General features: G+C 41.4%; 3 protein-coding genes across 4 annotated transcripts; 2 read left to right on the top strand and 1 right to left on the bottom strand.

The window, feature by feature from the left end:
- The first annotated feature begins 43892 nt into the window (after positions 1–43892).
- Positions 43893–90731, top strand: FRMPD1 (FERM and PDZ domain containing 1). Its single transcript, XM_063082627.1, has 15 exons — positions 43893–43993; positions 57074–57231; positions 58102–58204; positions 61101–61146; positions 67654–67761; positions 71274–71369; positions 75809–75934; positions 77057–77176; positions 78061–78197; positions 79416–79542; positions 79676–79771; positions 81479–81661; positions 82524–82668; positions 84649–85455; positions 88366–90731. The coding sequence occupies exons 1-15, from the start codon at positions 43893–43895 to the stop codon at positions 90729–90731; spliced, it is 4719 nt and encodes a 1572-aa protein (XP_062938697.1).
- A 4367-nt stretch (positions 90732–95098) lies between these two features.
- Positions 95099–112502, top strand: TRMT10B (tRNA methyltransferase 10B). The gene is made up of 9 exons (XM_063082056.1): positions 95099–95127; positions 100631–100833; positions 101412–101520; positions 102260–102384; positions 104018–104170; positions 105276–105354; positions 106877–106944; positions 111373–111496; positions 112092–112502. Exons 2-9 carry the CDS (start codon positions 100648–100650, stop codon positions 112196–112198), a joined length of 951 nt encoding a protein of 316 aa, XP_062938126.1. The 5' UTR covers positions 95099–95127; positions 100631–100647; the 3' UTR covers positions 112199–112502.
- A 2014-nt stretch (positions 112503–114516) lies between these two features.
- On the bottom strand, positions 114517–119127 carry EXOSC3 (exosome component 3). Of its 2 annotated transcripts, XM_063082057.1 has the most exons (4): positions 118803–119127; positions 117695–117844; positions 115655–115806; positions 114517–114956 (listed from the first exon to the last, which is right to left on the bottom strand). In XM_063082057.1, the coding sequence occupies exons 1-4, from the start codon at positions 119118–119120 to the stop codon at positions 114755–114757; spliced, it is 822 nt and encodes a 273-aa protein (XP_062938127.1). In that variant the 5' UTR covers positions 119121–119127; the 3' UTR covers positions 114517–114754. The 2 variants fall into 2 exon arrangements, with proteins under 2 accessions (XP_062938127.1, XP_062938128.1); XM_063082058.1 differs by lacking the exon at positions 115655–115806 and having other exon boundaries at positions 114842–114956.
- Positions 119128–144179: the final 25052 nt, after the last annotated feature.

Genomic DNA, 144179 nt, shown 5'->3' with positions numbered 1-144179 from the left:
TGAAGTCCAGAGTCCTCAGCCTGGCAGACATGATGGGCTGTCTCTATCCCTTCTCTCAGACCCCTCCTCCCTCACCCTGTCGTCCACTCTTAACCCCCCATCATTCCCCCTCCAAATCTCTAGGCTTTTACTCTTCCATCTGGCCCCTCTGCCTAGCATGTGCCTCAGCCATGGTGGTCTTGCCCATGCCTGAAGGCCAAGCTTAAATCCTCCCTCCCCTAGGAAGCTGTCTTCCTGATCCTCTTGTCCTAGGATTTCATCATCCCCTGATCTTCTACTGTGCTTGGTACCTCTCACGGAGAAGCCATTGCTGTCAGCCTTGAAGGATTTTGCGTGTGGTCACTTGTGCATGTGGCCATGGCCCATGAAAAGCCCCCCACTGGGAGAATAGGCATGATGTGCCTCTTTTCTCCACCCCACAGCCCTTTTCACAGAGCCTGCCCCTAGTGCAAACTTCATAATGTGTTTGCTGTATCAGATTGACAAAAGCCTATGATTTCCCAAAGGTCTGAAATGGTTTGAGTCAAGTTAGAATTAGGATGCTGATGCTTAGGGGCTGCATGTGGTCCTCAGCTGAACCCACTCGCAGTATTCTGATGCCTTGAAATGTAGGTCTTTCATTTGATGTACAGTTGATGCAACCTCAAAGATGAGTCTGAATTTTTGAATTTAGCTTTTCAGTATGGCCTATTTAAAATAAACATGCTATGAAAGATTTGAATCTTCAAGCTTTTGACAATAATTGTTTATATTATAAAAGCATTCTTTACCGTACCATATGATCTGGAATGGAAAGCTTTCAAATCTCCAATGTGCCTATGTACACCATTCAATGTATAAAATTTTGATTTATGTACAGCTGTTGTGGTTACACTTCTCCTCTATTCTAAGATATGCACCAAACTTAATACATGTTCATAACAGCAGCAGTAACACTGGCTTAAATTTGTTTTGGAAACTACACATTACATTATGCAGCTCTGCAAATATGAGGGGTTTTTTGTTCTTGTTTTTAAATTAGCTATCTGTCTGAAGGACAGTGGGAAGCCCGATTTGGTGCTTGGCCTATTGATGCGAGGGCAATAGCCATTATTTTTGCTGAAGTGACACAGTGTTTTCAGGAACCCACCTGATGTTTGGAGACTTTTTTGCCGGCGGTTAGAAATGGATCAGACTTCCAATCATTTCCTAAGCTGGCTGCTAAATGATGTGGGCCCTTAGCTATGGGTCTTTTGGAGAAAAAGGAAAAAACACTAATTATAGGCTAGAAAAGATATGGTGGTAAATCTAAAAGTATGAAAGTCTGTTCTTTTGACCTCTCTTGAGGAATGATCTGAGAACTCAGCTGTTTCAGTAAAAGGGTAACATGGCAAATTTTCAAAATCCTGAACGGAAAGAGCTTCAGAGGAATTCATCTGGATGCAACAGTCCTTCGTTCTCTGAGATTTTGACTTAAGAAAAGACAGATGTGCCAGCAGATGAGAAATGTGTGCTTCCTGTTCTCTGAGTATCCAGAATATAGGTTGTAGACTAGAGCTTGTTAAGACCAGTGGTAACAACGCCCCCTAACCCCACTCCAAGGCTAATTTGTGGTCATTAACATATTAAGCTTCTGAGTTCCTATTTTATTATTTTCATTGTTCCAAATGTAGAATTCAGAAGGATGCAAAAGAAAAAGCAATTATTAAAACAAAGACAAGAGTATTATTTATTTGTTCTTATGAAAATAATTCAGTTGTTAGCTGGATTTCCCTGGAAAAGGACATCAAATTTGGACTGTCCAGGGCTACCCTGTTACCTGTGCATGAGCTGTTGGCTCTTGGACAGTTTAGAAAGTGATGTGTTTATGGAGATGTCTTTATTGATGCTGGAGTATATGCTTTTCCTGTTTCTTCCTCCCTGGGGATGGGAGACATTTTGTATATAGGGACAGGAAGAATCGATTACTTTCCCAAGTTCTTTCCTGGGTAGTTACTTAGTTCTTCACAAAAGCTACATAGATAAGTTTCTTGGTAAGAGTGCACCTTGTCTATATGCTGAAAACCTAGATTCACGCAAATGTTACAGGATATTTTAACCACCAGTCATAGACCCTCAAACATGATTGCCAGTTCCGGATGATCAAGTCCGTCCTTTGTCTGGTGCAGGAATTCCCCTAGCACACCCAGCCTCTCTCTGTTTGGTCCTGCCAATCCCCTCAGTTCTCCTATTCCACTCTCACTGGGCTCTAGTTATTAGAAAGATCCTCATTATGCCGAGCTGAAAATCTTCCTTTGGGCAGTGGCTGGCCCATTGGACTTGATTCTGCCCTTTGAAGTCCCACACAAATATCCATTTCTTCTTCCCTCTGACAGCCATTTAGTCTATTTGAACATTCAAAGACAGAGATCAGGCCCCTGAGTCTTCACTTCGTTAGGCAGAATGCCCCATTTTATCCATTCTCCTGAAAAGGACAGAGCTAAGAATTGGACACAGCTGTGCAGGTGGGGAGTGATCAGCTCTGAGGGGAGCAAGACCACTGCAGTCTCACTTCAGAGTCTACACTTGTACTAGCACAGCCTGAGGCCCAGTTAGGCTCCCTGTGGGTCCACCTTCTGGACTCTGCACTGGGCCACTAGGGAACTGCATGCCCTTTGGTGTCAAAAAGATCTGGTAGGCTGTGGAGGAGAGTGTCCTTGACTAGTGGCTGGGTGAGTCGGCTCCCTGTCTGGGACTCAGGGCCCTCATCTATCTGACTACTTCTAAGGTGCTATATTAGTTTCTTGTGGATGCTGTAACAAATCATCACAGCCTTGGCTTAAAAAAACGGAAATTTATCTTTTCACAATTTTGGAGGCCAGAAGTCCAAAATCAAGATGTAAGCAGTGCTGCCCTCCTGGTGGAGGCTCTAAGCGGGGAATCCTTTCTTTGTCTCTTCCAGCTTTTGGTGACTGCTGGCATTTCTTGATTTGTGGCAGTATCACTCTAATATCTGCGTCCTTGGTCACATTGCCTCCTCTTCTGTCTGTATTAAATCTCTCTCTGCCTCACTCTTATAAGGGCACTTGTCACGGGATTGAATAAATCCAGTATAAATTCCTCGTCTGAAGTTCCTTAGCTTAATTACATGTGCAAAGACCCTTTTTCCTTATAAGATCACATTTACAGGTTTCTGGGATTCCATCTGGCTCCCAGAGCACATGTGAGCCTCTGTGTTTCTTTGTCTTATACCTATGCCTGGAGTTGGTCTGCCCCATCAGCCAAGTGCTAGCAAGGACTCAGAGGGATGGTGCCCATTTGCTGTACTTTCAGAAAATGGGGAGGCCACAGACCTAACGTCTAGTCTCTGGAGCTGCTGCCTGTTGTCCTGGGACATGGCCATGACTTGGACATAATTTTTATGGGGGCCACCATTCTGCCTTTGGCTCTCTACTTTCTGAATTTTTGTCTTTTGTCTGGATTGTATTTGAACCCCGCTTTCCAGGGTCACTGGCTTTACGTCTTCATTTTGTATGTTTCATGTTTTGTCCTTCCTTCAGCATCCTGGCTACTGTTCTGAAGGGTGCCAGGGCTATTCTAATTACCCTGTTGTACAGATGTGGGTGGGACCTTCAGGGGTTAGGCTGCCCAGGAAAGTGCTGGTCTTTCTGGTCCACACCCTCATTTTCACCAGCATGCTCTGGCTAGTTAGTGGAATTTTTATCAATGGGAAGGAGAAGCTGCGGCTATTAAAATATTCATTACCAGTTCTTAGATTTAGGGAAGATCCCACAGTGAGCATGCTCTGGACAGAGAACGGACATATAGAGGAAGACTTATGTCCTCACATTTTCCCCCTAATTTAGTCTGAGAATGCCCAAATATATATCTTGTTCTGTAAATAGTCAGGAACGCTTCCTGGCAGCCCTGAAAGTGTTGTAGTGTGATCTTCTTACCTCCATGGTTCTTTAAGTGTAATCTCCAGTCTGCTGCTGGCTTCTGGGCTCTCCATATTCAACTCACACTAGAATGTGCTTTTCTCCAAAAAGGGTGTGCACCACTTTGTTTGCAGTTGCCATTCCAGAGCACCAGAAAAGCACAGGGGCAGGCAGGAGTGCTGGGGCTGGTGAAGCTGTTAGCAGAATGGAGGGAAAGCAGGGGGAGGACAGTGGCCTGGAAGTGTCTGGATACTGAACAGCTCCAGACTCTCTGCTCATTGCTGTCACTGCTGCTCCCAGGGTTGCCATCTCACATCTGCCTACAGTACCTTCTTGGACTGCTGCTCCACTCAGTTCAATGTGCTTTGCTAATAAAGGCCTGAGTAGGGATAGGGGACAGGGGAGGTGGGGAGGGAGGAAACAGATGAATCAGACAGTCCCTGCCCCACCTGCAGCTGGCAGTAAGTCAGTGCTGGGCAGGGTGCTGCGCCTCACAGAGACCCCATGGGAGAGAGGGCTGGCTGTGCCCTGGAGGAGATCCAGGAAGGCTTCCTAGAGGGACTGTCATATGAACTGAGCCCTAAGGGGTAAGTAAGAGATCAAGAGGAGAAAGGCAGATAGAATGGCCAAAGGTGCCCTCAGCTGTGTCCACATAGAGGCTCCAGATTGCCCCCTTCCTGGTCATTCAACTGGAGCTGTACTGGAAGGAACTCAGGTTTGAAAAGGACCTTAAGAATCATCTAGTAAAGCAGATATTCAGACTGCAGTGCTTGGAGCCCTAAGAGCATGGGAGGGGAGTGGTTCAGAGATCTCTGCTTCTAATTTTGCTTGACGGGTTTAAAGAACAGTGATTTCCCATTTTGACAAGGCTTATTTGGTGTAGCTGCTTTGAAATATCTCCACATTAAAATGTTCTACTTTGGGATGTCTTTTCCAGGCTGAGGGAGCCTTCCCTTCTGCCTCCACATCCCTCCGAGATAACACTCCCCAGATTGTGTGGTCACAGACTGTTTCCATGTAACCTGCCCCACTTAACTGTGAGCTTCTCCCAGCTAGGGACTGAGCCATGCTGCTCACTTAATCCAGAGCCTAGAGGTCGGACTGGTTCTGGACAGAGGCTCAATGTATGGTGTTGACTGATGAAATGAAGGAATGAATGAGTGCAATTATGACCATTGTCTTAGTTGCATCTGGCTCGCAGAGTGCACGTGAGCCTCTGTGTTTCTTTGTCTTATACCTACTCCTAGAGTTGGTCTGCCCCATCACCCAGGTGCTGGCAAGGACTCAGAGGGATGGTGCCAGCTTGCTGTACTTTCAGAAAATGGGGAGGCCACAGACCTAACATCTAGTCTCTGGAGCTGCTGCCTGTTGTCCTGGGACATGACCAAGCTGACCTGTGAACTTGCTCACTTGGCCCATCTGGCTCTTCCTTGGTACCCTGTAGCCTTAGTACTAGGATCAGAGGGGCAGTAGGGTACCAGAGAAAGCGCCCGTGCTTTTGACTCCATCAGACCTGGTCTTATTAGCTGCGTGACCTGAGGCCCATTATTTACTTGCTTATTTAATTGATTATCTGTGCATGATAAACTTACAGAAAGGAAGACACAGGAAGAACATAATCCCTATTTTCCACCTGCACATGGCGAATATTCAATAAACATAAATTTCCTTTTCCTATCAAGTGAAGGGCTATTACGCAGAAGAGAGATAAGACTTGTTCTGTGTGTTGGAGGCTGTCTAGAACCAAACTTAGTTTTTCCCCATGTTGTCATCGTTTCAAAATTCCAACAAGCTCCCCGCTGGCCCCAGTTTCCTAATTCCTCAAGTTTACAGCATTGTCAACATTTTTGTTTCTTTTCTCTCAACTGCTAATTACCACCACCTCTTCATGTAAATTTGGAGGTTGCTTCCCCTGCCTGGGCCTCAGTTTTCTGTCTATGGACTGGTTTATTTCTAAGGTCCTTTACAGCCCTGACTCTACATTTAATTCCACAACATAGATTGAAAATCCACTACATGGAGGGTAATGTTCTAGGCCTCAAGTATGTAGGGATGGAGATACAGTCATTAGCCTTGAAAAGGTCGCAGCCTGGTGTGGGGACAAACAAGCTAATGAGCGTGACGAATGCTATAGTAGGGATGAATCCCTGGCTGAGAGAATCCAAACCAAAACAGGGAGAGACTAGCCACTTGAAGAATGTACAAATGTGGGCTCTTTGCCCTCAGGGAAGAATTATCTAGAAATGTTTGTTGCCTGCGTGAAAACGTTAATGATGGAGACTAGGTCCTCCGGGTGGCATTAGGATTTTTGCTTTGAATTGGTATTGTCAGTGGAAGATCCCAGCAGTGATGACCTGTGTTAGGGGCTTTCTTTCCTCTTCTCCTCCTGCCTTCCCTGCAAACAAACAAAGAAACAAAAACCAAAAAGACCCAACAAATCTCTAGAATAGATTGATATTTATGCACAGAAACTCTTGGGATATGCATCTCAGTTTACAAGTACCATTTGTGTGCCTAACTGACAAATGTCTAGGTAGATGCAGAATTACATGCCTAAAGAGAATTAATCTATCTTTCGCCATGATTATGTTCAGAAGCTAATTTGCAAAGACAGCTTCAATTTTCCCAGTGGTCACAATGACGATTAGATGCATACAACCTGTGCATGCTCATCCCCTCTCTTGTATTTATTCTGCCCAATTTAATTTGGTTAGATTCTGTAAGCTTTTATTTATTTATTTAAAAAATTTTTTTCAGTTATCAATTTTTTATTGAAACATGATTGTACATATCTGTGGCTACTGTTGAAGATTAATATCTGTGTGCAATATGTGATGCTCAAATCAGGATAATTAGTATATATTCAACATTACGCAATGTAGTCATTTTTTGTGGCCCTTTATCAATTTCTGCTAACCATCCCCTTCCCCGCTTTTCCACCTCTGGCAATCTCAGTTCTGTTCTCTCCTTATATGCTTTTATTGATTGCCTACTATAAGTGTAGCCCAGTGTTGACAGCCTAGGGGTACAAGAGAATATGTTATTAGCCAGAAGTTTCTTTTCTAGCTGGACTGATAAGACTTATACTCAAGAGTCAGCAGAGTCGTCTGTTCACTGGGGATTGCTAAGTAGATTGTTTTGAGTGCCAGGATTCCTGCCCCAGGCCCAGAGGTCTGGATAGATGGATGCTGAGGACGGTTCTCAAGGAAGGCCTTCGGAGGAGTCTGCACTGGAGACGGGCCAGGCAGGGATTGTAAACCAGAGCTGAGATGTAGGGGGAAGAGCAGATCAGCAGGTAAATTTGGCATGAGCTAATTCAGTCTTATCCTCAGTCCCTCATTCTCACACCTTAATAATGAAAATATTCCTTCAATGCATGACACTCTAGCAGGCCTCTGCACTTTTGCTCGTTTAATCCCTCTGCTTCGCCTTCCCCCCCATTTACCAGTAAAACTCCCAGTTATTGCTTGACCCAAGTGTACTTCTACTGTTTGGACCTCATTTCTTTCCCTTTCCTGGTGTCTTGTAGAGTTTTGTCTACATGTACTTCTTAGTATGGTGCCTGGAGCATAACAGATCCCTAAGAGATATCAGTTGAATAAATGAATGACTGAATAAATGACTGATTATTGGATTCTGTTTCTGACTCACCTGCTGGAACTGTTTAATGTTTGCTGAGAGAGGAGCAGAGGGCACCAAGGTGCAAATGTGGGTGGCAGAGCAGAGAGAACACTGGGCTGCCCTTGGAGGTGGGGTGGGGTAAATACCCTTTGGAGAGAGAGTAGGTCATTGACTTGATGAATAGCAACACACAGTAAAAAATACCCTGAAAAATGCCATAGACACTAAACGTTTGGGGGGAAAATCTGCCTCCTGAATAACCAAATGACTGCAAATAAAAGCAGCAACACCTCCTTTATAAATGTACAGAATTAGGAGTCAGTGAGAAATTGGGAGAAGTAGCTTTCCCATTGACCGAGGGAGTGAGATTGGTATAACTTTTCTGGAGGGCAATTTGGCTATATCAAGAGCTTTAAAAACTTGTGCATAGTCTTTCACCCAGTAGTGCCATTCCCAGGAATTTATCCTAAGAGAATAAGTAGAGATGTATTATGCAAATATGTTTATGTCAACATTATTCCTAATAAAAATATTGAAAATAAACCAAATGTTTAGCAATAGGGGATTAACTTTAAAAATGGCAATTCTATCTAAAGGACATAAAAAAATAATGTTGCAAAATAACAAAGACACAGGGAATGCTTACAGTGTATTTTTCTAAGAAGAAAATCAAGTTATAAGCCAGTATATACAGGAAGTTCCTAGGTATGTTGAAAATGTGTATTTTCACACAAAAAGGCTAGAAAGGTAATTAGCAACTTGTAGATTTTAGTGGATAATTTTTATTTTCTTCTTTTCAAAAAAGAAAAAATTTCACAATTTTCTACCAGGCACATGTATTACTTTTATAATCAGAGGGTGGGGGAAATGAATGTTATTTAAGAAGAAGAGATAAGCTTTAGGAGTGCGTTGTTTGAGCTTCAGTGGGTAGAAAGCTAGACGGGCACATCATTTATCTTGCAAATTCCAGACAGGTAATGAATGCAGAAGGAAGAGCGGTCTTAGGTCCATTTGTGTGAGTATATTTATAGAAGTGAAAGCTTTGGGGGATGGAAATAGATTGATTTTCTTTCCCCTTGAACTTTTGAAATTATTTTCTCCACGCTATTTGTAATCGAGCCCAGGGAGCTATTCTTATTTCTTCCTTTCTTGGGTACTGTGTTAGACCTAAAAATGTTAACTGGCTTAGGATGTGGGTTTTGCTAAAATGATTCCCCTTGAAATTTTCACTGGACTCTCCCTCTCGTGCTTAAAAATGGGGTCCCAAGGAACACTGCCTTTTCAGATCTGTTTTGCTCCCAAATTCTTTGGCAACCTCGGATTCTTGGGTTGGAAACCACTCCAGCATTGTTGTGGTGGTGGGCCCCATTAACCACATGGAAGAGACTCAGTAGAGTGCACCAGTGTTGGGCACTGTCTGTTGGAAAGGTTTACTTAGGGGCCAGTCTGGCATCACCTTATCCTGTGGAAGTAACATTAGTCTGAAGAAAAAGAGATCAGAGCTGTGTAGAATCTGTTTAAATATTAATTATAGTGATGTCTTTTGCCATACATCTCCAAAGAGCTCTGAGTATTTCACAGACATTACCTCATCATTAATTTTCACAATGTTCTTGGGTGAGAAGCTGATGGCAAGTATTTTGGTCTCCATGTGGGGCAGAATATAGCAAATATTTTGGATAGTTAAAGTAAACTTAGGAGTTGTTCTGACTAGATATCAATTGATAAAACAGAAGCAATTTTTTGATGTCATATTCACGATTGTTCTGCACTACTCATGAATTAACTGCCTTCCTGCATTTTGCCCCCACTAACATTGATTGAGTGCCTACTATGAGCAAGGCACACTACTGAGTACTGTGGCTAAAAGTAAAATTTAACCTCCTTAGCCCCACACTTAAGGCATTTGGTGATCTGGCTTCTACCTGCCATTCCTATCCTGTTATGTCCACCCTACTTCTCCTACCCTTTGTCCCTCAGACCCCTCATCCTGAGCTGAAGTTCAGTGCCATCTCCCTTCTCTGCACTTCCTGTTCTCTTTCCCAGGCACTGCTCCAAAGCCCTTCTCCTCCTGCAGGTCTCACTGTCATATCCTTCATAGTCTGGTCACATCCTGCACGAAGCCTCCCTCATATCTCACTCTGCTGTCTTCACAGCTAGATGTGATCTTCCACCATCAAACTCCCAGGCATTCTCCCAGTCTCTCTGCTCTGGTTCTTACTGTGGCCGGTACAGGGATCGAACCCCGGACCTTAATCCTTACTATTTTTTACTTTGTATTTGTGATTTAGTACACTCCTTGATGATATTTCACACTTCTTGACTGCAGGGATGATTCAGTTTATCTTCTTTTCTCTCTCAGTGCCATGTACACATTAGATGTGCAAGTACTTGCATAAAAGAATGAAATGGACATAATTTCAGGCCCGAGGTCACCAGTTTGTGCAGAGCCCTGTGGGGTGCAGAGGACAGAGATCAATGAGGGAGACCCATTATGCATGACCCCTCCTTTGGTCCTTCTTCACTGAGGCCCCTTGCTGCATACCGGCCTGGCCTCCACTGCATCCATCTTTCATTGAATATTTGTGTAATAAAAATCATTCTTCTCTCATGGTGTTCTGGGGAGAAATAGGAAAAGAGAGACAATTGGAGCAGCTTTAAGAAGGTTACCTCTGTGTTTATTTCGTTTTCAGGCTTTGTTGTACAAACCATCCATACACACTGTGCAGGATCCTAGAATTGCAAGGGCTTTATCCAGAGCATGAGCTGGCATGAGGGCTGATATCGTCTTGTGCTCCACCTGTGGCAGGCTGTGTGAGGCTGGGCAGATTATTTAATCTTCCTGCGGCGTCATTTCCCCATCTGTTAAGGGGGGATAATGTGCTTGTGGATGACCTACCTCCCTGGGATGCTGCAAGGCTTAATGAGCGAGTGCTATTGCTATTAACGACTGGGCGGAACCAGCAGGAGACCACGTATTATCTAGCACAGAATAAACTCTACAGCCATAAAATGGATACATCATAAGACCTTGGCCATCATCTGCCGTGTTGCCCTTGGCTCAGAGGAAGCCAGTTTACCAGTCAAGGTCCTCTAGGGTTTCCTCTCTCGGCTTATTCCAGTGGCTGAGATCTTGAGGATGTGAATGGCATGTGGAGGACTTCTGGGCCTGTCCTGCTGAAAGGAGAGAGGCCAGACTTGTGTTGAGAGGCATAACTGCAGCTGCCCTGTATCAGCAGATTAGGAGGGCCGTGGCCCTGTGGGAGTGGAGCTGTGCCACAGACCACCCGACTTTGCCCACATGGCCCGGCTGACCATTTTACTTGGGCTTATTGGCGAGCTATGGGAAGGTTATTTGATATTCACATTCTGTGGCTGCAATCTTGGGAATGTGGTCTTTTATCTTTAAAAATAGCTTTGTGCTGGGAGGCCCAGGAGCAGTGTCCTGGGATGGAGGGGAGGTGCCAGTGTGCAGAAGAGGCGCGGATTCCTTTCCTTGGAGAAGTGCCCTCAGCTCTGCTCGACTGGTGAGTTGATGTTTTCTCATTCTGTAACATGTCCTGTTTCCTCCAGACTGTTTCCTCTCTCAGAAAGGGAGCTGTTTGTTTTTTTCAATTGTTATATCTTCTCTGAATATTTCTTAGAAATCTGTTTACATGGTATATTTGTTCTTGAGCACTTATTGTTATCATTTATGAAACCTTTTTGGGTAAAGATTCCTTCAGTCTTCATACTTGCAATTTATTTGCCTGGGTTCTTCTCATATTTAACTGGTAATTATTTCTCACATTTGTTTTGTGCTTTCCAATGGCAGTATCTTTAATCATTTTATATGTAGACAGAATAACCATTAAATACTTTTAGAATGAGATTGCCAACACGTTTTTCAAAGTTGTGGGATTTTAGGATAAAAGACCTGAGACTGGAGATTTTCAGGTTGAATATCTCCATGTTTCAAGATAGTGCAATGATGTCCTGAGAAACTAATGAGTGGTCTTTGGATATACAGCTAACTAGTGACAGAATCAGGACCAGAATCCAGGTCCTCTAACTCCCTTGTCCTTACCTCCCAGGTCCACTCTGTAGAATCTAGCCCCTGAATTACAAGTGAGAAGGAACTTTAACTTTTTTGTTGGGTGCCTTAATCTAATTAAAACGAATCTTCTAGCTTTAGAAATGCCTGTGCCATATGCCACAGCTGATCCCTTGACCTTGAATCCCTCAATTCACTTGGTGGTCTATGTCGATGATCCTAAAAGTGTGGTCCCCATCAGTATTACCTAAGAGCTTGTTAGAAATGCAGAATATCAGCCCCGGCCCATACCTACAGAAACTTTGGGGATGGGGTCCAGCAATCTATGTTTTAAAAAGATTCTCAGTAACTTTGGAGAACTAGTTCCTGACATGACTCAAGTACTTCTCTGTGTTTGACAGACCGTATAGTGACTCACCTTGGCTCTTTTGTGGATTTTGAGATTTCTTCACTGAAAAGGGAGTTTCTGTGTTGCTGCTGCCAGCTTTTATTAGTAATCCTACTTCTCCACTCTGTTTCCTATTACTACAAAACACACACACACACACACACACACACACACACACACACACACACACACACACACACACACACACACACACACACACACACACACACACACCCCTAGCAGGAGTGAAATATATGTGGGGGGATTTCAATAGAAACAGGTTTGCAGATAGAAAAAAATGTCTCAACCACTGAAGTATGTTTCCTAAGTTTCAAAGCTTGCTACTTCTGTAAGCACAGTGATAAATTAGACTTCTGACTATATTGTACTATGTTTTCTGTCATTCATTTATTTTATTCATTCACTCAACAAATATTTCAGTACCTTCTATGTACATGGCATATGTTAAGTGTGAGGAGAAAATGTATTTGAGTTTATAGTTTACCAGGTGGTAGAGAACATGTTCAGAAATAACTATAATGCAAGCCAGCCAGTGATAAATACGTGAGAATTATCTATAGTAACAGGGTCGTGGGAGCGTAGAGACAGTAGAAAGCACGTGTTGTGGAGGAAGACATCATGGAAGACTTCAAGAAGATGGTGGCATCTGGTTGAGGCTTAAAAGGGGGTAGGATTTTGACATGGGGTGTTTGGGGGAGGTAAAGAACATTCTAGGCAGAGGTGGAAAGAGATAAAGGCACAGCAGGGGCACCCAGTACAATTTGTTTGGATCAGGGTTATTTGAAGGTGATTGGAAGGAAATGAGGCTGTGTAAGTAGGTCAGTACCAAAAAGAGAAGGATCTTCAAATACCCACTTAGGAGTTTGTTCTTTATCCTGAAGGCAATGGAGAGCCATTGAAGAGTTTTGAATAAGGGTGAGGCATGACCAGAGCTATGCTTTCAGTAAGGTTAATCTGCCATCAGTGTATGAAGTAGATTGGAGTGTGTGAGGGGGACGCTTTTGTTGCTGTCTTTTTTTTTTTTTTTGGAACTATTTTGTAGCAGTTTGTTGATACACTGAAAATTTTTCTTAATGTTTAATTAGGAGGTAATTGCTTTTCTTATGATGGTCATTGGATTTTGCAATAAGCATACAGGGCGTAGATTATTGTCTGGGGGAATGTAGCTCTAATTTTATAACAGGGAATCTGCAGGAAAATAGAAATTGCTTAACAGAATGGCTTTATAGGAAACTTCCAGAACTAACTCCTTCCTTCCTTTCTTCTTTTCTTTTTAACATTTTCTTTTTTAAAAAAATGTATTTATATTCATTTCACTCAGTAATGACCTGGTAATGCCACGTTACATAAAATCTACAAGTATTGAACCCCTAAAATGTGGCTCTTTCTTGCCTTATCCCACTTAACCTCCAAAGCTGTTTTCCCTCTCCCTCAAGGACTTACTTTGTTAAAACACCTGAATCAAACTCATTTTACAAGGATCTGCCTTATTTCAATGGTGGCTGTAATGGAATAATTATAGAAAATTTGAATGTTATGAAGTTTTAAATGTGTTGTTACTCAAGTATTTTTATTATAGAGAAAACCCTGCTGATTTTTTCAGTAGGGCTGTCCTTATAGGGCCTGGGCTTTGGCTAGTTAGCACCATTGGTTTCAGTCATTTAACCAATATCTACTGAACATCTGTTAAGCACTGATGAATCATGGTGAATCAGACAATCATAGTTCTGCTCACGTGGAACTTACATTCTAGCAGGGCATATCTAGAAGTAAATAGTCAAATGTACTTTTAAGAGAGGAAAAGTACTGGGTCCTGTGAAAGCCCCTGACCCAGAGTTGGAGGTCAGAGAAAACAAGGGGAGTATAAACTGAGACCTAAAAACCAACTGTGGGTAGATTAGTGGTTGCCTAGGGTTGGGGGAGGGGGCATTGGGGAGAAATGGGGAGTGATTGCTAATGGATATGGGGTTTCTTTTTAGATTGATTAAAATGCTTCAAAATTGGTTATAGTGATGGCTGCACAACCATGAATACACTAAAAACCATTGTCTTGTACACTTTAAATGGGTGAATTATATGGTATATGAATCAAATCTCAATAAAGCTGTTAAAAAATCATCAATCAGGGAAGTCAGGAGCGGGAAGAGTGTACCTGGCAATGGAACAGCATGTGCAAAGGCTCAGTGGCATGAACAGAAAAGGAAGAGATCCAGCAGGGTTGGAACCCCCAGCGAGGTGGAGAGCAGTGAGATAGAGGACGGCAAAGAGGCTGGAGAGGGGAGTGGGGCCTGAACAGGTAGAGCCTTGAAGGTATTTAAATAATAAAAGCAGCTACCATTTATGGAGTCTTTTTCTTATGCCAGGTGCTATTCTAAGCAGTTTACATGCATTAACTCACTAATTCTCACAACAACCTTGTGAGGCAGGTATTATTGTTACTGACATTTTATCAGTGGGGAAACAAGGCACATGTGGTTAAGTAACCTGCCTGTAGTCACAGATCTACTAAGTAGCAGAGCTGGGATATGAGTCCAGGAGGTCGGGCTCGAGAGTTCACACTATGGACTCGAATACATTATTCTAAAAATTATGGGGTGACTTTTATGCAGGAAAGTGACAAGGTCAGAGTTACATCTTAGAAAAAGATTACTCTGTGGTGTGTGGAATAGGTTGGAAGGGGGTTAAGACTGAAGGCAGGGGACCAAGTGCTGCAATGATCCATGTAAGAGATCATGCCAGCCTGAACATGTGTGATGGCAGTGAGTGTGGGGAGGAGTGGAAACCTGAGATGTTTAGGAGGTCACATAAACGGGAGTTGGAAAGTGGCTGGATTTGTGGGGAGGGTACAGAAACTCTCGGATGGATGCCTGGGTTCTGGCCTTGGAAAGTTTAGTGAGTGAGGTGTTTAGTGGTGCTCATGATGTAGGTGCCACAGGTGTGCTCCAGTGTGGGCTGATTAGTGTGTTCACATGAGAGATTAGATTAGACCTCTGACCTCTCCGCCAGTCAGGATCGTGATATCAGAGGTGGCAGGGGCCTTAGCGTCTCTCTAGATCTAGAGGTGAAAATGGAGGTACTAGAAGAAGAGATTTGCTGAAGGTGTCACAGAGGGCAGTGCTGGGGCAAAATGAGGTGTGCACCTGCTGATGCTTGGGCCTGTGTGCATTCGCGTATCACGTTGCCACTCCCCAGGGAACTTTTGCTCCATCCTTTAAAGCTTTGATTCTCTTCTCTGAGATTGTGTCTCTCATCCTTAATAAGAGGTATCATTGCTGCACAAATAATAATAATAATAATGGGAATTCAAATAAAAAGGAAAATAATTTGCTGCCTAAACCCAGCATTCATCAGGTCAAACTTGTTGTTTTGTGTCCCCCGCCTGTCTGTGCCTAGCATTACTTTTACAGTTGTACCCAGAGCATAGATATGGTTTTGTAGCCTATGGTTTACACCCTACCTTAAGTCAAAGGCTTTTTCTGGAATGGTTTCTGATTATCATTTTTTAAGGATTCAAGAAAGAGGATGTGCTGTAACTTCCCCATTCTCCTGTTGTCAGTTGTTTTGTTTTTCACTGAGACAGTGCCTTGGGGAGCATCTTGTTGCTCAGCCTTTTCCTTCTTTCCTTAGGCAAAACTCCCAGCCATGATAGTGTCTATGTACTTTTAAAGTGGGGTGACCCAAACTGGACACTTTTCTCTACTGAGGTTAGGAACGGGGGGGGGGGGGGGGCAGAATGTTTAATTAGGACTGAATTTCTGGCTTTCAAGGGCCCTGTGGTTTTCAGTGACCTCTGAATCAAGCTGGCATTCATTCACAGCTGTCAGTGCCACTCCTAATGGCTGTCATCCCCTAACAGCTGACACTATTCCCTGAATCGTTTGCTGTTAACTGGGCAGTTCTACAGGGGGAGAAGAGGTTCCCAGGCAGAATGCTTAATTAGGGCTTAATTAAGACAGTCAGAGTAGCCCATTGCCCTGAACCTTGCACAGGGTCCTGATTGGCAGGCGGCACCTGGTGTTCTTGGCTCTCTGACAGCAATCAGCCGTTCCCAAGCCCCATGCAGAGATGAGCAAGGCACACGCTGCCCTGCCATTTGGCAGGAGCTGTTTGCTAGACTCCCTTGAGCACTTTAGACATCCCCTTCTTATGGGTTCCACATTCTGCCTTATTTTGGTTAGGAGTTATTTGCCTGTATGTTTTGTCTTCTCTATAACACAAAGAACTCTCCAAGGTCAGGGGCCATGTCTGGGCAGCCCCGGTCTTCTCTACCACACCCAGCACAGGTCCCAGTGGAAAGAGGTGCTTGATATAAGTGGAACGAATTGCATTGACTTTTGGACCAAATTCCTTGACTTGAGATAGCTGCAGATCCTTCAAACTAGAGTCCCAGGTCCAGGGACTAGACTTGAAAAGTGCAGAGACTGGGGGCCCACAAGCCCATGGCAAGTGCTGTCTAGGGGAAGGCTGAGGACTTTCAGAGAAGGCACTTCAAGGCTAGGACAGAGCCTTGATGTTACAGGTCTTGGGTAAGAGTTCTGTGAAGCATGTTTTGGGCCCAGCTCTGGAAGCCATTCTCAGTTTCTTGTGCTGCGTTTGTGGTTATTATTGGCTTTTAGCATGATAGTTTTGAAATCCTGCCTTCCTTCCCCAGACACAGACACATAAGTCACATCTCAGTCCACCAGGGTGGCAAGCAGCTTCATATGAGCAGCTTGGGGAGTCCTTAATCTGAATTTCCCAAGCACTGTAGTCACTGTGGGCTTTGTTTTTGGTGCTTGTGGTATCAAACATGCCCAGAGGCTTTTGAAAACTAGTTGGTGTATAATGACATTTGATGAATCTCGATAGTAAAAAAGACAAATCTAGACTTTGTGTTCACATTCCACAATTTTGTTGAATTATGCCCAGATGGCTGTCATGAGAATTTTTTTGAAAAAAAGATTTAGGTCCTTTGTAATAACCAACAAGTCCATGGAGAGGAAAAGAATTTCACAGTGAATGGCAAAAGGACACTAAAGACCGCAGTATCTTATAACCTCTGAGCTAGCAAGGCCCTAGCAGGCTTTTAGTCTAGCTCCTGCATAATATGCGGCTCCGCAGTAGCTGGTAGCACTGAGGAGAATGTGTTGTCATGAAGGTCCTAATTGCCAATTCTGTGGGCTCTTTTCAGGATGTATCTTTTGGCTGTCTTGACCATATTAGACATGGTTCATTACATACTTTTTGGGGGGAGAGGGTGGTAAAATACTTATAACGTTTTATTTACCATTTTTTAACCATTTTAAAGCATACAATTCACTGGCATTGAGTACATTCACAATGCTGCACAGCCATTACCTCCATCTAGTTCTGAACTTTTTCATCACCCCCAAAATAAATCCCATGCCCAGTAAGCAGTCACTTTCCATTGCCGTCTCCCCCCAGTCCCTGGCTACCACTAATCTGCTTTCTGTCTCTCTATATACTTACCTATTCTGGATATTTCATATAAATGGAATCATACAACATGTGGCCTTTTCTTTCACTCAGCATAATATTTTCGAGGTTCATCCATGTTGTAGCATATGTCAGTATTTCATTCCATTTTATGGCTGAATAGTGTTCTTTTGTATGTATATACCACAGTTAGTTTATCCATTCATTCATTGATGGACCTTTGGGTTGTTTCTACCTTTTGGCTATTGTGAATAGGGCTGCTATGAACATTACTGTACAAGTTTTTGTTTGAACATCTGTTTTCAATTCTTTTAGGTATTTACTAAGGAGTGGAATTGCTGGGGCAAGGTTTTCCTAAGTTTAACTTATCAAGGAATTGCCAAACTGTCTACCTAGTCTTTTTGATCCTTTCTTTTCTCCAGGCATCTCTGGTTGCTCTCAGGCCTCTCTGGCCATTCCTTCTCCGTTTCCTTCATGGTGTCCTTGGTTCTTCAGCCCCTGAAATGATAGTGTCAGCATCATTCCTTCCTCAGCTCTGCTCATTCTACCCAGTGGTGCTCAACCCTAGCTGCACATTACTATTATCAGGGGCTCCTTTAGCAAACCCTGCCCAGGTCCCAGCCCAGACCAGTTGAATCAGCATCTGGGGGGGAGGAGAAAGGAGGTGGATCTTGAGTGTTGGTCTTATGTAAAGAGCCCCAGTGATTTTGATATGCATCTTCTCTCAGGATAATCATTCATCTTCATGATTTCAACCTGACTGTCTGATTTTTATTTTCAGCTCCAATTATCTACTGGAAATTTCCATGAATATCTCTCGGGTACCTCAGATTCAGCTGTTCCCATCCCCAGCCATCCCAACCAGAAACATGAGAGTTGTCTGTGCTTTTTCTCTCTTCCTAGTTCCAATTTCCAGTTGGTTGATTGATTCATTCAATACTGTATTACCCAGTAGTTAAGACTGAGGACAATTGGAGAGAAATGCAATTTAGGAATTATATTATGAAGATAAAAAACACATAGATGAAATAGTTAAGTAGCAATGTACATAAAAGTATAACCTTCTTAATTAATAACATTAAAATAATTAACATTAAAATTAATAAAATAGCTACCATTATTAATGACTTTCTTTGTGCCACGTATTTTGGTAGTACTTGGTATATATTATCTAATTTACTGTGAGGTGGATGAAGTCAGTCCTGCTTCAAAGATGACAGTACAGGATCAGGGAGGCTAAGGTAACTTGTCCAAGAATGCAGGGTTAGCATCTGGCTAGTGAAAGCTGTTGGAGTTGGAACCAGGACATGTCAAGGCCTGTGTTTTTGACATGAGAGTTCACTGAGGAAGAACCTTGAGCCCAGCAGCACACTGTCGAAGCATGGTAAGAGGAGGATCAGGATGTGATCACTGAATGAGATCATCCATGCCCATGAGAGTGCTTTGAAAACTAAAGAGGATGGTGCAAAAACCTTGCAACCTTTGCTCACGTCTCGAGCATATCACTTATTCTGCCCTGAATTATGATTAGGTGCTTGTATCTCTGACTCCCCTGGTGAGCTGCAGACCCCTTGTGGGTGAGAACTGTGCTTGCTTATCTCGTTGTCCCCCATAGTCCCTGTGCCTGGCACATTGTTGCTGATCAGTAAGTGTTTCTTAAATCAATCTGTGGATATTAGAGTTGGCTCAGAGAGGAAGAAAAGGAAACAGGACCCATGGTGACATTTGTCCAGGCATGTCACAGCTAAACACTTGACTAGAGATTTGGCTCAGAGAATTGGAAAGAAAGGGCAGACTCTGTGGCTCTCTGGAGATGTAGCTGGAGAACTCATACTGGAGAACTCAGAGTGAATGAAATTCAACCTGACCCCAGACTTCCAGCTTTGAGGCATTGATGCTAACTCTGTCTCTCTTTTTTCCCCCTAGCACTTATCACTTTCTAACATTCTTAATTAATTTCCTTTATTCTGTGTATTGTTTCTTGTCTAGTTGGACCCTCCACTAAAATGTAAGCTCCATTAGGACAGTGAGTCTGGTCTGTCTTGTTCTCAATGTATTGCAAGACCTAGAGCAATGCAGATACATAGAAGGTGCTCAAAAAATATCTGCAGAATGAATGAATGAAGTGAAGGTATCCCCAAGAAACGCCTTGGAGTCACTGCAGAGTCAGCTGCCTCTCTGCCCTCAAAGTACTTTCTGGGAACCTAATGTTCTGTGAGAGGCTTGTAAGTCAGGGTAGGGCCCAGATTAGCCCCAAATAGATCATGCTCAGTCCGGACCCTCAGCTTTTCTACGTTGGCTTCTCAGGCCCAGCTGTTGCCATCAGGCCTTCCTTACCCCTATCAGCATAGGTGCCTCCAGCGTGGAAGGGCCTCAGATCCTGTGCTCCTCTGACCTGGAGGTGATCCCCCTTTCTCTGAGCCCCTCCCCTCTGTCCAGCCCTCTCTTGTGACCTCACTGTCACTGTGTGTTGGAGCTCCTCGAGAGCAGAAATAGCAGTGATTCATCCTCCTGCTCCCTGAAGACATTGGCATAGGGCCAACTGTTTGCTGGGTGACAGTTGAGGTAACAGCAGACTGTATAAAACCAATGTGAAGGCTGGTGGCCATAATGCATTTGGAGGACTGAAGTTTGTTTAAAGAGAATCAGAAACTTACAGTTTGAAAGGGTTTTGAGGTCATATGTCTAACTCCTTCTACTTTTCTTTTTCTCCTTTGCTGGCATTTTTTTTTTTTAAAAACAGCTTTTTTGAGATATAATTCACTTACCATACAATTCACTCATTCAAAGTACAATTCAGTGGTTTTTAGTATAGTCACAGATATGTGCAAGCATCACCATAGTCAACTTTAGACCATTTTCAACACCTCAGAAAGAAACCCTTTACCCTTTAGCTATCACTTCTCCATGCCGCATTTCCTCCAGCCTTAAGCAACCACAAATTTTCTTTATGTCTCTACAGATTTCCTTATTTTGGACTTTCATATGAATGAATTATACAATATGTGGTCTTTTGTGACTAATTCCTTTCACTTAGCACAATGTTTTCAAAGTTCATCCATGCTTATCCCCTTAACTTCACAGAGACTCAGGGAACTGAGAGTCAGGAAAGGGATGTGACTTGGGTCACATGTCCAGCTGGTAGCTGAGTGGAAACCTTATTGCAGGCCTTCTGTACGGTGCTCTATCCCTGCATCAGGGTGGAGACAAGGGGCTCAGCAGCCACAGCTGACTTAGCAGTGTCATTTGCCATCCATCTTTGAGGCTGCTTAAGGGGCCCCAGCAAGACAGCCATGGTGAGGTATGGCCTTGCAGGTAGCATCAGTGTTAGTATTAGCCCTTTTCCATGTTCTTTCTATGGCTCATTGTCCATCTGATAAAGTGGATGACTTGTGTGACCAACCTCTAGTCTTCTTCTTGGAGTGGCTTAACTCCTTATGCCCTCAGATCACTTGTAAGAGAAAGGTACAGCCTGGGTCCCCATTAGTGCTGACTGTTCCTGCTGCTGTCCTGTAGCTCCCAGAGGGCCTTGAAGAGGCCATCTGCACTGAGCTAGATGAGAGGCTAAGACCTTCCTAAGAGACTTCTAATCCTGTTAAGCAGACATGAAAATCTTGACGGGCATGACTGCCCTGAACTAGTGTTCCTAAAAGCTTGTCTTTGTACCATGTGACACTCAAGATGATTATAGGTGATATGTGAATGAGTGTTTTTTGTTTAGATTGTATATTTATTTTAAGGTATACCAGCAGAAAAGACATATCCAACATGATCAAACCTGTGGTTTAATGAATATTATTGTCTAGGATGAAGCTAAGGTAGGAGGCACTCTACTGTCAAATCTTTCTTATGCAGACTGTGTATGTCACAGGTGTGGTGGCCTGGCAGTTTGCTGACATGGCAAAAGTCATGAGGACTGTTTAAGTTTAACTGTCATTTGGGGAATGCTACCATGGGTGATGGTGATCCAGGGTGCTTTCCCATGAGCCACCTCCTGCGTCTCCCTTTCACCTGCTATAAAGTAAGATGACAGAGAGTGCTTGGTCATGTCAAGGAGCTTAGAAAACCTAGAGAACCACTTGTGAGCCACTGGTCTTTCTTTGGTTCATGACAAACTTCCTTTCAGGTATTTAAAGCCTTTTTCTATCAAAAAAAAAAAAAAAAAAGAGAGAGAGGGATCCTGTTGGAGAGAGAGGCTAAAAGAGGGGAGGGAAGACGGAGGAGAAATAAGGATGATATGTAGTACTATTCCAACATAAAAAAATGAAAATAAAAAATTTCATTTAGCTTTTCCTTGACTCTTTTTATGACTGTGGGTGAAATCACTTGTGAAGTCAAAATATCAGGATATATGTGACAGTGAAAGACTTGACAGGGAGAGAGTTTGAAACTACTTCATGGGATATCCTGGTAGCAACTGCACTTTGAGGAATAATCACATAGTATAATAGGTAAGTCCCCCTTCATTTCTCAGAACTGTCATTTTTCTGATAAAGCATCATCTTAATTTAAATTATTGTTGGGAAATTTATGCAGATGTGAGACACCAATCTGTTACATCTCACTGAGCTATGATCACTGTTATGAACCAAGGCAATGTCAAATTATTGACATTAGAAATGTAAATATGTATGTCCTAAAATATTTGCCAATAAATTTTTCTTTGGGTGTAGAAGGTTCCAGAATTAAAGCTGCATATTGTTGTGGTGTTCTGATCTTACTGTAACATTCCGAATATCCGTAACGTGCCATTATTAATTCAACAAATGTCAGTGGAGCTCAAGGCATTCTGCTCGGCCCTGCAGGGATCATCAACAGGGTACTTTTCTCCTACCCTCAAGAACTTTACAGTCTAGGGTGCAGAAAGTAAGACCTGAATCATGAAATTAGAAAACACAAGACAAGAACATAGACCAGATGCTCACAGGCTGGAAAGAGGAGTAAGACACTACACAGCAGCACTGTGGTTGGGGAAGCTGCTGGACGTGGTAGAGCAGTGGCCGGGAACCTGTCCTGGATGCAGCTGTGCTCAAGCTGGGGGTTGACAGTTAGATAGGATTTGAATAAGTCCCAGAGAGAGAGGAGATCATGAACAAAGACACTAGGAGGGACTACCTACAGCTTTTTTGAGGGACAAAGAAGTATTGGAACAGAGAGTTACACAGTGAGAAGGATGGGGCCTTGGGGTCCCCTTGGCCCCATTGAGGAAGTTCTTTAACCTCTCCAAGCCTCAGTTTCCTTGTCCTCAAAATGGAGTGATGGATTCCCACCTTGCAGGGTTGTCATGAGGAGTAAGTGAAATGCCACAGGTGAAAATGTTAGTTTCCCTTCTTCCCCAAATTTGTCAGTCAGGAGAGCAGACTTTTGGGGTAGCAATGGGAGGTTGAGTTGGATATCCAGGAAAAGATTGGATTTTAGGGATGGGAGCTCTGGATGACATGAGGAGGGAAGTGACAAGATAATACAATTTTAGAATTGGCAGATATTTAGAGAAATTCAATGTTAAGAGAGATAACCAGAGATTTGGTGACTTGTGCGATGCTAGGCTTAATTTGTGGCAAAGCCAGGGAAGAATCCAGGTCTCCTGATTTCTAGTTCAGCATTCCCTTGGTTTTATCTAGAGGAAGTTAGAAATGCAAATTCTTGGGCCTACCCTAGACCTACTGAATCAGAAACTCTGGGGCCCAGCAATCTGCTACGTGCTCTAATGCTTTTAGGGTTTTACTAAGAAAAATGGGGGAAGACACAAGAAAAATAGACTCTATCTAGGAGGTCGGATATTACTTACTGTCAAGGAAGAGAGGACAGAAGGGTGAAGCTGGGCACCAGAGATAAACTTCTTTTTCTTTTTCTTTTTTTTTTTTTTTGTGACCGGTAAGGGGATCATAACCCCTGGCTTGGTGTCGTCCGCACCGCGCTCAGCCAGTGAGCGCACCGGCCATCCCTATATAGGATCCGAACCCACGGCCTCGGCGCTCCCAGCGCCGCACTCTCCCGAGTGAGCCACAGGTTTGGCCCTAAAGTTCTTTTTCTTACTTAAAGAAAATTAAGATATAATCTACATACCATAAAATCCCTTTAAAAGTATACAGTTAGTGGTTTTTAGTATATTCACAAAGTTGTACAACTAGCATCACTGTCTAATTCCAGGACATTTTCATCACCCCAAAAAGATACCCTTTACCCATGAGCAGTCAATTCCCATTTCTCCTTCCCCATAGCTCTGGCAACCACTAATCAACTTTCTACATCTATGAAATTGACTGTTCTGGGCATTTCTTATAAATGGAATCATGCAGTATGTGGCCTTTTGTGTCTGGCTTCTCTCACTTGGCATAGTGTTTTCAAGGTTCATCCATGTTGTAGCATGTATTAGGACCTCATGTCTTTTAATGGCAAAGGTAAACTTATACTTCATACTTTTGCCTCAGACAAATTTGGTCATACAACTGAGCCTACACTACCTCATAAAAAGACGTTTCTCTTGGGCACATTTGCATAGAACTTTATAGTTTTCAAGGCATTGTAACAACATAATGGAATATAAGCCTTATACCTCCCCTGGCACATAGCTGGGTAGGGTTCATTATAATTGTTTTCACAGATGAGAAAACAAGCCAGAGAAGGGAGTGCTTTCGCTGGTGTGGTGTACTATCGTGCCCATTCACTGAAGTGCGAGTAGGATTCGATGGGTGGGAAGACAGGGGTGTGGACTAGGTAGAGGAAACAGCATCTGCAGAGGCATGAGAGCATGAGAAATTAGGGCCAGTTTGGGGAACAACAGGTAATTCAGTCCTGCTGGGGTGTACAGTGGGAAGGAGATGAGACGGACAGGTAGGCAGGGGCCAGATCACAAAAGGCCACCCCAAGGCCAGGAAGGAAGCTGTGGGATGGAATGGTTGAGTCCAGCTCCAGAAACAAGCGCGCCAATCTGATTTTGAATTCCAGTTCCGCCACTTCCTTGCTGTGTGTTCTTGGCCAAATTACTTAATTTCTTCATGCCTCAGTTTCCTTTTCTGGTAAATAAGGATTGTTATAAGCATTAAATAAGTTAACACATATACCACGTGCTTGGCAATAGTAAATGGTAATATTATTAATGTAGTTGTGTTGTTAATATTACTGTTATTCTTGAGCTTGGACTTTCTCCTAAAGATGAAGGAGAACCACTAGAGGATTTTGAAAATAAGAGGGACATGATTAAAATTACATATTATATCACTTTGGCAGGCGTAAGGAGTATAGATTGGTGGAGGGTGAAGCTAGAAGCAGGAAGACTGGGTAGGAGTTATTACAGTATTTCAGATAGAGTGAAACTTTGAACTATAGCAGTAGCACTGAGGAAGGAGAGGTGAGAGATTAAGATAATTGGAACAAAGTCAACGAGACTTGAAACAGACAGGAGTCAAGGATGATTTCCAAATATTTGACTTAGGCAGTTAGAGACTTAAATAATGGTCTGCTTTAACAAGATGTACCACCTTAGAGGAGGGGATTTGAGGAACGGAGCAGAGAAAGATGCTGAATTCTTTTTTATATGTAATTGGCTTAGGTGCCTGTGGGACATCTGGGGAGAGATACTAAAGAGGCAATTGGTTCTCAAAGTAACTGAAACTGTGGGAGTAAATGAGCTCGCTCATGGAGAGGGTTTAGAGTGGTGAGTCTCAGACTTTGTTGTACATTGGAATCACTGGGGGGTGTCTAGCCCACACCCTTAACAGTTCTGATTTCATTGGTCTAGGATGTGACCTGGGCGTTTAAAAAGCTTCCCAGTGGATCCTACTATGCAGCAAAGTTTAGGAACTGCTGGTTTAGAAACTTAGATGAGCAGGGGAGCTGAGAACCAAAGCCTAGATTAGAGGATGAAGGGAAGAGGAGTTTGTGAAGAAGGCTGGGTAGGGTAAACCCAAGAGGCTGGACAGATGTCACAGGAGCCAAGGAGGAAGGGTGGAAAGTTTTACACTTTTATTTACATTAGTTTGAGAAAATGCTAGTTTGGTAACTTATTTCTCTCATTATTCAAGAAGCTGGATATTTGCCATGCGTTTTGGTTTCTTGTTTGTGTTTTTTTCTTATGTCAAAAGTTGGTTTATATCCTTGGACCTTGTGTGTATTGGAGATGAGGTGTTGGAAGGTTTATATTTTATTATTTTTTTCTGCTTATTACTGTTATGGAGAAGATCCATTTTCTCATTTTGTGTTCCATTCATTCACTTAGCACTTATTCATTTAACAAACATTTACTGGATTTATTGAATGTCTGTTTTGTTAGGAGCTAGAGATACAAACATGACTAAGACAAAATACCCTGCCTTCAAGATGTTTATGATCTAGCCCAGACCAGCTTACAATCTGGATTTATCTCTCCCTCTAGATCATAGAATCTCAGGCATGGGAAGCACATATGGATCTAGTCCCCATCCAATCCTGACTGTCCCCTATAGGATCCCTGACCTGCTGATGTCTTTTGTATTCCTGTACACCTTGGTGTTGAAAGCATTCTATGGCAGGACAGCCCAACGCAGTTTTGACAGCTCTGATTATGAGAAATTCTTTACAAGATGAGCAAAGTGGATAAATGTTAAACCTGAGTAATGAATACATGGAGATTCATAATACTATTTTCTCTACTTTTATGTATGTTTTAAAATTTCCTTAAGAAAAATTAAAAGGGAAATTTCTTTACATTGAATCAATAGTCTTCTTGAGCTCAGATGAATTGTTAGTTTAGGACCACATAGAACAAATCCAGGCTCCTTTTACACATGATGTTCATTCCAGTAGTTGAAATTGTTCCTAAAGTCTCCTAAATCTTCACAACTGAATATCTCGCTCAGGTTATTTATTATCTCTGATATTTTGAAATTGAGTCCCACATGCAATGATGCTACCTGCAGGCACTTGTGGTTTAAGTTCTTCTTTTGCTATATTTCTCTCTCATTTCTCATTCGTGTTGCCTTGTACTGGTCAGCAACTCTAATGAAATGAATACTGTAACTTTGTTTTCTTTCTTTAAGTGGAATGCTTCTATTTTTCTAAAACAATATCGAATTACGTGTTATTTCTATGTTCATTTTTTTAATCAAGCAAGGAGATTAGGTTATGTACAACAAACGATTTCCAGCTTCTTATGATATATGATTATTTACCTTATTATTTTTTACCTATTATTTTTTCTATTTATGGAATAAAATATATTAATAATTTTCCTTACGTGCTTTCTTACTTTTGTAGGATAAATCCAACTTGATTATGGTCTATAATCTTTAAAATGTGTTGCTGCTGGATTTTGCTGGTAGTAATTTTTTAATTAAAAAAAGTTTTTAAGTGTACACAAAAGTAGAGAGAATAGTAAAATGAACTTTACATACCCATTTCCCAGCTTTAAGAATTATTAACATTTTTTGGCTGGGATCTTATTTCAGAATTCTGTGTTTCATGAGTGAGATTGACCTACATGTCCCTTCTTTAGTGTAATCTTTGTCAGATTTTTAAGTTCAAGGTCATCTTTGCATCATTAAGAGAACTTGGTAGCATGCTATCATTTTCTCTGTTGAGGAATATTGCCCATTAATTTTGGGAGAGAGTTTGAAGCAATTCCTTGATAAACACATAACCACATCAAATTCTATGTGGGTTTTTTTCCCCATAGATTTTTTAAAAATGTACTCTCCTATTTCTTCTGCAGATAAAGATTTACTCAGAGTTTTTATACTATTTTTTGTTTGTTTGTTTTAGTTCTGGTTCTTTGCTTTTGGGAATAAAGGCATCGAACTGCCTTAGTTTCAGCTGATTGGGCTGAAGTTGATCAGCCTTCAGGTAGCTGAAGGCAGAAGTAATTGTGGAAACCATAGAATAAATGAGCTGAATACAGTGACTACCCTACCAGGCACCTCTTGTCACTGAGCAGGGAACCACTTGGGGGCTGATCTTTTCCTGAGGTGGGCGCTGTTATCTTACTCATCTCTCATTCTTGGTCACCTGCCCTGAATGTTTTTTCAATGGATGTGTGTTTAGTGAATTGGCTCTTTTATATTACAAGTGGTATCTTCAGCACATCTAAGGAAAGGCCAGCATTAACCCTCGGGTCTCAGAGGCTGTCAGGGTATTTCATTGGTAAGAATCCTATTTTTATCTTTCTAAATGGGTCTTAGATTCTTCTCCTTCAAAACCCCACTTGGAAAGTGTGTCTTCCACTATGTCCACGGAACTGGTCTAGGAAATCTCTTGGTAGGTAAGAATGCACTTACAAAAGGATTGATAGGGAAATCTTGGGAGATACCAAGGTTGACTCTGTTACCCAGGAGTCTGCCCTTCTAGAATTGTAGGACTTAACAGGCAAAGTCTAGAAAGATATATACCTAATATATCCTCCAAAGTCACTCATCTAACTTAGCTTATCTAAATGATTTGTGTTTAACATGTATAGTACTCTCCAATATTTTTTCACTAATGCTTGTCTGTCTTTGCTCATTTAGCATTTTGTTAATAACAACTTGTATCGTTGGTATATTGGTTTTGTCAATCTTTTTAAAAAACACATTAACTTTGTCTTTGTAAGTGAAATTTTATTCTAATTTTTCACTTTATTTCTGCTTTTATCTTAATTTTGTTCATTCATTCACTCATTCAACAAACATTTTTTAGGCCTTATTATGTGACAGGTCCTGAGAGAAAGTAAACAGGAATGAGACATGGTCTTGGTGCTCAAGTTCTCAGTTTAATGAGAAGAGAGAAGAAATGGTGAAAAAAAAGAAAAAAACTAAGCTGACAAAAGGCTTTCACTAATAAGTTGAAAAACCACAGAATGACTCCTAGGGTTGTCTTTCAAGAACAGAATCTCAAATATCACTTGTAAAGCTTTTCCATTCCCTTGAGAGAAAAATAGTGAACTTGGGGGCCAGCCCGTGGCTTACTTGGGAGAGTGTGGTGCTGATAACACCAAGGCCATGGGTTTGGATCCCTATATAGGGATGGCTGGTTAGCTCACTTGGGATAGCGTGGTGCTGACACCAAGTCAAGGGTTAAGATCCCCTTACTGGTCATCTTTAAAAAAAAAAAAAAGAAAAATAGTGAACTTGAATCTATACCTCAATAATATTCTACAAAACATATAAGCCTAATCTTTTCTTTTGCAAATGAGAATTCTCTTTTCCTTTTTTAAAACGGGTTTTAAGATGACTTTTTAATATCTGAAATTTAAGATCTTGAGTTGATGCATTAGGAACCCTCCTTGAGGCATACCTAGAGTTTTTGTTTTTATTTGAAAGAGATATTTTTCAGCTCAAGAAATTTGCCTTTCACTATTTGTTTAATTACAATTTTGTGCATTCCTTTTCCATTTTTTTCTGCTAGCCCGTATTATTTGAAAGTTGAATATCCTCAGTTTGATTGTAGGTCTGACAGTTTCACTTGAATTGCTATCCAGTTTTATTTTAAAATCCCAATTTAGTATCAGTGATTTGGGGCTCTTCAGTTGCTCTTCTGTCCTTTGCTCACTCCATTGATGTTTTTTATTTCTTAATAGCATATATTAATTTCCCAAAGTCTTTGTCTATCACCTTGTGTATTCCTTTTGAAAGGTTTATATCCTTAATTGTCTATTTGCTTTTAAGATAACTGTCATATTTAACTTCTCCATTTTAAGAAGATTTGCCTTTTTATATTCACTTTGTTCCAGACAACCAGAAGCGTGTTCAGTTTGGGGATTTATGCCTTTTAAGAGTTTTACCAAGTAGGTGTGTGTCCAGAGGAGGGTGATCTAAAGAGATCCTGTGTTATGAGGAACTGTTAAGGAGGTGAGGATGTTTAGTCTGAGGCAGAGGAGACTTAAAGACAGCAAGATTTCTTTGTTCAAATCCAGAAAGGCCAATGTATAGAAGAGGGAGCTGATTTATTAAGGGTGATGGTGGTGGAAGTGGTCAGGGCGCAGCATTCCTGCAGAGGACTGATGCTGCAGAGAGGTGGAATTCAGCTTTATGTAAAGAAACTTTCTAACAAGAAAGTGAGTCCAACGAGAATGACAGACCATTAGAAGCCAGATGACTTCTTGGCAGTGGGAATGCAGAGAAGATTCAATTGTTGGAAGAAAATAAGAGCCCAGATAATCTCCCATTAGCCCAGCAATGTAGAGGCTAATATTAAAACCATTTGCACGTCATTCTCTTGGCTTTAAACTCTCCTGTTCAGACCTCGCTGAGTCAGGGAGCACTTTTAATGGCTTGGTTGATGTAGCCATTTGTTTGGTCTTTGGGGATCCCTGGATGAAGGCACGTGCCTACCCACAGTCCAGATATGTAATGCAAATTCATTATTTTAATTAGAGCCATATATGTTTATAGAAATCAATGAGCTAAATTGTATTTGGCAGAAGTTTCTTAACAATTCCCTGTAAATAACCACTGCAGTCTGATGACCTTCAAGAGGAATGGAAAGGCTTGATGGTCTTCATTCCTTATGGATATGTCTGAGATTCGTGAGAACTCTGCAGTCATTCAGAGACTGAAACAACGTGGAGGTCAGAGATTCTGCCTCTTCCAGTGCTGTGGTTACTTCAGGATTCCCAGCTACTCCTGGTGATGTGGGGCTTTGAATGTCAAGACAGGGCACAAGTGTCACCTTGCTTGGCTCCTAGATCTACTGATGACCTCAAACTGCATGAATGGAAGGAATTGCAGAAGTCATCTGGTCCATGTATTCTACGGAAGTGTCCCTTTACTCCATTGTAGTGTCCTTTCTACTACATCTATGCCGAGTTAGTTATTCTGCCTCTGCTTGAATACCAGTGGCCAGGATCTCAATAAGTCTTAAGAAAGCTCATTTCATTATTGGGTCACAAGGAACACAACAGAGGTCTTGCCTTATCCTGACCTAGAGTGTCTCTCTCTGTGGTGTTCCTCCATTAATCCTGGCTCTGCATCCCAGAATCATGAAACACGTGTCTTCCACATTGCGGTCCTTGGGCTGTTTGTGAACCATAATCATATAGGCCACCCCCAAGTTTTTGTCTAACAAACATTCTCTGATTTTTCAGTGAGTCTTTATATGACTTGGTTTTGTCTCCTTACTACCCTAAACCCCTGAAAGTCTGATGTTCAGACATAAGACAGACCAAGTTAATGTCCATATCCTAGAATTTCCAGCTGACTTGGTCCCATAGAGGGCCTGACAGAGGCTATTGATATTTGAAAACAATATTCCACTGGCTTTGCTACATATTTATTCTTCTGTCCTCTGTAATTTGTATCTGTGTTGTCAGAACACTAGAACCCACATTCTTGATCCTCCATAGTAAGTCTCACAGAAATATGATGTAATTTTGTGTCCTTAGCAAAGGAATGTTAAATAACTCTTATTATAAAAGAGCTTTTACAAATTGGTAATAAGAAGACAAACATTCCAGTAGAAAAATAAGGAAAAACCAGAAACAGGAAAGTAACAACAACAACAAAATTGCCAGAGGGGGGAGGGGCATGTGGTATTAAATGGCTGGACTTTTGCAGCCAATTGAAAAAAAAAAATGGCCAGAGCATATGAAAAATGTTGAGATGTACTAATAATCAAATAACTTCAAATCAAAACTATAATGAGCTCTGATCTGGTAAGATGTCCATGATATATTCAGAGGTTAAAAAATGCAAGGTGCAGACCACTGACTATAATATGATTCTATTTTTGTGGGAAAGATATTTTAGTATACATAATATAAGTCTCTGTAAGTTTAGTGTAAAGTTAGTTTGAATACATACCAAATTATTAACTGTGTTAACCTCTGAGGGGATGGATTGGATGCTTGAAGTAGAATGCTTACTTTATATAATTTTTAAGGTTATAGAATCGTGTGATATTTGCTTTTGTTTTCTATATTTTTCAAAATATATGTATTTAACCAATAATTAGATGCTACTTTCTATCCCATTAGCAAATATTTTAAAAATGATAATAACCACTTTTTATGAGAGTATAGATGATACTAACTTTTGTCTTTTGTCTTTTTCAAATATAAACATTAAGTCAATAATTAGGCACTGTTTTTCATCCTTTTGGCAAATATTTTTTTAAATGATAATATCTAGTGTTTACAAAGATCTGTCCTGGCAGGAGTACAAATTGATACTTTCTTGGAAGCAATTTGACAATATACATCCAAGTTCTTAAAAGTGAGCATAGTTTAGATCCAATAACTTCACTTCTAGGAACTTATCCTAAGAAAATTCCTGGTAAGTGGCCATTTGCTGTGAATAAGAATGTTCATTGTAAAGCTTTTATAATAATGAGAAGCTGGAAACAATATAAATATCTAATGATAGATTTATTAAATAAATTATGATCTGATCAGAGAAAATAATGCCATATAGCCATTTAAAATGATGGTGTGAATGCTTAAATATGAATATGGAATGATGTTTATGAAAAAGTATAATATCTCATTTTAATTAAAAAATATATGTATGTATAAGCATAGAAAAAGAATGAAGAATTAATAGTTGATAACTCCGGGAAGTAGAATTATAAGTGATTTTATTTTCTTTATATTTTTCTGTGTGTTTTACTACAAGCATATGTGAGGGTACTTCAAATTTTCCATGGAAATATTTGTATTTCAACTGTTTTTCCACAAACTTTTTGAAGTACTCTCATATTATTTCAGTTTTCAAAATTAAGTTAGAAATAATTTTAAATAGTTTTAAAAATAATATAGTACTAAGTACTTTATAATGGAAATCGAGAGTCCCTGTCACACTTCTCCTCAGTCTCTAATTTCTTTTCTTAGAAGCAACCTCTTTCCACTCTTCTAGCTGTTTCCTCTGGTATTTTCCTCCATATTTCTGAGAAATATGCTTATTACTATTTTCTAATTTATTAACTTTGGAATTGATTATTACGGTAGAGAATGATTTAGCTTTTATACCATTGCACTAGCTTCCCTTTACCATATCCTCCCAATATCATTATGTCACTGTTTTTGAGAAATAATTTTTCAGTGTTTACTGAAACTATAACAATGAAATTATAACAATGTAAATATTGAGCTGAACCAAGTAGTGAACTATAGTTTTATTTATTTTCTGATACAACTTTTTGTTGTTGTTGTTGTTTAATGTTATAATTCCCTGTGTGTTTGATTTGCTTAGTTTTCCATGTACTTACTGCTAATCCTTTCCACACTTTCCAGCAGCCTCTCAGTGACATTTTCTACACAAACAAATAAGATAATCTACCCATTCCTATTTCTTTTTCCTAAGACCTCTGTCTTCATGCACCAGTCTCTGCAGGTTGCTCTCTGGGTCTTTTATATAGGTGTTGCCATGGTGCATCCCTTCACAGTCATCCTGGGTCACCACAGTGCGTCCCTTTGCCTCTTGTCTGTGTTTCAACTCCAGTTTCTTGGATCTGATTTCTTCTTTGTTTATTTACTTTTTGTTTTGCAGGAGGAGCAAATTCTCTAGGAGCATCCTGAGAAAAAAGGTGCATGAGAGGTAAATTTTTAGAGACCTGAACATCTGAAAATGTCTCTATTACTTGATTGGTAGTTAGACTGAACTAAATTGAATTCTAAATTGAAAATAATTTTCCTTCAGAAATTTGAATTCACGGCTTTAATGTCTTCAAGCTTCTATTATGGTTACCAAGAAGTCTAATGCCATTACTAGTCTCAATTGTTTGTGATCTATTTTTTTCTCTGGAAGTTTTGAAGATATTTCCTATTTCTAGTTTCTTAAATTATCCAATAGTGTTCCTTGATGTGGGTCATTTTCCATTCTTTATTCTGGGCAATTAGTAGATATTCTTAATCTGGAAACAAGTTATTCAGGGAAATTATATTGAATTATTTGACAATTTCCTTACCTCTATTTCCTTTATTCTCTACTTCTGGAATTTCTGCTAGATGAGTACTGTACCTCCTGGATTGATACTACACATTTATAGTTTTTTGTTTTCTTTGTCTTTGTCTTTGGTTACTCTTTCTACAATATTTCATTGACTATGTTTTCAAATTTTTAAATTGATTTTTTAAATTCCAGTTATCTTATTTTTAATTTCTAATGTCTATTCCTGTTCTCCGATAGTTCCCTTTTCCAAAACAAACAAACAAAAAACCTCTTCTTGTTTCATAGATGTAATATCTTATCTTCTTGAGGATTTAAATTGTAGATCAAAATTTTTTTTCTTCTGTTTCCTACATTGTCTCTGTTTCTTCTAAATTATTCTATTTGTTTTTATCTGTTTTTCATAATGTAGGCTTTCCTTAAATATCCACTCATAGGTGTATTAGTTTTCTGTTGCTTATAACAGTATACTTGAAACTGGGCAATTTATAGAGAAACAGAAGTTATTTCCTAAGTTTTGGGGGCTGGGAAATCCAAGGTCCAGGGGCACATCTGGTGAGGACCTTCTTCTTGATGGGGACCCTCTAAAGAGTCCCAAGGTAGTGCAGGTATCACATGGTAAGGGCTGAGCAAGAATGCACTAACATGCTTCTTTCCTTAAAAAGCCACGAGTGCCACTCCCGTTATAACCCACTTGTCCATTAACCCATTAATCCATGAATGGGTTAATTCGTTCATGAGGGATAGCCCTCATGATCCATTTACCTCCCAAAAGCCCCACCTTTCAACACTACCACATTGGGGATCAAGCTTCCCCATGAGCTTTCGAGGGGACAGACATTCAGACCATAAACATAGATAAGAGTAAAGCAGTAAACACAAATGATTGGAAGCTTTGTATGATAGATTGGGCTTATTGTCAAATAGATTTTAATACAGGGTGATCTGGCAGCAAGTTGCCTTTTAATTGGGGAATCCTGAGAGTGTCAATATCTGAAGGTCTTTTCTCTGGAGCTATTCAGTTCTCCCGAGAAGGATTTTCTAATCTCTTACATGGTATATGAAGTCCTGGCTGCCAGTATTATGAGATCTAAGCAAAGGAAGAGGCTGGAGGTCTTGTCATTCAGTAAGAATTTTACTTAATCCTATTTTTGTTCCTGTACCCTCTATTGTGCCTGGTTTCCCCAAGCCTCTCTCATTTGACTTTTCCAGCAAGTAAGTCTTTTGTCTCCAGTAGAATGGGAAAGGGATAGTTGTCTAGGCAGGCAAGTGGAGTGGAATGGGGGTTGTGAGTATAATTGCTGCTTGTAGAGACCTGTTTCCATGTTTCAGCACTATGCTCATCCCTGCTTTCTCCTGTACCTACTGCCTCTAATTCCTGAGCCATTGGGAAAATCAGCTCATTTTTCATCAGAATACCCCTCTGAAGGCACATAGGTTTCTGTTTCCTTTGTTACCTCTTATACTTTCTATCTTTGAAACACCCTTGACATTTCTCATCTATTATTGTCTTCTCTCCTATATTTGTTATCGTATGGGTTTATACCTTTTTTTATTCCTTTACTGTGATTTATAGGATTTAGAAAGAGAATAAGACATTGTTTAAATTTAGCATGTTTAACCAGAAATCTTCTCTCTATTATTACATTTATATGTTTTAAAAAGTGAGATGCCTAGAACTGAAGACAGTATTCATGCCTGGTGTCCCCACTGTAGAATAAAGCTAGACTGACACATCTCTTGATCTAAATGGAATGTATTTTTGGTTATAGCCTATGTCTGAGTTAGCCTTTGTCCATTCGTTTGTATTGGCTTCCATTTGACCGAAAAAGTCTAAGTCTCCATATTTTCAGAGTGATCAGTTCGGATGTCCTGTTTTCACTTTTACGTACCCTGCGTAGTCCTCTATCATTGCACCCCTGGAATAGATCCCACTATTGCTCTGTTGATTGCTGCTGAATTCTGCTAATATTTTATTCAGTATATTTACTTTTATATGCATAAGGAAGATTGTGTTTTTACCTTATTGTATTGTTTTTGTTAGAACTGGTATCAATCTTATACTGGCTCCTTAAAAAAGAATTTGGAAACCTTCCTTCTTTATGCTCTAGAACAGTTGAAATAGCATTGGGGGAAAAATTAACTAAGCTGTCTAAATGCAACATGATATCCTGGATTGGAACAGAAAAAGAACATTAGTGGAAAAACTGGTGAAATTTGTGTCTATAATTTAGTTAAAAGTATTGTACCAATGTTAATTTCTTAATTTTGAGAAAGGTACAATGATTATATAAGATGTTAACATAAGGGAAAACTGAATGGAGGGTTTATGGGAGCTCACTGTATTATCTTTGCACTCTTTTTATACATTTAAAATTTTAAAAGTTTGTTTAAAACAAAACGAAAATAAATCATTAGAATAAGCTTCATCTTATGGACTTGTGAGAATTTAACTTTGAGCCTGTCTGTGGCCTGGCTTTTTTGGCAGGGATGTTGGGGGAGGGAGTCTGCTCTTTAACAAATTGCTCTTCTGTGGTAATTATCTTTTTAGATTTTTTTTTTTTTAGGTCTCTTCTAGGGTCATCTTATTTTTTTTTTTTTTTCCCACCTCTTATTTATTTATTTATTTACTTATTTATGCTGATTTTTTTTTGTTTTTTTGTTTTTTGTTTTTTTTTAAAATATTTTCTTTTTTTTTTTTAACTTTATTTTGTCGATATACATTGTAGCTGATTAATGCTCCCCATCACCAAAACCTCCCTCCCTTCTCCCTCCCCCCCTCCCCCCCAACAATGTCCTTTCTGTTTGCTTGTTGTATCAACTTCAAATAATTGTGGTTGTTATATCTTCTTCCCTCCCCCCCCGATTTGTGTGTGTGTGTGTGTATGTGTGTGTGTGAATTTATATATTAATGTTTAGCTCCCTCCAATAAGTGAGAACATGTGGTATTTCTCTTTCTGTGCCTGACTTGTTTCACTTAATATAATTCTCTCAAGGTCCATCCATGTTGTTGCAAATGGCAGTATTTCATTCGTTTTTATAGCTGAGTAGTATTCCATTGTGTAGATGTACCACATTTTCCGTATCCACTCATCTGATGATGGATATTTGGGCTGGTTCCAACTCTTGGCTATTGTAAAGAGTGCTGCGATGAACATTGGGGAACAGGTATACCTTCGACTTGATGATTTCCATTCCTCTGGGTATATTCCCAACAGTGGGATGGCTGGGTCGTATGGTAGATCTATTTGCAATTGTTTAAGGAACCTCCATACCATTTTCCATAGAGGCTGCACCATTTTGCAGTCCCACCAACAATGTATGAGAGTTCCTTTTTCTCCGCAGCCTCGCCAGCATTTATCGTTCATAGTCTTTTGGATTTTAGCCATCCTAACTGGGGTTAGATGGTATCTCAATGTGGTTTTGATTTGCATTTCCCGGATGCTGAGTGATGTTGAGCATTTTTTCATATGTCTGTTGGCCATTTGGATATCTTCCTTAGAGAAATGCCTACTTAGCTCTTTTGCCCATTTTTTAATTGTGTTGCTTGTTTTCTTCTTGTAAAGTTGTTTGAGTTCCTTATATATTCTGGATATTAATCCTTTGTCAGATGTATATTTTGCAAATATTTTCTCCCACTCTGTTGGTTGTCTTTTAACTCTTTTAATTGTTTCTTTTGCTGTGCAGAAGCTTTTTAGTTTGATATAATCCCATTTGTTTATTTTTCCTTTGGTTGCCCGTGCTTTTGGGGTCGTATTCATGAAGTCTGTGCCCAGTCCTATTTCCTGAAGTGTTTCCCCTATGTTTTCTTTAAGAAGTTTTATTGTCTCAGGGTGTATATTTAAATCCTTAATCCATTATGAGTTGATTTTAGTATACGGTGAGAGGTATGGATCTAGTTTCATTCTCCTGCATATCGATATCCAGTTATCCCAACACCACTTGCTGAAGAGGCAGTCCCTTCCCCAGTGAATAGGCTTGGTGCCTTTGTCAAAGATCAGATGGCAGTAAGTGTGTGGGTTGATTTCTGGATTCTCTATTCTATTCCATTGGTCAGTGTGTCTGTTTTTATGCCAGTACCATACTGTTTTGGTTATTATAGCTTTGTAGTATAGCTTAAAGTCAGGTAGTGTTATGCCTCCAGCTTTATTTTTTTTGCTGAGCATTGCTTTGGCTATTCGTGGTCTTTTATTGTTCCATATAAATGTCTGAATAGTTTTTTCCATTTCTGAGAAAAATGTCTTTGGAATTTTGATGGGGATTGCATTGAATTTGTATATCACTTTGGGTAGTATGGACATTTTCACTATGTTGATTCTTCCAATCCAAGAGCATGGAATATCTTTCCATCTTCTTGTATCCTCTCTAATTTCTCTCAGCAGTGGTTTGTAGTTCTCATTATAGAGATTTTTCACCTCCTTGGTTAACTCAATTCCTAAGTATTTTATTTTTTTGGTGGCTATTGTAAATGGGCAGGCTTTCTTGATTTCTCCTTCTGCATGTTCACTATTGGAGAAAAGAAATGCTACTGATTTTTGTGTGTTGATTTTGTATCCTGCTACTGTGCTGAAATCATTTATCAATTCCAACAGTTTTTTTGTAGAGGTTTTAGGCTGTTCGATATATAGGATCATGTCATCTGCAAACAGGGACAGTTTGACTTCATCTTTTCCAATCTGAATGCCCTTTATTTCCTTCTCTTCTCTGATTGCTCTGGCTAGTACTTCCAACACTATGTTGAATAGGAGTGGTGAGAGTGGGCATCCTTGTCTAGTGCCTGTTCTTAAAGGAAAAGCTTTCAGCTTTTCCCCATTCAGGATGATATTGGCAGTGGGTTTGGCATATATGGCTTTAATTATGTTGAGATACTTTCCCTCTATACCTAACTTATAGAGGGTCTTTGTCATGAATGAGTGCTGAACTTTATCAAATGCTTTTTCAGCATCTATAGATATGATCATATGGTCCTTGTGTTTGAGTTTATTAATATGGTGTATCACGTTTATTGATTTGCGTATGTTGAACCAACCTTGCATCCCTGGAATGAATCCCACTTGATCGTGATGAATAATTTTACGTATGTGTTGCTGTATTCTGTTTGCTAGTATTTTAGTGAGGATTTTTGCATCTATATTCATCAAGGATATCGGCCTGTAGTTTTCTTTTTTGGTTATATCTTTACCTGGTTTTGGTATCAGGATGATGTTTGCTTCATAGAATGAGTTTGGGAGATTTGCGTCCGTTTCAATCTTTTGGAATAGTTTGTAAAGAATCGGTGTCAATTCCTCTTTGAATGTTTGGTAAAATTCTGCTGTGAATCCATCTGGTCCTGGGCTTTTCTTTGTTGGGAGCCTTCTGATAACAGCTTCAATCTCCTTTATTGTTATTGGTCGGTTCAAATTTTCTACGTATTCACGGTTCAGTTTTGGGAGCTTGTGTGTGTCCAGAAATTTATCCATTTCCTCCAGATTTTCAAATTTGTTGGCGTATAGTTGTTTATAGTAGTCTCGAATGATTCCTTGTATTTCAGATGAATCAGTTGTAATATCGCCTTTTTCATTTCTAATTTTGGTTATTTGAGTCTTCTCTCTTCTTTTTTTTGTTAGCCATGCTAATGGTTTGTCAATTTTATTTATCTTTTCAAAAAACCAACTTTTTGATTCGTTGATCTTTTGAATTGTTTTTTGGTTTTCAATTTTATTCAGTTCTGCTCTGATCTTAATGATTTCTTTCCGTCTGCTAACTTTAGGATTGGATTGTTCTTGTTTTTCTAGTTCTTTAAGGTGAAGTGTTAGGTTGTTCACTTGCCATCTTTCCATTCTTCTGAAGTGAGCATTTAATGCAATAAATTTTCCCCTCAATACTGCTTTTGCAGTATCCCACAGGTTTTGGTATGATGTATCATTGTTTTCATTAGTTTCAATAAACTTTTTGATTTCCTGCTTGATTTCTTCTTGGACCCATATGTCATTAAGTAGAATGCTGTTTAATTTCCATGTGTTTGTATAGTTTCCAGAGTTTTGTTTGTTATTAATTTCTAGTTTTAATCCATTGTGGTCTGAGAAGATACATGGGATAATTCCAATGTTTTTGAATTTATTGAGACTTGATTTGTGACCTAATATGTGATCTATCCTGGAGAATGATCCATGTGCTGATGAGAAGAATGAATATTCTGAGGTTGTTGGGTGGAATGTTCTGTAGATATCTGCCAATTCCAATTGGTCTAGAGTCTTGTTTAGATCTTGTGTTTCTCTACTGATTCTTTGCCTAGATGATCTGTCTAATATTGACAGTGGAGTGTTCAGGTCCCCTGCTATTATGGTATTAGTGTCTATTTCCTTCTTTAGGTCTAATAGAGTTTGTTTTATAAATCTGGCTGCTGCAACATTGGGTGCGTACATATTTATGATTGTTATGTCTTCTTGATGGATCAGACCTTTTATCATTAAGTAGTGTCCCTCATTGTCTCTTTTTATGGTTTTTAGTTTAAAGTCTATTTTGTCAGATATAAGAATAGCCACTCCAGCTCGTTTTTCTTTTCTGTTTGCATGGTAAATCTTTTTCCATCCTTTCACTCTTAGTCTGTGTGAATCTTTATGGGTGAGGTGGGTCTCTTGTAGGCAGCATATAGTTGGGTCCTGCTTTTTGATCCAGTCAGCCAGTCTGTGTCTTTTAATTGGGGAATTTAAGCCTTTAACATTAAGAGTTGTTATTGAAAGGTGTTGATTTATTCCTAGCATTTTATTGGTTGTTTGGTTGTCTTAGGTGTCTTTTGTTCCTTGCTTTCTGATTTACTGTTTGGTTTCTTTGTTTGTTGGTTCCTTAGGTTGTAGATAGTGTTTTTGTTAGCTTGTTTTCTCTTCATGAATGCCATTTTTATTGTACTAGCGGGTTTAGATTTTTCTTAGGTTTTTATGGCAGTGGTAGTTATTTTTCAGGAACCAAACCCAGTACTCCCTTGAGGATTTCTTGTAAGGGTGGTCTTGTGGTAGTGAACTCCCGCAGTTTTTGTTTGTCTGAGAAATATACTATTTGCCCCTCATTTCGGAAGGATAGCCTTGCAGGGTAGAGTATTCTTGGCTGGCAATCTTTGTCTTTTAGTATTTTGAAAATATCATCCCATTCCTTTCTAGCTTTTAGGGTTTGTGATGAGAAGTCTGATGTTAACCTGATTGGGGCTCCCTTATAGGTGATTTGACGCTTCTCTCTTGCAGCTTTTAAGATTCTCTCTTTGTCTCTGAGTTTTGCCAATTTGACTATGACATGTCTTGGAGAAGGCCTTTTTGGGTTGAATACGTTTGGAGATCGTTGAGCTTCCTGGATCTGAAGATTTGTGATTTTTCCTATACCTGGGAAGTTTTCTGCCACTATTTTGTTGAATATGTTTTCAATGGAATCTCCATTTTCCTCCCCTTCTGGAATACCCATGACTCGTATATTTGAGCGCTTGAGGTTGTCTGATATCTCTCTCAGATTTTCTTCCATGTCCTTGATTCTTTTTTCTTTCTTTTTGTCTGCTTGTGTTATTTCAAACAGCCCATCTTCAAGTTCAGAGGTTCTCTCTTCAACTTCGACAAGCCTGCTGGTTAAACTCTCCGTTGTGTTTTTTATTTCGCTGAATAACTTCTTCAGTTCAGCAAGTTCTGCTACATTTTTTTTCAGGACATTGATTTCCTTGTATATTTCCTCTTTCAGATCCTGTATACTTTTCCTCATTTCATCATGATGTCTAGCTGAGTTTTCTTGTATCTCATTCAGTTTCCTTAGAATTATCACTCGAAATTCCTTGTGAGTTATTTCAAGGGCTTCTTGTTCTATAGGATCTAGAGTATGAGATTTATTAACTTTTGGTGGTGTACTTTCTTGATTTTTTGTATTTCTGGTGTCTTTTTTTTGGTGTTTATTCATTGTGGCAGGGGGTTTCACAGTCCACTGGTTTGAGACTAATGACTAACTAGGATGTTGCTGTGGTTGCCAATTTGGTATGGCTCCCGCCGTGACTGCTCAGTTGGCCTCTAGTGTCTTGTGTGTGTGGTTGCCTCAGGTCTTGGGCTTCTCCGGGGATCCACCTTTCTGGTCAGCTTGTACTCTGCTGGGCTGGTGGATCATGTACCACAGGGTGTGTGATCTCTGTTGAGCTTTCACTTCCTGTACAGGACTTCTCCCCGTTCCGTGTGCTCTGGCCCAGGCTGTTAGATCGTGCAGTGGCGACCCCACCGGGTGTGTGGTTTCTGTCGAGTCTCCGCCTCCCTGGCCGCACGTCTCCCCCCTCTGTGCACACTGTGCTGGGCTGGGGAGTGTCTTCTGCACGCTGGGCCTTCAAGACCCTGCTCAGCACCGCCTCGCCCAGGAAGTCTACCAGGTTTCTGCTAGGCATAGACGACCGGTCTCTCTGGGTGCCTTTGTAGCACTGTGTAGATCTTTCTCGGGTCTTGTTCACCTTTGTATCCCCCCGGTATAAACCGAGTCTAGTGCCCGCCTGCAGCCTGCTCTCCGGCAGGTTCAAGCGGACCTGGGAACTCTCCTACCACACTATTCCCAACCAGAAATTCGTTAGGCTTTTTTCCAAACTGGTGGTCGCAGAGATGTTATCTGCCTCCCAGTAACAGGAAGTTTACCGGGGCGGAGTCCAGGGTGTGGTGGAGTGACAGTCGGCCCGCCCGTACTTCCTAGCCCTCCCAACACTGGTCAGGACGCCCCACACCCCCAGCCCCGCCAGAGAACCGCGGAGGGAGTGGGAGAGGAGGCCGGCCCGCAGGGTCCGGAAAGCCCCGCGCCAGGCCAAGCAAATGGGCTCAGTGATGGCCGAGCAGGGCGGAGCTGCCCGCACCTGGGAAAATGGAGGCAGCACCGGGGCAGTGAGTGGCCTGGTGGTGCAGGCAGGAGCCGCATGGGCATCCACCCCCCGAACAGAGCTGTGCCAGGGATCACTCACAGTGCTGTGCCAGGTCGGGCGCTCGCTCTGTCTCTGGTTTGTTGCCTTCCGTGTTCTCGGCGCTGCCGCCTCGGGCTGTTCAGTCGCGGCGCCGCTCAGGCGCTCCCAGGAATCTTCTTTAATGCCGGCCTGAAACCTCGAATCCTGAGTACGGCAGCTGGCCGCCTTCAGCGCGGCCCCGGCCTCCGGGATCCTGGCTGCATCCACAGCAGCCCTGGCGCCGTGTTCCCTGTTTCAAGACTCGCTTTTGCAGCTAAGAATCAGTTCTTTTCCTGCTCCACACTTCAAAGCTGTTGCCTGTAAATCTTCTAGGGTCATCTTAGATCATTTATATTTTCCTTGAAAACCATTCATGTCATCAAGGTTTTCAAATGTATTTGTGTAGTGTTAAGCAACACCATCTCTAATAATTCTTTTTTATTTGCTCTGTATCTTTTTTTCCAATGTCATATCTTATTTTACGTGGTTATTTATTAGGTTAAGAAATTATTTTGGTGAATTGAGACCAGTGTTTTAAAAAGTGAAATGGACTAGAAAAATATCAACATATATTATTTTATGAAACATTTATCTCAAGCATGTGTGTTTTTTCTCTTGTAACCTGACAATACATATCTATCAAAGCACAGATGCATGTAACTTTCGGCCTAGGAATTTAATGTTTGGGAATTTATCCAGATATATAATTGCATATATGCAGAAATGATATATGTACAACATAACTCATTGCATTGTTTTTTGTACTAGGAAAAGATTGGCAATAACCCAAATATCTATCAACAAAACACTACTTTTTAAATTACAGTACATTTATACAATGTAATATTCAGTTGTCAAAAAGAATGATGGAATTTTCTATGAACTGATACAGAAAGATATCAGGGATATATATTCTAAAGAGAACAAAAGCATGGTGCAGAACAATGTGTATGGTGTACTATCCTTTGTGTTAAGAAGAGGAAATATACAATCTATATTTGTATTTGTTTGTATAATATAAAGAAACTCTGGAAGGACAAATAGAGATCGAGAGCAGTGGTTATGTTTGGTCCTATGAACTGGGATGGGGGCGAGTAAGGATAGAGGAGAGACCTTTCATTGCATACAGTTTTTGTGCTAAGAACAATTAACATGAGACCTACCCTTAGCACATTTTTAAATGCATAATACAAGAACTGTATATTTTTTACAGGCTGGTGTTGAATTATGCAAGTGTTGAATTACTACCTCTTCAAAAATTAAATGTAAAATATTGAGGAAAAGAAGCAACACTCTGAAGAATATGTACCATGTGATTAAGAATGCTTCCATGTGCACGCAGTTCCTGATGCAGGCAAAACTAAACTGCGTTGTCCAGGGAGGCACACATACTTGGGGGAGGGGGACAGTGTCACGCAGTAAGGTGTATTCGTATTTCTTACTATGGATCACAGTCACAAAGTTTCAGAAATCTTACCTATTTTATTCTCTCATCCTTGTGTTTAACTGCTTAAGATACAAAGCCAATCTGTTTACAAGACTGTGGACTCTTTAGGGCAGAGGGTTGCAAAGTTGTTCACTCTGTTTGAGCAACCATTTATGTTGATTTCAGATAAAAGGAAAACACTAGTTATTTGATCAACATGTCTTTAAAATGGGCAAATACAGGAAGCATCATACTGATTTGTCAGAATCCTCTTTACAATATTTTGGTTAGCTTCTTAAGGACACTCTTCTTCCTTTTAGGTAAATGGAAGAGTTGGAGACCAGTTTATTCCATACGCGGAAAGCACACAGAATAGAACAAATGGTGGCAAGATGGCTTCGGCGCTCTCGGGACAGTTCGGCCCGGTAAGCTCCTGGCTAGCAGGGATTTCTATCTGTGAAGGTCTGGTGACCCTGTGGAAACAGGTTTTGCCTGTGCTGGTAGCACCTTGGGATTGCTTTCTCCAGCTTGCTTTGTTCTTATACCATACTTGCATTGTGGGAGAAGTGTACACAGGTCAGCAATTTTGCTGGAATGCCTTTCCCTGTACCCCTACCCCAACATGTACTCACATGCACACAGACACACTCAACCCAAACTCACACACGTTTACAGAGAAAAATACTCACACACAAATAGACACACAAACACACTCATACATACTTGAACGCGTGCATGTACACTCTCTGGAGCACACACTCATACGCACACTCTTTTGATCTCTCTCTCTCACACACTCCCCTCATCTCAGTATTTGATATGAAAGTCAGGCAGTCTGTTGTTTATATTCTTTCCCTGTCTTTGTTTCCCATAGCTGTTCCTTGCAGTCCCTATTTCATTCTAAACAAAATGAAATCAAATACAGATCTGATTTGACTGCTACAAGAGAACTTTAAAATATGTTCTGTTTCGAAGCGTTCATTTTCTGTCTCAGATTTCCCATCTGGCCCTGCCACAGAGATGAAATATTACATGTCAAGTGTTTCTGAGACACATATTCTTCCAAAGGAACTGGAAACAGCAGTTCTGCTGCTGAGTAATAAACTTTGCTCAGCGCTACACTGCCCTATGGCCAAGTTCTCTGATCTTCACACACTGAGGTGAGATAAGACTGGTATAATTAGCCCCATTTTACAGATGAAACACCGAGGCTCAGAGAGTGACTGGTATAGGACCACTTCCATCCCCTGCTCAGAAGCCTTTGATGGGTTTCTGTTTCTCATAAGATGAAGCTTAAACATTTTTTGGTTTGACATTTCAAGGTTCTCCATGATCGACCCACAATCTTGTACAGCTATTTGTCTTACTACTTACTCTGCTTCATTCATATTATGCTCCAGCTAAAATGAACTACTCATTGGTTCCCTATTACAAGCACCTCCACCTTTCCCTTTACTCCTTGGACCTGGCCAGGCTCCTGTGCCTGATCCCTTTCTCCCATCTCCATGTGTCCAGAACCCACCCACAGTTTAAGGCCTGGCTGAAGCACTGAGCTTATGTGAAGTTTCCCAGTCCACAGCCAGAATTAATCTCTCCCATAGTATTCGATTTGTAGCATCGGCATTGTGCTCTTCCTGGTGTTTTCACTTATTTGAACACATTCCTTTTCTTTCTTCTAGACCTGCCTTCTCTTACGTCAGGGAAAGTGTTAGCCTCATCTCGACAGCCCAGAAGTGTTTGAGTTGCAGGAGCATTGCAGGTGGTCAGGTAGTACTTAATAAATGAATGGGAAAATTGCTGAGCACATTGTTTCCCAAAATGGGTTCTGCAAAACCTAGTCCTGTGTGATGCAACTCCACTACGAAACATTCTGTGGCCAGATATACTCTGGAAATGACGCAGCCTTTATCCCACTCCTGCCCCCGCCTTAGTGATTCATTGTGCACATCGTGCCACAATGCACACAATATGAATTAAAGGCTCTGACAAGTCCTGCAGAAAAGAGACCTGTTTAACTTGACGTTACCCATTGCTTCTTGGCCTTTTGGCTAAGATCAAGTGTAACTTCATGTTACCTAAATATTTAACCTTGGAACTCTCTAACATCCCACTTCTCTCACAGAATGCAAACAGAAGATAACATTGACCTCTAGCAAGTTTTTTTCCAACATCTTTTTAGATGTATTTCACATACCATAAAATTCACCCATTTAAAGTATACAATTCAGTGATTTTTTTAGAATATATTTGTATTTATACAGAATTGTGCAACTGTCACCACAATCTAATTTTAGAACATTTCAATACTCCAGAAAGATACCCCATACCCATTAGCAGTCATTTCCCATTCGCCCCTCCTCCAGTCCCACGTAACTATTAACTACTTTCAATTTCTATAGGTTTGCTTATTCTGGATGTTTCACATAAATGAAATCATACAATATGTGTTCTTTTGTGACTGGCATTTTTCACTTAGCATAATGTATTCAAGGTTCATCCATATTCTGGCATGGATCAATATTTCATTACTTCTTATTTCCAAAAGATATTCCACTATGGAATATTTTCTTTGTCCATTCATCAGTTGATATAACATAAACATTTGGGTTGATATATCAACCCAAATAATATAAACATTTGGGTTGTTGCGACTTTTGTACTATTATGAAAAATGTTGCTATGAACATTTGTGTAAACATTTTTGTTTGAACACATGTTTTCAATTCTCTTGGATATACACAAGAGTAGAATAGCTGGATCATATGGTAACTCTGTTTAGTCTTTTGAGAAACTACCAGACTGTTTTCCAAAGCGACTGTACCATTTTACATTTCTACTAGCAGTGTATGAGGGTTCTAGTGTCTCCACGTTTGTCAGCACTTACTATTATCTGTCTTTTCAATTGTAATCATCCTAGTGGGTGTGAAGTGATATCTCATTGTGGTTTTGTGCATTTCCCTGATGGCTAATGATGTTGAGCATGTTTCCGTGTGTCTAGGGAGTTTTGATTTCCAAGTGCTTGAGAAAGAGAAGAAAAAGAGAGAAAGGTTTCTGTCAGCTCCCACAAAAGACATCATTTCTGTATTTGTGTTTCTAGGATAAATCACGTGTAGCCTTGTTTAAATTGCTTCTCACCTCTAATCCAGTAACCTTGATACAGGCTGAGTTTGTGGTGTCTTCAGATTACTCAAAAATGATCAAGAACAGAAAAAGCTAGGTTTGGGGTAAATAATTATATTTCTTAGGAGTAGAGTAAATGGTACCACCTACCACCCAGTTGCTTAATCAAGAAAACTGAGAATCATCCTGAATCCTTGAATGCCCTACATCCACCCCAGCAGCAGCTCCTGTCAGTTTGCCTTTAAACATACCTCAGATCTATCCACCTCTCTGTCCCTGGGGGCACTGCCAAGTTCTCTCATTTACTCTTTCCCTGTTCCAGCTGATTCTCCACCCTGCAGCTACAGTGGACTTTTCAAAATGCAAAATGTTCATATCCCATGTGCTAGCCCCCAGCTCCTCCCTGTCCCACTCCACCCCAAACCATTCCGTGGCTCACCTACCATTGTGCCACAGCCTGCAAGACCCTTCATGATCTGGCCCCAGTCTAACTCTCCAACCTCATCTTTTATCTTGTTCTTTTGATTCTTTGCTCACCATTCTCCATTGTTTTGCTTCCTTTCAATTCCTGGAACTAATCAAGCTCTTTCCTATCTCAAGGACTTTGTACTTGCTCTTCCCTTGGCCTAGAAGGTTCTTTTCCCTCCTTTTTATGGCAGCTCCTTATTCTTCAGGTTAGGTTTCAACATCAGCTTTCCTGCCACCTAACGCACAGTGTGTCCATCCTTGTTCATTCCCTGCGGAATACTTACCCGTCATCACACTTTATAAAAATGTATGTATTTATTCACTTATTCATTGTTACCTTCTGTCTGGCTACGACTAAGCTATGGCAAGGGCTACTGCGAGGCTAAGGCTAAGGCTGATGTCGTGAATCCTATTCACAGTGCCAGTTGTCTAGCTCTTAATCCTTTTTGTGACATCAATTGTAAAGCTAGGTGGCCATGCTAGTTGTTGGGGCTCTTTTACCTGCCGGTAATCCTGCACTGACTGGGCCAATGGTTGAGCTAGGGCTGGGTCTGGAGCTTCCAGACCCCTCAAGCCCATTCACAGACTGGGTCACAAACCCTTCATACGCCAGGCTGGGTCCTCAGACCCCTCACACACCAGGCTGGGTCACTAGACCCTTTCACGCAGGTCTATGAGCTAGGTAACCGGCCACACGGTCCTTGGAAGCTGCAGGTCTGGAAAAAACATGGCCGCACAGGGCAGGTGCCCGAGGCAGTAAAACACCAGCCAAAGTGGCACCGTCTTGTAGGTGCACTTACTCCACCCACACACTCAATGTTACCGAAGACCCTGAACCGGCTCCAAGGCGAGGGGAGCCTGACCAATTATTCCATTTTCCCAACACCTTCCCATCCTGTCATGTAGGCGCCTAGGGACCATGACCATCTTGTTTTACAAAGTATTCTCAGCCCTAGCAGAGTGCATAGTATGTAACAGATGTCCAGTAAATCTTTATTGATTAAGGGCATTCATAGTAAGGGACTGTGTTATTTATGAAAATATATTTAAAATTTCCATCCCTTCTTCTTCCAAAAGGAATTTTTGATGGCTTACCATTTTAAAACATGGAGGAAAATTAAAATAAGGAATAGAAATGTTATAAATAGATTACAAACCAATTAAACTTAGGATTTAGCATTTTAATACTAATATTAGCTCTGAGTTTCTTGGTAGCTGGGAGCAAGAAATGAAGCATGTACTTTGAAATGTTTTCTATAGTCCAGAAAAAAGAAAAATAGAAGTTCTTTGGCAGTCATATAATTTTAAATGCAAAATTAGAAATTCTGGGTTTTTTTTATATTTTAAAAACTTCCAATCATTTCAGCCAGTTGTACTTACTTTACTCATACTTAGCATTTTTTTTTCCCATAGAATTTAAACTTTAAGTGAATTGCATAGGAGTAAGTTATTCAAAAATTACTGTTTCTATTTCCAAACATTACAAAACAAATTGGTAACTTATGTGCCCGGGATAATATTAAAGCTTTAGACTGCATCTTACACAGGTGTTCTACTGGGGAAGAGTGTCAACTTTCAAAGTTGATTTGATTTCTTAAATTTTAAATTCTCATTGGGTAGTTACTGTTACAATGATTAGTCAAATTCAGATGATGGCACTCAGTCTGAATGAGTGTTTGCACTTGGGTAAGGTGTAAGCCTAGTGATACCTATAATTATAGGAAAGGGAAATTATTCAGATATGATGAAGGTGACTCCTCCACTTGATTTCACATTCCAATATGAAAATAACATTTACAGCATCAGTGTTCTTTTAGAAATAGCTAACCCCCCAAATGGTCTCTGACGTGTTTTGAATTTCTGTATAAATAATGCAATACAAACTGCTTAATAAAAGCTACAACATAGTGACATTGCATCATAAACTAATTAATTTTTAACCATTTTGCTTTCAACTAAATTGTCATCTTCTTTACCGCTTTATATGACTATAGAAGTGATAAAATGAGAAAGACTTAGATTATGGTATACTTTTCCACTTAATTATATCATTTTTCCTACAAAAGTTTCCATTTTAACCTATGATGATTTCTTTGATTGTTTCAAAGTTTACAAAAATCTTCATCCAATAAAAGTTTAAGGGCTGGCTGGTTAGCTTACTTCGTTACAGCATGGTGCTGGTAACACCGAGGTCAAGGGTTCAGATCCCCTTACTGGCCAGTTGCCAAAAAATAAAAATTTTTTAAAAAGTTTAATTTTCAATTTGATTTAATAGTTTAAAAATATTGTATATTTAATTCTTTAATTTGGAGTTTATTTTAGTATATGCTAGGAGATGAAGATCTAACTTGATTTTTTCCAAAATAGTAAATAGTTGTTCACATCACCGTTAACTGTGAGTGATCTTTCCCTTCTTGACTGATTTATTCTTCACCGACCCCTCCTTTATAGTCTATAAAGTTCCTGCATCTGTGAGTGGCAGATCAGATCTGTTTCTGGGCTGGCTATTCTATTCCATGGATTAACTTGCTTATTTTTACACAAATATATTAAAATTATTTACATTACTGTAATATTATATATTTTATTATTTATTAAACTAGGCTTTTTCATTTTATGTGTTTTTGCTCTTACCTGCCTGTTCTGCCATAGAATAATTAGGATAATTTTATTGTATTTTTAAAACAATTAAGCATGAGATTTACTGAAATCCTCTGATGCTTAAACTAGAAACGTTAGATTTATAGAGCAAAATCTAAAGAAGCATAAAGAGCTGAATGCAACTTGGTGTCTTCTTCACTCTTGCTTGGTTTTATCCGCAGGGATTGAAAGAAGATTTCTTTCAACTTCAAACTAACAAACACACATGCACATGTCTGCACATGCACTGACATAAGGCATATTCATGCATATGCCTGCGTATACCCACACTTGTTCACACAGGCATACACAAGTGCGTGCACACTCATACACACGCATCGTGGCACCTTAGTGTCAGAAGCCCTTGCTACTGGTTTTACATGCTTTCCAAATTTACTTGTTCAGTACAACTACAAATAGTCTTTATTAGTTGTAGGGATGGGTTTTTTTTGGCCTTTTGTAATTGTGTAGAAAGATCTATTTGGGTACCAGTTTTTTATTGCTTCTTGACCCATAGGCAAAAGTGGAAGGATTCAAGGGAAACAGTCTGGAAGGCTCCTGAGCTGCATCTGTAGAGTTATCATTATTTCCTGAATCCCCTTTTAAAGTAATAATAGGAGAATTTCTCCTTCTCTCAACTGTAGGAGCACTCTACTCACAATATCTGCACTGGATGGCCCCATAGAAATTGTCACAACCACAAGCATTCCTTATGATGGTTACTACATGCTAATTTCTTTTTGGTACAGACTGCTGCCTCTGTTTCTGCTTTCTTTGAATAAACTTTAAATTAGAAAATCCAGTTTATACCAGCTTTAGCTTTTAAAACCACTCAAGTTGAACATAATAAAGTGTTTAAACAGATTCAAAATAATTTCTCCACCTCCTGCTGGAACTTGAAGGTGAATTCTTTGTTGTTACAGGATAGAGGCAAAATATATTTTCCAACATATCAAGAGATCAGATAAAAAGCTGGAGAATGTTTGAAGCATAATCTGTTTCCATCTGGTATTTTTCCTTTTCAGTGTTATTGATCAGTTCAATATGAACTTATGACCCATAACATATAGAATTAGTCTACACTAATGATAAATTTAACATGTTTTTTCTGGTTCTACCTTAGAGTAGATCCAGCTATATGACAGGCATTTCATTAGCGTAACTGAAGGTCACATGCTCTTTCATTGTTAGATCATGGAAACAACCTCAGATTTATGGTTTGAAATGAATGCAACAGACACATGTTTTTGGATCAGGACTTGATTTGATGTTTATCAGATGCTTCAGAGGAGTAGATTTTGTTATAGAGATCATCCCTTCAGTTTACTGCCGAAAGTGAACGTCCTGTATGAGGACAGGCCACAGTTTGGTCACGTACCTAAGTAATCCCTTTCCAAACAAGAGCTAGAATGTGGCCTTTTTGGAAAATGTCAAATCCAGACTTTGGGTCAGAGCCTGACACTGTCTGGGGATTAGTCAACACAGTGAGGCGGCTTTGGCCACCGTGTGATGAATGCACCTTTCCAAACGGAGAGCGTCAGGTAACCGAGTTCTCAGAAAACATGGGAACAGATTCTGCTGAAATGCTGCAGTGACGTTCACTATTTTCATTCTCCAGACAATTCTAAGGCCTCACCTCTGTGGCTGGCACTGCATCCAGCACAGAGGACAAGGAATACACAGTTCTTGCTACTGGAACTACAGTCTAGAGAGGGCAAGAGACCTTGTACTTGTCCTTACAAATGTGATGTATGTTTCAAGAAGGAATGTACAGTCCTCTGAGGCTGTTCAGCAGATGGAGATATTCCCACCCAAACCAGAAGACTGAGTAGGAGTTGGACAGGTAGAGTACATGGTTGGGCGCATGGGGGGGGGGGGAGAGAGAGAGAGAGAGAGAGTGTTGGGGGTGGAGGAGATATTCTAGGCAGAGGGAAGAGCTTGTCCAAAGGCCAATGTGTTTCAGGAACTCACCAGTTTGGCTGGAACAAAAATATCAAGGAGAATGAATGGCTTGGTCTTGGAGGCTGGAGTGATGGGCAGGGGGTGTACTAAGCCTTATGAAGGATTTGGATGAGGTCCTTTAGTCAGGAGAGACATATGAACAGGGTTGCATTTATAAAATCAGTCTGGCTGCTGGATGGAAAATCATTCAGAAGAGACAAGAATGAAAAGCAGGGAGACCAGTTAGGAGCCTATTGCAAAATCTGTCAGCAGAACTGGTGATGTGGGCCTGAAATAGAATGGTGGCTGTGGAGATGGATAGAAATGGACATCTTGAGATCTTTTGGTGTTGTGAGTGATATATTAGGGATCAGAATGGGGGTGGGGAGAGAGGTCAAGGATGACTTCCAGGAGTCTGGCTTGAGCAACTGGCATCATCCTCATAATACCATTTACTGAACTCTGGGATATGGAGAAGATGAGTCCTGAGTCCTGAGAAGGGCTATAGTCATAGGGCTGAACTGTATATCAAGTTAAGTAAAGGTAAAGGAAAATGACAAGCATTGAACTCTGTTACTTATATTCAAACTGCTATTTATTAGTGATTATGTATACATTTTCACTGTTTAATTACATTAGAGGTACAGCTTTACTAGTGGTACCATGCTATGTACGTACAGTATTTTGCTCATTTATTTGCCCAATAAGCACTGATGCTTCCTGTGAGCAAAAATCTTCCCTTGATGCTGTGAGAAATACAAACACATGGTTCCTGCTTCCAGGGAATGCACAGTCTATGAAGGGCAATGACGTGGAATCAGATAGCTTTAAGTAAAGGTTGGGGTGCTCTGGGTCATAAGAGACGGTCTGAGCTCTGAGGTGAGAGAACTTATGTCTAGCTAGGAAATCGGAGAGGAAAGAGGTGGCATGTGAGTTGGACTTTCACTTGGCCCCACTCTTCCCTGCAGGGGCAGCTGTGCGAGCTGAGGCCCAGAGGTAAAGCTGGTGTAGCAGGTAATGTTGGTCTGGAGTGAAGGCCTGAGAAGGGGGTGGGTGGCTGGATGATCACAAGGCCTGAGGACACAGGACCTTGAGGGCAAGGCTGAGGGGTTTGACTTTTGTTCTGTGGGTGGTGGGGAATTGTGGGGGGCAAAATAATCCTAGGTCTCCCTTAGGAAAGGGGTTCCAACCACAGTTTTGAGGATGTTCTAGAAGGGCATTTTCTGAGTTGTGTTTCTTTATATGTTTAAAATGTATAGGCCTGTGATACTTTTTTGATATAAAGTCTGTGGGGTAATTCTTTGCTGTGCTTGGTTTATCTATTCCCCATGGGATTGTTTTGAGTTTTCCCATTTTTCTAAATAAAGCTGTGATGAATATTTTTGAATATTCAAGAGCCAGGGTTTTTTGAACTCATACTCTGTTCTAGGACTTTGTTAGGCACAGGGACACGGAGATGAATAGAAGCTACCTTTGTCTGCTGGGAACTCAGTCTAGTGCAAATATACTTTTTCCTTTGGGGTCATTACTTTTGAGGAATACCAGTCAAAATGGTAATAGAAGGTCTTAGAAAATGATCAGATTTTATGTCCATATTATAATTTCCCCAATTATTTCCTGGAGATTGAATAACCAATTTCTATCGTTAGCCCTAAATCTCAGGCCCAATACATGTTGGGACTTTTATTTATTTATTTATTTATTTTTGTCTTTTTGTGACCGGTAAGGGGATTGCAACCCTTGGCTTGGTGTCGCCCGCACCGCGCTCAGCCAGTGAGCACACCGGCCATTCCAATATAGGATCCGAACCCGCTGTGCTCCCAAGCGCTGCACTCTCCCGAGTACACCATGGGGCCAGCCCAGGACTTCTTATTTTTATTCACATTTGGTACTTTAGTAGACAAGTAATAGTACTCTGCTGCCCTTTTAGTCGTGTTTCTTTAATTAATAAGGTTGTACATTTCCTCTGTTATTTGACATCTTTAATTCGTCATGTGAAAGTTGTCAATTTATGCATTGAGCATGTGAAATTGGGCATTTACTATATGTATTTATGCCCATTATTCATATATTTGTATTGTAAGCGTCCCCTGCCCCAGGGTATTCTTTTTTTATGATTGATTTACTTATTTTCAACTGCTTTATTGAGATATAATTTACATACCCATACAATTCATCCATCTAAAGTGTACAGTTCAGTGGTTTTTAGTGCATTCACAGGTGTGTGTGTGCACACTTGCGTGTGTACTTGCATGTTGTATTTCTTCTTATTCTTGCAGCAGTATTTAGAGTTTAAGAGCTTGAGTTCCCAAGTCAAATCATCTAGGTTCAAACACAGCTCTCTCAAGACTTAACAGGCCTTAAGTATTCTCACATTTTGTAGGTCCACTCTATATTATATCAACCACAATATATGAAATGTACCCACATCTCACAATGAATATTTTATAATACTCTATAAGTTTAACAAATGACATCAAGGTACATTTTTGGGTATTTACTCTAACATCTATTAATTACAATTTTGAAATTAGAAGTTTTCTTCTCATGTAGAGGGTCTCATGCCTTTTTGATACATTTTTATAGGCTCTAGATTTGTGCAGTCCAATATGGTCACCACTATTCACAGATGACTATTAATATTTGAAATGTGGTTAGTGTGACTGAGGGACTAAATATTTAATTAATTCAAAGATTGATACTCAATTCAGTTATGGGAAAAGTTTTAAGTACGTTTGGAACAACTTGGGCATGAAATTTTACTTTTCAACTGTAAATTTTGTGAAATCTAAGTATTTCTGATGAAAACACAGAGTCCAAATTGATTTGCATTGTAAGTATAACATACACATTGGATTCGAAGACTTGATATGAAAAAAAGTGCAAAATATTTCATCAATAATTTTTTATATTATGTGTTGAAGAGATAGTATTTTGGATATATTGGGTTAAATAAAACACATTATTAAAATTAATTTCCCCTTTTCAGGTGGCTATTAGAAAACTTAAATTTACATATATGGCTTGCATTATATTTCATTTGGACAAACTGCACTAGAAATTGTGTACAGTGCCTGTTGAAGAAAGTAGCCGCAGTTTAAAACTTGCTTCCCAACTGTGTGACTTTAAGCAAGTTAAAATCTCTCAAAGCAAGATTCAGTCTCCTTATCTATAAGATAGGGATAATAGTTATACCTATCTCACAAGTTTGTTGTGAGGGTTGAGTGAGATATGTATGAAAATAAGATTACTCTCTGACATATAATTAGTGCTCATAAATGTTATTAACTATTATTATTGTTGTTATTACTGCTAATATTACTGTCAATTTGTCAAGTTATTTTTAATCTGAAAGAATTTTAAATCAATATTACATTAAATCTATATTTTAATTTAGAGCTTACTTTTATTTTTCAATATTTAGTCTTCTCAACCAGGAACTCGGCATAACTTTTTCCCAATTGTGTCTTTCTTTATCTTTACATAAATATCTTATGCTGAATTAAATTAGTACACACCACTAATTTTGTTCCTTGAATCTTTTCATGGCATTTTGTTGATGTTTAGAATTAGCTTATTAAGAATGGCTGGTACTAACGTACATTGAACTAATATGTTTTTAATGAATTGTTGGTTTTGTGTGTGTGTGTGGCTGTTTTTGTTCTGCCTCTCTACTAAACTTATTTTTTAGCTCTAGAAATTCTTTTTTTAAAAAAATTATTTTCTATGTGTATATCATCATCTGCTAAAAAAACCCAAAAAACAAAAAAACAATAAAGTTGGCACTTTCCCACCTTCTGTGATTGTTATTTCTCTTATTTTCCCCTCCCTGATAACTGTTATAAGCGTTTCTCCTGCTGTATTGTGTAGGAGTAAGTAGCTAGGGTATCCTTATCCTGTTGCTTTTTCAAGAGAATGCAGATATTGATTTTTGACTTTTAGTGAAGAGTATATTATTTATTATATTTTAAAAGGTCCTTTTATAGATTTAAATTTTTTTAAAAAGTCTGGAACGGCCATAGTTTTATTCAGTGTAAATTTTCACAGTTTTTTGTTTCTTCCCTCTTGTTGGGTCTTTCTGTTCACCCTTCTCAGTAGTACCCATGTGCTTGTCTGGAAGAAATCCCCTCTCTGCTTCTAAGTTGTGTGAGTCAGGTCATTTATTCAGACAGAACCTAAGTCTGCTCTAAGCCAGGGCCTGGGAGGCTGCTCGATGGATAATGTGCAGGAAGCTTTGTACTTAGACTTGTCACGTGCATTTTGGTTCCATGAGACAGTTTTTCATATTTCCTGACCCTTGTTGAAATTTGAGATTGTTATAAATGACAGAGAGGTGATTTTCAGATAAGTGTGGTCCTATTACATTAGGCAAAGCTCCTGACAGTGTTTGGTAAATGGATGAGAATAAATGATAGACCTTAACTGCAGAGCCCTGAGGGAGCTGTTACTCCTCCACATTTCTGTTGTTTATAATGACAATAAACACCTCATCCTGTCACTATTTGACCTTCCTCAGAAAGAACCACTGACTGTTAGAGGGAAAAAATCATTTGCCACAGACAAGTGAAAAATAGCTTGTGACTCACTTTGTGGCTTTGAGAGAGAGAAAATAATACTTTCAACTTACCTGCTTATAGATATATAGAGAACATATATATTTTTAGAGATTTATAATATAGAGGGAGTCCTTGCTATCGGGGATTTTATACTAGAATCCTCATAGTTTCCAAGTTTAAAGGAAGCAGAATTCATCATAAATCAAAAAAGAAAAAAAAATCACCGACAAAGCAACGCACCTATAAAGTTAGCTATCATCAAACATCCAACCAAACAAATCCTCATTCCTGTTTTACTGTTCATGTTTTTCTTCTCCTGTACCTCTGCTCAAGCAGTGCCTCCTGTCTGGAATGCCTGTCAGTCTGTTTGTCCATCTATTCATTCATTCATTCATTGATTCACTCAGCAACAGTTACTGAGTATCTCCTGTGTTGCAGGATCTGGGCGGTGTAGGCATACCCTAGACCTCTCTCAAGGAGAATCCCAAATGCCACCTCTTCCAGGTAGCACATGCTTCCCTGATCCCCTGTCCCTGCAAAGTTGAAACTGCTCTACCCCTTCTCTGAGTGCCCACAGCACCTCGTACTTCTCTTTTACAGCATGGTGCTAAGTCTTACTTGGTGTTTTACCTGGTGGTGTTTGTGGCTTATCCCTCTCAAGAGGAGAGTAGGTGTCTGCTCAGCTCCTCATCTTTCTCCATGGTGCCTAGGGCTCACCCAGTTTGTGGCCATCAACTGGAACCCTCCCTTTCTCTTTTTCACATACTTCTTCTATTCCAGAGCTAAAGTCGCTGCAGCTGATGGGCCTCCTGGGACCCCAACTCAGACCCTCACCCCTGTGAGGCACACAGTAAAGATAGACAAAGATGCCCTCCTCCACGACTATGGATTTCACATTTCCGAGAGCCTTCCCCTCACAGTGGTGGCCGTCACAGCAGGTAGGAGCTGACTGGGGAATGAGAAAGGAGTTTTGGCTTCGTGAGGGGAAATAGCCCTAGTTCTCCTCCCATCTCTCTGTCCAATAACAAAATGCAGAAAGTGCTACCCCAGGAAGTTAGAAAAGGCACACCTAATTCTGACTTACTTCTGTTTGGGGCTTTGTACTTTCCTTTGGTTCTGGAAGGGAGGGAGAGAGCCCCAAGTGCACTTGCTGTTCTGAACCCCAGACTACCACTGGCCTCAGCCAGGGCTTTGCCCACCCACAGCTCCCTGGCCATTGTCAGGGGCAGGGAAAGTGTTTGGATAAGCTGGCCCTCCTCTTTGAAGCCTGCATGCTCCTAGCTGGGGAGAGTTTCTGGTCAGACAGTAATAGAAACTATTGATTTGTTTTCACTTGAATCTTTGTGAAATATAGGCTGCACCAGGGCAGAGACGAGCAGACTGGGAAAGTCTAGTGTTTGTTTTCATAGTTGAGCTATGTATTGATATTAGATCTGGGACTAGTTAAAATATATTAACTTCAATTTACACACGTGCACGTGCATACACACACACCCCTCCTCCGGAGTTCTTTAGAGAGGAATGTAATAGATTCACCAGCCAGTTCTGTTCATTCAGAAGGTTTCTGCTAGTTTTCCTTTCTCAGGACCATCTCCTAATATCCCTTGAAATTGATGGATGATAGGTACATTGTCCATGCTTTAGAAACAGGAAAAGTAAGGTCCATGTGAGCCCAAGCCTGGCTGAAGTTGGGGGGTGAGCCAGTGCCCTGGGGACTGGATCAGGCTGCTATTTGGCTGTGCTGCTGCGACACATAGGGTCTGGGCCCTCCTGGCACAAGTACCAATTACTTATTTTCTGTCCAACAGGCGGCTCTGCTCACGGCAAGCTTTTCCCTGGCGATCAGATCCTCCAGATGAACAATGAGCCCGCTGACGAACTTTCCTGTGAGCGAGCAGCTGATATTCTGAGGTACTAAACTGTCTTCAATCATCCACAGAGTCACACAGATCATCACAGAACAAAAATGGTCAACAGGAATGGCCTAACTGATCCCATGATTTTAGTAAGGTCCAGTCTCCTTTAAAGCAGCAAGAACAGCCTTGTTCTGGAGTTCCAGCTCTGTTAAGATGGCTTCTCGGTGGTGGCTGTTACTCTCTGCTCTCTTTCTGTCTACAGAAGAGCTTGGGAGTCACAGAGTGCCATATCGATCAAATCCCTGCTATGCCCAAGACATTGTGCTAGGTGCTGTGGGGAATGTAATTATGAACAATGCATAGCCCCTACCCTCTAAGGATTTATAGGCTTGACGAAACATATGTCAAAAATTGAACTAAATTGATACTAAATCTGTTTGTTCTTCTTTAACTCTTTTGGTATCTCTTCTTAAATATTCTTGCAGATACAACCTGGGTGGCATATATGAGGGTACTTCAGAAAGTTCATTGAAAAATAGAATCGAAAGATAATATGAGTCTAACTTTTTGACGTACCCTCATATGTAGTTTCATTGATAAAGCACCCACTACTGTCTACCTGGTGTCATTGGGCTTTGTGTAAATGCCTCACTTTCTGCCTAGACCATGATCCCCTGAGACCAGGGCAGGTGAACAGTGAGTCCTCAGCTGAACAAGGGCATGTGGTTAGCACTTCAAATTGGTGACCCTGGATTAAGATGGAGGAATGTCAGTGATAGGAGTGAAGAGGCCTAGCGGACATTGTATAGGCACATGCAGGCTTTGGCTTTTAAGGTTTTTACTCACAATGTTTAGCTGTAATGTAAGTAAGGAGAGATGAGAAATCAAGTTAGGTGAAAGCTAACTTGAAAATACCTCTGTACTTCAGCGTATGCCTTTTCGTGAGCAGCTTATCCGGTTTCTGAGTGGTGTTCATTTCTGAGCACCAGTCGTGTGCGGCACACACTGAACAAACTGCAAGGTCAGAGAAAATGGAGATGCAGGGTGCAGTCCCCACCCCAGAAAGCATGGTCTCTCTGTGGACACAGCCACATGCACCCACACCCACACAGAGCTGAAGTTAAGACAGAGACTCAACCAAAATGTAGGGGACAGAATCACTTCAACCAAGCCCAGTATTGCTTCAGGAATGCCAGAGAATAAGTTGAGTGGGTGGGGCAAGGATTTGATGATTTCATTTTAAAATAAAGAAGTATGATAAATGAAATCATCAAATTTGTTTTACCAATTATTGGGCTGTTTTCTCAAAGATGATCACTTCCAGCAAGTGAATTTTTGATTTTCAGTGCTACTAATACATCTCTCAGGCTAGGTTAAACTTTGAGTAACAACTGAAAGTATTTATAATTTCAAGAAACGGGCCAGAATTTGGGTGTTTAGGTAACACTTAACCCCTGTTTGTTCACTGAGCACCTATCCTGGCAAGGAACTCTGTGGGGCAGGGACTTTTCTCCCCAAACACAGGCTGGTAGGGCAGACACAACTGGTGCAAAGCCCTCTGAGTTTGAGGGCGGACACTGCATCAAGAGAAGTGGAAGAAATGGGCTGTAAATGTTAGAGATTTCTAGCTTGGGAGGAAGTTGTAATTTGACGAAACAGAGAAGGGTCCAGAAGTATTTCAGCTGTACCTTTAATGCTGGGTAGAATTTGGCAAGGATGGAGGTGAAGAGTGATCCAGGTAAAGTGACAAGCAGGAGCAACAGGATGGGGAGTAAGGGGTGCTGAGCAGTTCAGTTTGCCCAGAGAGAAGTTCTAGTGTTATTCTCCTTCTGGAAGGGCGAGCCACTGAAGGCTTCTGAGCAGGGCACATGACTTGAGGTGTGCTATGCATCTGTGTCCTGTGCCGTATTTTACATACGAGAATTTATTTTTTAGCTTACTTTCCAATATCTTAAAAGCAGCATGTGTTATTCATTGTCACTTATAAAGGAGGGGAAAACCCAAAGCAGAACAAAATGACACAACAATAATACCAACAAAACCTCTCTAATTCCTCCAATTATCTGTGAGGCCAAAATGTCCTTTTGAGAACACTTGGATCTTGGTTTATTGTGGTTTATCTCAGAAAAGGCCTGTTCTCATGTAAAATGAAAAAGAGGCAATCCCCAGACACTTAGAAACCTTGGGTTGAGTTTATCCATTCAAGGAAATAACATGCCAGCAGCAGTTGGCCTAAATGTTCATATTGCAAGAAGTCAAATGAAGTTATTTTGCAAACTGATTCTCTACACAGCAATGGCAAAGAAAGGAAAATGTGAATCAATTTCTTTGTCCTGTCCCCTAATAAAAAGTAGAGGTTTGGCAGTTATCTGGTTGATCTGATCTCTTCTGAAATGGAAGAGATAATACCAAAAAAAAAAAAAAAAATCTAGTATCTTGATGATATTATTGAGCTTGTTACACTGACTTTGTGTACCCAAACACCGTAAACTGGTTGGTTCTTATCTAAGTATTATCTGCAGACATTCATTCTATTCAGTGAAATGTTTGGCCTACATTTTCTGAAATAGCAACCTAAGTTATCTGTGTTATTGCCATGTTTTCTCTTAGAACTTTTTTTGGACATAAACCTAGCTAATATCAACTGGGTGAGTTCTCCATTGTATGAGACTAATTTAGTGGCTTAGGTCTAGGCTAGATGGTAGAGACAGGTATCAGATGATTCCCTCAAGGTAGAATGAGTGCTCTGGGCCAGCTTAAGTTGCTTTGCAGATTGCTGATTTCCCCAATGTCCTTCTCAATTTTGCCGAGCCAAAGAAGCTGAGGCAAAAGAGGCTGCTTTATAATAATTCTGCCAGTCTTTTTGACCCTAACACACACACACATTCACACATATCACACACACACCCCCCACACAGAATGACTAAATGTTTTTGTCTTCTTTTTTTCAGGGGAGCTGAAGATACTCTTTCAATCACAGTTGTGCGCTGTGTGTCGGTAAATCTCTTTCTACGTTCGGTGTGTTAGTTTCACCCCTGTTGGCCCCAAGACTCTGCATCTCCAGAGGATATCCCTCATAAAATAAGCAGGGAAGGCAAAGGGCAGAGGGTGACAGCTGCTGGGCAGTGGGTGACTGGCCAGTCACTCTACATTCCCTGAAGACCTCCTACGCATAGGTGCTGTAGAGGGAACAGATGTGGTTTCAGGCCTCAAGGACTCACGGTCCAACTAAGGGACAGGCCTATGATTATGCAGAGTGGAACTATGAAAAAGGCACCAAACTAGGAGTTTCAAGACAGGTTTGAGTGCTGTGACGTTGGGCAAGGTCATTCAGTTTCAGTTTTCACTTTTGTAAAATAGTGGTGATGACAGTAGCTACCTTGTCTATCTAATGGAATGTTATGAGGCCCAAATGAGGTGTCGGATGTGAAAGTGTTGTATCAGCTCCGAGGCTCACCACAAGGCAGGGTGTGATATAACTGATGCACAGGGAGGCCTGGCAATCCTAAACCCCAGCGGCCACGGGGCCCTTTGTATGTTGTCCAGAGAAAAGTATAGAATCAACTTATAAGAGGAAACACTACCAAGAAGGAAATGTTGACAGGAAAATTCTCATTGTGAGAGACTTTAATATACACCTCTTAGCCTTGGCCACAAATAGACAAAAAAAAAAAAGGGGGGGGGGCATAGAGAATTTTGATAATGCATTTAATAATCTAACCTAATTGACCACATACCAGGCTACCAAGAAAACTCAATAAATACCCCAAATAAAAAACTGTATAAGTCTCTTTTTCAGTTTAGAAACAACTATAAAAATTTTAATTAAAACCATCCAGCCATTTGGAAATAAAAATGTAATTTCCTAAGTAAAGATGGAGTCGAATAGAAAAGCAAAACTACCATTATAGACTGTTTAGAAAATAATTAAAAATTAGAGCTCTACTTTTTGAAACTTTTTATGTACAGTTGAAACTATACTCAGAGTAAAATTCATAGCCTTGTTTTTATTATTTAATAAGGAAATAGATCAATTAAATATCAGTGAAAGAAGGAAGAAAAGATTAATAAAACAAACATAAAACAGATAATATAAAGAAAATAATTAAAATCTAAATGATGCTTTGGAAAATAGATTGTAAAGTTGATAAATCCAAGAGCTAGTACTTTAAGGGAAAAAATGATAAAATAGGAAAACTTTAAGGAAAAGAAACGTGGGCTCTTTGTGAAAGAAACTAAAATATTACTGAAGGATGTAAAAAAAAAATCTCTTGAATATAAAATTAGATACTACAGTGTTTCTTGATGGGAAGACTAAGTTAAGACTATTATTAACCCATCAGTTATTCTCATATTAATGTATATACTTAATGAAAATTGAAACAAACTCTTATGGGACTTTTATTTGGATGTTAGCAAAGTATATCAAAGTGAGACTTATCAAGAAAATCTTTTTTTAAAAGAATAATGAGAATGACCTTGATGTACAGATTTTAAAACTAATAAAGCTACAATAATGAAAAGAGTATGATATTGGTGAAATGTTGAACATAGCAATGTAATCAAATAGAAAGTCCGAGAATTGATACTAGTATAAGAATGTAGTATTGTGATGAACATGGCATTCCAAATCAGTGGGAAAAAAGACGATTATTCAAGAAATAGTACTTGGACATTTCTTAATGGACAGGTTGAGCATCCCTAATCTGCAAATCCCAAATCCTCCAAAGTCCAAAACTTTTTGAGTGCTGACATGGCACTCAAAGGAAATGCCGTTTGGAGCATTTCAGATTTCAGATTTTCAGATTAGGGATGCTCAACCGATGTATGTATTCTGCAGATATTCCAAAATTCCAAAGACATCTGAAATCTAAAACACTTCTGCTCCCAAGCATTTGGGATAAGGGATACTCAACCTGTGTTTGGAAAAAATACAGTCTCATCTCACATCACTTGGTGTTAAAGAACTGAAATATAGAAAACAAACCATAAAAATGTAAACAGTATGAATGGGTATCAATCTGATCATAGGTTGTAGAAAGATTTCCTAAGCATACGGGAGTGCAAAGGAGCACAGTGGGACAAACCGCTATTTAATGGTGTGAAAATAAAAAATTTCCGTGGTCCACATACTTCACAATGCTAAAAAGCAAGGAAATTATTGTTTCCTTATTTGACAAGCGTTATCTTTTGTTTTTATTTCTTGTAGGAAAAAAATCCACCTAATAAGGATTGAGATATTTACTATTATGTTTGCCATAAATATGATAGATCAAGTGTTTTATGCACAATTAAATGGAAGTTTTTCTATTCCAAACAGCATTTTCCTATGAAATAATATGAAACCAAAATAAAAACAGGGAGAGCTAATCAGTATAAATGTTCCTGCAGGTGTTAAGACATTCTTTTTATTTAGCTGATTGTCATCTCGACAGAGAAAATCTTAATCTTAATCAGGTGGTTTTTTCCTACTCTGTTTCCAAGAAATGAGCAAAACAAGATATTTGTTAAGGAGAAAGGGAAACAGCATATAGCTGCATCCTTTAAAAAATGAAAAGTATGGGGAGAGGAAAATTTGTAGTGTCCGGTACCACTCCTGAGATTCCCAGAAGATCACAAGATTTCCAGGAAGAGGGGAATGGGGATACTGTGCTGTGGAGATCCCACAGGGAGAGGTGGTACTAGCCCGATTTAAGACTATCAGTGCCTCTAAGAGATGCCCTGAATATTGGCTAGCCCACTCCCAGGCCTCTCACCAGAGGTGTCCTGAAGCGTTTTACAAACATTACAGAATGATCATATATGTTGCTTCAGCAAGGAGGCTCACTGTTGTTGTACTAGATTCTTGGAGTCCTCAAATGACTTGAAATTGACAGGAATTATAAAAAACAAAGTTGGAATATTAATTACTTCTTCCCTAGGACATAGAATTTTGTGGGGAAAAAAAGGTTTTGGTTTAATTTTGTAGATCTGTATTGTTTATATTAATTATTTATAATATACTAATTATTTGTAATAATACTGATATTTACTGTTTTATTTAATTTTCACCAAAAGGAAATCCTACAACGTAGATACATTCAATATCCCCCTTTTATAGGTGAGGACACTGTGGCCTCACATGCCCACGGTCTCATATGCAGAAACGACTGGAGCTGGGTTGTTTTCCATAGTTAGACTCCACAATTCACACTCATGAGTATTATGCTATTTTACCTCCTTAAACCCGTATATTGAGTCACCCAGGTTGGGGGGTATTGCTAAAAGATATAGAAATGTTTTCCAACTTGTCTCTTTCAATGCCCTTTTAAGCATTAACTCTTAGTTCAGCAAAAACATGCACAAAGAGATTTTATCACCTCAAGGCTGCTGCTCCTTGAATTAATTTAGAACCCAGGGAGAGCTTAGATGTTCTAGAATAATGGGTGGCTCATATCCTTCTGATTGCCTCTTTAAAATATTAGGTACCGGCCAGCCGCCAAAAACACCACCACCACCACCAGCTACAAAAATATTAGGTAGCTCAAGCCGACTTAAGTAGGTAGTTTACAGTATGTTCAGATGCAAAGGCACACAGGTAGCAGAGCTGATGGTCAGGTATAAAAGTGTAGGAGCCACAGCAGGGCCTGTGGGTTGGGCATTTTCATGACCGCACATGCTTTCTCAAAGCAGCCAGTTTCATGGTTGGGTGTTTCCAAATGTAAGAATGGCCCTTTTTCCCTCTGACTCCCACTGACTAGTCCTAGTTCAGAACAAGTCTACCTTGTATGAAATAGCTCCGCAAAGATGTGGGAGTGTGGCCTTCTACAGGCTAAACAACTGTTCTATCAACCATTCCTCAAGATGTGTTTGTCTGAATTCTCACTTTCCTGATAGCTTTCTGGGCAGATTCCAATTTCATGTTAACCCTCCCAAATAGAAGGGTTACACAGAAGGGAACCCAATCACACCAATGGCCAACCAGTGCTGAGTGCCATGGGGAATGAAGGGTGCACTCTGACATGTACCAAGAATGCTAGTGAAGTCCAAGACTGATGCAGGCCCAGTCTTACTGTTGGCTTGGGTGAAAGCTGTGGCTAACTAAATGCTGAGTTGGTTTTCAAATGACTAGCTTTCAAGCCAGGCTCCCCCAGTCTCAGGCTTATGCAATTGATTTTTTGGATCTTCAATGCCACACTTCATATTAATCCCTGTCAAATCATGACGCTTGGCCCAGGTGTTCTGGCATGCTGAGATTCTAGTCAGGGAACTGTGGGGCCGAAAGGCTTATCTATACAGTCATCAGCTGTGGTCATTCTCCCTTCTGGTCACAACCTCCTCTTTCCAAGTCTCTCCCACTTCTTCCAGTTCCCAGCAAGTTTGTTTTCTTTATCATGATCCAGCTCTGGGCCTAATGCTTGCAGGATTGCTCTCTCTAGGATGAGAGACAGCAATAGTTGCCACCTGCAGATTACTTTTCTCTCTTCATCTCTCCTCTGTTCTGCCCCTGATTTCTCATTCCTCTTGAGTCTTTAGGGTGGTGATGGTTGTCCCTGTGGCTTTGACCCTTCACTCTACCCTGTTCCCTTCAGCTCTTGACAACCCTGCCTCCCTGCACTCTCTTATGTGTGTTCTTAGTGATTTCCTAGCCTTTGACCTGTAGCTGTCTCTGCTCCTCAAGTTTCCCATGCACCCCTCTTTTAGATCCCCAGTTCCTTGACCTTTCACCCCTTCTGCTTGATATCTGATGATACCTTGCAGTTCTGAGTCATTCACAGGTTTTGTAAGTTCCCTTTCTCTGACTTTAACCAAGGCTTTGTGAAACATCATTAATGAGGATTGAAACAAAGGTCACTTTAGTTTTTTAGTTAGGAATCAGGACTATTTTGAGTATAGGTCAACGAGTTTTAAGTCCACCTAATGGCTCTGCATCTGGCCTTCTCCACAGGGGGATTATAGGAGACCTTATCAAATGCTTTGCAAGAATGAAGGAATACTGCTCTATCCACAGGACCCTGACCTACCAATCTGGAATCCTATCTTCAAAAGAAAAATGAACTTGGTTGGCTCTGACTTGTTCTTGGTAACTCCATATTGGTTGTTAGTGATCATTGTCTAACAGCTCTCTGACCATCTCTTGTATTGGCTTTTGCCAAGAATTAATGACAAGCTTACCAATATGTGTTTTCCTGAATCTTCCATATTTGTTTTCTGGGAAACTTAATATTTGACCATCTTTAATCTCCTAATATTTCTTCCATTCTCTGTCCTATAGGTGATGCCAACTGTTACATATAATAGGCCCAGAAGCCCCCTAGATTCACCTGGTATAGGAGTCTTGAACTCATTCAAAGCAGTCTGATAGTTTCATTACTAATTTGAGGTTGTAACCTTTTCTTTCCTTTATTCCTTCTTTCCCTTCTAGTTGGAAGACCAGTAATTTCTGCAGGTGTACTTCTCTGGGAACACTGCTATTTCCCCCCCTCCTTATACTAGATTTTTTTTGTTTTCAAACGAACTATATATTTGAGATGCTGAGTCATTGTCATGAGTCCTGTCACACTAAGGTGCTAGTTACCTTTAAGATCACACATCTTCCTTCAGTAAATTTCAGGGTCACTTGTTCCTTTCACATACTCCCTGGTGATATCTGAATCTGTGAGCATTGCTTCCAGCAGTTTCCCTGATCGCTGTTATGTATCTCTTCCCTCAGCTTCCAGCCCAGAGTTCCATCTCAGGACTCTTACACATGTAAACATTCTAGAGGCTGGCCCAAAGGACTATCCAGACCAAGGGAACCTAGGATGCTAGGCTGAGAAATAGTGTATTAGGATTTCATCCAGGAAGATCACATCCTGTTGGTCTAGATCATGTAAGATGCTATTCATTGTGTCACAATTTGACCTCATACATTCTAGTCCCCTTCACCATATACTCATACTAACCTGTGATGGCTCTTTTTACCTCTGAGGAAAGAGCGTTCTACCCAAAAGTTAAGAGCAAAGAGGAGCCAAGGATAAATCATAGGAGTCAGAGCTTCAGGGAGCCCTAACTTCCACATTGTACAGATGGGGAAACTGAAGGCCAGGGAGAGGCAAGGACTTGGCCAAAGTCACACAGAATTTTTGTTTTGTTTTACACACACACGCACATACGTACACCCACCTGGTTTTCTTTCATAAGAATTTGTATTTCAGGTAGTTCTCAAAACTATTGAGTAGGAACTTGGGTTGGAATTCAGGTCTCTTGGTTCACAGGCCAGTTCTCTTTGTCTTCATCATATCACAGCCATTTTGCTACCATATTGAATTTTCAACCATTCTCAGACACATGAGAACATTGTCTGGATTGGAATCCCTAGATTTTATTGAAAGAGATCTTTGATGGGATATCGTCCTTTCTGTGGGTTTTCATTGAATCAATAATGGCTGTCAAAGATTTTGCTTTTGCTTTTAAGAAGTGAGAAGATATACATGGCTTTTATTAAAGTACTCTTCTAAAATATATCATATTAATGTTTTCCAGGGAGTTCCCAAATCATCCTTCCTGACTGAGGAAAAGAGAGCCAGGCTGAAGACCAACCCTGTGAAGGTGCACTTTGCTGAGGAAGTGCTTGTCAGTGGACACAGCCAGGTGCGTCACTGGTCAGGGGATTGAAGTTGCTCTTTATGAAGTGAGCTGCCTTCTGGCAAATAAGTCCCTGAAACTCTGGAATCCTGTAAGCACAGAGAGGACACAGAGGGACTGCAGTGCATTTGCTGGAGGCTTTGTGCACCATCTCGGTGTAATACCTGCAGACTATGGGCAGGGAGAACTGGTGGGGGCTCTGGGCTCTGGGCGGGGACTGGGGAGAGAAGCACTGGGTATGGCTCTCTGTTATTCTGTGACTCCATTTTCCTGTCTGTGCAATTTCAACAGATTCTAATAATTAATTTCTGAACCTTCAAACTTATGATTTCCTCTGAGGGTGATATGTTGATAACAGTTGTAGTGGTGATGGGGATTGCTTTTTTTTAAAAAAAAGAGCTTATCACCCATTGGACCTCTGTTATATGAGCTAAACTTTTTGTGTACATAATCCTTTGTCATCACAATACCCTGCAAGGGGGGGTATTTTAACAAAAGAAGAAACAGAGGCTTAAAGAGATTAAGAGAATTAACCTCTAAGCTCACATATTATGAAAATACAGGAGCCTAGGTCTATGTGACTTCAGTTCTTTTGTTTTCCACTGTGACATGCTGTCTAGTCCTTTTTGATGTGCAGAAACACAGGGATGGGAGTTCAGAAGACAAATTTGTAAAGACAAAGTGTTAGCTTGAGTTTGATGTTTTTAACGTGGATTGTTGGATAAAAGGCTCATTTGTTCATAATTTACACATTTCCCCCCAATTGTCTGTAACTATTGCCATTTGGAATTCAGCAATCAATATTAGATTTTGAAACTTTCAAGTCAAAACTGTTCTTTATCTGGTCTTCTTATCATAGAGACCAGCAAATGGGGGGTCATGGCCATTTTAACAAAGGATCCAGGTGACCTGGTCCACATCTACAGAGCCATTAGTTTCTACCTGTCCTGCTACTTAACAGAGCACACCTTCAGTTAGACCTGAGAGAGAAAGGTGGATTTGTTCAGGAGGGGGCCAGTGGAAGGCCTAAGGCATTACTCAGGAAAGACCTCAGATCCTCTCAGTCAACAATATCTGAATGTCCGTGTGTCTGTGTTTGTGAAAATAGATTGAACCTCTTAAATTTAGATTCAACATGTGTTTTTAAAAGTAGTGCACAGTGATGACAAGTAGGGGTGAGAACCAGCCAGCAGGATTGGTGTGGACCAGGTCACCTGGATGATGACCTGTTAAAATGGGTATGATACCCCATTCACTGATGTCTATGCTGAGGAGATCAGATAAGGACAAGTCCTGATGTGAACCAGCTACAAAATTAGTTCAGAGTTTTGGTGGGGAGGGAGAGTTTAGAGGAACAGGGTTCTAAAATGTGTCTCTGGAAAGACTTACAGGTTTGGGCCTAAGGGGAATTTACAGGGGTCTCTGAATCAGCTGCACAAGGCAGAGACAGCAAAACCAGTGAGGGTTCATCACTGTTGTTTTTTTTTTTTTAAAAGGTGACCAGTAAGGATCTTAACCCTTGACTTGGTGTTGTCAGCACCACGCTCTCCCAAGTGAGCCATGGGCCGTCCCTGAGAGTTCATCGTTGTGACCTGCCTATTCATTCTTTCTAGTGTTTTTGTTTTGTTTTGTTTTGTTTGTGTTTTTTTGGCAGCTGGCCAGTATGGGGATCTGAACCCTTGACCTTGATTTTATCAGCACCTTGCTATACTGAGAGAGCTAAGCCACCAGCCCCACTTCTAGTGTTTAAAAGATGATAAAATTGGTTGTTAAACATGTCCCCTTGAAATTTGATAAGACTCTCCCAAGGATGCATGATCACTCTAGAAAAATCTGAAACAGTGAACCAACATTTGAAATATGTTCAACTTTGCTCAAATTAAAGAAATACAAAGAAAAATGTTAAAAAGTGACAAATTATACTTAGCAAATGAGCACAAATAAAGAAAAAATGTGAGTCCTGGTGCTAAGAAGTAACTACAGTCATACACTAACTGGTGGCTTTATAAATTGTTTTAAACATTTTGGGGTGGAAAAAACAATGTAATGACTTGTAAAAAGTGTCCCAGGGATCTAAAGTCTACAAAATCATTTAAGTACAAAAATCCATATATTTAAATCAACCTACAGTATCAATATTTGAAATAGCCCCCCAAATGGAAAAAATGCTAAATATTTAGGGCAGAGGAATGGTTAAAACAATTCTGATATTTCAGCTAAATAGAATATTATAAAACCATTCAAATTATAAACATTAAGCCTACATAGAAATTGTATATGAAATATATGTTGGGTAAAAAATGAGAATAGATTATGAATATTTTATTATTGCAGCTCTATAAAAACTACAGATGTAGATAAAAATTGGAAGAAGCCTTAGAGAAAAGTAAATGGTGATAGTTACGTGATGCTGTTATGAATGCATTTTTTGTAAACCTATTAAATCACAAATAATAAAGTGCCAAGGAAAAAATTCCCACTTGGGAAATCTAAAAATTAAGATTTCTAAACACCCAAAGCCAGAGAAGTGAGATGACAGCTGAGTGAGTAGTTTGAAATCCCTCATCGTGATTGACTGTGAAATGGTACTGGAATATGAACATATTTCTTTTTCTCCGTAAAAACCCTGTGGTTTAAAAAAAAGTTATAGAGAGTTATTGTTAGTCATGCTTAGAAGATACAAACACCCTCACATTTAGAAGATTCAAGATTCTTATCTGAAAAGGCTGTCGAATCTCTCACTGGTTCTGGAGGACACCAGCCCCAAGGGCCCTTTTTATTTGCAGCTAAACACTCAGAGGTCACTGCTTATGAGGGCTGGCCCTGGGAGCATCCCCCAAAACCTTGCTCTGCTCCACCCCAAGAATTCTGGCTGGCATGGAGTCACCAAACATAGACCAGCCTTCTTCCTAAAAAACACTCCAGGAGTGGCAGAGTCCCATAGGAGATCTGGCAATCTGGGATGATGGCTGGGTAATGGAGATGGAGAGCATCTCTCTGCCCTTTGGTGGTGCTTTACTACAGGGAATGCAGCAATAAAAGAGGGGGCTCTGAGGGAGCATTCCACCCCCACTCCCCCCATCCCACCCCAAATCCCTCTCATTCCACCCCACGTCCACAAGTTCAGGTCCCAGAATCCCAGAAAGGACCATTCTGGACAGCATACTTGCTGGTCATCTAGCTTGCCAAATTGCCTCCCCTAAGGGTGACAACCAGTAGTGAAGTGTCAGCTGATGGTCATGAGACAATGCACAGGCTTGTGCCGTGATATCAGTATGCTCGCGGCAGGGCTCACTCTCCTCCACCATCCACCATACTAACAGTTCTCATGGGTGTTGACGAACTGTGCCTGTTCATTGCAGAAATTCCCCAAGGCCAAGAAGCAACCCCTGACATAGTGAGGAGGTTAGGGAGGATCCTGTTCTCCAAACCAGGCAGGGCTAAGTGGCTGAGGATTTGTCACAGCAAGGTGCAGGAAGGGTGTGACAGGGACACAACACTACTCTTTTGTTTTCCAGGGTAATTCTCTGCTGTGTATGCCCAATGTGCTCAAGCTGTACTTGGAGAATGGACAGACCAAAGCTTTCAAGTTTGAAGCAAACACAACTGTGAAGGTATTAAGACTAAATCTCTTTCTTAGGAGAGTTTGCTATCTCCTAGGACCCCCCAGGCATCTTTCCCTGCATCTGCCCTGGTGGTCTCACAACCACCATGGTCTGAGCACTTTCAACAAGCCAAGCACTGTATTATCTCATTTACTGGCACAACCACCCAGCAAGATAGTATTTTTATCACTGTCTTGTAGGGGAAGAAATTAGGACTGAGAAGGTGAAGTGACTTATCCAAGGTCATACAACTCCTAAGCCTTCCCCCTTAACCGCCAGGAATCCTTGTCTCTTGTCTGTGATTCTACCTGCTACCCCAAAACACTAGAGTACCTAAAAACCCAGGCTAGATGTCAGGACAGGCCCAGGCCCCTGCATATTCTGTTCTGCATTGAAGTCAGTTTAACTCACACTTACCAAGTTCCCTGCATACAGGATGCTCTGGAGGGGTTACTGAGCTTGATAAAGTGGGGTCTCTGTCTTCAGGAGCTTGCAGTCTAGTTGAGGGAGGGTGGACATGCAAGGAGCTCCCAATAGTCCAGGGCAGGATAAGATCAGGGCTGTAAAGGAAGGAATAAGGAAGTGCTGTGTGTGCAAGGGAAAGAGCACCATCTGTTCTGTACTGTCAGAATATCAGATAAGGCTTGGGAAAGAAGCTGGACCTGAGCTGAGCTTTGAAGGGCAATAAGATTTCAACAAGGGCAGCTAAGAACGGGACAGCTAGGGGATGGGACAGACAGCAGTCTGAGGAAGTCACACAAACTAACGCAGAGAGCCAGAAAAATAGGCATTGCCCAGGAAATAGTGAACCATCCAGCAGGACTGGAGCACAGGCCATTTTCTTAAGGCGGAGGGAGTGGCTATGGAGGGTTTCAAATGCCAGGTGACAGAGTTCAGATTTTATCCATAGATGATAAGGAATGGCACTAATAGTCATTGAACAAGAGAGTAAATAGTGTTAGAGTGAGGCTGCAGTGAAGAAGTCAAGTTGTTCAAACATTAAAAACATCAATGGAGCAACACCACCATCTTGGACCTACTGAACAGGCACAGGGACCAAAGCCCCAACTAAGTATGTGTCCATGCTGCAACCAGGAAGAACAGAATAGGCCACCTCCAGAGATGCAGAATGATGACACTAGCCCTTACCGCTTGCCCTGGAAGGGACCCTGGACAGCTCCTCTTAAAGAGCTAGCTTCCCTATAGCTGCCTCCCTTATGCATAAGCTCTCTTCTCTTCAAATAAAGCATTGCTGGGATTAGGAGGGAAAAAAAAATCAAGCCTAGCTTTTCTGGTGCTAGAGGAAGAGCAGGTTCCAGTAGGCCAGTGCAGCTATGTGTAATGGACAGTAGCCAAGACACACATGCACACACACACACACATGAAAGCACACACATACATTTACACATGCATACATGTGCGCACACACATACACACACACACCTGTACCCAGTGTTTCTCTCTGGCATCTTCCTTTAGCAATTCTTAGAGCTGCTCCAAATGCCCTATCCCATTCTTACCTAAGCATGCCTTAGAAGAAGCTGGAGAAAGCCTCTCTGAACCCAGGAAGTTCCAAGCCCAGAGGAGAAAGGGGAGGGAGGAATGGATTTTAAGTGTTTACTACATGTCAGGCACTCTCCTGGGCACTTTCATGTATACTATCTATTTAATTCCCCCAATGACCTTGTGAAGTGACTAGTGTTGTCCCCACTTTGCAGACAAGAAAACAGGACCAAAACATCCAAGACTTGCCAAGGTGACCTAGCTCGTAACTGGCTTCCAACTTAGTCTGTTTTTGAACTCTGTGCTGGAGCTCGCTATGCTGCCATTGGAAGGGTTGAGTTCTTTAAAGTGAGTCACCCTTGGGTGACCAAAATGACTTTGAAGTGATTTACAGTAAGAGCCCACATCAGAGAGGAATTAAACCCAAGATGACAGAGAGTTGGGGAAATGAATGAGGACTTAGCCAGTATAATACTGGTTAATATTACTTACCTGTAGTAGCCAAAATTTTAAAATTAAATATTTTAGCTCTTTATGACAAAGAGAATATAAACAAATTCTAAGGGTGAAAAAAGGAAAAATCATGGTTAGTTCATCAGTTACTTCTGTTACCCTCTCCCTTACCAAAGGAAGAAAAGTTCTTATATCAGAAAACCCTGTTTCTCTAAATCAAGGAAAATACTATGTCATTTGACTCAGCTAATATTTACTCACACTTTTTGTGTGCCAGGGATTTCTGTACCACCAACAGTTTGGCTGTTGGTGATATAAAAGTAAATTACAAGCCTGGAGTCTTGGGTTGGGCTGGGTGAGATGAGACGTGGGGATAACTTACTATAAAATGAGGTACAGTGTGCTTAGGATCATGAAAGCAGCACAGAAACGGTGTGGTATGAGCTCAGGGGAGGGAGAGCTTCCAGCTGGGTGGCAAGGAAAGGCCTCCAGGGAGTGGTGGCCTACCTGGCAGACTTGGAAAGGTAGATTGGCTTTTGACAGGAACAGGCCAGGAGTGGTGTGTGAAGATGGCATCCAGGCATAGGGAACAGCACCAACAAAGACCCAGAGACGTGCAAGTTTGGCAAGCGTATGAGGCTTGTGAGCAGGGTACATTGGGAGAAGCAACAGAAGATAAATTGGGAGAAGTGCTTTGGCACCTGATGCTTGCGAGCCTTGAATATGAAACTGAGGAGTTTGGATTTTGGCCAGTGGGCCATGGGGAGCCACTGAATATTCTTGAGCAAGGGAGAACGTGACAAATACAAGGCTTAGACAAGTTCCTGTAGATCAGGAGTCAGCAAATTTTTTCTCTAAAGAATCAGATAGTAAATATTTTATGTTTTGCAAGTCATCAGGTCTCTGTTATAATTATACAACTCTGCACATTGTAGCTTATGGGCATGGCTTTGTTCTTATAAAATTTTAATTACAAAAACAGCCATGGGCTATGGTTTGCCAACCCCTGCTCTAGAGGCAAGGTGAAGAATAGGTGGGTAGCTGGAGGGTCCTTTGAATACCACTCTGCAAAGCCAGGAGAAATGTGTGAGCTCAAGTCAAGGTAGACGTGGGAGAATGGAGAAGGGACAGAGTCAAGAGACATGTTTTCCATTATGGCTGGCACAATGCCTAGCACACAGTAGGCACTGAATTAAAGTTGTTGAGTTGAAGAAGCAGATAGACTCTTCAGGGCTTAGACACTGGTTAGTTATGGAGGGTGATGGAACAATTAGAGAGAGGATTCAGAATTGGGAGTCACGAGAAGCAGGTAGTACCCAGCGGTCTGGGACTTACTAAATTTCTGGCCAGACATCTATGATGATTATTCATCAAGTGGAAGTTTCCTGAGCATCTACTAAATGCCAAGCATTGGGGATATAATGGAGCACAAGACAGGTAAGGTTTGCATTCTCAGGGAGTTTACCATCTAGCAGGGTAAAAGATAATAAGCAAGAAAACAAATGTTAGCAGTTAGTATGTGGTAAATACTTACCATCTGCTGAGTACTATTCTAAGTGCCTTATATGAGGAAATTAATTTAATGTATATAACAACCCTATGAGATAGGTGTTAATATTATGACCATTTTACAGATGGAAACACTGGGGCATGGAGAGAGAGTAAGCAATTTATCCAGGGACACACGGCTAGTAAGTGGTAATCAAGGTCTAGACCCATTCCCTTTGGTTTACTGTACTGTCTTACTAAAGAACATAGCTGTTGTTGAAGAAATTAATATTTGATAACGATGTGGGTAATAAACACATCACAGGGACAGAGAATAACAGGGACAATCACATTTAGAACAGTGTCCACAGAAGGCCTCTCTGAGGAGGTGGTATTTGACTTAAACTTGAAGAGCAACAGGCTTGTGAAGAGTCATGGGAAGAGTGTGCGAGGCAGAGGAAACAGCATGTGTGAATGCCCCAAGGAAGCCAAGACCTTGTCATGACAGAGGGCCGCTGGAGCGACTGCTTCAGCACAGCATTAGTATCATTTCCTCCTGTCAGCCACTCTGAGAAGTAGGCATCATTACCCCCATTTCAGAGGAAGAAACTGAAGTTAGAAATGTCAGGTCGATTTCCCACAGTTGATAGGGGGTGGGTGGTGGGACTGTCTAGCAGAAGATACAGACTGGGCATGACAGAGAGAGGATGAATCTAGAAGCACTGAAGAGGGAGGAAGGAGCCCCCTTGGATGGCTTCAGCCTTCCAAGTGAAGCAAGAGAGGGTGTCCGTATGGGTGGCCCTGGAGCCAGAGGAATGGGGAGCCGTGGATGTGGGGCTATGAGGGGCCTGATGGGTGGGAGCTGGAGCTGGAGCCTGACTGCGTTGGTAGAGGACCCGTCAGCACAGGCTTTTCTCTTCCCAGCTACACCGAGGAGCAGCGAGAAGGTCAGGGAAATCCTCCCTGCTCCTTGGGTGACCCCTGTGCCTCTCTCTGCCTGCTAGGACATCATCCTCACAGTGAAGGAGAAGCTGTCGATCCGAAGTATTGAGTACTTTGCACTGGTCCTGGAAGAGCAGTACAGTGTCTCCCGGCTGCACCTCCTGCATGAGGAGGAACTCATCCAGCAGGTAGGGAGACCACCCACTGCTCCTGGGAGGCATGGGCTGGGCTGGCTGCACACCTCAGCCCGAACCTTTGGGGTCAGAGCTCAGTACATCTGCCAGTTTGGTGCAGAAGGCACAGAGCTCACTGAGCTTGGACACAGCAGGATGAGAACCGGGCCTGATTTTTATCTGCTCTTATGATGTAGTAAGGGCACAGATTTAAGGTCCCCATTTTTCAGAAACAGACAGAGGCTTAGAGAGGTGATTTTCTCGAGGTAATACAGCTGATAGAGCCCTGATCTTTTGCTTCTAGATGATCTTGCACCTGCTGCCTTTGAGATGTTAGGGAAGAATTTTGCTGTGTCTAAGCCCTTTTTGTGGGACTTACCCCCTGAGATGGTCCCTGATGGCAGGGCAGAGCAAACATAGCTGGTCTGTCTGTGCCACAATCTTTCAGCCATTCAGTGATTTGTTGTATCAACTTTTTAAAGCCAAACACAGGTCAGTTCAACAAACCCTTGTTGAGTGTGTGTACTCTTACAAAGATGAGTAGGATTTCAGCTATTGGAAAAGGGGAAGGAGCTTTTTAAGCAGAGCAACGGCATGAGTAGGGTTTGACCACATGGAAGCCACTCAGCGTTCCTCATTGCAGATAAATCTCTCCCTGTCTCTAACCTTCTTATACTGCTGCTTGCAATTTTTAAAAAAATTACTTCTATTCCGTTTGCATGGGAAAAGAAAATCAAATTAAATCCCTAAGATAGGTTAAGTGAAAAAAAGTAAGGTGCAGAATGGTATGTACACTACATTATTATTTGTGGAAAAGAACATACATATATGGAGGTGTGTATATACATAGCCTGTCTCTGGAAGGGAATGTAAGAAACTGGAAACAGGGTTTTCCTCTGGAAAGGAGAACTGGGGCATGAGTCAGTGGGAAAATATACCCTTTTAAACCTTTTACACTTTATATCCATGAGAAAGAAAATCAAAGCAGGGGTCTACCAGCTCTCTTGGGAGGCACTAAAACCAAAGTCTCTAGAGACTGTCTTTCATTGTGTTTTTTTCTTTTTAAGTCATTTTGTGGGATACCTGCAAGGACAAAGGCAGTTGGAAGATTAATAGTATCTCTCTTACCCATCACAGGTGGTAGAAAGAGAAGAGTCACATGACTCTCGCTGCCTCTTCAGGGTGTGTTTTGTTCCCAAGGACCCCCTGGATCTCCTGAAAGAAGACCCTGTGGCCTTTGAATACCTCTATCTGCAGGTGACTGGGTCTGTGCTTCCTAACATAACAGTGGTTGTTCTCAAAGATGGCACATTGGGTTGTTTTAAACATGAACCAAGGCAGTTAAGCAACTCCCTGGCAGGGATTATCTTTATCTGAAGAAGAGAGGACCTGATTATCCCTCAGAATTCCCTTTTCCATCACCGAGTTGCTATGTTAGGAGATTTGCAACATAATAATGAAATTTAGGCTTAGTCTTCAATGTAGATGATACATTTTCTAATACCTTTTTAGGATCTTTAGAATTACAGCTTTTATTGCTAAAAGGGACGTTAGTGCTTCAAAGCCTCATTTTACGGATGATGAAACCAAGTTTTGGAAAGGTCATATGATTTGTACTGGTCACCCACTTACTAGCAGAGCCAAAAAACTGGCTCTTTGACCCCTAGCCTGGTGCTCCCCCTACTCCACCTCCTTAGGTGAGATTTATTATATCATTTTTATTCTGATGAAAAAGAATCATTTGGGAGACATCACCATTTTACAGAATACATAACTTAGACGAGGTGGATTGACTTGCCCAAAGTCTTACAGAAATGGTGGCAGAATATAATCATAACAATAACAGTGCCATCAGTACTTTATATTGTATAATACTGTGTGCTTTGTACCTGCTTTCATATGCGTTATCTAATTTAAACCTCACAGAAACTGTGGAAGGTAGATTTGACTACTTCATCTAGCCATGGAAGACACTAGTGTGCAGAGAGATTTGGTAACTTAACCAAGGTGACACAGCCAAGAACTGTCTGATCCAGGTCTCAAAGCTGAGCTCCTGGTCCTGCTGCCTTTCGCCTGAGAGAACCAGGGGACACAGTATGTCGGTTTGTGTTTCTCAAATGCTCTGATCTAATCTCTTCTAGAGCTGCAGTGACGTGCTCCAGGAGCGCTTTGCTGTAGAAATGAAATGCAGCTCTGCACTTCGACTAGCGGCCCTGCACATCCAGGAGAGGATCTATGCGTGTGCACAGCCACAGAAGATCTCTTTGAAGTATATAGAGTGAGTGGCAGGGGACAGCAGTTGTGTTGCCTTTATAACTTGCTGGCCCCTGGCCAGGATGGCTAGATTCTACCAAAAGCTGATATTCACCCACCTATTGTCTGTCCATTGTCTTTCCATCCATTTCTCTCTCCAGCCTGTCCGATCCAGCCTGGCTCCCCCAGATGTCAGAACCTGATTGTCCCCTCTAGGGCAGAAGCCAGCTCCAAATAGAATGACACAAAGGTCTCCTTCTAAATTCCCAGTTCCAGGGAGGATATCTTGGGAAATCAGTGGACAACTTTGATGTCAGGCTTTTGTAAAGGCAGGAATGCCTTGGAAATTAGTTTTTCCTAGGGGCGTGAACCAATTCCTATTGCATTATACCCCTACTAGTGCAGCTTCAAGTCCTAGGATTCCAGCATCTCCTGATTCTTAGCTTAGCATTGCTCTGGGCAGCATTATCCAGTTTTGCTAAGCTCCTCCCTAGATCTTATCTCTGTCCTGTCTGGGCATCAAAATCAGATGAAGAATCATACTTAAAAAAAAGTACAACAGATCCTTGGCCCTACCCCTGCTGTACTGAATCAAATCTCTAGGGACTGGGAGCTGAGAGGCTGTATTTTCAACAAGTTTGTGGGGGATTTTGAGGCTGCTAGGCTTGTATCATTCTGAAGCTTGGCCCTGGGAACTCACAGGTGCTATATGTTGCCCCACGAGTGTGTTTTCTACATGTGTGATCATTATTTGTCACACACATGGTGAAAAAAGATTGAGAACTTCTCTGATGAATAGATTATCACACCACACCAAGAGTAATGAGCTCCCAGAATAGTAAGCGGGGTTTAATTCCTGAGTGGCTGTGGTGATTTTTGTGGGGTGTGTGTGTGTGTGTGTGTGTGTGTGTGTGTGTGTGTGTGTGTGTGTGTGTGTGTGTGTGTGAGAGACACAGAGAGGGCGCTAGACATGTGTGTCTATGGAATATATATATTCTCTATAATATATTTTATTTATATATCTATAAAATAATATACAAATAAATATATATAATAATCTGTAGTATTATAAATATATGATAATATATAAATAAATAAGTATATGTATTTCTTCCACTGGAGAAAGAGGCTCATAATTGCTGTATTGGAGTCACTAAGTACTAAATCGAATATAATTACGCTCTTCATTAGAGCCAAGTACACTGTAAAAATGGGCCTCCTTGTCTCCAATGTCTCATGGCAGGAAAGACTGGGGAATAGAGAACTTTATATCTCCAACTTTACTCCGAAACATGAAAGGCAAAGACATCAAGAAAGCCATTAGCTTCCACATGAAGAGGAACCAGAATTTGCTGGAACCCCGACAGAAGGTAATGTAGCCATAGCCTCTGCAGCCCACCCCGCTGTCTGTTGTGAAACCTCAGGGACAGTTTTTTCAACGTTGCCTGGATTTTAGGCAAGTGAGTAAATCTGACTTCAACAATTTTTTTTTTTCTATTTAAGCAACTTATTTCTGCTGCCCAGCTACGTTTAAATTATCTACAGATCCTTGGGGAACTCAAGACATATGGTGGGAAAATCTTTAATGCTACTTTAATGGTATGTATTAGAGAACTGTGGAATCCTACTCTTACAAGGGACCTCAGAGATCCTCTGAAAATCTATATATCTTTTAGCTTAAAATTCCTGAGGACTCTGTCATGTACTGGAATTTGTTTGGGGAACTAAATATTACACCACTGGCAAGTATCATATCTTTGCTTAGTGCTAGCCCTATGATAGATGGGAGGCAGGGCTGCATCAGAAGTGACTCCCATCCTTAAAGGATGAAACAAGCTACTCAAGACAAAACAAAGCCATGAGACAGGTACAGGCCTGTCACTGTGGGGTTTGAAGACACAGGTACCACTGCTAGCTTCAGGGTGAGTATAGGAAGGAGAAGAGAGTGAAGAGAGGTTGAACTTGGCCAGGCTTCAGTATAGAGGAAGGGCGTTCTGGGTGAAGGGTGCTGTAAGCGGTTTACTCTGGAGCTTTGGGCATATGAAGGTAGAGAAGAAAAATTGGAAATCATGAAGGAAAGATAAGAATGTTAGCCTGACTGCCAAGCTGGGGCCCTGATTGTTGAGAGGAAGGGAAGAACCGAGGGGTGGGCCTGAGAAGGGAAGAGAGAACTGGAAGAGCCCTCTGCTTTGTTCCTGTTCTTGCCGTCGCTTCGAGCATGCGCTTTTCAGCAGGCAGAGTATGGGGATGTTGTTTAAGGGAACTCTCAGTCAGCCCAGAACCCTGCAGAACACAGCCAGTTTACCAGTTAGAGGCTTTTTTAGTTTTATTTTGTTTTAATGTCAACAAAACTCTGACAGAGGATTTGGTGTGCTTCTCAGTTATTTACTGTCATGGGTCAGTTTATTCAGATTGCTGACCCAACAGCGTAGACGGAAGAGGAGAATCAATGTATTGAGAGAAAGGATGAGCATCAGATGGTAAGGAGAAGAGGAAAAATAGATGGAGTCTCTGTATAAGTAGAAGACCCAAAGGTAGAAAAGAGATTAGATCACAGAAAGGAAGGTTTTAAAGGTACAAGAAAAACTTCCCAATTTTCCCAAGGGCTAATCCTTCCCTCTCCCAGCTGTCAAGTTCCCGTCCCCAGTCTCCCTTTACCTTTCCTGTCTGAGAAAAGAACTGGTAATGAGAGAAGCAGCCAACCACACTGAACTGGCTCAGCGTGCTTGCTGGGCAGTGGGGGTTACAGATACAGATAAACACAGACTCTGTTGTCAGGAAACTTAACATGGAATATGACAGTTGAATACAAATAATTACAGTAGGAAGTTATGTGCTCAGTGCTATCAAGTACAGAGGAAACAGTATGGGAACAACACAGAGGAAAGGGGCTGTTCTGTTTTGAGGAAGCAGAGATCAGGCAGATGATTTCGTAGACAGCAGGTTTTGATGTAAGCTTTTAAAGAAGGGTTGAGATTTCAATAGGTAATGATAGCAGAGAAGGGATTATACACATCATGAATGTGGGCACATAGGTATGAAAGTACAGATTGTGTTTATAGAACAGGTAATAGTCCTGTGGCTTGGTGCTCTACTGGAGATGGCCTTATGGGAAATAAATGTATATTTAATTTAGCTCCAGGTGAGCCCAAGTGAGGCAATAGTTTAGGGGAGTGATGGTGAGGACCTAAAGTAGTAATTGAGGAGTTTGCAGAGAGAGGTATCATTTCTTGCATTTCTTGGATTATGCATTGTATTTTCACTATCATATGAACGGAAACTAATTCCCCTTTCACTCTTCTGCAGTTACAGGATAGAGAATCCTATGTTGCCCTTCTAGTTGGAGCCAAGTATGGGATTAGCCAAATTATCAATAGCAAACTCAACATCATGTCCACACTGGCGGAGTTTGCAAACATCAGCCGTGTAGAGCTGACAGAAGAGTCTGAGAAAGTGAGCATGGTCAAAGTGTATCTTCAGGATGTCAAGGTAACATAAGGGGGAGAGATTCTGTATCCAGCTTCTGGGATTTGGGGCTAAATTATTCTAGGGTAGTTTATATGAGTTTTGAATAATAATAAAGTCTATTGTCCATCTCCAGCATCCATTTAAGAGAATGGATTGTCCATCCTGTCCCATCAAAGGGAAAGTGATGGAGCAGTGCATTTTTGTCGGAAGGTTCTAAAAGGTTTTTTTGTATAAACTGAGCTAGACCATGTGCTTTCCTGATAGAGATGTTCCTGTTGGGTTCAGAAATTTAGATGGGAACACCAGAGGATTTTTATCACAAGCATGGGACCAGATGGCTGCCCGAGAGTTTTGACTGGCAGGAACTAAAATGGATAAATAGTGCAGGGTACGTCCTGAGCCTCTCTGGAAAGTCCTACACTTATCCTGCCCTCCTTTGATTTAATCTCAACATGCTCAAGAATGGTGCTTTATTCTTATCACCCTCTTCCTCATTCTCTACTCATTCTTGCTTCTTTTCCTTTTTTAGTTTAGCTCTTTGAGGGGACCCTGTTGTATGACTGAGCAGGGTAGGGTGGGATGGTTGATATGGAGGACGGGGGCAGAGAATGGAGAAACAGGGGACACTGTGTAGATTTTATGGGAGGAACCCACTGTGCATTCGTGAGTGTGTGCATGCACAGGTATGATTGTGTCTGTGTATGTGTACATGCATATACTCATTTAAAGCCTTGTAGGTAAGAATATGGGGCACCAGAAGGCCTGCCTGTGGCCCAAGGCTGGGTTCACTTGGAATCTCTCATTGGCCCCACATGGCCTTGTTGTCAGTCTTCAGACTGTCCCTTGGCCCTTTATAAATGTAAAAGTTCTCTTTACCTTCAAGGTTCTGACTTTGCTGCTGGAAGGCAACAGTGCAAAAGACCTAGCCTGCCTGATTGCTGGGTACTACAGGCTGTTTGTTGACCCAGATACCTCCATTTTCCTCTGGCCTGGAAACAAACAAGTGCACCGGGTATCAGCTGAAGAAGGTGAGGCCCTAGTAAGGACAGACCCATTTCACTGGCCTTGTAGGTAAGGGCAGCCTAAAGGAAGGTGGTAAATTGAATTGAGCTGAGACTTCAACTCAAATTATGAGAGCTACTTCTCCACTTATTTCCTAGTAAACACTTGATTTTTCTTAAATCCTACATAGAGAAACTTTGTTTGTACCTGAAATTCTCCTAAAGCCAAAGAATGCTGTTGAAGATCTCTGATTCTCTGTATTTTCTAAAATCATCTCTAAGATCCATTGCATTTTATTATTTCCCAGCAAAAAGAGATATCACTTACTTGTTCAGAAAGCAGATGACCTGGCTTCTCTTCCCTGCCTATGCACGCTTTTGCATGCTCTTAAATTATAATAGAAATTCTATTATAATAGAAATGACAGGTTTAGAGGAAGGGCATACCTGGAGACAAAAGAGATTTGAAATCATATCATATAAGGAATGAAGAAGTGGAGGGCAGATAAGAACAGTTTCTCAGGCTAACTTCCAATTTCCTTCAGGCTTTTGTTTCAGCACTACCAATGCAGCATTTCCCAGTGGTATGCTAAGAAATGTTTGACTCTCTCTGCAGGGTGAAAAAACCCTGATTTGAAGCAATTGCCTAACTCTGTGGTATAAACACTCCCACCATGGCTAATTTCAAGCTACCAATGTGATGTCAATGAATGGGGATAATATGGGAAGAGATGCTCAGTAGCACATTATCTAGTATTTCCTCCATATGGATAAAGTAGACATAAATCATCTCAGGAGAAGAGATAACAGTAAAATAGGAAGCGATGAGCTTCCTTTGTTTTCATGCAGTATATGAGAATGAGGGATGATGCCTCAGAGTCTGGGTGGGGAGATGTCACAGAGTGGGGCGGTGTGTTATGGAGGTCGGTGGTGGGAGGACTGCTGCCGGGGCAGAAAGCAGCGGTGGGGAAAGTTCTCTAGAGGGGGAGGTATTTGACATAGATCTTGAAGAGCATGCTGTAGTGAACCAGGCAAAGAAAAGAGGAGAGATCATTCGAGGCAGAGAGAACGTGGAGACCTGATACAAGGGCGAGGTGTCATGATCCGTGAGAAGCTCTCTATGTGGCTGGGGCGTGGTGGGGAAGGCTGCAGCGGGCAGCCAGGATCTGAGGAGGAGTCAGGCCATGCTGTGAGGGGCAACAAGGCCATACTGTGAGAATCTTTAATTCTGGTGGGAGAGCTCTGGTTCTTCCCTGTAGGCAGGGGAAGCCATCAGAGGGTTTAAGCAGAATGTGATGTGATCAGAGAGAGGTTTTAGAAAGATCACTCTAGAGGCTCATGGAAGAAAAGAGACTGGAGACCCGGCTCAATGTCCCCCACCCTCCTGCCTTTAATCCCTCCTGGGCACCTGCATCTAGATGAGTTTACACCTCCTGAAAGGCCCATAGTACCAGTGGATCCCCAAGGCCAGCCTTTAGAAGGTGCCAATCTAGCAGCCTAAGAATCCCCATAAAGTTGCTAAAAATACAGTCTTAGGCCCCACTTCCTAGAGATTTGACTCAGTATGGCAGGGGCAGGGTCAAGGATCTGTTCTATTTTTTTAATATGATTTCCCATCTGATTTTGATGCCCAGACAGTTCAGAGCTGAGATTTGAGGAGTGGCTTAGCAAACCTGGGTGATACTGCCCGTGACAAAGTGAAATCCAATTAAATACCCACCACGTTTCCACAAGCAGATAGTTCTCCTCAGAAGTAGGGATGGAGTTAATCCTGTCTCCTTTAGGTGACCCAGACAGATGTGAGGCAGGTGGCCTGATGGTGTAGGGAGAACATGGAATTTGGAGTCCTTACGATCCTGTGTCAGTCTTTATAGCATGACCTTGGGCCAGTCACTCTTCTGGACCTCAGTTTTCTCATCTGGCAGGATAGAGGGGGTGGGAGGACACCCAGGCATCTGCCGGTCCCAGAATGCTGGTTTGTAACCCTCAGCATCCCCTGTGTTGCAGGCTATGAATCCAGGGCCTGCAGCGACTCTGAGGAGTCCTCTGAAATAGACTGTGTCCTGGAGCCTCTCTCTGACAGACGCCTGGTGAAGCTGGGCCCTTGCAGTCCTCTCACAGAAGAGGAGCAGCCTCTTGGGAACAGCCCCATGCTGGAGGTGTCCAGGAAAGGCCCAAGCACCTGTGGGGCCAGCAGCATGACAGACAGTGCCGAGTCTGAGGCATCCGACTCGGCCAACACCGAGAGCCGAGGCTGCAGGACCAGTGGCTCGAGCGAGTCCATGGATGCCCTGGAGGAGGATGACTTAGATGCCTGCTCCTCCATCAGGTCTAGCTTCTTCTACTTTGACTCACCAGGTTTCCCAGACAGTCTTGATTCCGACAGCCAAGAGGAGAGGAGCGGGATCGAAACCAATGGCTTCCTCTGTCTCCTGGACCTGACCCAGAGGACCAACCCTCAGGGCCACAAGACAGAGTTTTCCGAGAGTCCCGCTCCCGAGACATTCAGCTGGGGACCAGAACTGAGCATGGTCAGGCTGGACCCCAGGATGTATGAGGGCAGCCAGATCAACTACTACAGTCTGTGCTCCAGCGTCTCCCCGGCCAGCCACCTGAGCGACAGTTCAGAGAGCACAGCTTCCCGGCAGGGGGGAGCCCCGCCAGCCTGGGGTCAGCAGGGCTGGACTGAGGCCCAGCCCAGCACCGCGCTGGAAGCCCTGGCCCCGAGCCCGCCGCCGACCTTTGAGGACGGCAGCTCAGATGAGGAATACTATGACGCAGCTGACAAGCTCACACCCCCACACACCCTCTCAGGTGAGCCCTGCCCAGCAGCTCTGCAGATTCTGCAGACAGCTCCTGAGGACTCATCAGGGCCTAGGGCCCAGGGCCAAGCTTGAGAGAAAGACACATAAGTAAAACAGAGTCCTTGTCCACTTCCACTTTGAGGCAGACCTCATTCCATGGGCCAAATTACAAACATCATGGCTTCCAAGTCAGGCCTACAAGGGAGGTTCAGAGAACTGTGGGCAAGCAGAGATGGGACGGATTCACTCAACAGTGGGAATCAGGGAAGGCTTCCCAGAAGAGGTGGCAGATAGGCTGGGCCTTGTGGGATGGAGAAAAAAGAAAAGGGTTTGAAGGGAGTGCCCAGCAGAGGGAACTGACTGTGTTATTGTTGACCTTGAAGCTACATTAAAGGCCTTGAAGCCAGAAGAACCTAACTGACAGGCCATCAGTAGCCCTGCAGGGCCTTTTGGAGCCCAAGGGACCATGACATCAGAAGGCAGGGGATCTGTTGGCTATGTTTCTATCGGGTTGTCATGTGTTCCTCCACAAAGCATGTGGAGTGTCTTTCCACAAAGAATGACTTCCCAAGCCGAGCTGAGATCCTTGCAGGACATGTGCAGGTCACATGCGCGCACACACTCACACATACACTTATGCTGCACTCTGAAGAAAAAATATTGGAAAATAGCACTAGACATTGAGGGTGACCCACTAGGAGTCAGGAAAGCTGCATCACTTGTATTTCTGTTTCAGCCCTTTGCTGTGGCTCGCTGATCCTCTACTGCCTGCCCTCCACTGGTTCCTATTGCCCTTGGGGAAAAGGCCAGCTCCTTAGTGGGCCCTGTGAGGCCCTTCAAGGCCCTCTGTGGCACAGCCTCTGTCTGTCCCTCTCCCTCTTCCTGAGCCCTCTCTGCATTCCTGCCACACAGACCTCCTTGCCATTTGGTAAAAGTGCCAGCTGTTTCCATCTCTGGCTTTTGCACATGCTGCTCTTTCTGCCTGAAGCATTCTTCTTACCCTGATCCTTGGCTGGTGAGACCCATCATTTGTAGGTCACAGCTGGAAGTTCACTTCCTCAGGGAACATTTCTCAGACTTCTCAGACCAGGGTAGGTCTCTCCATCTCTGTCCCATGTTCTTAAAGAACCCGGAGTTTTTTATGCCTGGTGTTTAGCACTGCCTATAACTACATATTCGGTTGTATGATTTTGTATTGACATTTCTCTTCCCTACTAGACTAAGAACTCCTTTGAGCTCAGAACTGTGTGTTTCTCACTCATCACTGTGTCCCCAGCACACAGTGCCTGGCAATTGTTGCTAAGTGAATGAACAAACTCTCCACTATCTACCCTGAGTTCGGTAATTGACTGTGTCCCTAAGGAGAGGAGAAACCATGGCCAGAATGTACACTGCTCCTCAAAGAATCCAGCCAACAGCTTTCTGTGTCCCCAGCCTTGCCCCGCTGGACCAGCCATTGCCCTGGGGGGAAGGATAGGAGCATGACAGGGACCATCAGGCAGGGCCTTTTTATGGGAGTCTAGTCAGGGACATAAGGTCCATACTGGACACTTCATTTTTTACAGAGAGCCAGTGTGGTGCTGAAGCGAGAGCCCAGAACTGGGACTCTGGAACTGGGATTCTGGTCTGGCCCCTGACTCAGCCCGGGAGCCCCTCCCTCTGTGGGCCCGAGAAACTGCTTCGATCAGTGGCTGTAGGTAGCCTAGTACAACAGCTCCCAAACATGGATGGGCATCAGAGTCACCCAAGGGACCTTGAAAAAAACCTGTAGGTTCCTCAGTCCTTGCCTCAGAGATTCTGATTTAGAAGGCCTGGGGAACAGCCTAGGATTTGATAAGACTTTTGTGTTTTGTTTTGTTTTGTTGGCAGCTGGCTGGTACAGGGATCTGAACTCTTGACGTTGGTATTACCACTAACTAAGTGTGCTAACCGGCCAGCCCCTTGATAAGATTTTCAATAGCTTGCAGCCAGGTCGGAACCTACTGGTCTGAGTATACAAGGCCTCTGATTGTCAAATGCTAGGTTGAGATCCTAATTCCTTCTGGTAATTCCCAGGACTTCTTCACAGCAGTGCTTCTCCTCTCTGAAAGATCCATCCAGCATGCACAGGACTCCTCATGCTTGTGACTGACAGTTGTGACCCCTTTTTTGTCAAAAGAAAGGCCCTTCATAACCCTCACACAGAAAGTGACAATAATAACAAATCAGCAGCAGTTCCCTTTTAGTGAACACCTGTTAGGCAACAAGCTTTGTGCTAGGTGCTTTACAAAAACGTACTGATTCATTTAACCTGCAAGACTGCGCTGACTGGTACCATTGGTACCAACTGACCTAGTTAACATAAACACAAAGAAAAAGTGTCAAAAGGACATAAGCTTATAGAATTGCTGGCAAGTCTGAAGGACTGGGTTAAGATGTGGACAGCAACCAGGCCGGGAGTCTGGGTAACAGGATTCCTCATCTGTATTGTCAGGATATTGTGGCTGGAAAGAATGGGCTCTACTTTTATTATTATCATTTTTTTAAATCAATGTGTTTGAGTTTAAAATTCTGGAGAATTTGTGGATGATTGGTTGGGTCATAAATCTGATCGCTTGGCTGGTGCAGGGAAAGCACTTTCATTAACAGTTCCAACAGTCTGTAACTGTTGCGGAGATGTCATTCCCTGAAAGGAAGTTGGGGTACTGTGACCAAAAGACAATGAAATGGATCTTGGGCAATGAAAAATCAAAAAATGTCTATCGCAATTATTATTGCCATCTTCCAGATGAGGAAATTGAGGAGATCAAGATTTAACTTGCCCAAGGTTACACAGCCCAGCCAGGATTTGAAACCAGGCAAGCCCAAAGCCTGAGCCCACGCTCTATAAACCTTTTTGTTTTTCTGCTTTTGATATACTTTTTTCTTTCTTGACTCCCAGGGCCCAGAGCTGTTTCTGCTACAGAACCCAGTGCCATAAGCTTGCAGAGTAAGGCCAGCACTTGCAGGCCTGAGGACAGCCCGAACTCTGGGCCAGATGGAAGAGAGCCGAGCAGAAGGGGAGGGGCAAAGAAGTATTCCAAGACCCTGAGAAAAAGAAGGTCTTTCCTACAGACTGACTACACCTCCCAGGTCTCATTTCCTCTGGTGCCATCAGCCTCCCTGGAGAGCGTGGATGACGTTTGCTACTATGACAGGGAACCCTACCTGGCCCTCAGTGCACCCTCTCCTACTGTGTCCTCTCTGCAGGATGTGCAAGGTGAGCCTGGCCTCCTGGAGACCAAGGCTCTGGGGCTGCAGGCTCCCCTGAGGGAGACCAAGAACAAAAACCCAGCCTCCAGTGTCATGGAGATGGAGCCCGAGACCATGGAAACCAAATCAGTCATTGACTCTCGAGTATCTTCCATTTCTGCCATTCGCCTCCGGATTGACCCCAACCATAAAGAGAATTCTGGGGCTGCCCCTTTGACTGCCACTGTTGCCATTTCCTTGGCAAGCACCCCTCACTGTTCCAACCCAGGTTCATCTGGCCCAGATACTGTTCAAGCCCAGCCTTCCCAAATCTTACCTCTATTTCAAGACCCAGATGGCACTGCCCCCAAAGAACTCACCCTAGAGCATGGGGACAGCACCTTCTCCCTCTCCAGTGATCACCCTAACCCAGACAGAGTCTGCCTGGCCCTCAGCCCAGGACCACATAATATCTCTCAAGGAGAAACACTAGAGCTGGGAGGAGTCCAACTGGAAATAGGATTGGGATCTTTTATTACAAATCATATGCAAGAAACTGCCCCCCAAAACACAGAGCCTTTGTTGTCTCCTGGAGATGGACATGAAAGTGATGAATGTGGAATAAATTCAGGAGAGAAAATGGCTTCTGTCCCTAAAAAGAAGGAGCAACAAGGACAACTGTCTTTTGAAAGTGACAGAGAAATTACAAACAAAAATGGCACTAACTTGTTTCAGGAGTCTGGGAAGGATTCAGGTGACCCCAAGGGTGATGAGTCAAATGCTGTTCCACTGGCTCTTGATGTTCGTACTCTAGCTGGCGAGACCATAACCTCCCTCTCCCTGGGGGCTCCTGTAACAAGGACTGCGCAGACCCCACCACAGTCCCCCAGAGGACAAAGCAGAGAAACCCCAGGCCAAGCCTGCTGGGCCCAAGAACAAAAAATGCTGGCAGAGTTGGATTTAGAGCCTGATTTTTTACCTGGGGAACAGAACATTCCATCAGTCTTCCCTCCAGAGGGGGTCAAGGCAGAGCCACTTAACCATGTAACAGGGGAAGATACAGCCCCTCGGGAAACCCCTCAGCAGGTCTGTTTTAACCCAGATCCTTCCCCGCTAAAGCCACTACCATGTTCCCAAGAGGAGCCCCATTTAGAAGCTTCAAACCATTGTTCACTGTCAGAAAGCAAAGACAGCTCTAGCATCTGCCTTCCTGCTGAGAAGTCTGTCCTGTGTTTTGCTGCAGAAAGCCATCCTGAAGTTTCTGCCAGTCTCAGGATAGCCAAATCTTTGGGTTTTGCGGGTGTGGATGAGGCAGCTCCCAGGATTGGGCTGGATCAGTGCAGCTGTCAGTTCTCCTATGCCACGTGCTTTCGTGGCCCGCAGCCTGAGACAGAGGAAGACGACAAGGACTCAGAAGCACACACCACAGCCCCCCTCACCTCACCGCCCTCTGCAGGAAGCCAGCTGCTTCTGCCCTGGAGGCCTGCCCGGACCCACAGCTGCAGCACTGAGCCCCTTTTGAGGAAAAGCCACATCTGGCCAGAGTACTGCTCCAGGGCTCTGAGACAGCTGAAAGCCGCCCCTGCCAGCACCCCCGAGGGCTTCATCCAACTCATGGAGAGCTTGCTGGAGCTACAGGACATTTTAGAAGCTTCCTGGTGGATTGGAAACAAACACCCCCCAGAGAAGTGCACCTGGCACTTTTCTGAAAGCCGGAACCGCCTCTGTATGGGCTCCCAGAAGCTACTGTCGAGCTGTCAGCATGTGATCAGAATGGACCAGTCCCCTGAAGAGATGCAGGGTGCCGTACGTGACACCTTCCAACACCTGGTCCAGCTGGCCAGCCTGTGCTTCCAGTTCACAGACTGCAGCCGCTGCTCTGCCCGGCACAGGGAAGCGGCTGGGAATCTGAGGGATGTGGTGTATACCTACCACCAGTTTGTAGAGGCTGCTAAATTGACCTGTGAGAGAGGCTACCACGACCTGAGTGTGAAACTCTTGGCTCGTCAGTGCACGGCCCTCACAGCTGCCGTGTTCTGCTTGACCCAGAAGTTCCGGGCATCCACTGCACTGTGAACAGGTCAACTTCCAAGGGACCCCTGCCCCAACCTGCCCTGGACACTTCCCTGGGAAGCCCCTTCCAGTTCCTCACCCATCCCCTTCAAATGTTTACTATCTAGAGTATTCAAATAAAATGCTACTTAATCTTGGCCTGAATCATAGAGTGATGATAAGTGCAGGTCAAAAGCATTCACTCATATTCATTCAACAAACATTCACTTGCTACTTCCTTTGTGCCAGGCCTTGTTCTAGGAGCTTGAGATTTACAGATTAATAAAATAAGTCCCTGCCCCGATCAGGATGCTCACAGACCCTGTAGGGTACAAATTAGTAGATTGCCATCAGTAAGGTGTGTACCATAAAGGAACATATGGTGGGGGCGGGGGTGGAAGCAAGAGGAAGTCGCAAACTTGTCCTAAGGAGGCAGGGATGAGGGAGGAACGTGGTGGTCATTGAAAAACACAGTCTTGACTTCTCACATCACACTGATTTGGCAGTAACCTTCACAAATAGGAGTGAATACATATGATATTTGACAGATTCTACCTTTACAAGTTTTGGTTTGCAACATCTGGTATTGGTATTGGTGGGCAGCTCTGGTATTCTAGGCTGCCTCGCTGTGGTAAGCATAGGTAGCCACTAGGTGGCAGTAAGTTCGAAAGTTGCATGACCACCGAGATGTAGGTGTGTTCTGTGCTTTATCTGAAATTGACTGCACCCTTGAATCTTGCACCCAGTTTTTGCTTTAAATGTATAAAAGGCAAACATTAAAGCCCTGAATTAAATTTGCCTTTTAAAGAATAATAGTAGAGCAAATGAAATATATTCAGTACTTTTCTCACCAACCACAGTTAAACCAGTTAATCCCAGTTTATCTTGGTGAAATTTGGACAGCACCTCTCAGTGCTTTGGTTATCTCTTCTGTAAATTGGAATGCTAATAATGCCCACTTTATAGGATAGAAATCCAGTAAAAAAATAAATGTTAGTAATAAACCTTTCCTAGTCTGAAATCCTCCCCTGCATTTTGTTTTCAGACTCCCTTGGGATGCCTTTTCCCCTGGCTTCTTTTTCCAGACCAAAGGTGGTTTAGTCACTCACCTGAGCTATTACAGTTCATCAAAGGGTTTCCTTTGTCCCTCTGGTGCTCCCGCCCATATGTGAGTTCAGTGCTGCCCTGTAGCTCTCCTCCCCCAGGGCTCCCTAATCCCTCTCCTTCACCCAGCAAACTCAAGAACGGAGATGAGTGTTAAGTCATGTACCTAAGCTCTCTCCAATCAGAAGGAAAGCAATTCTTGGGAGAAGAGAGCAAAAGTTATCTTTCCCATCCCCCGTTACCAGGTACTTGTTAACTAGTAACCAGTTAACTAGTACTTGTACCAGGAAAAGATATATTTTCTTAGAGGCTTGTTTCTTTTCATAGAATACTTTGAATAAAATTTAAATAAGGTGTTTTTTTTTTTTTTTTTTTTTTTTTGTCTTTTTCGTGACCTGCACTCAGCCAGTGAGTGCACTGGCCATTCCTATATAGGATCCGAACCCGCAGCGGGAGCGTCGCTGCGCTCCCAGCACCGCACTCTCCCAAGTGCGCCACGGGCTCTGCCCTAAATAAGGTTCTTGAACACAGATTTGAAGTCATTTCATGGCAATGAGAGATAGGAACAACAGGGCACCAAAATAATAAAATTATATATTAATCAGGACTTGAAACTTTTGTCAGCAGAAAGCTGTGAAGAGCTGAATAACTTATTTATGTGAACAGAGTCTACATGTTCACAAGTTTAGGGAAGGAGCTCAGGACTTCACTCAATCAGGGCTTGAATCCTGGCAGTGGCTTGTGTTATAGACACTTCTCTTGGCCTCAATTTCCCCATCTTGCAAAAAGAAATAATATGTCTCCATTTAATGAGGGCCTCCAATGTGCCAGATTCCTTATTAAGATACCTTGAATACATTTTTTTTTATCAACACTACCAACACTGTAAGGATTTTGATATATACATTCAGCATTATTATGAGAAACTGTCGTGGAAGGCAAGAAGAAGACTGAAGCCTCCAGCTCAGTCACTCAATAAATGTTTATTTCCCTCTCTTTGTTTCACCTCCCCTCAAGTCAAATTAACTTTCTTGGGTTGCTACTGTATGGAGTTGGTACTTTTCTCTGCAGTTCCCATGGGAAGGATTAAGTTCCAGAAGTGCAGGGAAACCCTTTATTGCTTAGTGAGAAGCTAAAGTTCACTTTAGCAGAGGGAGTTGCCCTGTTTAAGAGCAGCTCAGGATGGGCTGCCTAACACGCATCAAGAGTCAATTCTTTAGTGACTAAGAAACTACTGGATATTTACAGCCTTACTTCCTTTTCGCACCCACCATCACATTGGCTGACTCATTTCTTTCAACATTTATGGTTACACCCATGCCAAGTGATGCCTGATGCAGGATTGTGGATATAAATAATTGGGTGAGAATCCTATTTTCAAGAGCTCCTAATGGAGATTAGATGATACATAGAGATAGAGACAACGTAAGGCATGGTGTGTTCAGGGCAACCAAAGAGAACAGATAAGGAGCTGTGAGGGCTCAAAGGAGAAAGGTCATTTTTAGGTGAGGGCAGAGTAGTAATCAGGGAAGCTTCTTGTATGAGGCAGCATTAATTAGAACTAGTATGTCAAGAAATATTTATTGAGTATCTACTGTGTGTCAGGCCCTGGATTTGGTAGGTAGGCTTTGGATGTGTCAAGAAAGGAAAAGAATCATTAATTTATTTTGTCAAGAAAGGAAAAGAATCATTAATTTATTCTGTCAACAAGTACTTGTACCATGCATTGTAATGGGAAATACAATCGTGAACACGGTAGACATAGTCTTCTTAAGGAACTTATAATCAGTAGAGAAGACAGACACAGACAAAAAATACATTACTGACTGAGAGGTGACATAAAGAAAATGAACAGTATACCAAAACAGGGATGGAGTGAGCCAGGCTTACATTGGGTGGTCAGGAAAGGTCTCCCCGAAGAGGGAATATTTAAGCTGAGGCCTAAAGAATAAGGAACTAGCCAGGAGGAAAAGTGGGAGGACAGGGAACAGTATCTGCAAAGCCCCATGGAGTGTTTGAAGCATTTCAAGAATACCATTGCGACTGGAATATGGCTGGAGGAACAGCAACGGGAGGGGCAGACTTGAACCAGGCTGTACAAGGCCATGGGAAGGGGGTTAGACAGGAACAAGGGGAAGCCACTGAGGGATCTGGAGTAGGGGAGACACAATCATCTGGCAAACGGATGAGGGGAGGGGACAGTGAGACCAGCTAGAAGGTCTCCTTCATGGAAAGTGGTCATGAGCGTTTTTAGAGGTGAAGCGACACAGGAGCAGTGGCAGAGGGGGGAGGTATTCAGTATGGCTGAGGGTGAGGTGCAGGGACAAGTTGGTGTGGTGGGAGCTAAAATCTGAAAGGGTCATTGAGGAGCATTTGAGCCACTTTGCAAGCCCCACTGAGGCATTTCAGCAGGCAGTGGGAAGGCAGGGCCAGCTTCTGAGCGGAGAAGAGAAGTTAGAGCTGGGTTTTAGAAAAAGCCTTATGGGGAGAAATGAACGTGCACCGGTAGGAGATAAAAAAAGGACCGAAGCATGGATTGGTTGAGGACGGGGTAGGGATTGCTGGAGGAGCCATAGAAAGAAAAGTGGAGAGGGGGAAACTGTGGGGCCAAAGAGGAATCCAATCAGGCTATGGTTTCTTGAGAGGGAGATATTTCCAGCTCATTCATGGTAGCGTCTCTCTGAAAGAGTGAGACCCCTAGTACTGCAGGAGTGAAGGGACGTGTGGCTGATAGTTTTAATCAGGCAAGGCTTAATTAAGCAAGTCACTTCATGTCTCTGAGCCTCAGTTTACCCGCATAGATATGAGGGGAGCTGGAGGAGGAAGAGTGGCTAGGGGCTAGAATCGTTGCTTGCAAAAGCCCTGACATGTCTGTTGTGAGCCTGAGCAGCCAGGTATCGGAGAGGGCTGTCTGCTAAGGAAAGGGTTATGTTAGCTAATAGGCCCTGCCGGTTCTGGAGAAGCCTGCGGGAAGGGAATGTCCCCAGGCTGCGGGATGACTGCCGGTTCAAGTCTTGGTTTCACACGAGATTCGCCATGGCCAGTCCTTGACAGCCAACAAGGCACGTGGTTACCTGCAGGAACACGTGAGAAGGCTCAGAGAAGCGCGCACCCCTCCCGGCGGGACGCAGCTCCCTAGCGCCAGGGCCGGGAGCCGAAGCTGCAGCCTGCGCTCCGGCCCCCGCCCACCGAGCGCCGGCCAGGTGGGAAACTACAATTCCCGGGATGCCATTTGGAGTGGGGTCAGGAACCGGAAGTGAGGCCGGAGGCGGAACTAGATGTGCGCCGTCGCCGCTGCGTGAGGTGACGGGATCAGGTACGCACTGGCTCGTTTGGGGGGGTGGCTCAGGGCCTTTGGGGTCCCGCCTGGGGGCCCCGGCTCGCTCGCGGGAGGGGCGGACGCTGGGGGAGCAGCGTTCACAGTCCTGTGGCCTGCGGTACCCCACCTTCTGGGTGCTTCCTTTTCCTTCCTGCCTTGGCACTCGCAGTCTGTGGGACAGGCACGACCCGCAGGAGGGTACTCTCGGGCCTGGCGTCTAGGTGTGCTAGTGCTGAAGGTGCCAGAGGAGTGGAGCCAGCTTTGGTGGACTGCAACTTAGAATGAGGAAGAAGTGTGCAGACAGAGGCAGGTCCATCATTTAGCCCCCGCGTACCTACGCTCGTCAGGTGGGACTCGGGCTAGGAAAGGTCTGAGGCCTCTGTCAACCTGAGATGAGGAGGAGTGGAGGATTTAAGAACTCAGCAAGTACTTATTGAGCGTCTGTAAGCAAACAGAACACTCGCTTACGTTGTACGGATGGGGGAGGTTCAGACAAAAAATAAGCAAAATAGGCCATCTTGGGGAACGAAAATGTGAATAAAGATAGTCATATAATTACCTGAGGGAAGAACATTGGGGGTAGACAGAACAGCAAATGCAAAGGCCCTGAGGTGGGAATATCCTTGGTATGTTTGAGGAACAAATAGACCAGAGAGTGGGAGGAAAATAGATGGAGGAGGAAGAACTTAATGATCTGTATAGGCTATTGTATGGATTTGGGCTATTTACTGTAAGTGAAATGAGGAATACTGCAGGGTTCTAAGCAGAAGAAGAGTGATATTATTATCAAACTTTTAAGATGCTCTTATTTTATGAAGCTCAGTACTGAGTACTGGGGCTGTGCAGGTGAATTCTTCATTCTCTTCCCTGGAAGGGTTTATAACCTAGTGGGGAAACATAGGGAGACCAGCTGTCATACGAGGCTGAGTCAGATAATTGGAGCCCTGTGAAGGCAGAATAAATGTCATTCCCAAATTGCCAGCATGTACTGTTATGTCAGGTGCTTAGTAACTTTGTTGAGTGATTAAGTAATTAATAGTCCTAATACTCAGCACCAGACCTGCAATGGAGGCTCAGAAAAGATTTTTGAATAAATAAATGAAATGCTAAATCTGGACATAGATAATGTCCCACACAGGTTCAGCATATCTGTGCTTCTGTGATGCCTAGCTTCGTCTTCACTTTCTGAGGATCCCTAGGTGGCAAGCTCCTATTCAGCATTTACTGAGCTTCTGTTCTGTGCCAGGCTTTCTGCCGGTCACCGAAGATAACCAAGATGAAAAGGAGGGTGTCCATCAGGAGTGTCCAGTTTACTGTATTACATATTCTTCTGGTGGCGGTTGGGGTTGTCTTTATCTGATTTTCAAGATCACTGCCTCCCAAGCTCCTGGTCTGGAAACATCCTCAGAGACTACAGGAGTTTGGGGAGGCATGAGATAAAAGGAAGGGAAAAAGAAGAAAAGGAATGGGAGTGGTGGTAGTAAAATTTAGTTCAGTTCAACAAACATCGGACACTGCTGTTTGCAAGGTTTTATACTGTGAGCTGTTCAGTATTTAGGTAAATGTAGGCATAATTCCTCCTGCAAAGGAATTCAGTCTGGTGGGAGAGAAATTATCAACACAGATTTTCCAATTTTTTTAAACAACAGTAATGGAAATCTCTGTAGCCCCTCCACCTACTTCTATTCTAGCTCTCTTTTCTCCTTCTCAGCCAGACTTTCTCCAAAAGGCTTCTCTCTACATCCATTGCCTCCCAGTTATTCCCCAACAGGCCCTGACACATAAGAGGAGCTCAATGAATATTTATTGACTAAATGAATGGTCAAACACAGGTAAGAATACAAAAATGCAATGAAGTTAAGAGGAGGAAGAGATCACATGGCTGTTAACAAACTAGCATTCATTTAACAAGTTGGTGTTTTTCACACTCAAATAAAATGTAATTGTCAGTTATTGGACCAGTTTATCTTTAAGTTTTCATTTGTTTTTTTTCTAAATGCCTAAATGCAGAAAAATGCAGATGACTCTGATGGTTGGCATAACAAAGTTTGTTCAGTCATCCAGAGGAAGTATCGTAACAGGGGTCTGTATATCTTTTGTTGAAGAAGATATTTATGTGGTGCTGATAACACCAAGGTCAAGGGTTTGGATCCCCTTACTGTCCAGCTGCCAAAAAAAGGAAAAAAGAAAAAAAAAAAAGATATTTATAGTCAGCCTTACTGTTCATATATGAACAATTCTGAAATATTTAAGAATAGCTTGGTATTTTCTTCATTTTTCTGGAAATATTATGTAAACTAATAAATTTTGTATATGCTATTAACTCAAATACAATTACAAATTTGTACTTACTAGTAAAGAAAGGATTTCTAAGCAGAAGTAAACTGTAGCCTAAGCAGGCAAATGAACACATTTCAAATCTGTAATTTAGAAAATCTAAATTATATTTTATATATTTTACTTTAAGAAGCTGGGGGGGGAGTAGAATAAAGTAAATAATAAAGAGCAGAAATCAGTAAAATAGAAAATATATAGTAGAGAAAATCAGTGAAACCAAAGTTGAAAAGATTAATAAAATTTATAAGCTCCTAACTGGACAGATAAAAACATTTTTTTTTAAAGAGCGAGCTCAGGAACATCACTATAGACAGTAAATGGATGACATTTGTGAATAGCTTTATCTCAATAAATTTTACAACTTAGATGAAATGAACAAATTCAGTAAAAGATATAGGTTGCAGAGCAAAGTTGGAAAAGGAAGTCTTTTCTACAAATCATGTTGGACACAAAAATGATATGTTTGTGACTTTGGGGTCGGAAAAGATTTCTTAAAAAGACAGAAAGTGTTAATGATAAAAGAAAAAAATTGATAAATTAAGACTTCATCAAAATTTAAAACTTCTGCTCACCAAAGGCATTGTTAAAAAATGAACAGGCAAGCCACAGATGGAGAATATAGTTTCACTATGTACTCGTATATCTGAAAAAGGACTTGTATTCAGAATATATGATTAATTTCTACAACTCAATAAAAAAAATTTTGAAATGAGTAATAGACTTGAACAGTTATCTTGCAAAGGTAGATATATTGTGAATGGCCAATAAACTGCATGAGAAAGTGCTCAATGTCATTAATAATCAAAGAAATGCAAATTGTAACACAACAAGGTGCCACTACACAAGAATGGTTAAAATTTAAAACCCTGACAAAACCAAATTTTCGTGATGGTGTGAAGCATCTGGAACGCTCATCCATTACTGACAGCAGTGTAAAATGGTACAGCACTTTGGGAAACTGATGGCAGTTAAATAGACACCTATCCTGTATCTCTGCAATTCTTCTCTTAGGTACTTAGCCAATAGAAAACATACATCCACAAAAACACTTGTATGAGAATGTTCATAGCAGTTCTATTCATAATATCACAAACTGGAAAAATCTTAAATGTCCATCAACAGAAGAATAAATAAATTGTGGCATATTCATATTCAGTGTAGTATATTCATACTACTCAGCAATAACAAGGAACTACTGATAAATGCAGAAACTGATACATGTATGAATCTCAAAAACATATCGAGGGGGGAGTGAAAGGGCATATACTATCTGAATCTATTTATATGAAGTTTTATAATAGACACAGCTAATCTGTGGTTATAGAAAACAGCAGTGGTTGCCTTTGGCAGGTAGTGGGAATGGGAAGGAGACTGATTTGGAAAGTGCAGAAGGAAGTGAAACTTTCTGGGGTGATGGAAATGTTTAATATCTTGTGGTGGGTATGAGTAACACAGGTCCTGTGCATTTGTCAAAACTCATTGAGCTAGTGTATTTTACCCCCCCCACACACACACTTTCACACACACTCATTAAAATCTCTGCATTTTACTATTCAAGTTACTTCAGAAAGTTCAAGGAAAAATAGAATTAGAAGATAATAGGAATCTTTCTATGAACTTTTTGAGGTACCCTTGTGTTGGGAAAATACAGGAAAATGGTGAAGGCCCCTCAGATGTTCAGAATTTTGCTGAGCATTTGATGTAAATAAGCACATGCACCCAGGTGTTCCTTGGTTATTGTCTAATGTAATTGCACATGTGCACCCAAGCGTCCTGGGTTATGGACTTAAGTATGAAGGACTAATGGCTCTGATACATGGTGCTTCTTGGGATGCTCCAGGAGGCCACTAGGGTGGCTGCTCCTAGCTCTGAGTAAAGCCTATTAATTTTTTACCCATGGCTCCCAGGATCTTTTCCTATTACCTAGCTCGTGGACCTGCCTGTGAAGGGTTTGTGACCCAGGCTATACGATGGACTTGAGGGTTCTGTGAGCCCTAGCCCTAGCAATACACCTTGTATGTAAATTATACCTCAAAAAAATTTAAAGATCAAGGTAACTAAAAAAGAATTTAAAATAATAGGGGGTTGTTTAAGTGATGTGAATTCTCTTGTTTCATAGGGAGTCAAATTCAAAGCTGACGAATCAAGAAGTAATGGTGTAAGCATATGATTTCAGGTTAAGGAGATAATTACCAGAAGAGCTAAAGACAACTGGTTAACAAGGGTTGCCACTAGAGGTAAAAGGGGTAGGAATAAGGATCATTACTCTTCATTATGAATAGGGCTTTTTACCATACACATGAATCATATTACAGATTTACATTTTTAAAGGTATATTTTTCCTAAAGTAGTGGTAGTGTGACTGGATTCAGAGGACCAGCCATGGGCAATGGTCACACCACTCTTAGTCTGTGACACTTGACCATAAATTAGAGCATTTCTGACTCATTATTATCTTCCTCGGGGATTTTGAATACCACTTTGAAAATTATGACATCATTTGTTAAGTGTCCTGTAACAGTGCTTAAACATTCTCACTGGTGACTGGCTTTCTTCTCCAGTGATACTCATCTCAGTTGGGAAGGGAATACATAGTTTGAAAAAACTAATTCTGATATATCACCAACCAACTAGAAGAATTCTTGGTTAGTTTCATTCTACTCTACCATATTTTTGGCTAGTTCTTCATCCTCCCAGGATGTTTCTAATACAGGACCTTGCATATAATAGGTGCTCAATAAATATTTGCTAAAGGACTGATTTTGAAAATCAACTATTTGAAATATAATGGGGGAGGTGAGGTGGCTTTTGCCATCTCTGTCCCACACTCAAATCATGCAATGCATTTCAAAGAACATAATAAATAACTTGGTTATCTGTGTCCCTGCAGCATCGAATAATCATTGATTGCTTGGCCATGTCAGGAGTTGTGCTTGTCCTCTAAGAAGTGTATTTGGCTTCCTTACTACTGAACTATTTCTGTGCTGAATCATTTCTCTGGAAGACATGCTTTTCTCAGTTTAATAAATCTGGGTCCGTTTTTTACACACTTCTCCTTCAGTAATACAATAACACTATTTGTCATTTGGATATAGGGAAATAATTATGTAAGTGAAATAAGGTAATATCTCACATAATGGTCTTTTTCCAATCTGGTTCAAAGGACAGAGGACTAAGCACATGGACTGGAAATTGGAAGGGGATGCTCAGAAAACAGAGTCACTTGTGCTGCAGGGGCAAGAAGGCGTCCTAGAGGACACATGTGAAGATGGAATCTTTGAAAGCTTCAAACTTCTGCAGATTGATGTGGACTGCAAGCGTGGGGAGGGAGAGACCCTGCCCACAGGCAGTGCAACATGGTGCTCGGTGAGTGCAGTGAGTTGCTTGGCCATGGGCTTTGAGTGATGGACTGTCCCAGAGACCTCTGTTACAGGTAATAAAAAGAGATTGAGGATGAGTTTTGTGTTTTCTAAGTGATAAATTGATTTCCTGCTAACTGGTTTAAGGTTTTAGTTCCATTTGAGTCATAAGAAAAAATTTAAAAGGAATTTTTTCAAAGGGTGAGGAAATCTAAATTCTGGTTTAGGCCCTGTCCCTGATGAATTTACCGTGACCTTGAGCAGGTCACATCTCTTTTTCTGGGGCTCTGTTTTCTCTGAACACAATCCACTCTGAAATGGTGGGTACTGATCATTCCACCTTGGAATCCTATGGAATGGAGAGAACTTGAAACGGGTGGGAGGAGGGGAGGAGAAGATGAAGGCGAGGAGCTGGGCATCTCCACAGTTGCTTGTTCCATCTCATGTAGAGGAGAGGTGGTCCTAATATCCTTTTCACTCCTCATTTTATAGGTAAGTGAAAAAATAAGTCACTGTTTCTAATATTCATTTTCCTTTTTGTGCTTATAAAGTTCTCAAACAATTTTGTTTTCTGGATAACATAAGAAAAATGTCCAGAGAAAACAGAGACACTGGGAAAAGATAGTTGCAGCAAAGAAGAGCAAAAGAAAACAAGAAAAAGAAAGAAGAAAAGCCAATCGAGCAGAAAATCCAGGTAACAATACATGAGATTGTTGGTGTAATCATATTTATCTTTTAGCAAACTAATGTCTGCATGTTCCTAGGAGAGTAGGAATTTTGTCTAAGTAAAAACATACATTTGGGAGGTAGGACCCGTTGTCCTATTTTGGGGGGTATCAAAGTATAAAAAAAAGCAAAATTTAAGGCTGCTTTTTAAATATAAGCTGTCTAGTGAACAGATGTGTTTCTAAGCTTAGAAGCAGAAGGAAAGACACCAGTGACAACTAACATTTATTCAGTGCTATGTGCTAGGTTCAGTTCTAAGAATTTTATGTGAATTACTCTAAGGGGTAGGTATTATTATTATCCCCATTTTGTAGGTGAGGAGACTGAGACTCAGAGAAATTAAGAAGCCTGCCCAAGATAATTTAACTAATAAATGAACAAACTGAACTTGGATTTAAACCCAGCTGTGTACTTCAGAACCCCCACTCCTCACCACTCTGCTGTACATAAATCTCCTAATGAATGAATACCTTGCATGAGTCTCAAGCTTCTCTGTTGTCGTTGTTGTTTTTGACGGCTGGCTGATATGGGGATCTGAATCCATGATTGTAGTGTTATAAGGCTGCGTTCTAACCAACTGAGTTAACTCCAGCCCTCAAGTTTCTCTTTATATGCAAAATACTCACCTGGCTAGGGAGATTTCTTTCTTACCGAATATTATTCCTCTGGTTTTTCACTTTTATTCCTTTGTGATATTTCTGCTCTAGGCATCTGCACCCAGCATAGCAAACGTTTTCTGAGAGCTTTAACCAGAGAGAAACTTTTGGAAGCCAAACACTCAGGACCAAGACTGTGTATCGATTTGAGTATGACTCACCACATGTCAAAGAAGGTAGAACATCCACTAAGCCTGGAATTTCTGCTCACACGTGGGAGGCCCAGAAGGGTGCTGCTTTCATGAAGGATTTGACCAGCTCCAGCTTCTGTGATTCCTTAGTAAACTAGCAAAAGTGTTTGGTTTTCTATATTGGGCTACTAAGTTTCAAGATGACTATTATAAAGGATCTGGAAGAGAATATACATCCTTTGGTTTAGTTTGCAAATTTTTGCCTTGTTTTCTGTTTTGAGCCCAACACCTTTGCCTCTCTGTTTATGTTGTCCCCGGTCTGGATGGAATCTTTCAGATTCAGTTCTCCAGACACTAAATCTTTGTTCTTCTCTTGGGAAGAGGAGTATTTCCCTGGTAGGATGTTGTGGGGAGGTTACCTGGTGGAAAGTCTTCTTGCAATGTATGTATTTTAATCGTTTTTCATTCACCCCATTGGTGAGGGAGGTATTCTGGGGATGGCTGAATACATAACACCTGACACTGGACAGATGAGATTGACAGCAGTTTATTAGACTCATATACTCACAGCCCAGGGGATGAAGATACTGCACACCACACAAGGTCACATGGTGGTTGCACTCGAGAACAGAATGAATGAGCACGGGCTGTAGGAGATGGGTTTTGTAGTATAAAGAGGGTGAGGTGTGCCCTGGTTCACAGGAAGATGTGACTGGCTCGTTTGGGTAATTCCATGGGCTGGCAGGGAACTGAAATCCACTGCTCACGGATAAGCAGGAACTATGCCTCATCCCCTTAATAAAAAGGGTTTTTTAGCTGGGGGAACTATATCTGTGGGAGCAGAGTTGGGAGGAGAACTTGCAGTTAGGCTATTTGAAGTCCTTCCAGTTTCACCAGAAATCAAGACAGCACATACTATTGGGCCTCAAGTGTAGGCCTTATACCACAGCATATAAACCTTAAGCAAATCTCTCTATTTTTAGCAAATCTCTCTATATTCCTGTTGTATGGCTAGTGTTTTCTTATTTTTCAGAGAAATTTGGAAAACTGCAGATCTGAGGTTCTTACGTGAACCTCTAACTATAGCCCTCTGAAAAGGTCAATCAAGAAATCTCTACTGCCAAATTAAATCAAAGCCAGACCTTTTTTCCTCTGCCGAGCAAATCAGGCTAGATTGTGAAACTATATATAAGAGTGATGTCTCTGAGTCAGGGTGGAAGGTTAAAACTTTTAACCCTATTGCATCTCCTGAGTTAGGAAGAAGGTGCCAAATTTACCTGATGAAGTATAAAAATTTCTGTATAGTCTAAGCTTTTTAATAAGGTAAATAGTAAATATCACATGGTAAGGTTTTAGATAAAAGCTAAAATAATTTTGTATATTATATTAAATGTACAACAGCAAGGCCAGCAGGAGGGAGAATTCTCAGTTTTTCCACTAACTCACTATTCTGGGCTAATATCATTACCTTAACTTTTGTCTGGAAGGTGTGATGCCATAGAGTTATAACAAACACACGCACACACAGGTACTATCTCACTCCTGGAGTAAAGGGGCCATCCTAGTTCGTGAGATTTCCTGCAGTAGTATTCAATGAACTTATTGCATAATCGTTTGTTGAAAATGAACTTATAGAGTTGCAATATTCCCACCCTGAATTGTCCTTATTCCTTTGAAGGAATTGAGTAGACTGTCTGGACAGATCCGAAGGTTGTATGGTTCAAACAAAAAAGCTGACAGGCCATTTTGGATTTGCCTCACTGGATTCACAACAGACAGTCCTCTGTATGAAGAGTGTTTGAGGATGAATGATGGATTTTCTAGTTATCTGGTAAGTCTTTTTTTGCTATTATTTGAATTGTCATATGAAAAGTGATTGTGAGATAATAGATTTTTTTCACTTTTTCATATTTCGATGTAATATATATGTAAATTATGTTTTCACTACTGCAGTATAACAAAGTTCAGAGCCTCTCATTAGTCATTACATTTAAATTTTTTTCTCATTCTTCTGCTGCATTGGCAAACTGATATTACCATTATCTAGGACCATATTTTATATTTTGCTATATTTTATGCTAGAATGTATACTCCAGGAATGTTTTTGGGAAATGCCGTGACTCCTTTCTGGTTCTCAGTGTAGAATTAGGCAACATGAGTTTTGGGAAAAGAGAAAGAATCCTTTTAGAAGTAATGTGGTTAAGATGAGTTTTAGGGAGCACTGAGGTACTTTTCAATTCTTTCCCTATTGTCCCGTAAAGGTAGTGATAGATAAGCAGATTCATTTCTAAGCATGTCACTGAAGATGCCCTTGTGTGTTTGCATTGTATAGCCGAGACTGAGCAGTTGTGGCCTTCGCTAGGGAGGTGTACTGTACGGCCTGCATAGATAGTTGTGTTGCTGTTACTATCCTTACAGTCTCTCTTGTAGTGCAGCCATTTCTAGCTTTACTTTTCTGTACTTTTTCTATGATTCCTGCACACAAGCCAATAAACCCACTTACAGGGCCACCTAGTTTCCTTGCTTTCCACGTAGTTCCTGTCCCTATGACTTTCTTAGGTGATTCCCTCTGTTTCGAATTCTCCCTTTTGTATGTGTCATTCTCACCTCTTTTCAGAAACCCAGCTCCAGCATTCCCTTCACCAGAAGGTCATCCCTGAGGGTGTTACTCCCTCATCTGTACTTCTGGGGCATGATCCCTATACCTCTCTCAGAACCACATATCACTTTCTGTCACATTTTGTAGGTTTAATGTCTGTGCCTTTGTATTTTCCTTACTAACTGAGCATTGTCTGAGCAGAAGCTGTCAGACATGCACCTCTTTGATACATCTAGAGCCATGCCTGATATAAAATAGATGACCAGTAACTAGTTGTTGAATTGTGGGCTATGTTTTAACCTAGCTTTCACTACATTGGATTCTCTGCATTTTCTAGCTAGACATAACAGAAGAAGACTGCTTTAGTTTATTTCCTCTGGAAAACATTGTGTACCTTACTCCTGACTCAGAACATGGTATGTACTTTTACTGCATGGATTCATGTAGCACAGTGTTTCTAGCCCTTTGTTTCATTTCTTCTGGTAAAATTTGTTAAAGTCACTCAAGGAGTATCCGTGCCCCCTCCCCCCAAAAAGAAAGGAATGAACATGAATTGCACCCCTTTTAAGGGTAGATACCTCACTGGATGCTTTGCATATGTCCTACCCTGTGCATGTAGGTGCACAGATTTAGGGTTTCCGTCCTCATCTAGACCATGTGTGCTGCCTGACAATCCTTCCCAGTTTCCCTCGACAGCTGCCCCCAGTGGCCCTTCTTAGGACAATGTTAGATATGAATATATACTTTTTCCTAGAAAATCATCTATTTTATATAATTTTCAAATTTGTTGATATTAGGTTGATTGTGGTATTTTCTTCTAATTATTTCATATTCCTCTGTAGTTTTAGTTTTATTTCCTTTTTGCATCTAATGTTGATTTGGATCTACTACCTTTTTTTCTTGATTAGATATGTCAACAGTTTTTCTCTTTCATTGATCATTTTATTTACTCATTTTTAATTTTTAAAATAATTTTTTCTGTGGTTTTGTTTTACATTTAGCACCACACATTCAACATATGGTGTCAAATATATATTTTTTTCCAAATAGTTGATAAGTTGGCCCATCATCTTTATTTCTATGCTGATTTAAAATATGTCCCTTAAGGGCCGAGCCCGTGGCGCACTCAGGAGAGTGCGGCGCTGGGAGCGCAGCCACGCTCCCGCCGCGGGTTCGGATCCTATATATGAATGGCCGGTGCACTCACTGGCTGAGTGCCAGTCACGAAAAAAGACAAAAAAAATAATAATAAATATATATATATATATGTTCCTTAATATAGGTAAAAGTCTCATACATGCTGGGATCTGATTTTCAGCTTCACCCCTACCACCCGTTATTATCCATTTAGTACATCTCTCTCCATGTTTCTCCAGATCAAATTTGTTACAAAAGCTGGGGAAATTCCCTCTAGAGGATAGAATGGCACCTACCCCTTCATGAGAAGAGCTCAGAGTCTCAAAGGAAGGAATCTGCCAGAAGCAAACCCAGCCTCTCCCCTTTACTTGTTGTGAATCCTCAGACAAGTTGCCTAATGTTTTTGGCCTCAGTTTCCTCAATAGTAAAAAATAGGATGATAATATCTACCTCATGGATTTATTCTGGGATTAACTTAAATATAACATAAAAAATAAGTGGCATATAGTAAGTAGTGTCTAATTGTTAGTTTCTTTTTCTTCATACCCCAAACTCCCAGCAAGTGAAAAGATGGTTATGGCAGAAATCTAACCCAAACAATGAACCAATTTATTTTTTCTTTAATTCTTTTCTTCCCCTTTTTACCTTTATTGGTCATTTTAGAAAATTAGCTTTTGGTCTTTTTGTTTTCTATTCATTAAATTTCTACTTTTATTGTTAATAATTCTTTCCTTTTGCTTTCTTTGGATTTAGAAATTATAAAACATATTTGATCTCAGTGGCCTTCATTTTTTTCATTAGCTCTTGAAGATGTTGATCTAAATGAAGTTTATATCCTTGGTGGACTTGTGGATGAAAGCATTCAGAAGGTAAGTATACATTTCAGCCCCAACATCCGTATTTTGAAAAGTAGTGCTTACTTTTAGAGGCACTTGCCCTGTCATAATTTCATCCAAAGTGTGTAAGAACTCACAGGAAATACAAAGAAAAAGCCTATTCTCTCCTCATTGGCCCTCCTGCCCGTGAAGTTCCTTCTCTTAGCAGCAGTTTCAGCAGTCCTGAGCCTGACATAATCAAGAGTCAAGAATTGGGATGGGTAGTGTTTGGTAATTACATGAATAGCCATTGTTGAGCTTCTTTCTTCCCTCCTCTCTTCACTTCTGCAAGGATAACTCTGATCTTGACCAAGCATTGACTTGTTCTTTGACATTCTTACCAGCTGTTTGTTCTTTGGGAGAGTGTAGTTTGCTAATCAAGCCAACTTCCCTGCTGACGTCTTATCGCAAAACATCAAACTCAGTAGGATTGTCCAGATTTCTTTTGCTGAAGTTTTATTGGAATAATTGGGGTGTCATTGGAGTTTTGAAATATGTTCTATTATTCATATATTTGTTGAGATAATTTTATTTGTTTATATTTACTAATTAACATATAGTACATAGACAATAAGTTAAATAATGACATAATAATTTAAATTACAAAAAATAATACATTGAAAAATAAGTCTTCTTCCCATCTTTGTCCCCTAGTCTTTCTCCCCTGAGGTAACCATTATTAAGTTTTCTTGTGTATCCTTCTTGACATATTCCATGATCACACAAATATGTGTTTGTGGGTATATTTTACATAAATGTGGGTGTATTTTATATATTTTTCTGTATATGTATAAGATACATACACATATTTAATACAGATGATAACTTAATTGCATTTATTTTAAAAACATTAGTGTCCCATGACTTCATAGTGATAATCTAAAAAATGAGCAGGGGTCCCTTTCAGAAGAATGGCAACTAATGAATGAGGAATGAATGCATAATAGAATAAGAAAATCATCATTTTGTCACTCCCAGTGTAATCATTGATTCAGGCAATTGATTGAATGAAAAGTTGTGGAGGAACTGGCTATTTACATGATCTCAAAGTATCACTCTACAGATTACAAAGGAAAAAATTTATCATTACAATGAAGCAATCTGGTGATCACCATCTTATCCAAACTTGATCAAATTTAGTGTCACCAATAGAGGCACAGTCTGTGCCTCCTGATGTGATAGAATCTCACCTGTGAAGTATTCTTGCTAGAAAATGTTTAAACTGAATTTAATCATGAGGAAATAGATCCAGAATGTGGGATATTCTGCAAGACTAGACTGGACTTTCAAAAAAGTAGATGTAATGGAAAATCGATGTAATGAAAATAGGCAGTGGGCTGTTTCAGATTAAGAGATTAAAAACACATAACTGCCAAATGCAGTATGTGAGCCTTGATTGGATTTTGTATTGGAAGGAAAGCTTTATGAAAGATATTTTGAGGACAGTTTGGGAGATTTTATTTATTTATTTATTTATTTTTAAAAAAGATTACCGGTAAGGGGATCTTCACCCTTGACTTGGTGTTGTCAGCACCACACTCTCCTAAGTGAGCTAACCAGCCATCCCTGTATAGGGATCTGAACCTGTGGCTTTGTTGTTATCAGCACCACACTCTCCCAAGTGAGCCACAGGCTGGCCCTTGGGAGATATTAGTGTAGACTGTGTATTAGGTGAAATTATGGAATTATTGATAAGTTTCTTAGTAAAAATGTTAGTGTGGCAAGGTAGGAGAATGCCATTGTTCTTAGATACGTGCCTAGGTATTTACTCACGAAGTATTATGATGTCTGTAGCTTACTTTCAAATGGTTCTGCAAAATATGTATTAATATACAAAGAGAGAAAAGCAAATTTGATAAAATGTTAACTGGTGGGTCTAGATGATGGAAATGAGTGTTGATTGTATTATTCTTTCAACTTTTCTTAAGTTTGAAATATTTCAAAATAAAAAGTTGGGAGGGAGGAAGTTAGCCTTAAAGCAGAATACAGGATCACCACTTACTTTATGAGTTGTCACCATTCTCCTGCAGCGGGGTAACAGCCCCTTTTTTCAAGGCAGTAAAGTCCAGGTCAGTGAGCAGTGTATGACCTATAGATGGGCAGTTTTTTTTGTTTGTTTTTTTTTAAAAGATGGCCGGTAAGGGGATCTTAACGCTTGACTTGGTGTTGTCAGCACCATGATCAGCCAGTGAGCGAACCAGCCATCCCTATATAGGATCTGAACCCATGGCCTTGGTGTTATCAGCACGACACTCTCCCGAGTGAGCCATGGGCCTGCCCTAGATGGGCAGTTTTAACACATTGTCCTCTCTTATCTCTCCACTGACATTTAAACTGAAAAATAACTGGCACAAAGATTTGTCAGATGTATAGAACTTTTTGGTTGTTACTGTAGAGTTTGGATTCTTCAAAGTAATAACTAAGAATGAGGTTTCTTCAAGGAGAATCATTTTGTCTTTAAATGTGCAGAGAGCAGAAACTAGACTGTAAGCTCCTCTGGGGTAGCATCCAAGTCTTCTACTAACTTTGAGTTCTGCTGTACTCTAGTTCAAAGTAATTATAAAAGAATAAGACTTTTTTTTTTAAGCAAACATAGCTTATATATTCAAAGGAGTGTTATCCTTTAGCAAAGTTCTTTGAGTACCCTTAACCCACCTCAGTTGCATCACTTAAAACATTTGGGGATTTCTCAGAATTGTGTTTCATGTGGGTCTGAGAGGCAGGTAATCCAGTGTCAGAACAAAGAAGGTGCTAGGCCTGCTTCATGCTATTCTAGTTGGTTAGACCATAGTTATGGTTTTGACACCATAAATGATAATACATTGACAAGCTAGAGCAAGTTCAGAAGCGATTGACCTGAGTGATGAAGGAACTTGATACTAAGTCATAGTCAAAGAAGAGTTGACAGAACCCAGACTACAGACTGGAGACAGGAGGATTCATAGGGGCATGATCACTGCCTTCAAGTATCTGAATGGCCATCCTGTAGAAGGCCCTGGGGGAAAAGAACTAGGATGGATGAGTGGAAGTCTCCAGAGAAAACAGAACATTTTGCTCAATATCAAGAAGAATTTCTTATCAACTGGTACTGTCACAGTTGGAATGGGTTGCCCTAGTATGTTAGTCCATTTCTGTTGCTTATAACAGAATGCCCCAAACCAGTATTTATAAAGAAATAGAACTTATTTCTTACAGTTTTGAGGCTGGGAAGTCCAAGGTCCAGGGAATACATCTAATGAGGGACTTCTTCTTGGTGGTGACAGTCCACAGCAACTCAGGTTGCCACATGGTGAGAATGGGCTGAGCAAGAGAGAGCTAACTTCTTCACTTGCTGTCCTTTTAAAGTCACCAGAACCACACGCATTACTCCTTGAATGGAGCAATCCTTTCACAAGTGCATAGTCCTCACAATCTAATCACCTCTTAAAGGCCCTGCCTTTCAGATACCCTAATTGGATTTCCCATCCTCTTTACACTGTTACAATGGAGAATAAGTTTCCAATACATGAACTTTTGGGGGACACATTTGACCCATAGCACCCAGGGTATATGAACTCCTTCTCAAAAGTGTCCATTTAGAGGCCAGCTTGCCACTTGGGAGAGAGGTCATAGAGGAGAGACAAACACTGGATGGGTGGTTGAAGTGAAATAGTTAACATTCTTGAGACCCCTTCCAAACCTGAGTTTGTTAATTATCCTAGTAATCTCAATCTTTCTCTTTAATCCTGATAGAAAATCTTTCCTATTCTTCTTCAAAGATAGTGAATGTAATTTAAAAATCAGTTCATTGCTCAGGAACATCTTATGAAGGGACATCAGTTTCAGTACTCTGATCTCAAATAGCCTCAGATTGTTGGACTTTTTGAGTTCTTGTGACTTTTTTGCCATTTTCAGAGCCCTTCCTTTTAATTGGGCTGTCTCTTCTCCCACCTTAATATGGTCTTATTGCCACCTGCATACCTGTCTTGAATTGTGTCTCCCTTTTCTCTAATTTGCTGCTGTTAATTGGCTGTGAGCTGAAAACTCCAGATATCCAGAATTAGGTCTTTCTGAGTTAGAACCAGGAGTGTTCTTCTAAGTTTGATTATGCTACTTGGGATTTTTAATGCCCATTGTGGCTGCAGATCTGCCTCTTTTGCTTATTTCTTAGTGAGTGAAGGCTTGTGGGATAAATGACCCCCCAAAAAGTGAGATGTTGCCACACAAGCCATTTCTTACTTGGGACAAGTTCATTCTTCATTATCTGTAGTTTCTTACATTCTGCCATAGGCTACTTATTTTTAATATGTTTATCCTTTAATTATGATTACAGATAGAAATTGGAGTAGTGGTAAATGGGGATTCTCACAATTTGTTATGCATATTACAATGAGAATATATTTTTGTATAATTTTTATAAGAAAAATATTTGTGATTTTTCAGAAGGTGACATTTCAAAAAGCCCAAGAATACTCTGTCAAGACAGCCCGCTTGCCAATCCAGGAATACATGGTCAGACGCCAGAATGGGAAAAATTATCATTCAGAGATATTGGCCATCAATCAAGGTACTGCTCACATGGCCCACACCCAACATGCATTAGTTCTGGTGCTGCTTCTTTGTGTTGTGTCTAAGTAAAAATGGCCCTTGAATCAGTCTCCACTGACTAATGTGATTAGGCTTTATTGCATGCACTTTGTGAGATGTATTCTGGACACTGAGAGGCATTCTGCATTTCCCTCCTGGTCCCCAACTATATTATAGTTGAAATTGTCCCCTTGGCCTAGAATGCCCTGGCTTCAACCCCTCATTGACCAGAATTCCTATTTGTCCTTCAGGGTTCAGTTCAGGGGCATTTGGGCTGGCTTTCTTCTCCCTCCCAGGCTATGTCAGGGCCCCTTCTTTTTGTCCCCATTTTACTGTATACTTCTGATTTGCAGCATTGTCCACTCACAGGCTTGTATCTCTCAATGTAGGCTGAGGTCTTTGCAAGCAAGCAGGGCCTGTGTCTTTGCCTCTCTCCCTGCCAGAACCTAGCACCACCTGTGGTGCAGAATAGGTTTACTGAATGAAATGTTCCAGAACATCCTTTTCCTCATTGACTAATTACCAGTTCTCTTTTTCCTGTGTGGTCACTATGTTTTCTGTTTACCCTCTAACAGTGTTTGATATCCTGTCCGCTTACTTTGAGACTCACAACTGGCCTGAAGCGCTGAAGAAAGGAGTTTCTTTAGGAAAAGGCTATGTTCTTCGGAATTCAGTAGAATGATAGACAGCCGAAGATTACAGCTGCAAGAGGTGAAGTGCGGAGGTGCCTTGACCAAAGAGCAGGGCAGAGGGTGGCAGTGGCACACACTTGCCTTTACTTGACATCTTGGATCTTCATAAGATATAAGCTACTAATGACAGGGACCACATTTTATGCTGTTTTGTATCTTCCATAGTGCCTGGCTCACAGGAAGTGCCCAGATACATGTTAAATAATAAAAGTTTACATAACAAGGAATTAGCCCCCAAACCACATGGCTTTGGATGTGTTAATTCATCTTTTATATATCTATTTCTGTTTGTGAAAGACCTGCTATGTAGAGATTGTTTAAATAAATAACTTTTATTTTATCAAGAGTTTAATTTTCACTGGCATCATAAAATTGTATGACTTTCTCCAGCCTCCTCTAATCACAGAGATCTTCCCCCAACTCAGTAATACGCTGTTCTGTTCGTAAGCTTTGCAGGATCAACCTATCTGATCTATCCCTACTTTTAGTCCCCACAGCATTTTGTTTCTTCCTGTGGCTCTTACCTTGTCCTGCCTTGTTGAAGTGTGAACATGGGAGGTCTTCTCTCTTCCTAATGGTAGGATCCTAACAGGACAATTTGTGTGAATATCTTTGTATTCTTTGGAGCCCTGTACAAACCAGATTCTTCATATATATTTGCAATTAATAGATCAAATTGTAAAGCAAAAACACAGTATTGATAAAGTCTAACTTGAAAGTAGCCAGAAAATGTTACATTTTGACACAGGAGCATGTTAGATACACTACTTAATACACAAATCTCTTATTCCTTCTTTTTTTTTGACTGGTAAGGGGACTGCAACCCTTGGCATGGTGTGGTCTGCACCACGCTCAGCCAGTGAGCGCACTGGCCATCCCTATATAGGATCCAAACCTGCGACCTCGGCGCTACCAGCGCTGCACTCTCCTGAGTGAGCCACGGGGCCAGCCCTCATATTCCTTTTCTTATGTTCTAGTCAGGTACGGTTGCTTCAGTTACTCTTGCCAGTTTTGGTTAGTTAACTTGCTAGTTAAGTTGCTAGCAAATTCAGAAAATGTATTCTCTCAAAAGAATCAAAAGGTTACTTCTTTGTTCTGAACCCTCCCTTCACAATTTAATCCCTCAGGAGCTATCTATGATCACTTGATAAATTACCAATGTCTTTTTATTACAAGCCAATCCTCAGAACTCATATTTAGGAACACTTAACGCTCTTTGGTCTTTACCAACATACTAAATGAGTTCTATAATCTCTTTCATCCAAAAGGGATTTTCTGTGTATAGGCTTCAAGGGGTCTGTATCTCTCATATTCTCAAAGAGGTCTATGACCCCAGAACCAACGACCTGGATTATGTGCCAGTCTTCATTTTTACCTATCAAGGTTTTCCATAATATACAAAAAAGCATGGAAGAATTTTCTTCCCAACTCTATCACAAACCTCTCCCATTTATCCAAGACCGGGGCAGGTAGTTTTTCATTTGACTCCTAGGAAATGATTTTAGCAAAATAAGATTTGGTCAGATTTGGATTCAGAAATCCTCATTATAGTGTTTATATAACAACAAAAAGTTGAATATATCCAAAATATCCTATAACATGAAAATGAAATATTTACGCTACTGAATTTTTAATAGCAATCATGAAAGAAATGTAACATATGCTGTTTGAAGTGGACAAATTATATTACAAAGTAGTACAGGTGGCATCCCTAATCCAAAAATTCAAAATTTTTGGAGCATCAATTTGATGCTGAAAGGAAATGCTCATCTCAGCATTTCAGATTTCAGATTAGGGATGCTCAACCAATATACTCCAAAATCTGAAAAACCCTGAAACACTTCTGGTCCCATCCATTTTGGATAAGGGATACTCAACCTATATGTCTACAAGATATAATCCTGTAATTCCAATTTGAAAAACATACACACACATAAAGTGGCTGAGAATGCTGACCAATTTAAAAAAATTTTAAATCCGAACCAACACTGCACTCTAAACAAGTGAGCTAACTGGCCAGCCCCCAAGTTAAATTCTGTGCCTGTTTCTCCAACTACAAGGACAGTGTCTTCTCCAGTTACTAGGAATGAAACAATACTTGGTGCACGGTAAACACATAATTGTTAGCCGTTAAGTACCCACTGTATTCTAGATCTCCCCTGGTGAACATATTTTACTATTATAACCAGAAAATAATTACTTTAATGCTTTCAGTTCATTATATAAGATGCACTCTAGCAAAACTAAGGGCGTTAACTTCAAATAAACAAACCATAATACTAACTTTTTAGTAAACTTTATTGTACAGAACAAAAACACATATTTTGATTTTATAATGATTCTCACCCATAAGAGCATGGGTGAAAACCAGTAACTTTCTTATATAAATATTTAGGACCATAATAAGACAGTATGTACATTCATATCTTGTCTTCTGAAGATTTAATACAGAGAGGTTCACCTGAAAAAAGTTTTCTCCAGGAAACTCATAGTCTCTTGGCTCAACTGACCTATTAAAAAAGTCCACATATTATCACTGACATATATCAACTTTCTGCCAATCTGGAGAAGATTTGTTTTCTTTGATCTGCTGTCATGTGTTCACAAGCTTCTAAAATGTTTGCCAAAATTAAAGTCTGCTGAATGGTTTTTGCCTTAACCCATACTCTTCCATTCATTCCAAATACAATCTCCAGTGGATAGAGTTTTCCCACTTCCTGTATGATTTCACAATCTGGAGCTAATAGCCTGGTGGGGAAAAAGAAAATGAAATTTGATGAAGTGGTAGGATATGTCCTAACTCCTTCTGAACTCTTTTTCTGGGCAGTTATTTCAAGCCTGACCATGTCATTCTAAGAACAGGGTACATGATAACATTTGCTAACCCCTTTCTTCCAAGAAGCTTTACATTTTTCAAAGATATACCAGAAGTCACAAAAGTGGGCTATCCCCTCCAAAAAGAAAAAAAAAAAAAATCAAATTCCCTATGCGGCCAACTTTGCAAAAGTTCTTCCCCTACATTGTTGGAGCACCTTAATTCTAGACTTTAGAATCATACCTTTCTTATTACAGTGCTAAAAGAACACTTATTTTCCTGACCATGTAAGTTATTCCCTGGTATTAAATCCAGTACTTGGAGAGGAGCACTGGCTCTTTCAAACCACAAGGGTTCTGCTTGATTAACAACATGCTTCTCTAATGTCCCAAACTAATTCTCCAAATCTGAAGAGAAATTCAGGTACTGTTATGACGAACCCAAGTCCCAAAGATTTGTCAGCTTTCCAGGAAGGCATAATTATACAAGAAGGCAAGCAAGCAATAGGCATCAAGACTTACTTTCTGGGCTGGCCAGTTAGCTCAGTTGGTTAGAACATGGTGCTGATCACACCAAGGTCCCTGGTTTGATCCCTGTACTGGCCAGCCGCCAAAAAAAAAGAAAGACTTACTTTCTAATTAAGCCCAAAGTCACTTTAAAAAGCAGACCATCCTGTCCAATCACACCCATTCCATTGGCTCGTCCACAGCTGTCAATGCAGACCATTTCTGGTTCCATATCTTTATTAGCAACCACAAATTGGCCATAGATGAGATCTCCAACCTACAATGACATTAATAAACTGTTCATTTTCTCTCAAGCAAACCACTCAATAGGTACTACTATTGGTTCTTTCCCATAGGCAGCCATGCCAGACACCTACAGTTTTGTGGTTACAGGACTGACTACATGCTAAGATTCCCACAATCACCTTGGAGTTGAGTCCTGAAAGAAGGCAAAATTAACACATGTACCTTTCCCCTTCACCCACCAGGAAATCCCCAACTAGGAGCTATCTCAAGGCCAGAGAAACCCTCTTGGGTTGCACTGTCCAATATGACAGCCAGCACCCACATAGTTACTTTAAGTAACATTTAAATTAATTAAAATTAGATATTTAAAATTGAGTTTCTCAGTTGCATTAGCCACATTACAAGTGCTCAAGAGGCACATGTAGCTAGTGATCACCATACCTATCAGTGCAGATATAAAAGAGCATCATCATAAAGCTCTATTAGCTAGCACTACTCTAGAGAATTACAGAAGACTTACGGACAGAGCAAGGAACTCCTGGCATGCAAATTATTCAAAACAAAATGAAATAATGGTAATTCACTGACATTTCTCCATGTAAGATTTACTTATCAACCTCATAGAGCTGAACTTCAAAATGATGAAACTGAGGAAATGGAGAGATGGTGGCTGCAGGAACTAGAGAGGAACAAAACATTCTCTGCCTTTCATAAGCATGTGGTTTGGAGGGCAGCAGACATATACATATCAACAACAAACTTCACTCAAGAATAAATCCAGTAAGTGCTAGAGCAAAGATATAAGAAAAGTGACAACTGGGGATGGCTTTACAGAGGTGGTTGTGTTAAGCCTGGGTCTCAAAGGATGAGCATGTGTTCCACAGGCTGAGAAGGGGTTGATGCAATCCAGATGGAGGGAAGAGCACGAACAAAGGAACAAGGGCAAGAAATTGGGTTCAGTGGTGTTTTGTATGGTTAAAGCCTAGCTGTATGAAGGAAGACTCCTGGAGTGTAATGCCAAGGAATTCTGTAGGTTTTCAAAAATCTTTTTTTTCTTTTGAGAAAGAATATGAGTGAGGATGTCAGCTCTCAAAAACCTGGATGGAGAGGTAAACGTGTGGAGGCAGAGATGTTAATGAGGAGGTAGATAACTGGGTCCTGTCAAGAGGGATGGACATGCAAAAAATCAGACATAGAGAACAAAAAACCAAAAGATCAGAGGCAGAATCAAATAGGATCAAAATAGGATTAGGCAACTAAAGACATAAGAGAGGTGAATGAGAAGGGGCAAAGCAACCACTAAATTTCTGGCTTGGGTGGACTGGAAGAGTGTGGCTATGCTACCCAAAAGCCCAAACTGAAACCTAAGGGAACAAGATTATTCCTCTGTCAGCTATAAGGACCTACAACCAGGATGGAGGGATGGCTAATAATGACCATTTGCACCACTTGTCCCTCCTCTCTATGCCTATGGTTAACTTCCTTATCCAGTGGATATGAACATAACAGATAATAGAGATAACAGATAAAACCTTTTATCTTAGTAAAGATGAAACATCCCAAGAACCAATGTAGCAAATATAAAATAAGCATGTGGCTCTGGTCCTGGAGCTGAAGCATCTGAAGGAACTCGGGCAATTACAAAGGTGCTCAGAGAGCATCCTATAGAACTGGGAAAATAGGCTGGCCAATTAGCTCAGTTGGTTAGAGCACTACATGATAACACCAAAGTCATGGGTTTAGATCCCCATACCAGCCAGCTGCCAAAAAAAAAAAAAAAAAAAAAAAAAAGTAGAAGTGGGAAAATAAAATGTAGAACTGGGAAAATTGGAGACAATTCAGGCAGCCTTCTGGATATTTGAGTGTTCTAGGGAATAAATGTTTTTCTTATTTTTGAAACCAAAGGCTCCTATCATTACCTGTACATTTGGTCTGTTTCTTTTAGTTGCACCTTCAAATGCCAAGTAAGACAAAGAAGCTGGCTCACTCCCTCCAACATCGACTTTGAATATATCTCCAGATTTAGCTGTCACTATGCCAATCACATGGTCTCCTTTCACTGGAACATACTACAAAAGAAAACAATGAGAGAACAGCAACAAATGACAAGATATCCCTGGAAGATATCTTCTGGAAATCTTTAGTGGTTACTTTGTCAACTTATTGTTTGTCAATAAAGAGAAGTTTAAATAATATCTTGAAATTCAAGTTTACAAACCTTACAAAAGATTTGATCATATGCCACTTTCAGTAAAAGAAAACGGTATAATAAACTCTCAGATTTCCAGCTTCTGATAGTCTGTTAATTTGAGCCAGTATCCCATATCTCCTTAGCATCCTTACCAGTAAGTCCCTAGCTTCTGTTGCACCTAAGTCCAGTGGCACAGGGATCCCTACAACCAAGGAAGGCCATTCCATTATTAGGCAATTTTTCCTATATGAAAGTTCTTACCTATTCTTAGAAATTTAGGGCCGGCCCGTGGCGCACTCGGGAGAGTGCAGCGCTTGGGAGCGCAGCAGCGCTCCCGCCGCGGGTTCGGATCCTATATAGGAATGGCCCGTGCTCTCACTGGCTGAGCGCGGTGCGGACGACACCACGCCAAGGGTTGCGATCCCCTTACCGGTCACAAAAAGACAAAAAAAAAAAAAAAAAAAAAAAAAAAGAAGAAAGAAAAAAGAAAAGAAATTTACCTCCCTGTGACATCCCCTCATTGAACCTGGTTCTGCCCTCTGGAACTCCAAACGGGAAGTCTGCTGCTCCCTGATCTTTGGAGTTTTGAAAACAATACCCATGACTCACGGTTTCCAGACGCTTTTCTCTCCTGGTAGCCCTTTTCAGTCTACGTTCCTATTATTCATGGTACCTCTAAAGACGATGCAGAGATGAGCACAAGACTACAGTGGCTCTAGGCTAGCCTTAACAGACCGAGGGCTCCAGGGACCCATCGCCGCCTCTTCCGGGAAGTCTTCCCAGAGCCAGTGCCCCCACTTTTACGGTCGCACCATCCCTCCGGAGTCCGAGCTCACCCGCTTCTGTTGCGAGTCCACCCAGTAAACGCCACCGCCGCTGCCGGGTTCCTTGTGACGCAGACGGCCGCACTTGGTGACCAGCAGGCGGTCCCCACAGCGCCGCAAGCCCGGGCCGCACACTACGCGCACCCGCGAGCGCGCTTCGGCATTCAGGCGCAGTGGTCGCTCCCCTGCACTGCCAGGGCCCCCTTCGTCCTCCTGTTCCGGCAGCAGGAGCTCCTCACCCGGGAGAACCACCTGACCTAGGGTTGTGCGCGCAGCCCGCGCCCTGCCGCCTGCGGGCGGTTCGGTCATGACAGACACCACCTCAGCCATCGCAGGTACCACCAAACCGTTTCCGGTATCCAGCTTCCGCTTCCGGCTTCGAGTCCCACCAAGGGCTTTCCGTTTCCTGCAGCAGCGTGGCGGGGGACTTGAACCTTAGTCCGTGAAGCCTAATTGCTGTCAGCCCGCGGGTCCTCCCTCAAGGTGGCTGTGATTGCGTCTCTACCCAGCCATCTATTTTGCAGTCTGTCCACGGGTTGGTATGAGAAACGGGCTGCTTGAGTCGATCAAGGAGCCCCCACTTCCGGTGTCTCCGGTTGAATTGTGACTGGTCGCACGGTGGGATAAAAGATGCTTCCATTTAGAGTTCCGTGGGATACCTGGGAGCTGAGCAGAGAGGCTTCGGGAATAAGATATTGGGTGGGTTGAGAGGCCCACCCTTCAGACTCAGTCCTCAGAAGGGTGTCTGATCTTTTACGGGGAAAAGTGATTCTTTGTAGTTCAAGGTCTGGCACGAAATAGCTAATACCTGATGAATGAACGAATGTAAAACTCGCATGTTTCTCCCCAGACTTTTTTTTTTTTTTTCCTGCAAATACACTCGTACACATATCACATGCATATTTTCACGTACTTGAGCTATCCCTACATGGCCCAGGAAAATCAGTAACTCAGTTAAGTCCCTGCTGCTACTTTCCCTGAGCACACTTTTGTTGCCCGCGTCAGAAGCAGCTGAGTTCCAAATCCATAGTACTTGAAGGCTTTCAGTCTTCTGACTTTTGAGGTTCTTATCTGAAATCACAGTTTTCTCTGTCAACTGGCGCTTTCAATTAGTGTTTGATTGGATTCACCAGGAGTGGTCAGAGCCCCTGGGGACTGAGAGGAAGTGACTCGACAGATGACTTTTTAGCTGCCCTCCATTTTGGCTGCTCATCTCTTTAAGGCATCTGCTTCCAACGTGAAGTTTTAGATTTTTAGGATGTTTAAGACAGGCTATCTCTAACACACTCCAATTTGGCAAGATGCTGGCGAGCCATTTTCCCTGGGTGTAATAATGGGCCAACTGAAATATAACTTTTGATTTTTTGCAGATTGTTGAAATAACTGTTATTGGTTAGTTTCCCTGGCAGGAGTGGGAGCTCCTGGGGGCAGGGATGGTCTAAATAGTGTTTCTCTCTTCCCCACTCCAACCTAGCTCCCAAGGGCCTGAAACCAGTAGGTATTTGGTTACCAAACCAGTATTTGATCATAGCTGGCCCAAGGCCATGAAGGGTGCTCAATGATCTCAGGTCAGGGTCAGACAGAGGAGGTCCGGAAATGCTCCCTGGACTATCCCTCATGTACCCCAAGTTAGTAGAGGAATCTGGGCTGGAAGAAAGCCCAGATCCAGCTGAGGAACCCTATCAAGTCCGCTTCCCTGTTGTGGCTGCACATGGGGATCCTTCTGGCTTGCTCCCAGGTAAACAGATGAAACAACTGAGCAGAGCAATCACGGAAGAAAAAGAAATAAAGGGCATCCAGATTGGAAAAGATAAAGTCAAACTGTCCCTGTTTGCAGATGATATGATCCTATATGTAGAACAGCCTAAAGACTCTACAAAAAAACTCTTAGTTGGTAAATGATTTCAGCAAAGTTGCAGGATACAAAATCAACACACAAAAATCAGTAGCATTTCTATACTCCAGCAATGAACTGGCAGAAAAAGAAATCCAGAAAGCTAGCCCATTCATAATAGTCACCCAAAAAATTAAAATACTTAAGAATAAAGTTAACCAAGGATGAGAAGAATCTTTACGATGAGAACTAAAAACAACTGTGGAGAGAAATTAAAGAGGACACAAGAAGATGGAAAGATATCCCATGCTCTTGGTTTGGAAGAATTAACATGGTGAAAATGTCCATACTACCCAAAGTGATCTACAGATTCAATGCAATCCCCATCAAAATTACAATGACATTTTTCTCAGAAATGGATAAAACAACCCTAGCATTCATGTGGAATAACAAAAGACTGTGAATAGCCAAAGCAATCCTGAGCAAAAAAGTTAAATAAAAATAGAGCTGGAGGCATAACACTACCTGACTTTATACTACAAAGCTACACCAAAACAGCATGGTACTGGTATAAAAACAGACATATGGACCAAAGGAACAGAATAGAGAATCCAGACATCAACCCAACTATAGCCATCTGATCTTCGACAAAGGCACCAAGACTACACAATGGGGAAGAGACTGCCTCTTCAGCAAATGGTGCTGGGAAAATTGGACATATGTAGGAGAATGAAACTAGACCTGTACCTCTCACCATATACAAAATCAACTCAAAATGGATTAAAGAATTAAATATATGTCCTGAAACAATAAAACTCCTAAAAGAAAACATAGAGGAAACACTTCAGGAAGTAGGATTGGGTACAGATGTTATGAATATGACCCCAAAAGCGCAGGCAACCAAATGAAAAGTAAACAGATGAGATTATATCAAACTAAAAAGCTTCTGCACAGCAAAAGAAACAATTAATGAAGTGAAAAGACAACCAACAGAGTAGGAGAAAATGTTTGCAAAATATACATCTGACAAAGGATCAATATCCACAATATACATGGAACTCAAGCAACTTAGCAAAAAAACAAATACAATTTAAAAATGGGCAAAGGAGCTGAATAGGCATTTCTCAAAGATATATGAATGGCCAACAGACACATGAAAAAATGCTCAACATCATTCAGCACTCAGGAAATGCAACTCAAAACCACTTTGAGATACCATCTCACTCCAGTTAGGATGGCTAATATCCAAAAGACTGAGAATGATAAATGCTGGTGAGGATGCAGAGAAAAAGGAACCCTCCTACACTTTTGGTGGGACTGTAAAATGGTGCAGCCTTTATGGAAAATGGTATGGAGGTTCCTCAAACAATTACAGATAGATCTACCATATGACCCAGCTATTCCACTACTGGATGTATAGCCAGAGGAATGGAAATCATCAAGTCAAAGGGATACCTGTACTCCCATGTATATTGCAGCACTATTTACAGTAGCCAAAGTTGGAACCAGCCTAAATGCCCATCGTCAGATGAGTGGATAAGGAAAATGGGGTATATCTACAGAATGGAATTCTACTCTGCTATAAAAAAAAATTCATTCGCAACAACATGGATGGATTTAGGGAAAATTATATTAAGTGGAACAAATCAGGCGCCAAAAGAGAAATACCACATGTTCTCACTTATTTGTTGGAGCTAATAAAAATAAATAAATATACAAACTGGGGTGGGGGGTGGGGAACAAAAAGAAGACACAATAATCACAACAATTCCTTGAACTTATTAAGACAGGTGGACAGATATGATGTTGATGGAGGGAGGAGGGAGAAGGAGGGGGGAAAAGGAGGAATTGATAAAGGGACACAAAAATCAACTACACGATATATTGATAAATTAAAACAAAGAAATCTTGCTTTGGAACCTCAAAAAAAAAAATCATTTGGGCATATTTGTGTGGGTCTATTTTGGGTTTTTTTATTCTGTTCCACTGGTTTACATGATGGTCCATTCCTCAATACAACACAGCCTTACTGTAGCTATATAATGAGTTTTAAAATGAGATAGACTGAATTCTCCCACTTTATTTCATTTCTTCAAGATTGTTTTAGCTATTCTAGTTTTTTGCTTTTTCATGTAAATTTTAGAATAGCTTTTATATTTATTAAAAAATCTTGTTGGGATTTTGACAGGAATTGTGTATTAATTTGAGAAGAATCAGCATCTTTATTATGTTTAGTCTTCTAATCCATGAGCATGGTATGTTTTTCCATTTATTTAGGTATTGATTCCTTTTATTGGTGGTGTATAGTTTTCAGCATACAAGTTTTGCATATGTTTTGTTGGATTTACACCTAAATATCTTATTTTTGAGCAATTTTAAGTGGTATTGTATTTTTAATTTTGATATTTTGTGTTCATTATTAGTATATAGAAATACAATTGATTTTTGTATGTTAATCTTGTATCCTGTAACCTTGCCGAACTCACTTATTAGTTCTAGGAGTGTTTTTATAGACTTCTTGGGGTAAATTATGTCATCTGAAAATGTATTTTTACTTTCTCCTAAAAAAAAAAAAAAGAAATGAAACTGAGGCCTGGAGGAGAGCCACCTGAAGACCAGAAGCTCGGGGCGGGCGGGGCGTCAGAGCCTCCTGGGCACCACCCACCGGACATGGCCAGAGGGGCGGGTCTTGCGGGAAGGCAGCGGGCCCCCAACTCTGTGCACCGAGGTGTGTGTGCTTCACCGCCTCTACCGCCTGCGGCTGCTAGTGAGTGTGCCCGCGCAGGCCCCGGTCAGCGGAAATCCGTCCGTCTGCAGGTTGGAAACCGAGGTTGCGAGAGCGAGTGAGCGGAGCCCGGCTTCAAGCTGCTGCTCTGGACTTTGGTGGCATGCGGGCCCCGGTTACGAATTTTGATTTTCGAGCAGCACGTGCTTCCTTTTCTGGTTGTAAAAGTGGCCACAGTCATTAGGGAATGCAGAGGACGCCAGAGGCCGGTGCAGGCAGCTTGCACGCTTTGCCCGCAGGACGGCGAGTGTGAGTTTCCCTATGGATCAGGCGAGGTGGATTAGGCCCGTCCTCTGTTGGGGGCTTACTGGCTTGGAACTAACGCAGTCAAGGCCTGTCCACCTTCCAGTGCCTCCGGCCTGGCTCTCCCCGTTTCTGAGTATTTCCCGCAGGGAAATTGCCAAATCACCCTTAAGAAACGTTGGACCGGCCTTCAGAACTCTTTCCCAGAACTTCCTTTTCAGAAATCTTTGCTACTTTAGAAGTTGGAAAGGTGGCATTTCAGGGTTGCTTTTCTTTGTTGACTGGTGAGGTTGGGCATTTTTTCTTTTCAATTAACAGCACTAGTTGAGCGTTTGCTCTGAACAAGGAATTGAGCTGGAGAAACAGCTGAATCCTGGTCCCTGGCCTGGGGACTTCACTGTCTCCACATGAAGACACCAAGTGTCATTTTGCCCATAACAGCCTGATTAGAGCATTAGCCCCCAGAGTACAGAGGATGAAATGGTAACCTCTACGTGGGAGGAAAGTAGGGGTCAGGATAAATGTCCCAAAGGAAGTGATAATTGAGTGAACTTTCATATTTTTCAGTTTACTTGTTTCTAAAAATTACAAAGTACATGCTGATTTGTACTCATATACTGAAATTAATAGTAAAAGTCCATGGAAGTATTGTTAACATCTGTATTCTAGTGCAGAATTTAGTCTAAAAACATGAATGCTCACAATTATCACTAAACAAATTACAGTCTACTTGCTATGGTTTTTTTTTTTTTTTTCCTAAAAGATGACCGGTAAGGGGAATCTTAACCCTTGACTTGATGTTGTCAGCACCACGCTCTCCCAAGTGAGCCACGGGCCGGCCCTGCTACAGATGTTTTTAATCACAAAGAATCATAACTTCTCAAACATAGGACTTATTGTAGAAAGTAAAAAATAAGAACACTTTTTTCTTATCAACTACTATTTTAAATGTATTGGCAATTCCACAAAATATCATATGGCTTCTCCATCCTTATGCCCAGATCTGAACTACATTTTGTTATCAGCTATATTCTTGTTTGGAATGGCATTCAAGTTTGATGCTTGTGTATCACAATGCAAAACCGGTTTTAAATACTTAAAATTACACGATTTCTGGTTTCCAACAGCTTTGCCATTTATCTGCATTTGTAAAATAAGCATCTTTCTAGTTAATATTTACTCTCATTTTGTAGTATTTGTGTGTCTGTCATGCCACACCACATTTGTTAATCAGGGAAGAACTCCAACCTCATAGAATAGTAAGAAGCAACAAGTAGCAAGAAGTAACAAGACTCCAAAGGAGATGACTAAGCAAGAAAGTAAGTTTACTTACCACAACTCCATAGGTACCAAAAGTAGATGAGATTTGGTAGATCAGATCAAGAATTTTATTACTACTAACACAGCAAACAGCAGGAGCATCAGCATGGTAGCACTGGTGGGCCTTTCACCAGGTCCCATGGAGTGAATGCAGTGGGTCTAGATGGTGGCTGCACATGCAGTAGGTTGCACCATGATGGAGGAATCCAGGGCCAAAGACCTAGTATCTTTTGTAGCAAGCAGCAAACAAACCAGTCTCCTTCCCCAAGGGAGTGAGCAGTATCATGCTAGTTATGCTGTGGTCATCTTAATCAACTTAATTGCTGATGTGATTAGCTACAGAAATGGCTCAATATCAGGGGAAAATTAGGCCTTATGTTTGGCACACTTAGCAAGCACATGCAGCGATGTGCAGGCCATGGCAGACCACCTTTCCTGACAAAATTCAAGACCTTTCATCATCTGAATACTGCTTTTCTCTGCAATATCATCTCACTGTATTTTCTTCAGGTCTCTAAGTTTTTATCACTCTGGACTATTCACCAAGGCCATGTTAGTTGTTCTAACTACTGATTCCCTCTCCTTATCTCTTGCTACACTGCAAACTCCCTGAGCACAGGGAGCACACTACACTTTGAAAACTATTCCCTGAGCACAGAGAGTGCACTACAGCAACTGTTCTAGAAATGTTAAGATGGGTGAAAGAAAGAGCTTGTCATGATGCTATAAAGAGCCTTGTATATACTGGGTCCAGACACAAGTGGGTCCATGGAAAAGCTTAAGCTGTCCTTACCAGTCAGGATCTAATCAGGAGACAAACCACACAGTAGTTTGAAAAGGAAAAGTTTAGTATACAAATTATTAACTATAATAGGGCATTGGAATAATGAGGGAGTGGCCAGTAAGAACTAAAGAGCTTTAAGGAGTATAGGAATAGTGGATACACTGTGGTTGTCGTTTGTCTCCTAAACTCATGTTGAAATTTAATTGCCAATGTGACAGTGTTGAGAGGTTGTGGGACCTTTAAGAGGTGTTTGGGTCTTGAGGGCAGAAGGGATTAATGCTACTCTCATGGGACTGGGTTAATTCTTGAGGGAGTAAGTGAGTGAGTTCTCCCTCTTAGACTAGATTAGTTACCAGAAGAGTGGGTTGTTATCAAACAAGGCTTCTCCACGTGTTTTGTCTATTTTGCATGAACTTGCCCTTTCAGTTTTCTGCCATATTATGATTCAATACAAAAGCCCTCATCAAGATGCCAACACTATGCTCTTGGACTTCCTAGCCTCCAGAATGGTAAGCCAAATAAACTTCTGTTGTTTATAATTTACCCAGTCTGTGGTATTCTGTTATAGCAACAGAAAACAGACTAAAATAAGATAATAAGGAACAGCAACTACCCCTGTTGCTAAGGTAGAGCTCCCAAGGAAGAACCCTGGCACGCCTCACCAGCCAGGGCTGATTGAGACCTCTTTTGGAAAGGGATTTTTGGCCATGGCTCATTGAATGTCAAGAAGTCATTGGGATTCAGCCAATGTAACTTGCTGTGAATACACTCTCCAGAATTTGCTGGCACTTCTAGGGTGCTGGGGAAAGCTATACATGGAGAAGGGTTTCCTGGAAGCCTCTGCTACAAAAGTGCATGACAGGGTGCTAGGGAACCCTACAGGCTGCTGTGTGCTTTGCTGGAGAAGCTGCCCGTGCTGCAGGAGTGTGCCAGTGAGCACGTTGGGACCAGGAAGCAAAACGCGGTCCTCCTGAAATGCCTCTTCAGGGCCTTCTGCCTATAAAGCTTTTCACCATGATAAAGAGTAAAGGAAAAAAAATTTTTTTTGAATCATAATTGATTATACATATTCTTGGGATTCAATACTGACATATATTGATCAAGTCAATATTGCTAGTATGTATATTGTTACAAATTGTACTTATTCTTTATGCCCCTTGTCCAATCTCTCCCTATCCCCCTCTCACTCCCCTCCACCACCACTGATAACCCTAGATTTCTTCTCTCCCTCTGAAAGAGTAACAGTTACTCTGTTTATTTGTTGCCTAGATGATCTGTCCAATGCTGAGAGGTGTGTTCAGTTCCCCCAATATTATCATAGAGCAGATACTGCTTCTGTCACTCTGGAATGGGCTTTGTGGAGAGAGACATCCTCTCCTCTTCTTTTCTTAAGTCTCTGCTGGTGTCTCTCCTTGTGTCAATGCACTCCAGTGGCTGGTGGACCACCTGTGTGGTGGTTGTGACGTCTAGCCACTTTCGTGGCAGCCATGGTTACTGTGGTGGCCATGGTGGGCCACCCACATGGATGTGATGTTTCTGGCATGCTCCTTGGTGCTGGTGGTGTGCCTGGTTGTGGGTAGGGGGATCCAGTGTCTGGTTCCATACCCCAGGTGCCTAGGCGGGGCTCTGAGGCACTAGCTCTGTGCCTGGTTGTGGATGGGGGGGTCCAGTCCCTGGCTCATTGCCTGGGCCCCCAGGAGGGCCCCCAAGGTGCTGGAGGTGTGCCTGGTTGTGGGCAGGGGTGGTCTGGTCCTAGGCTCCATACCCACGGCCCCTGAGTGGGGCTCCCAAGCACTGGCAGTGTTCCTGGGTGTAGGCGGGTGTCTGGTCCCTGGCTCCATACCCTCGGCCCCTGGGCAGAGCCCCAAAGCAATGGCGGTGTGACTGGTTGTGGGCAGAAGGTCAAGTCCCTGGCTCAATGCCCGAGGCTTCCAGCTGGGGCCCCTAGGTGCTGGCAGTGTGCCTGGTTGTGGGTGAGGGTTCTGGTCCCCACTCCATGTCCCGGGCCCCCAGGTGGGGCCCAGAGGTGCTGGCCGTGTGCCTGAGTGTGGCAAGGGTCTGGTCTCTGGCTCCATGCCCCGGGCCCCTGGGTGGGCCCCAAGGCACTAGTGGTGTGCCTGGATGTGGGAGTGGGGTCCAGTCCCTGGCTTCAAGCCTCAAGTTCCAAGGCAGGCCCTGAGGCACTGGCAGTGTGCCTGGTTGGGGGGGGTTGGTCCCCAACTCCATGTCCCAGGCCCCCAGGCAGGGCCCCGAGGTGATGGCGGTGTGCCTGGGTGTGGGAGTGGGGTTTGGTCGCTGGCTTCAAGCCTTAGGTCCCCTGGAAGCCCCGAGGCACTGGTGGTGTGCCTGGGCCAGAACTAATTGTTTGTCCTTTGCTTACTTCTAAAACGGGGAACTTCCTGTGGGAACCAGTACTTGAGCTGTGTGGTTGAGCTAAATCGCTGCTTTGCTGCTGTTTCCTGAGGGAAGGCTTTTTGTGCAGCTCAGGGTTTAATCATTGACCTTATAGGTACTTCCAGCTCTCCAGTGTTGTGTAGAAACTCTGATCTGAGCATGAATTTTTCATCAAAGTGTGCCCCATGCAATTCTTCATTACCGACCAGTCTCCTCTGAGTGGTCCTGCACTGATTTGGGGGCGGATCGGCTGTCCTTGCTGTGTCCCAGTGTTCTCCTGGTGGGCCCATCTCCCCCACCACCCATGCTCCAAACACTTCCCATGGGATGGGCCGTGTGCTGGTCACCAGCCTCTGAATGGCTCTACTTTTTCAGCTGTTCTGGCTCCTTACTCCTGTGTGGTTCCATGGGAACCCTAATAGTGGTCTTGCTGTCCTGGGGGCCACCAAGGCCCTCTTCTCCCCTGCCCCCTCCAAGCAACTCCATCCAAAGGGCAGGGCTGTGGTTTCTGCTGGCTCCTGCTCCATGCATTCAGCAGTTCCAGCATTAAAGTGGCCACGGCCGAAACACTCTGAGCAGTTTTTTCTTTCTCTCATCATGGTTTCTTCTGCTTTCATGAACTCCATCGGTCTCTCCTCCTCTTCTTCTGAGCTCCAGCAGCTCCAGCTTGGCTGTTGTTACATTTTTATAGTTGTAAATTGGTTGATTTGTGGAAGAGAGTGATGCTGGGGACTGTCTAGTCTGCCATCTTGACTGGAACGCCAGGAAAATATTTTCAAGGTCCAGATCCATTTTCTCAGAGCAGGCAGTGAAGGGTGAATTTGGTGTTGAGAGTCAATACACTGATAACTGGCAGGAAGTCTAATGAATTTGTAAGCTCAAACTCATCAGTAACAGCAATAAGATAGAGTCTGCCCAGACCCACATGGCTTCACTGGTGAAGTATAAAGAAGAATTAATACCCATCATCACAAACTCTTTCAAAACACAGAAGCAGAAACACATGCCAATGCGTTCTGTGAGGCCAGTATTACCCTGATATCAAAACCAAAGATATCACAAGAAGAGGAAACAGTATCCCTTATGAATATAAACACAAAAAAATCCTCAACAAAACATTAGCAAACTGAATCCAGCAACATAGAGAGAGAATTGTACACTGTGACCAAGTGTGCATAATCCCAAGAATGCAAGGTCTTTCAACATCTGACATCAATTAATGTAATATACTATCTCAATAGACGCAAAAAACAATAATAATAATTTGCCAAAGTCTAACAGCTAGTCATGATAAAAAAAAAACAATCTCAATTTAACTATAATTAGAAAGGAACTTCCTCCCTGATAAAGGGCATCTATGGAAAACTCACAGCTAACATCATACTTAATGATGAAAGATGAAAGTTTTCTGCTTAAGGTTGGGAATAAAACAAGGACATCTGTTCTTACCCCTTTTATTCAATATTGTACTGGAGGTTCTGTCTGGGGCAATTTGGCAAGAAAAAGCAATAAAAGATATCCAGATAGGAAAGGAAGACATAAAACTATTGCTCTTTGCAGGTGATATGATCTAGTATATAGAAAATCCTTAGGAATCCACACACACACACAAAACACTAGAAATAACAAGTTCATCAAGGTTGTAGGATTCAAGAACAGTACACAAAAATCAATTGTATTTCTGTACACTTGAAATGAATAATCCAAAAATGAGATTTTTTTTTTTTTGTCTTTTTCGTGACCGGCACTCAGCCAGTGAGCGCCCCTGCCACTGCTATATAGGATCCGAACCCGCGGCGGGAGCGTCGCTGCGCTCCCAGCACCGCACTCTCCCGAGTGCGCCACGGGCTCGGCCCCAAAAATGAGATTTTAAAAATTATTTCATTATGGACCGACCCCGTGGCTCACTCGGGAGAGTGCGGCACTGGGAGCGCAGCGGTGCTCCTGCCGTGGGTCTGGATCCTGTATAGGGATGGCCGGTGCGCTCCCTGGCTGAGCGCGGTGCGGGCGACACCACACCAAGGGTTGCCATCCACTTACCGGTCACGAAAAAGGAAAAAAAAAAAATTATTTCATTATAGTAGTCTCAAAGAAAATAAAACATTTGGGAATAAATTAACAAGAAAAGTGCCAAACTTAAACTCTGAAAACTAAAAAACATTCCTAAAAGAAATTTTACAAGATCTAAATAATTTAAAGGATACCCCTTTTCATGGGTCAGAGGATTTAATATTAAGATTACAATACTTCCAAAATTGATTACAGATTCAATCCAATCCCTGTCAAAATCCCAACTGCCTTCGTTACAGAAACTGACTCTTAACTCCTTCCTCCCTCCTTTGCCAACATACAGCATAGTTACAGCACATTTTTTTATTAAATCAGGAGCCATTTTACAATATTACAACAGTGCAAATATTGTTATCTACCTTGTAAGATTATATATTTTATACAGTCCTTTATTTTTCATAGAGTTAATTATTGCCTGATTTCAATCAGTTGCCTGGTATTCTATATACTTTCGTTAATTTTTCTCAAATACTCTGGCATCTCAGTCTTTGGCCTCTCATATTCCAACATTCCATTTCATTTTTTTCCCCTGGAAACCTCCTACTCTGTCCTCTACTTAAAAGCTTGCTGTATAGCTGTCTTTTGTTTTCTTAATTGTGATAAAATATGCATAATATAACATTTATCATCTCAACCGTTTTTACATGTACAATACGATGGTGTTAAGTACATTCACACTGTTGTGAAACCACAGTTGACAATTTGGCTGAATACAGTAATCTAGGTTGAAAATCATTTTCCTTGAGAATGTTAAGGCACTGTTGCACTGTCTTCTAGCATCCAGAATTGCTGTTAAATCCAGTGACACTGTGATTCTTTTTGTACGTAGGAGACCTATTCTTTTGTGAAATCTTTCAAAGAAGTACCTTGATGTGGGTCTTTTTTATTGTGCTCAACTCTTCAGGTTCTTTCTTTGGAGACTCATGTCTTGCAGTTCTGGGAAATACTCATTTTTCTTTGATAATTTCCTCCCCTTTTCCCTATCTCTCTTTCTGGAACTCCAATTAGTTAGAAATTAAACCAGCTTGATTGATTCTCTTGTTTTTTGTTTTTAAATATTTTCTTTCTTATTTTACTTTCCTGGCAGATTTTTCTTGACAATATTTTATCTTCCAACACATTCTATTGAAGTTTTAATTTGTTCATCCTACGTTTATTTTCCAATAACTCTTATATTCTGATTTTTTCTTTTTCATAGCATATTCTTTTTTAATGGATGCTTTACTGTTTCAGGTCTCTCAAAGGATATTATAATTTGTTTGCAGTTTACTTTTGTTCTTTTCATTGTTTCTGTTTACTCAGTCTCTTTTTTTCTTTGTTTTGTTTCATATCTGTAAATGATTGGTATCCCTGACTGTTTATATTTGTGAGTGATATACTGAAAAGCTGATTAGAGGCTTTGTTGACAGGGAGGTGGGACTGAGTAGCTTCACTGTAGAGTCCTCAGGTGACAACCTGACCTTTTCCTCAAAGGATCCAACCTGTGAAGGTGGACTCTGGAAGTCTTTGAGTCTGGTTAGTTTTTCCAGAGAGGAATCCTCCAGTCTTCCAGCTGGCTGCCATGCTGGGGAAAAAAAATATTTTGGTCTCCTTCTTATAGCCTAGTGCTTGACTATGCCCTCCATGGTGCTTGGTCTCTCCTAGTGTGGAGAGTCTTCAGTTCTTTCTTCAGGAAGTAATTAGCCATTGTCTTGGCGGTGGAGGTGGGGATGGCAGCCTGGTCATGTGGATTAGGGGACCAAATGACCTATCCATTTTTTATAGAGACTTTGAACTAGTCCACCTGCGTTCAGCCCTTTCTTTCTACAGTCTCTGTATGCCCAAGGGTGGAGCCTGCTGGGGGTTCTGTAGGGCAAATGGCTCACCTATCTTCAGAAATCTACCTGCAGTTTAAGTGATAACTGTCTCCTCTTTACTAGTTGCCACTTTCCAGTCCACTGTCTATCTTATAAACATTTGTTGAGAACTTTTGTCTGCTCTTGTCTCCTCTTCTGTTCTTATTGTCATGTGAGTTTATACCTTTTTAAAAACTCTATTACTGTCATTTAACTGTATGACCAGTCCATTACTGATGAGCCATTTGTCTTTTTATTAATGGAAAGCAGAAAGTCTGCTGGTGACTGCATTTGTTGTTGAATAAGCTGAGAAAGCCAAACTAGAATCTTGTTCTGTACACCTGGGTCAAACTAGTCATTACTTGGTTGTCAGAGTCTTAAAACAATTAAGGCATGGAACTCATGGATCTCAAGTTTTTAAGAGGTTAACTCTTCTTCCATGCTGTGAAACCTTCCCCAAATCTCACTCTAAAACCACATGTTATTTTACCCCTCTGAATACCTGCAGCATTTTAAAAAGTTTTATTGAGATATAATTTACATACCATGAATTTTATCCATTTTCAGTATACAATTCAATGATTTTTAGTAAATTTATGGGTTATGCATCCATCACCAAAGTCTAGTTTAGCACATTTCTGTCACTGTAAAAAGATCTCTCATGCCCATTTGCAATCAATTGCTATTCTACCCAATCCTCACTCAACCCCTGATCTAATTTCTGTCTCTAGTCTGCCTTTTCTGGACATTTCATATAGATGGAATGGAACAATATGTAGTTTTTTGGTCTGGCTTCCTTCACTTAGAATGATGTTTTTGAAGCTCATCCGTGTTTGTAGCATGTATTAGTAGTTCATTCCTTTTTAATTTGGAATGATATTCTATTGTATGGATACACGACATTTTGTACATTCATTCAGCAGTTAATGGACATTTGGTTTCTTTTAGACTATTATAAATAATGGTGTGAACATCTGTAGACAGATCTTTGCATGGACATGTGTTCATTTCTTTTGGATAGGTACATAGCAGTGGAGTTGCTGGGTTGTATGATAAATTTATATTTAACTTCTTAAGAAACTGCCACTTTTCTAAAGTGATTGCACCATTTCACATTTCTTTGAAGGTCCAGTTTTTCTCCACATCCTCATCTACACTTGTGATTGTCTGTCTTTTTAATTAAAGCCTTTCTAATGGGTGTGAAGTATAATCTCATTGTGGTTTTAATTTGTATTGCCCTAATAACTAATAATGTTGAACAGCTTTTCACGTGCTTAATGGCAATTTGGTTTTTGTGGGTTTTTTTGTGGCTGGCCGGTAGACTTGATGGCCATTTGTATATACTTTTTGGTGAAATGTCTATTCAAATCTTTTGCCCATTTTTTAGTTGGGTAGCTTGTCTTCTTATTGAGTTATAAGAGTTATTTATATATTCTGGAGATAAATTCTTTATCAGATATATGATTTGCAAGTATTTTCTCCTAGTCTGTAACTTGTCTTTTCCTTTTCATAGATGTCTATTGAAGCATGTTTTTAATTCTGATGACATTGAGTTAACCAAGTTTTTCTTTTATGTATTGTTTTGGACTGTAAAGACTGGCAGCAGAACCCAGTCCTATGTTTTAGAATCATGAAATATCTGATTTTTTTTTTTTTTACAAAACAGAAAAGTTTTTTTTTTTTTTTCTAAAAGATGACTGGTAAGGGGATCTTAACCCTTGACTTGGTGTTGTCAGCACCACACTCACCCAGTGAGCTAACCAGCCATCCCTATATGGGATCCGAACCCGGGGCCTTGGTGTTATCAGCACCACACTCTCCCAAGTGAGCCACAGGCCGGCCCCAACAGAAAAGTTTTAAACTATAGTTCACCAAATAACAACTGTCATTTATACACTCACATAATAATGTCAGGTACTGTACCCATGTTCATACTTCAAGTGCTTTTGTCAGTTGACTTTTAGTGATTGTAAGCTAACAGCTTACAGGGTTTTTTGTTTGTTTATCCCATAGGTTTTTTAAAGATATATTTTTAAGTATGGTTTTTAATTTTTTTCTTATGAATGATTTCAAACACATAAAAGTTGACAGACTAGTATAATGAACCTCCATGTAGCCAAAATACAGCCCCAATAGCCACCAATCCTGCCACATCTATACCCACGGGAATAATAATTAAGTCAACAGTGAATAATCAGGAGATTTTACTTGAAAATATCAGTTTCTGATGAGCTAGTCCAGAACCCCCAGTATGAGTTCAAAGATTGGCAAGAGTAATGTCAGCTTCAGGTTGGTTTTACTTCAGTTTACTACCAAACCAGCAAACAAGCAGGGCAGAGTGTACACAGCATCAAGGCTACATCTGGTCCTTGGTCCACCACTCCCCCCGCACCCCCATCCTCAGCAATGATGTCTGAAATCCAGTGATGACTCTGACAGTTGGAAGAATCTAGTAAAATACTCAGACAAATGGGCTTGGTGCCCTGGAAGGTGGAGGAGTGGCTGTGTCTTTTCTCAAAGATCTACTCAAAGTCACACAAGGCACCTCCTTCCTGGGCAAGGTACGCTGTCCTAGGTCCTATTTCTTACTGCATCGCTGGGCTGACAGCAGGCCTCATTTTGAACTTCCACATTCAGATTCTCTTGAAAAATATGAAGTTGTGGCAATGCTGAGCTTGCATTCCCTCATGGAAGCTAAGCTGTGACTGCCCCCAGTGGAGGGAGATATAGTAGTGATACCTAATTAAAGGTTTAGAGGCAATGCCTGCAAAGCTCCTACCAATAAGCCTAGTGAAGTACTTACTCAATAAATGAAAATTATTCTTTTTAATAGTATTACAGTTATTCAAAGGCTCAGAATTAAAATGTTAAAAAGTGTTTGGGGGTAGGAGGACCAGACCTGGGGGTAGGAGGACCAGACCTGGCTTGCATTTAGGGATTTAGAAAAACTACAGTTGAGTTGCCATCCTCAGCAATGACCTTGTATATACAGCATAGCACATGGTTATGTGTATGGACTCTGGAACTAGATTGCCTGGATTCGAATCCTGATTCTACCACTTGCAGACTCTGTGACTTCTCTGTGCCTGTGTTTTCTCATCTCTAAAATGGAGACAATAGCAGTGCCAACTTAATTTGAGTTTTGAGTTAATATATGTAAAGCAGCCTAGAATAATATTAGGCACATACTAAGAATTATATGCATGTTTACTTTTTATTTATTTATAAGCTTATATGATAGTATGCACATCACTCCTTGAGTACATTGTTTTCTTTGGGTTACACAAGTCTCCCTAGTTGAAAGAAGATATTTGCATTCTTGGTTGTCATTCTGGTACTTCTTGTCAATGTACGAGCCCTGTTTCAGATAGCATAAAACCAACTAATCATCTCACATGGAAACTGAAATTGAGTGTTCATTCTACCTTAAGGGACCTCTGCCGCATGGCCCCTGGAACTCTGCCAAGAACAAGCCTCAGCTGGTCTTAGTCCTGTCTCTTTTTATCTATCTGCATCTCCTCCTGCCACCAACTTTCTTTTCCAACCTCTACCCCGAATCTTTTCTCTCCCTCATAGCTGCTGCTTTTTCATTTCTCTCTCACTTCTTTGGTGTGCTTATGATCCATCATGACTCTAGTAACCTTGTCCCACCTCATGACTTTTTAGCTCCAACCGTCATTGCTAACTGCCTTACTTCTGGTTTCCCAACTCAGATCCCCAAGAGTATGAATATGGATGAGCAGAACTTTTTAGCCTGGAAGCCTCATGGACCAGTGGCTTGTCTGTGGCCTGGTTACCTAGATAGCTGCCCCACCCTGGCTAGTGGGTAGGACAAGCTGAGGTAACAGAGCTACAACATTTCACAGTCTAGACCTTCCCCTTCAGTGGATGTTCTGCTGGCACAGAGATGAAGTGTCAGGTGTGAATTTCAGGCAGGTAGGCTGCTATAGTAGATAGGATCCATTGAGGGTTGTCCAGAGAAACAGAACCAATAGAAGATTAGATAGATCAATAGATAAATATAGACATAGATATAGGAAGACATTTCTTATGGGAACTGGCTCATGCAATGATGGAGAAGTTCCACAGTCTTCAGTCTTCAAGATAGAGAATGAGGAAAGGTGATGGTATAGTTCAGTTTGATTCTGAAGGCCTGAGAAGCAGGGGAGCCAATGGTGTAACTCCCAGTCCAAAGCCAAAGGCCTGAGAACTGAGGATGAGGACCGCAGGTATAAGTCCCCAGGTCTGAAGCCCTGAGAAAGAGGAACTTCAATGTTGAGGGTGGGAGAATATGGATGTCCCAATTTAAGAAGAGAGAGAATTTGTCCTTCCTATGCCTTTTTGTTCTATTTGGGTCCTCAATGGATAGGATGATGTCTGCCTACATTAGTGAGGGTGATCTTTACTTAGTTTTCTGATTCAGATGCTAATCTATTCTGAAAACATATTAACAGATAAACCCAGAAATAATGTTTTAACAGCTTTCTGGGCATCTTTTAGACCAGTCAACGCAAGTTGACACATAAAAGAAACCATCACAGAAGGTGTGAGGAGCTGTCTAGATCTTTACTGTGCGTCTAGCATTTAAACATCTAAACATGTAAGCAAATGTCAATTGATAAATCCATAGTGTACCCCAATATATCTTTTTTCCTTTTTCCCCAATATACCTTAATCATACCCTCATTTTAAACCCGTAACATTTCATTTATCTAATAAGTATCTATACAGAATTTACTATATGCAAGGCTCTGTTTTAAGAGCTTTACATGTATTAACTCATTAAATCTTCCTAACAGCTCTGAGTTTGGCATTATTATTATCCATACTTTACAGATGAAGAAACTGAAGGACAGAGAAGTAACCTGCCTTGGGTCACACAGTGGGTTAGCAGCAGAGTCAGGATATGTCTGGCTTCAGACAGCCCTATGTTCCACTATCTTTCACAGCCTCTGGTTACCTGACCAGACTGAGCTTTGTAGAAAAGCATAATCTGGATTTTCTTGCACCCCTCTTCCAACTTTGTATGGTAAAAGGCATGAAGGGGCTGCCCATTCAGATATTTATTTTTTTCTCACTCTTCATTTAGAATATTGTAGTTTGTTACCTTTTTTGGTCAGTTTTTTTAAGAGACAGGACTATATGGTGGGAAGAACATAGACTCTGGAGTCAGTTCTGAATTTGAATCTCGACTCAAACATATATCTCTGTGTGCTTAACCTTTCTGATCCTTTGTTTTCATATCTGTAAAATGCAGGATTGCTAGGAATATTAGAGAGTGTATTTAAAAAACCTGCTACGTACTAGGTGCTCATCATATAATAGTTGTTATCATTGTTGTTGGCAGAGGATGATAGAATCCTGGCAATCACTTGGTAGACTTAAATTGGCTACAGAAAGGCTTCACAGCCATGAAGAACACCAGGAGGTTTTATTGCTATTAGATGGTATCTGAGCTGGACTTTCACAAATATAAATTACTTGGGCCACCATATCCCCTTCCTTCATCAGATATTGCTAATTGATTACAGCATTGTTTTTGTTGAGCCCATGATCCACTTTCATGGTTGCTCAAAGCAGAGACTTCTAATCAGTGAGAATTGGCCCAGGAGATGGAACCTGTTTGCAATTTTTCCTATAAGCCCAGATATACAGACTAGCTATCTAAGCCATTCCTTCAGTAGCCCATTCAAATCTGTCTTTGTTTCCTTTAAGTCTCTACTTCACCTTGTGGCAAATAGGTTTTGGAAAAAGTTGTCTGTTGTGATCCTTAATTTGCACCTTTAGGAGACTAAGAAGGAACAGAAGTCCAAACCCATTAGCTGTTACCCCATTCCCTGCAAGAAGGACCTGCCTTTTGACATTGTAGAGCTTATGGAGGAGTTAGAAAAGGAGGAGTGACTCACTTGGTGCAGGGAGTCACAGCCAGTGTAGACCTTTGTTGGCCTGAGTAGAACCCTGGTCACTGGTTTTCCCAATTTGTTCAAGTTCCCCACTGTGGATGAACCTTTCCTTTGGGGGCCAGTTATATCCCAATCCCATACTTTTTCCCTTTTATCTTAGGCACAGCCTCTTGGATTCTGGGACTTTATCACTCAGTTCTCTGCCCACTTGTGACTGAGGCGTGCCGTGTAGTTCTATTTAGCACTACAAGGTGTGGAAACATAACTATTGAGAATATGCACTAGCTGCATAAACAAGTGTGACAGCTACTTTGCTCTTTCCTGTAAAAATTACTTTTATAAATTATATGTTGATTCAGTATAATCCTCTCAGATTAAAAAAAGAATAAATGTTGAAAAATTAGATAAATTAAATAAAATTTAAAAATTAACTGTACAACTCTTCCTCTTTTTCTATTCTTTTAAAAATGTTCGGTAAGAAAGGAATTATTTATTCTACAGAAATTTGTAGAGCTTGCCTAAATAAACCATATGGATCTGAAAAATAAAGTATTTTCACTTCAAGAGTTAAAAATAATAATAATAAAAGTCTGATTCTAACATATAAAGTCAACCACTATTAGGATTTAGATGTGTTATTTTCTTCCCTATTTTCTTTGTATAAATATGGATGTAAAAATTTTTATAATGAGATCATGTTATCATGAATGTGTTTCTAGGTCAAAACATCACTATTTTTAGTGGCTGCATGATATAGCATTGTATAATAGATACTGTAATTTATTTCAGCAATCTCCAAATCTTGGACAAATTTTTGTATATATATCTTTATTCATATAAGTATATTTTTATATTTGTACATATATCTTTTTGTACATTCCTGAATTATTTCCTGATGGTAGTTTTTAAAGTTGGTGATCCATACTGCCAAATTATAAGACCTTACCTTAAACATAGACATTTGCTCTAAACCTTTGTTTTTCGAACTTGGTAGTAAAATTTTGTGGATTTTTTTTCAAACAAAATATTGTATGGAAATCCACTGTATAAAAATGGTAAAAACCTGGCTGTCTAGGGGGAAAGGTTTGGAGCTCTAAGCCTCTCTCTCAGTACCACCCTCACCTGTCCACAACTCTCTACTTCCCTATTCCCTTCCCAAACTCTGCCCCTAGCTAATAGAAATGGTATTTTATACTATGTCTTCTAGACCAGTAATGAGCCTTTATCATCTGTTACCAGTTTGGGTGCTTTCAGCTACAGGTTGTACAGAAAATCCAATCCAGCTGACATAACAGTGACAATTCAATGTCTTATATAACAGCAGGTCCAGAAGTAGGGTGTTCCTGGATTGTTTGATTCAGTGGCTTAGTGATATCACTGAGGATCAGATTCCTTCCATTTTGGCTCTGTCTTCCTCAGTGTCACGACTCTATGCCCAGATTTATAACCTCATGGTCGTCAGATGGCTATAGCCACAGCAAACATTACATCCTTGCACAAGTCCTAGGAGGGGTGAGGAGGGCACACCCTTTCCTCATATTCCTTTTGGAAAGAGAGGAAAGTTCCCAGCTGATTTCTCCTCATTTCTCATTAGCCAGAATGGTGTAACATGCCCATTCAGCCAGCCATTGACAAGTGGAATGGAATCACCATGATTGGTTTAGACCAATCAGGATTCACCCACTAGAGTTGGAGAAGGGTTTATTAACCTTCCCTGAAGCCCATGGCAACTTCATATCTGAAGAACATCTAAATTCTGTTGTCAAGGGAGGAAGGAAGAAATGGCTGCTGCTGCGTAGCAGCCAACAGTTGTCTGCCATAGCATCCCATTAGAAAATATACTGAAACTCAACGTCAAAATCCCAAGGCTGCTCTTTACTTTTGGTATGGCCTTCAGCCAGTCACTCAAGTGCTCTGGGCCTCAGTTTCCTTATCTGTAATTGGGGATAATAGTACCTGCCTTACCTACCTTACAGGGTTGTACAGAGGGACAAATGAGATTGGATGTAGGAAAGAACTTCACAAAATACTTCACTAATATCAAGGCTTGTTTTTTTGTTTTTGTTTTTTTAGTTTTCAATGCAATTTGTTTTTATTTTTATTATTTTATAAATAGTTTTTCTGTTAATTTTATTGATCTTTTTCACCGAAGGATTATTTAATTTTTTAATATATATGTATTTTTATTGGTTATGAATATTCATAAGATACAAAGCTTATTCTCACCCCCCGTGCCCATGGTATGGGGGCCAGATTCATACTGGCTGCACCAACCTCCCTCCCCCTCCCTTCTTCCCCCACTCCACTTTGTAGTCCATAGAATGTTTTCTCTCTTTGCAAGTCCAATGCACTACTGTGGTCTTTCTTTCCTTCCTTCTTTCTCTCTTAGCTCCCATATATGAGTGAGTACATGTGGCATTTATCCCTCTGTGCTTTGCTTATTTCACTCAACATAAGTTTCTCCAGGCTCATCCACGTTGTTGCAAATGGGAGTATTTCTTTCTTTTTTATGGCAGAGTAGTATTCCATGGTGTACAGTTTCCTTAGCCAATCATCCATCTATGGACATTTAGGTTGGTTCCATGTCTTGGCAATTACTAATTTAATTATTAGAAATAATGAGCATCACCAATCTTCTCTGCAAAAGTAGGACCTAAATTCTAAGAAGTGTCATTTGGTTTAATTATAATTTTCACTCTCTAAATTTCATAAGATGATTTACCAAAAAGACACCATACTGGCCTTTAGAAGTAACACTTATAATACCCTAAAAGGTGAAGGTATGTGCAGGAAGGCTGTGATCTTTCTAAGATTGCATCTGGCATTCAGCAGACAATATGGGGAGTGCCTGGTCAGTTTGCCCAGTTTGCCCAGTCTGCTCTGGTAGTTTTTCTTCTATGTGACCCTGTCTTTTTCCTTCCTTACAGACAGGATTTTTACCAAATGTATTTAAAATGTTGTCTTACTGGCCATTGGAATTCAGAGCCTTTCTTGCTTATTTCAACGCTATCTGGAACAAAGAAACAGGTAAATGGAAAAACAATGCCAAATTATTCTTGGGTGAGGCCCAGATGCCTGCTTGCTAGTGTTCCTCCCTACGTAGTCTCAGATTGTCCTTCCCATGTAGTCTGAGGTTGCTGTGGGGTTAGGGAGAAGCTCAGCTTCTGTGACATATGGATTCTGAGTCTGAGGTCTGAATACAACTTTATGGTTAAAGGTACAGAATTGAAATAAATTAGGTAATAACTGGCTCATCTTTCTTATTTCGGACTTAAAAGCCCTTCATGATTCCCTACAAGCCCTGAATAAAGCTTATGGACTTTAACGGGCAATCATGGACGTATTGCTTAGGATTCAGGTTAAGCTGCAAGTATGCAGAGCCAAAAATACACTGGCTTAAATAAGACTTTCTCTCTCTCTCCCCTGCCCCCACAAGTGAGCTGCTAAGATCTGATGTGTTGTTTACCGTCTGGGATTGCCCTTCCCTGCAAGCTCATGCTGGCTTGCCCTTGCTTACCAGCAGAAAGAGAAAGAAGGGGCAGTGGTGGGCACATACCCTTCCCTTTAAGGACATGACATGGAAATTACACACACAGTTTCCATTTACATTCCATTTGCTAGAACTTCATCTCGCTGTCACACTAGCTATGAGAGAAGCTGTGTGGCTATGTGGCTAAGATTAAGGGATTCTATTACTAAAAGAAGGAGAGAGCAGGACTGGGAGACAGCCAGTAGTCTGTCACACCGGCTCTCCATGGCCTGACACCAGTCTACCTTCCCAGCCTCATCTCCCCGACTCCCCACTTTATGTTCTGTCTGAGTCATGGGCTACATGACCCTAGGGGCTACATTGTATTCCCCAGAGATTCAGGTTTCATACCTCCCCTGTTTAACTTTGCTCACACTTTGCTATGCCCCTGGTATGGCTTTTCTCCCATCCATGCCTGAGGTTAGAAAGTCTCTTCTCTTCTTGTTCCTCCTCTTTTAAAAATGTTAGCCCAGCACCTGATGGGCCTCAGAAAATATTTCTTGAATTTAGTCATTCATTCAACACATTTTCTGAACAATCACTATATGCCAGGTATTCCTCTGGGGATATAGTGATGAACAAGTCAGAAAAACATCTGGGCTTTCAAACATACTCTAGAGAGGAGAAAAAAGACAATGAGCAAGTAAACAAAATAAAAGAACAAGTTGATTTCAGAAAGTATTAAGTATTACGAAGAAAATAAAATAGGTAGTTGATAGAAAGAGACTATGAATAAATGTGCAGTAGCAAGGGACCGGAAATGAATGTGTAAGTAAATGGATGAGTAGGTGGGTGGGCAACTTGGGGTGGGAGAACAGAAACATCTATCCTCTGTGTTTATTTCTGTGGTTGAGTTTCATCAGTCTCCCCGTTCCCCAACCTTCCCTTCTGCCCAGAACATCCCCCTTTGCCCTGCTGAGAGCCTCCTGACTAGTCACCTGACCCTTTCTCATCCAGGATCAGTCTCATAGGTATTGGCCTCCCTAGTGGCTATAGAGTGTGTTGTCACACCATGGTTTGCTGAACCATTCTACAATTTTTAGGTTTTAGTGGTTTCCAGTATTTTGCTTCAGCAAGGGTAATGATTATTATATAGTCTTTGGAATCTAGTGTCTTGGATTTAGATCCGAGGTCTGCCGCACTCTAGCTGTGTGACCTTGGGGAAGTCATTTCACCTCTCTGAGCTTCAGTTTCTTTGTGAATGAAATGAGTATGATAAAAAAAATACTACTGCCTAGGATTTTTATTTATTTATTTATTTTAAAAATTTATGATTTTTTTTTATATTCTAAGATGTTGTTATCGAGCAGTTGGGGAGAGGGGGAGAGGGAAAGAGGCAGGGAAATAGGGTGGGAAGAGGAAGATGGAGGGAGGGAATGGTCAAGGCCCGTGGCACCCCTTTCATTCTGGCAGGGGAGATCAGGGGGCTTCCAGCAGAGACTTGGTGGTCATAGCTGGGCTGAGTTGTGGATGCAGGTAGAGGGGGGGCTGAGGCCTTCATCCCCCCTGCCTAGGAGTTTTATGAGAATTAAATGAGATAATGAATGAGAAGCATTGTGCACATTCTTTAGCACACAGTAGTTGCTAAATGTCAGCCATTAATTTTGCAAATATTGGGTCTTGTTTCGGATTAACTGGGGGCAAAAGGATAGTTTTGAGCTCCACTTTTCTCATATGAAAAGGTTGGGCTTTTGGGTCCTTGGGTACTAAGAGTGTTTGAGTCTTGTGTCTGAGATTTTTGAAGCCATGGGTGTTAAGAGGAGAAAGTTTTTATAGCCAGAGCGAACAAAAAGGACTTTTTGGTAGAAGTGGTGCTGAGCCAGGCTTCCAGGTTTGCATTCCACTGGACTTGACCAAGATACTTATCTGGAAAGTTTATTTTGGCCTTACTTTGCCCCTTTATTCTAACCTTGGTTTTTTTTTCATTAATGCCAATTTCATGAGATTCTGCTTCTGACTGTGTGTTTTCTTGCAGGTCTTTGTGAACTGGGGAAAGTCTGACCTCCCTGTTTGGGAAAAGGCAAGGCTGGAGTTTGCACTTGCTCTTTCCTGAGATGGTGACATAAAACTACCATTTCAAAAAGCCTGAGTGAGGTGTATGGCTTCAATCGAGAAGATGCCTGGGACAGAGCTGCCACTTCAGCTTTTTTTTGCCATGTCCAACCCACCTTGCTCATTTTGTCAATCTTGTTCCCAACAAAGAATTCTTTTTTTTACTTCTTGTTTTTGAAGTGTCAAACCAACAAAGAATTCAATTTGCTGGGCAGAACCAGTGATATTAAAGACATCAAGAGTGAGCTTGCTGCTCCCAAAGTATGAAAGTCTCACAGGAAAGGCCAGTGTTTATCATTTCAATCATGTTGCACTATATGACATCAGTTGAGAAGCAATTGTTTAAAAAAAATCTAGTCAGTTGGCAGAGAACAAAGTAAATCTGCCCTCTGCCTGCTTGATAAGAAATAGATCCAAAGTTTGTGGATATCCAGGGACATATGATACTTGGGCCTAAGGGACACATTTCAGGAAACTTGCTGATTGTCCACATTTGCTGGGATCCAGAAGAACTATCGGGGGAGTTCAGAGGATGCTTTAGGCATTTCTGGTGAACTCATAGCTAACTGAATTTCAGCAATTGAAGTTGAAAATTTTTTAGCTTTCAAAAATGATGTTACATAGAAGTTGGTCTGTGTAG

This window comes from Cynocephalus volans, chromosome 17 (assembly GCF_027409185.1).
Source record: "Cynocephalus volans isolate mCynVol1 chromosome 17, mCynVol1.pri, whole genome shotgun sequence".
Classification (NCBI taxonomy): Eukaryota; Metazoa; Chordata; class Mammalia; order Dermoptera; family Cynocephalidae; genus Cynocephalus; species Cynocephalus volans.
This window is presented reverse-complemented; position numbering and strand designations above follow the sequence as displayed.

Bases quoted from the DNA above. Each gene is read 5' to 3' on its own strand.
- TRMT10B (XM_063082056.1), top strand. From the start codon at position 100,648: ATGGACTGGAAATTGGAAGGGGATGCTCAGAAAACAGAGTCACTTGTG. The intron at 102,385-104,017 runs GTAGAACATCCA...ATTCCTTTGAAG, and splicing joins CTCACCACATGTCAAAGAAG to GAATTGAGTAGACTGTCTGG. The intron at 104,171-105,275 runs GTAAGTCTTTTT...TGCATTTTCTAG, and splicing joins ATGGATTTTCTAGTTATCTG to CTAGACATAACAGAAGAAGA.
- EXOSC3 (XM_063082057.1), bottom strand. From the start codon at position 119,120: ATGGCTGAGGTGGTGTCTGTCATGACCGAACCGCCCGCAGGCGGCAGG. The intron at 115,807-117,694 runs GTAATGATAGGA...ATGTCATTGTAG, and splicing joins GAAACAGACCAAATGTACAG to GTTGGAGATCTCATCTATGG. The intron at 114,957-115,654 runs GTAAGTCTTTCT...TTTCCCCACCAG, and splicing joins ACTTTGGGCTTAATTAGAAA to GCTATTAGCTCCAGATTGTG.
- FRMPD1 (XM_063082627.1), top strand. From the start codon at position 43,893: ATGGAAGAGTTGGAGACCAGTTTATTCCATACGCGGAAAGCACACAGA. The intron at 77,177-78,060 runs GTGACTGGGTCT...AATCTCTTCTAG, and splicing joins TTGAATACCTCTATCTGCAG to AGCTGCAGTGACGTGCTCCA. The intron at 79,772-81,478 runs GTATGTATTAGA...ACTCTTCTGCAG, and splicing joins TCTTTAATGCTACTTTAATG to TTACAGGATAGAGAATCCTA.